General features: G+C 40.6%; 3 protein-coding genes across 3 annotated transcripts; 2 read left to right on the top strand and 1 right to left on the bottom strand.

Moving 5' to 3' along the window:
• Positions 1 to 3,518: 3,518 nt before the first annotated feature.
• LOC137294607 (paired box protein Pax-1-like) lies at positions 3,519 to 9,795 on the top strand. Its single transcript, XM_067825664.1, has 2 exons — positions 3,519 to 3,722; positions 8,343 to 9,795. The coding sequence occupies exons 1-2, from the start codon at positions 3,719 to 3,721 to the stop codon at positions 9,140 to 9,142; spliced, it is 804 nt and encodes a 267-aa protein (XP_067681765.1). The 5' UTR covers positions 3,519 to 3,718; the 3' UTR covers positions 9,143 to 9,795.
• Positions 9,796 to 66,859: 57,064 nt separating this feature from the next.
• LOC137293532 (probable methyltransferase TARBP1) lies at positions 66,860 to 113,681 on the bottom strand. Its single transcript, XM_067824135.1, has 26 exons — positions 112,499 to 113,681; positions 104,807 to 104,870; positions 104,205 to 104,356; positions 103,933 to 103,985; positions 102,745 to 102,845; positions 97,575 to 97,710; positions 97,365 to 97,461; positions 97,032 to 97,233; positions 93,776 to 94,009; positions 93,527 to 93,636; positions 90,712 to 90,858; positions 90,175 to 90,359; positions 89,429 to 89,636; positions 85,718 to 85,897; positions 84,979 to 85,154; positions 82,832 to 82,903; positions 82,421 to 82,655; positions 81,577 to 81,729; positions 77,260 to 77,343; positions 76,971 to 77,158; positions 75,913 to 75,994; positions 75,632 to 75,812; positions 72,429 to 72,617; positions 71,988 to 72,112; positions 68,744 to 68,880; positions 66,860 to 67,603 (listed from the first exon to the last, which is right to left on the bottom strand). The coding sequence occupies exons 1-26, from the start codon at positions 113,558 to 113,560 to the stop codon at positions 67,438 to 67,440; spliced, it is 4,719 nt and encodes a 1,572-aa protein (XP_067680236.1). The 5' UTR covers positions 113,561 to 113,681; the 3' UTR covers positions 66,860 to 67,437.
• A 16,250-nt stretch (positions 113,682 to 129,931) lies between these two features.
• LOC137295278 (uncharacterized) lies at positions 129,932 to 133,816 on the top strand. Its single transcript, XM_067826593.1, has 4 exons — positions 129,932 to 130,301; positions 130,722 to 130,772; positions 132,517 to 132,573; positions 133,281 to 133,816. Exons 1-4 carry the CDS (start codon positions 129,932 to 129,934, stop codon positions 133,790 to 133,792), a joined length of 990 nt encoding a protein of 329 aa, XP_067682694.1. The 3' UTR covers positions 133,793 to 133,816.
• The last annotated feature ends 10,363 nt before the right edge of the window (positions 133,817 to 144,179 follow it).

Below are 144,179 nucleotides of genomic sequence, written 5' to 3'. Positions count from 1 at the left end.
CATAAAGTCTAGACTTGAATGTGTGTGTCTATCTCACATGCACCCCTGCTGCTACTTAGAAAGAATCAAAGTACGACTTTGAAGATGCATATTACTTAGATTACACATCAAAGTCAATTTATTTGGATCTGTTTAAAATTAGGATTACATTTCAACTACAGTCTGATATAGAAAAATGCATTCTGTACAGACATATGCTTTCAGCAAAATGGGCATGGGTTCATAGCAACGGTGGGTACATGAGCTACGCATGTCAGTGAAGTAATCAGATAACTCATTTACATAGATAGATAGATAGATAGATAGATATATAGATAGAGATAGATAGATAGATAGATAGATAGACAGATAGATAGATAGATAGATAGATAGATAGAAAATTTATCTTCAATAAAAATGTGACACTTTCTATGCAATAGTTGCAAGATGGGATATTAGTGATTGTATTTCCAAAATCCAACTTTACGTTTAAACCTACTACATCTGAAACGTCTCGGGGGTTCATTTGTAGTGAGTGTAAGATACTTTTCTAGATTTAACAGGGATTTTAAATGCTTATAAGAATAAAATCCGATAAACCTGTTGATAGAACTAAACCTCGAGTTTTGAAGATTGTCAGATAATCTTTGTTTACAAAGGTGAATATATTTCTTCACATTGCGTACAGTTTGTGCCGACTATGTAACACTATATGTATGGCGTACAGTTGGCTACGGTAGTAGGTTGTTATGTGAGTATATCGTAGAACTCCCACCTATGTACCGACCTTCCACAGAGCTGCGGCTTTACCCTACAAACTAAGTATATATCGCTACGTTATTACAGAAATGATTGATGTACACACAGCCGGAACGTTTCTGCCCTGGATGGCTGCACGTGCATGTATGCACATATGTGTATGTTGCCCGGCAACGTGTGCACCGGGATACCCACGGGCTGATGTATGAAGCTATTTTCTTCCTGTCTGCCGCTCCATTAAGTATGTCTTTGCTCCTCTAGTGATCTCCATTCTCCTCTCCATCCAGTGATTGCACATTTTGTCAGAAACATCCCGCCTACATTCCGAGCTAGGACCCGATGCTTTCATCCGACACAACTGCAGAAATCTGCACGCACTTTGTCAGTGTTTATTGGGGTTTTTTTTCTCTTTCGGAAAGTTTGTTTTAAATGTTTCTGAAATGTATCAGTTGCAGTGTCAGACTGTTGCACAAATAATAATAGCAAGAACATTTGACGGTATTTCAACAGAAATGACATGTATGACTGCTAGTAAATCTGTTTTGTTCTGTTAGGATTATTTTCTTTGTCTAAACTTTCGCCATTTATTGACTTGTATATTGTTTAGGACTCTCTGATTTGACCATGATCTGAAGACACAAACAATGTTTGCACACCCATGGGATGTGTAAGCATGGGATGTGTAAGTATATACAGTCTCATGTCGCAAGAACTATCCCAACCACTTCAATCTACATGATCAGATATTGATGTTTTCGAATAATCACCGCTGTGTTAAACGAGCTATGTAAAGATATACGACATGGACCACTGACCAGCATTCCTTAGACGCAGAATCCTACTACCTGGCAGAACTTGCGAGACAAATCTCCTTCACATGCTCATGTAACAACAGGGTACAAGATCAATGGACTCTCCGATACATGCCGTCAAGTATAGACTGTCACTAAGTACATAGCAGTTGGGGACAGTCAACTTACATTTGTGAAAATAAATACAAAATGTAACTGTGTTTTATTGCAACATAGCTGATTTGTTTCAAAAACCAAAAATTAGCTACTTTTCTATAAAAATATGTTTATGCTAGATACATAGTTGTTTGCGAATTGATATACACAGATTTAGTTTTGAGTGCGTCATTGCGTTTTATGTTAATCAACGGAACAGTGAACATGTTTTACATTTAATCGCGCGAAGCTAAATCAGGTGTAAATATTCAATTATAAGTGATACAACAGGATGATATATACGAATGGATATACCAGGAACAACTATACAGAGCCATGTGCAACTTTCAAGACAAAGACCTGAATATATTGTGTAATGTACCAAAGTAGATCTAACATAAATATACCTTTGATTCAGTTGAGTTCGCATTACGTCACATCGGCATTATTCCGGCCATATAGAGACGAGATCAAGTTTGTATCCTCGGCAATAATTGTGTAATAATATCACAACTGATAAACAGTTGAAGCAAAAAATATAGTAGTTCTTACTTTGCATGAAAATGTTAAACACATTCTATCGGTGCCATTGTCTTTGACTTTTATTTCTAGCTTTGAAAATATAACCAGTATTTTGACAAATACAAAACGCGTATTTTCTGCATCCGTACACCTTTGAACAATAGGAGTGTTCAAAGAAATGGTGTTAATTGTACAAAGACTTACTGCCATACCTTTATAAAGAATACCGTCCCTGGAGTATATCCTGCAAGGAGCCTACTTCTCCGAGAGTGTGTGTCTCACTGGACCAGCGGAGAATGAGCAGGTTTTAAACTTTGTTAAAGTATTTGCTGATTTAGGCAGCAAGTTGGCGAGACGGGTTTATATGTGTGGTTATAGGGCATGGATTTCTCGTTTGAGTTGTACATTCTGCATGGTGGAGGCAGCGAACCAGGCCGCCTCATTCACGGTATGTTGCTGGAGACGCCATTTCCAAATTACATGAATCCAAGCGAAATCTCCCAGAAACCCTGCTTGGGAAGGGGAGGGCTCGTTGGAGGGGGATTTCGACCGGTCGACAATCACTACCCATGTACCCTATAGTTTCCATCCATTCGAAAGGGATCGTGCTGTACTGACGGTTTACATGTTAATGTTTCATTTGTAAAAGCAGTTATTTTCTGGTAGGTTTAAGAGTCGATGCCCACCCTTAATGTGGCGTAGTTTAGGTGATTGGGCGAAACAAACACCTTTCCCGTTTGGGTGTATTGCATCAGGCATCAGGCCATCATTGCTTCGTCTAGGATGGTCGCCATCTGAATAAAGCGTGAGGACTCCTCTGGTAAATGCATATTTACCCTGCTGCTTCCTCGCCGTCATGTACATAAGAAGCAGGGGGTAAGAAAATAGAAATGCCAAATGTGCATTTGCTGACACCAGAATTTTCTCTATGCTACTATCATTGAATATGATAAACTACATCCTATAAGAAAATTTAGAAAGTTATTCTTTTGTTTCCAGCATAATTTGATTTTCGGTCAAAACATTTCCTTTGATCTCCTAAATCGGGACCACATTTTCCAACGGTAATGGCACGGTGTGTGATTGGTAGTTGTGGAGAACAAATCTGGTTAGCTCTTCTGGAAAGACAGGCGCGATGCCTGACAGGAGCTCGGTGATCCAAGGCGGGGTTATAGACTCCTGATTGACGGCTACACGCCCCTCATCCAATCACGTGTCGAGACGCTCAATTAAGCGGGTGGTTCTGTCTACTGGGAACGACAGGCGCTCTTGGGGGACAGTAAAAGTCACGTTGTGGTGCCATTGACATGCATAACGCTTCCTTAAGTCACCGCGCAATATGAAACCAAGCAGTTAACGGAGACCAAAGTTTACCGAACCCTCCATTCAAGCTGTCGTCGTTTGTCCAGCACTTACCTTCACAGGAACACCCTGAGCTGTTGACAGTCGGAAAGCTGGACGCCAACCCTATCCCAAACCCTGGCCTTGCAGTGGATTACGGCGCTTCAGTTATGGGTAAGTGAGTGGGTAGCGATCACGCTCCTGTGACCAAATGCCCCCACCCGGTACACGCGCTGGGGAAACAGTTATGCCATTAGACGCGTGGAGTACTTCAAGGTGACTACTGACCCCTCACCACTCAGGTTGATGGCGACAACTACCTCCCTCGGCGAGATTTATACCTCTATGACCCTCTCACTTCGTCCTCGCCACCAAAACACAGCCATCTATTGCTTCCATATGGGGCACAGTTGCTACAATAGTAAACTCAACCCTGCAAAACATGCATAAACCAACCATTTTGACAGCTAAGCGCGAACAAAATGTGAATTTAGGATTAACTTTCAGCTCCTAAAATAGTTTCTGTTCCCGACATGACGCATGTGGAGGAGGTTGTGAAATAGTTCATTCTTTTAGTGACGAAAATGTTTCCTTTCACTCTAAATATTAAAGTCTCCCTCTATAACTGTACTGAGGATGTTTAGCGTGATGATTCTACAAAAACACTTATTTTATTGGGAGGATTTTAACAAAGTAAACTGCAGATATTAATGTCAATAATAACTAATTTCGTAAGCGGCAATACGTAACGTGAAGTATTGCTGAAACTAAAAAAGAATTCACTTATAGTGTGCAATAAATTAAAAATACAAACATACATTTGTTTGTTTTTAATGCATAGAGTTTTGGTTTTCTTACTTAACTCCCAAAATAAACTTTGTTTTGCTTCAGACGAAATTATCACGCCTTCTGAGAAGCGTACTGTACTGAGAACCTGCAGTGTCACTAGTTATTGAATGATATAATGGATTAGCTGCATGAACTAAGCGCTGTCCACTGAGAGGTCACACAAGGACCCAGTTGGCCGGAACCCCACACAAGCCGTCGGCTACTGACTTACCTATCACAGCTTGTAATCACTTTTACTACTTATGTTTATATTTTCACAAAAGTCATTTTTCTTCTTCTTTTCTGTAACCCAGTGTCACAATTAGAGTGTAACAAAATGATTGAATTTCAATACTGAATAATTCGTTAAATGTTTATCATAAACAACCATCCACGATACTGTTTCGTAAGAAATATGTGGGTTTTGCAGTGGTCATCTGTGTCTAAGGTTGGTCCGTTCCTGCACTCTGCCACTCGCCGGTAATTAATTTGGACCCAGAATTAACGTTTCTCACGTTTTGGCTTGATAGCAGGTCAGCAACAACAAGATATCGCCATCTTAATTTTCCAGCCTGTCGCGGGGCTAAATTAGACAGTCACCTTGGAATAGGGAGAGCGGTGATTTATCTAGGTGTTTGAGAAAACTTGCCCCTTCAGGTTGCGTGTTTTCATCGAAAGTGCCAATTTGGTTTTGTTTGCGGCGGGTAGGTAAAGGTTTGTCGTCTACCCCTAGCGGGTCAGCGATCCCTCTCACCCGTATTTACAAACTAACATGGATATGACATTGTATTTGGAGACCGATCCTTCAAGCTTCTCAAGATGTTTTTCTTTTGTTGATCAAGCACTTCAATGTGTATGTCATGTCTTCTTTACTAAGCAGGGCCTTCCAATGTCGGTATTGAATAATTATTCTCCCCCGTCATTTGCTTTACAAGAGATCTGGAGTTGATAACTCTAATTCCATAACTCGTCGCTTCAACATAATCGCTCGAAATTCTGTGGATATGGGTTAGTAGTCTAACATTTACAAACATTATCCTCCAATTCATGTAGTGCAGGAAATATCTGTATGCATTTACTTGTTACTTTAAGTCTTATATAAAGATATTGATTTCGGCACTGTGTATTGTGCTGTCATGTTTTATTCAGAAAAAGATTGTGCTTAATGAATATTACGGAACGTGTTTCCTCGGCTTCATTTTTTAACAGACATGCAAATTTTCAATATCTTTAAATGACCGCTAATTGATGGCGCTTTCAATCTGTGTGTTCATCATTAATCTGTTTAACTTTCAAACATGTATCAGGTTTTCCGTATATTTACTATTTTGGCAATGGAATAACAACAACTGTCGAGATACATGCTTTTTCCTAGCAGATTATTTAGGATAAATACATTTGGTTCTACGCGTAACAAAAAACAACAACAACAACAAAAAAAAAACACTATCAAATTCCTCAAAAAAAGTCAAAGTTGCGCAATGTCGGAACTTTATGTTAACGTGTTTTGATGCGGGAACTAACAAATGGTCTCGAGTAAACATAGAGTCAAGCTTGGGGCAAGATAAGTGCGAGAACAGAAATCGGAACAGGCGGTATTTATCAGCTAAATACATCCGCGTCAAACTCAATTCCAACACACAAATTGTCCCAAGGACTGCTATGTCTTCTTACAACGAAGTCTGCGAACTTATGTTTCAAGCGTAAGGAGAGTTTGGTTGAAGCATGCTATCTGTTAACCCGTGCAGGCAACTACTATCCCTCCTAACAAGTTTTCGTATAAAGAAGTCATTTGTCTGGGAAGCAATTATTCTTGACGCTATTTCTATAGTTTAACAATGTACGGAAACCTCCTCATTCAAAGCTGATTATTATTTTCAAACATATTCAAAATTCTCTACATGCATGTTTGGAATAATATTCAAACAACGTTAAGTCAAACAATAGGATTAAATATCAACAGCTTACATGCTTTGCAAGGAATCCGATCACTGAATCCTTTCGTCGAATGATTAAAACTCTGAGTTTATAGGATATGTTCATAAAACGAGATCTTCACTCCCCTTTAAAGTTCAAAATCAGGTATAACGGTAGTGATTGTTTAGAACATTTTGGAATTGATTTTAAACATATTCAGAACATATACTTGTGACATTAGTTTAACCGTCACACACTATATGATGTGCTAGTTCATATTTACAGGGGCCTTGTCATTACTGGCACATGCGTTGTACCAGCGGTGTGATTTCAGCAATATTTCAATGACAATCTATTCGTCCTCCGCTTCCAGTCGTATAGGGAGCCGAGGGACGGTTTATGTCCTTTTGTCTACTTTTACTTTTATTTTACAAAACCTTTAAAATATTAACCATACTGGAAACATCTTTTTAAATCAAACATCTAAGAAGTCAACGTCACTGAACTGACTATTTACCTATTTAATAAAGAGCTGACTGAGTTGTATGTACACATGGGATTACTGGCGACCGTAGACAGTTCCTTCCAATAGAGTCCGTCCTAATCTGTTTCCGGACTATTTAATACATACATACCGGCTTATTGTTTCTGACAAGTTGCTATTTTACAGGCAACAGAAGGCAACAGTGGAGCATGCAGCACACGCTCACCATATATACATTGAACAACTGCAGCATGGTGTTTAGTTAGACAGCAAAACCATGCTCCACTGATATCATATACTGAGGAATAAAATAAAACAGCAAAGTACACTTAGGGATTAAGCTACATGAGTTGGGATGAGACTGTATGAGTGTGCAGACACTTGCTGCTGTTTACATACCAATACCCGCCCCCTGTAACTACAAGTCATTACTACAACCTTGAGATACACTGACCTCTCACACACCACCATTTGGCACTGATCTACGACACAATGGAGGTCAGTTGTATAGTTTCAGTACGATGTTTATATACAGACAGAAGATACTTACAGGTGATCAGTATGTTTTCAAAATACTGTCATCGAATTCCGAGCACGAAGTTTTAATTGATTAACGAAGACACAGGAAATATCCTGAATTCCATAAACCCATTTTGATTTTACAAGATTATGATAATCATTATTATTATTCATGAATTACTTGTCAATTATGTTATGTATATGCTGCTTCAGAGGGCAACGCAAAATATTGTCAAGGATAGGCATCTCGTTCAAACTGACAGATGACAAAGTACACAAAATATTGTCAAGGATAGGCATCTCGTTCAAACTGACTGATGACAAAGTACACAAAATATTGTCACAGATAGGGATCTCGTACAAACTGCAGATGACAAAGTACACAAAAGAGTTTTCGATAACAATATATTTATTGTACTGCGAGAGCGATGTATTGTCCAGCTTGTCCACTTTGCCAGTAGAGTGAGTAACAATATCCAATATTTAGTATTCACTGTTATGATGCATCACGGAGCGTGACACCCACACCTCTCTCTCCACCTCCCCCTCTCTCTGTCTTCAGGGAACGCACAGACGGATTAAATCGAGAGGCCTTCACTGATACAAAATATGCCTCTTTATCATGTGATAACACGTCACAGACTAAATACTAAAATCCAAGTTTCAGTTTATATTATATTGACACCTGTACGTGTCCGAACTTATGACGAACAATATATCACGCATTCCAATATTCCTGTTAGACGAGCAATGTTTACGTTGGCTGCAGATGAGACGACACACTTTGAAAATGACATTTTATGATATAGCACTTTATTTATTTAGTTATTGTGAGTTGAGCCGGTAATATCATATGTTAGGAAACAATACATTGTATATGTAGTTCCCCAGTGTTCATTAATATGGTGTTCATACCTAATACAAAATTTACCTATCTTGACCCAAATGCATGATAACCTCAATATTAGATATGAATTATAATTTCTATTCATTTGTATCTATTATTATAATTTAGCTCAAATTATCAACTGTCATCTTTGTTACAGAGCACCAGACGTACGGGGAGGTCAACCAGCTGGGAGGCGTCTTCGTCAACGGCCGTCCACTGCCAAACGCTATACGTCTGCGCATCGTGGAGTTGGCTCAGTTGGGCGTCCGGCCGTGTGACATCAGTCGCCAGCTCCGGGTGTCTCACGGTTGTGTCAGCAAGATCTTAGCCCGCTACAACGAGACGGGGTCCATCCTTCCCGGTGCCATAGGAGGCAGCAAGCCTCGAGTGACCACTCCAAACGTTGTTAAACATATCAAAATGTACAAGGAGCGAGACCCAGGGATCTTTGCGTGGGAGATCCGAGACAAACTGTTAGCCGACGGCGTGTGTGACAAGTACAACGTTCCTTCTGTCAGCTCTATCAGCCGGATTCTCAGGAACAAGATTGGGGGCACGGGGGCAACTCAACCCTCTCAGGGACAACAGTACGAGAGCAAGCCCCCGACCCCTATCGCCCCGCCTCCCTCTGCGCCCATCTATCACAACCAGTTCTACCCGTATTCTTGCCCTGCACCCACGATGCCATCTATCCCCACCCCCCATCAGATTCCACCTCAGCCGCCAAGTATTCCCATGAACAAGCCCCCTGTTTCAAGCTGTGTGTCTCCATGTATGATGAGGGCGTGGCCCTCCTCACATTCCGTCAATGATATTCTGGGCTTCAGGTACCAGCAAGCAATAGGACAGGCGGGGTCAATGCCACCGGACAATGGCACAAGTTTAGGTCAAAATTATAACGTCACGAACTACTATGCAATGAAACCAACTATGTCGCCTATGTATCTTCAAAGTTGATTCTCAACAAACATTGTGATGGCCGACAAGGCCCTATGACTGTATATGTGGACACGTAATTTAAACTTGGAGTGGAATTCTTTGATGACACTAGTAAGGTGCTGTTACATATGGACTTCGGGTGATGGTGAACTGTGCTCTGGCAAAGATGACCACATCCTACAATAGCACGGTAAGACACGGCAAAATGTTGTCTTTGCAGATTCTCTTGGTGTGTCTGGTGACCGTTGGTGGTCACGTGGTCAGATAATGTGGTGGCTACACTTGTGTGGTGCTGACTTTTCATGACCACTCTCGGAACACAACAGTGATCACTGGACACTGTTCTGAACATTTGCTCATGGTGTGAAAGAATCATTTCATAGATTATCATTTATGCAAAAATGCCCTCATCTTTCTAACTGAGAGCTATTTGCTATTGTCGTTTTTATTACATAATATAAGTGCCAAATTAATTATATGTAAGAAAACCTTCAGGAGGGTTATCTCCCTTTGTTTGCCACGCGAGGACATATTTTGCCTCAGCAGGGAAGTGATCCACCCTGAAGAGTTGCCGCCTAGTCACGTGTACATATGTCTGTATGTGTATCATTAATCGATATTGTCTGGCGTTATTTCTAGAAGCAATTCATGTAATAAATTGTTGGATCACTCACTGCCTGTTTCGTTATTCAAAATAACTCGGAGACTGAAATATGTTTTGATCATTTCACAAAGCTTTAGCTTACTAATGGACCGCTACTGCAGTGAATGTCTGTACCGTATGAACACACCAGCGCCGCAAGCCGGGGCAGTGACATACTGCACATTCAACCTGTTTCGTATCTACCTGTAGCGCGTAGTATACCTTAATATTAACCAAAGCAGCGTCCAATAGTCCAGCTGAATGGACTGAATTACTACAGGTTTTAGCATTCCCCATTAGAACTGTGAGAGAACACCTGTTATTGAACTACCAAATTCTCTGTGTCAATTTCCATTCACGACTTTATTGAATCTGGACTGTTACCTCTACTCTGACAGTTTCGTATAAAACGTGCTCTTGTACAAAATTAATCTCATCATGCTCTGAAGAAAATTTTGTGACTTCATTTATCATGAAAATACATGGACTTTTTTAAAATAAGAAGTTAACAATTACACAAAATTATTTCACATATGATTTAACAAACTATCAGCTGTAATTCAAGTGAAGCATCATGTGAGCATAGGCTGATAATAAAACCTGTATTTGATGTTTGATGACCAACATACTATACACTGGTCATCTAAAAAAATATTTTTACTGCCCGTGAAGATTTTTGTGTTTTAACGGGTTTATTTTAGTCACATTTTCACTTGATGGTCAGTTTCAACAAATGAATAAGATTTTCAGCTAGACGGTAAGGCGGGTGAGATGCTACTAGGATATAACGGCAAAAATTGTGATAAGATGTGCATCGATACAGGATGAATAATATAGCATTATCATTGATTGTTTTTCTGCTGTGCAATGTGTAATTTTTTATAAGTTGTTCATTCTACACAAAATGAAGAAAATGTCTCTTGACTGAGGACCCTGTAATGTCTATTTAACACATGACCACGAGTAGATCGTCACCCAGCGAGACCCTTCCGTGAAGCGTGTGAACAAAACAAATGCTTATTACACGTGTGTGCAGGAATGTTTTATTTAATGAGACAATGGGCTTTTTAGGTGGAGTTTCCCTTACGTGATTGGTGAATATTTTACAAGCCATAAATCTCTGTACATGACTGTATATATGGAGAAGGATACACAGCGGGTAGGTGTGGCACCACAGGTGTATTGAGCTATTAGAAAATACTGAAAGTATCCTTAAATTCACCCAACGAAAATATGAACACGTTCAGTAATCGTGTAATTTTGTTGTGTGATATTGTTTATTCAAACTAACAAACTTCCTGTCTGCAACCGGTGTCTCTCACTTTCAGCACGCATTTTGTGTATATCGGGCGGGGGTGATCGTTAAGGTACACCAAACTGGTTTGTGATTTCCCTTTAACAAAACTCTCACACCTTGTACATAGAATCAATGTAAAACTCTCTATATGCATACATGGAATAAGCAAAACTGTTTAAAAATTCTTATGTTACATCGGTTCCATATATTGTTCCACCTGGACGTATACTGCACGAAACTACAAAATAGTATTACACATTACAGATGAAAAGGTAATTCTTCTTGCTGAAGAGTGTAGTGAATATTTATTCAGTCGAATGTAAAAGCGCATTTCTCTATTCAAATACATGATATCCACCAAGGCAATCAATATCTGGACGTGACACGTTTTTCACCGAACCAAGGAGGTGCTGGAACTGCGTCTAACAACGGAGTTATTCATCTGGTAATGCATGTGGCTATCATCTACAATCCTCAACACAGTTATGTTCATATTTAGGTTTCATCATGAGCGGGGGCTCTCGTTAACCATGTTGTATTTCTCTAGTAGAGACTCGTTGTACAGTTCGACTAAATGTCATCTCATACACGGATTGAAAATAAATTAACATTTTCGTTGAATGCACACCTACTTAAAAAAATAAAACTGATGTTTATCGTTGGGTGCAATAGTTTATTAAACAATATAAGAAATTATTAGTTTTTATGATGTAAGGATATTTCTAAACATTCTAATCGAAAAGCGAGCTGTATCTTTCCAAAAGCTTTCCTCAGGGTTCATGTACGATGTTACACTGGATTATTCTGGAAGGATGAGACAGAAAAGGGTGGGAAATAACTAAAGAAACAGTTGATAACATTATGCATAAAGATATCTGACCGATAATAAGAATGGACTTAAAGCGATAAGATAAGTGGTCCTTCTGAGTTCATGCTACCAGTCAGACAAGATGTGATAGTGAGACGTGCAGTGACAACTAACCTAGTCACGTCCGGGAATTCAACCCCACCTGTAGTGTCTGGATACTTTAGAAGCCGTGCATCTATACTTGATAAAGTAAATGTGCTGAGATCTGCTCCTGTTCCATCTGTCCACATACAGACATACTGCATTCCAAGCAACAATAATAACGTTCACTTTGAGACAAATCGTGTGAGACAATGTTTTTCTTGGACAAGGATTTACTCGGGCAGGTGAAGGTGGATGTTTTCTAGAGAACAATGACTGGTGTGTTGATTAAACGATCTATTAGGTATGTGTGAATAAGTGAGAGCTATTAGAACTACCTTAACAACTGGAGACGAAACTACACAGCAGGCGAACAGTACATGAATAAGCTCAGTAACTATGTATTTCTGCATTCGGGGTGTTCTCCACTGCCGTAGTGGTCCTTTCTTCCTCACAGTAGAGATGACATTTGACAGTAGGCCAGCAGACGGGACATATCAGTCAGACCATGTACGAACATATCAGTAGACACCCGATGAACTGAAACCCCATGATCCCATGTATTAAAGGTATCTTTGAAATGTTGAAACATCTCTATAGCACCATATGAAGACTAACTAATGAAGCAACTCGGTGCGAGATCACAAGGCCTATATTAACGAGACGAGACAAAAAGAAACTTCTGGAGTATCATATCTCTGTCGAGCAGCGAGCAGAACCAGCAATAAAACTACCAGGAATATACCAGTACTGATCATGGTGTTGGCCCTTAATGTTGGATAACTTAACTAATTGACATATGGTAATTAGACTGCAGAAGATGAGCAAGACATCAAGATGAGTATCTGTTAGGGCGGGGATGAGGCGGGCGGGGTTAGGTAAGATGTCTACCCTCAAGGATGCTGGAGAGAGTATGGGGGAAAATCTAAAAGTTAGGGTGGAGAGCAACTGTCCTGTCCTGTGTCCATTCTACCTCAGATCTTATTCATCTCCATGTGAATACCTCCGTCACACACTTCCTCGACGTCTTCAGTTCCTTGTGTCTTACCAGAGCTCCCACCTCGTCTACAGCTTCCCGGACCTCCCAGAACTTCCTCCTCGTCTACAGCTCCCTTTGTCCTCCCAGACTTTCCTCCCACACCTCCCCTTGTTACCCCAAGAACGTCCTACAGCTTCTGTGTCCTGGCTTTTCTGTATAATGAATCTTCTCTAAAGTTATTTTATTTCAGTTCAAAATATTCTCTTACGTAATGGAAGCTAATTTTAAATTTACTGTTTGGAGAATAATGAAAGATAAATCCACAAGTCGATACTTGTCCTGCAGTCGACAACCATCACGATTATATTGAAATTTCTTTCGTTTTAGCTCTGTGTGAATATAGAGTGTACTTCCTTGAAAACGTGAATATGCTCTAAAGTCATTTTATTTCATAATATACACTTTAAAAAGTACGGGATCCTCACTTTAAATTTACCTTTGAAAAATGGACTCTAAACCATATCATCAGGATACTTAACGTGTGGCCGTCAAGTAAGGGTTTATAGGATGCCATCAAATAACACATACACTCAAAAAATAAATAGGGGAACTTCATTTTTATTTTACCTTTGAAAAATTGTGAGGTCAGTCAATGTTGATATAGTACTGACGAATTTTTTGAGAGTACATCACCACTTGCATTTCTTTACGACCATAGGTCTTTGTACAGAAATTGGTGTTTTCGCGATGATTTATGACATGATGAAATTGTTAAACAAAAAATACCCCACTAGAAAAAAATACTAACAGCTGCGTGATGCAAGATGATTGTCTAAGTTAATGGTCTCCAGCGATTTATGAACCGTCTGGAAAACCGTCAAAGTCAAGACTGACATCCCATGAGCGTGTAAGGCGACTACGTTTTGCAAATCCAGCCCATGCGTTGTGTTTAGAGGTGGTGATGAAGCAAAAACGGTGGTGCGATCATTAAATATATTTCTTGTGTTGACACTTAAGCTCCTTATCCAAACTGAAAGTTCAGGTTCCCTCTATATGCGTATAGCCAAAATAATAAAGAATCAAATTTGTGAGGGATACCGAACACTTGAGTCTTTTAACCTTAATTTTGAATGAAATCCAAGAAATACAGTAACCAATAGTCAATGTTCAACGCATCGTGATTCAATGACTCAGTGATGCAGAGTGATCTGATTTATCACTCCAGTCTGAGGTCAGTATTGGACGTAACGTAGGTGGCGACATGGGTAAAGCCTCCCCGCTGCAGTGACGTGATGACGGCGCTTACGTGGTTCTACCGATCCTGCAGCAAATCGTGCATGGCAGCTGATGTTACCAATCACTTTGTTTGCAATATTGCCCGGATAAAGATGTAGTGGAGCTGAGCATGTTAATCTGCAGCGATGGATCAGATTAGCCGGCCACAGACAGGGACAGATTCAGACGTATCTGTAGCGCCTGTCTTACTTCTGTCTTCACCCCAGCACGTGAGATTACTCGTCATGTCGTCTGCTGTTTCAAATTAGTCCCGACTCGAGTTTTATGGCGGATGTGCGATTAAGAAAGGTGAGAGGGAAACTGATAATATAATCAAACACGAAGAGTTTTGCACTAAGCTGTCTGTTGCCGAATTAAAGACTACATTATAAGCGAACTATTTCTCTCCAGGGTGAGCTGTGTTTTTTGTTAGCCGTCGTGTTTGATTGATTGAACTTTAGCCACGCGTGTGTTTTCTTCACTGTCGTCTGCCACAAATACGAGGATATCGCCCTGTATGATCAAGTATCAGGGCCAGGTAAGGGCCATAACTCAGGCGAGAAATATACTCTGTAGTGGGTTTGATTGGGACTTGATTTAGTATTTTGTTATGCTCTGTGTCACCTTGTCAATATGGTGCCTAACGACGAATGTTCATGTGAATAATGAAACTATATTTTGTTGGGTCATATTCTAGATTCATGGAAAGTATATGGTACAACTATCCCCAAAACAAATGGTAAGGGGTCAAGTCTGGAGACAAACCTTACAATATAAAGGTCCAAGGTCCAGAGAGTCTTGCACACGTGCTGTCACATTTTGTAATTGTTGTCTCTATTTTTCCAAAATCTAAAACACACTCTCTCAGTTGATTTTAATCGTAATATCAGTCTTTCGATGAGTTGTTACACAGAAATAGCATCAGTGGAACCATTGATGACAAAGTGCCTCGCTCCTCTTGTGTGTTCACCTTTTTACCTAAAACAGCCACATTGTTCAGTTTCAGATACAAATATGACATTAGGCTGTTGGCATTCTCTTAGATGTAAAATGTGAGGATCTGGTACCAAATGGTATGGAATGAGTATTTGTAGTGGATATACAGTTTGGAAGTGAGACAATAACTTTGCAATTTTTAACGAATATAGTTCTTTTGTATTTTCCCTTTTATTTGAAAATGTAATATTGAATTGGACTGGTGGTCGTTGTTTTCTTCCTCTTCTTTCAAATAGTTATGCTCTTCTACCATCAAAGTCATGTTGCTGTTTACATTTACAAGTATAATACTCATTACACGCAAATATTATTATATTAGTTTTATCTTCAAGGCGATACAATGCCTAAAGGTCATTAAAAGATGAGACTTAACGTTTTCTCCATCTCTTTATATACTTTTTCTGCGAAATGTCTTGAACCGAAAGGAAATCCCAGACCCCTGAAACACCACTTTGATAGAGGACATAGATACCGATGCTACTTCATGTTAAGCAATTCTGCGACAATGTGAAAATTTAGCAATGCATGTTTTTCAAATGTGATGGCTTCTGTCGGTTGCTGTCACGGCTTGGACTATTGTAGTAACCCAAGGTCTGTGATTTCTTTTGGATCCTGTATTGTTTGAAAATGCCAGATTATACCATTTTATACCACGTTCTACCACGTTCTACCACGCTGTACCGCGTTATGCCACCTTTTACCACGCTATACCATGTCGAAACACTTTATACCACGTTATACCACGTAATACTTGATTATACCATATCACATCATCTGATACTACTACGTTCTACCACGCTATACCACGTCGTACATAATTATTTGTACAGAAGCTAATATGACAGTGACCAGGGTGCTAAATCAACTCAGTCAGCATGGCCGTGTTATCGTGATATGCCATATCTGGTTGTTTGACAGAACCATGTATTTTCTTGGAAAACTTTCACAGATAATGCTATTGAAGTCCACAAGACATTGTCATTTCTTCCTTGGGGAGACTTTGACACATCTAAAATATAGTCCCCTGCGACATATTCTACCCTTTTACCAGTGACATGCTATATATATATATATATATATATATATATATATATATATATAATATTTCCTGAAAGCACCGCTGTTATGTGCAAGGTGTTACCACCAGTATAGACACTATATCGTTATTTATATAAAATTAACTGTTTGTTGATATGTATGTATGTATGTATGTATGTATGTATGTATGTATGTATGTATGTATGTATGTATGTATGTATGTATGTATGTATGTATGTATGTATGTATGTATGTATGTATGTATGTATGCGCGCTAGTGCATGCATGTATGCGCGCGAGTGCATCCGCGCGTGTGTACATTAGTTAGTCCACACTTCGCGTAGAGAAGACTATAAGTGCTTGGAACACGTTGTTAAATCATGCTGTCACACAAAAGCATTAAAACGAATCCGATTTCGACTTGTGGATTCGCTGATAACGAGTATTGAAGCAAAAACTGTGACAACAAACCTTCCACAAGTCCTGCTGCTGTTTGTCATCAGAACATGACATAGCCCCACGGTAAGAACAAAGCATCTGAGAGTTACTTAAAGTCCAGAGTGATGGAAATCATAAAAAACCTAAATGAAAAAAAATGTAAATAGCAAAAGGCACCACATCAAGATCTGCCTAAAAAATTTGCTGTTGAGAGATATTGAACGGTTTTCGGCCTATGCTCCGGAAGAGAAGCCAATCCCTCCGCTTTGAGTCTAAGTCCGAATCGTTTACATGGAAACCGAGAAAAATGAAAACGACAAAAATCTGTAAAAAGCAAAAGGCACCACTTTAGACTATGTTTGATATCTCCACATTTTTTCCCTAAAAATATTAAACGGCTTTTAAGTTATGCTCAAGAAACTAAACGCAACGCTCGTTGAGACAAAGTCTGAATCGTTTCTAAGCTTAACCGGGAAAAATAAAAATGACAAAAAGCTGTAAAATACAAAAAAGCAACACCTTAGGTTCTGTTTAAAATATTGGGCGGTGTTTGAGTTATGCTCCGGAGACAAAATGAATACGGACGGACGGACGGACGAGGACGGGGCACCGACTGTACCACCCCAAACTACATGCCGGGACTACATGTGTGTGTAAAGTTTCCAAATGCCAGCCTTAACTTTCTATAGAGGAAAAAATCGAATTCTAAGTGGACACATTTCAAAATGTGCCCTTTCTACTGAGATTTTCAAGGTTTTCAAACCAGTCTTACTCAAAGGTAGTTTGATCGACGTTGCCACGTTCAAAATGTTTCATGAAAACGCAAATCTTTCCAAAACCATGCATGAAAAACGACGCTTGATTGAATTTCCTTCCACTATATTTCCACGCTCACCCTTTCGCGAACAGCTAATACCACCACTGACTGATAGCGAGTCATTAACTCAGAAATCGGAAAAGTTCATTCGACATTATGAGTGACTTCTTATGAATATGGAATGGAAAGGGTCATATAGCTTTTTTCATCTCCGCGTACGAGTTATATGCGCATACAGTTACATAATGCCGGTGTCGGATAAAGGTCAATTATTGGGTGTAACGTGTCATCAAGGACCTGGATTCCGGGGTCGAGTGTATTTCCGGTAACGTATTCGTCTTGGAACAGGCAACGCAATTGTTGAGGTCTCAGGTACCGTGACTCCAATGACGTCAGCGTTGTTCTTGAAATCAATCGCTGGTTTACCTGCTTCACACTTGATAACACGTTGGCCGTCATCTTGTGTCAGGAATATTGTTCAGTGTTGCGCTAAACAACAAACAAAAACCAAAGAAAGGAAATATATCCAATATAAGCAAAGTCTCACCCTCTGGCCTCACTGTTTTGTAGCTTGTCTCCACTCAGTAAGGGTATACAAGATGTTTGAAATGTCCACGGTATCACTTTCATTTTGTAGACACAATCCCACATACCTGATTACAGTTTATGTATAACATACGAAGTTTTTGCTCATAATTGCCCCTCTCTATTTATGTAAATGTCAAGTATATTTTTTTGCAGCCATAATTAGCGCCCAGCATGGTTTACGCCATGTTCAAAAACATTTTCCGCACTCACTCGGCAAAACAGCACGCATACATTGTGACATAAATCCGTCATCTGAGTCCTACAAGATGTGATTACCAGTCTACTCAGGCCTACACAACACGGTGCTGCTCGGGGTATCTCACGCCAAAAAGGTCGGTGGCAGTGTTGGGCCCTAAATGTGCATGTCGTTGCCACATATGGTTTAGTTATCAAGGAAAGGCCTATCGATGGCCGAGAGTTTCGTATAGGGTTGCGGTGGCAGTAACAAATGCCGACATTCCCCTTCTCTTCCCTGGCTCTAGTGTCGGCCGTACTCTGTGTCTCTCAGATCAACTTACAACATTTCAAAACAAACAGACATCGTCTTTGATCGGGGGTCGAGTCTCGGGTAGCACTAACTTTGTCTCTAGTTATTATTGTAGGGCAAGGAGAGTGGAGCACTCGCTGAGTGATGAGGAGAAGGGGGCAGGGGTATATCTGTGCATGTTTTCTCCCCATCTTTAGCGTTTAGCATTAACTCATGAGTTCTTCTGAAGGACTGTCGGGGAAGAAGCAGGAGAAAAAGAAGATGGCTTCTGTGGAGGTTCTGTATCTGTACATGGTCCTGCCTGGCACTGACAATGAAGAATAAAGAAATGGAACTGGAAGCATATGATTGAACATAATCACCAAGAATACATGATAATGACCTTGGCGACAGAATCCCTGTGACTGGAACCGGAAAGGTACAGCCAGCAACTGAAGCAGCTGTAACTGCTCTCCAGTTAACCAATGATGGAGTTATTGCTGTGCTGATGTGTGGGACCGCAGTAGCTTTAAACGCGTCATCGGTTACAGAGATGAGCTGTTTATTTACCCCAATCTTAGCCTCATCACGGGGGAGGGCGGAGCGAGGAGGGGCTGGTTTGATAATTTCCCTGCCGGTGATGAGACCCGTGTGTAGCTTACTCCGTGTCTCTGCTCTCCAGGGAACATGGGTCTGCCCCGGGGATTTACCACTACTTTAAAGTCGATACATTTAGTGTAAGGATTCTTTCCACACTGTAAACATCTGTGGGTTAAGCGGGACAATCGGAAATGTGCAAGACTTGAAAATACTTCTTTATAATGTATATTCTCCCCCTTTTCGGTCATTTCGTTTTCACTGAAAGTGTAAAAATGGAAAGGGTGAGTGAGCGGGTGGGTGGATTGGTTGTATTGGGTGTAACAGTATTTCAGTCTATTGGCGACATGTCAGTTTCATGAGGGAGAGAAACCCGAATTGAAGGAGGTATCCACCACTGTGATGAAAGGATGAGTAAGGCTATAAACTGGCGTACAAAACAAAGTATACACTTTCAGCCTTTGAAACAGTTTTCCACTGACAACGTAAATAGTTTTAAAAATGTGTTTATTTAAATTGTACCGAAACACCACAAATGACGTACCCAGTGATCCGTTGTGCTGTTTCCACGTCTGTGACAGGACGACGATGTAAGTGAGCAGCCCGGATGTAGTGGTCCTGGGATTGGGTGGTAACTCTTGGACGGCCTCTTCCTGGACGGAACTGGTCTGCAGGAAACGATCTCAACGGTGGGACATGGTGCTCTGATTAACGTTTAAATGTCGGGTAACTGCAAACTGTGAATCCACAGTTTAAAGACGGCCAATAGCGATGTTACCATTGGCGAAAATTAATGACGAAACTGATCACAACGTTTTCCAATTTACAGTGATCCATACCGCACGGTTTTCCTCTTAGTTGTACGTGCATTTCGCTTTGAGAGTTTTCTTGATGACATTTAGGCGAATATATTTACAAACCCTACTGAAACAAGGGAAAAACTGAAAATTGGCGTATTTTGGCGATGAAATAAATGGCATTATTTTTGCCGAGTCCAATCAATCCAAATTTCAAAATCTCTCACTTATGCGTTTCGGTTTTTTGTTTTATTTTCTTTTATATTTTATTTTGTTGCTGTTGTTGTTTTCGAATGTTCTAGTGTTGTTCGGTTTAGCGGTGTTCGAGATACCCATTGTTAACCCATGTACAACAGTGGGACACTTATTTGACTGTTGGTGAGCAGGAGTGTGAAAGGTTACTTGATTCTTTAGTGTGCAGCAGTGTGAAAGATTATTTGACTCTTTATTGATCAGAATTATGAACGATTGTTTGACCGTTTAGTGTGTAGCAGTTTGACAAATTGGTTTCGTTGTTTTGTTTTATTCTTGTTTATGCTCTAACCAAATGCAATGATTGGGGACATATTTCATTTTGATAAGAGTAATGAAGATATGTTTCGATATCAGTAAGTGTATTGTCTGTGTTGTATTTACGAGAGTATCCACGTGGTGCACCTCCCGACACGGTGCACGCTACATATATCAAAATTGGGATGTCGTCATTTAAAAAGACTGCGGAAAACAGTTCGGAAAACAAAGACTGAGAGGGATAAATTCTAGGGTAGAATCCCGCATCCCTCCAAATTTTAAACAACAAATGAGTTGAAATGAGCTAGAAAAACGTAGGTTGATTTGTGAGCAGTCAACACTGTAAGTATGGACCGCACCTCACTGTTTCTGTACAACACGTAGCATTCTAGCTACCAATGGTAAAATCATCTGGGTCATTTACAGGGGTTAAAGTAATTGTTTCAACATGCTGGAAACGTTTGTCTCGCTTCCTTGCTCATGTGGGCCATTTTCGTCAAGGAACTGAACTGAATCTGTTTACTGTAAAAAAAACAAGTAAGAAAGAAGTACGGCAAATTACCATTTGTACGTCTATACCTCGCGATGGGGTACAGATCTGAAAGAAACGTGCTGGTAATTCCAAGTTAATTAGCTATTAGACTTGTCAAATAAACAAGCGAGTGAGAGACCTCTAAAAAATATCCGCGCGATGCTTCAAAGGGAAGAGGGATTTTGCCGAGTTAAAGCGGTTTTTCATATTGCTCCCATATTCTGATTTGAAATGGTTTTCTCATCAAAATTTCATGTATCCATGACTAAAACATTTGAGCATAATTTACATGTTTAAATCGTTTTAAGATGCAAGCAAGACGCATAATTTTAGGGCCATGTGCAAAGCGAAAAGAACTAGGCTGAAATTGTACATGTTTTGACAATTACTGCTCAACGTCCCCACAGTGAAAACTTCATCATTCACATATAGTTATGTTATTCCCAAATTCTGAAGCCAAGATAATGATTTGGAACAAAGATATATCCTTACACTCTATTTTAAAATAAATCAGTGTTACTGTATGCCTGTCTCGTTGGCCTTATGCAGTGTGGCGCGGTCCATCTTTACTGCATTTGTTTCACAAATAATACTATGTAATGTACAAACTGATTTCAACATCTCCCAGCGAGAGGGCTATTGTTCTCTAGCATGTACAGTCTGTGAACCATCAGTTTACAGACGAGCAGTGTATGTGTATGTATGTATGTGCGTGCTTCTGTGTGTGATTGCACGTGTGCACGTCTGTGTGCGAGTTCATGCATTTATGTGTTAAGATGTGATTTTATAATTAAAACGCTTGGCCAACCTAGAAATTGGTTCTCACTGAAGAAAATGATCAATATATTACATGTAAACACACAGTTTAAATCAAACGGTAAACAAAATGCGTGAAATAACTGACAGTCGCCACATGTAACAAGCTCTTGAAGTGAAGTCGGAGCAACTCCAAATGTGTTTATGAGCTTTTTAAATGGAGAGTAAGTAAACCAGTACCGGAAGGAGGCAAGTGCATGGTTAAGACATCCGATCAGCCCTCTTGTCGCTCTTGCCCTCTTTTCCTGTTCCTGAATCCATCAAGGTCGATAACTCTAATTCTAGTACATAACCATTCTGGAAATCTCTATTTGCTGCCATTGACCACTGCATATTAGGACAGCACTTGGCTTTCACTTAATACGACAAGTATTTACTCTGTTGTAAAAGGTAGCTGTGGTCCTTGTAACTGAAAACATCGACATGACAGCTGGTCATTCGCCTGATCAATGTTTGACCATAACAACTTTCTAAACATGATCCACAGAAATGGATGACAATTTGCATTGATGGAAGCGAGACCGGGGATGTATTGACACCCGATGACTGAGAATAGCCTGTGGGATGTTATTCCAAATTTCAACCCAAGACTAGGCCGTCAGAGCTAGTATTACTGGCTGGTTCTGGTTCAGTTATAAGCGCCGCACCTGCTCATCCAAAGCATCATCTATACGGGAGAAAGGGAAAAGGTGCGATGGGGAAGCCCAATGGTTAAAGCGTTCGCTCGTCTCGCTGATGGGAAGGGTTCCCTCGCTAAATCACTACAAGGGAGAGTTCTGGAGATGCCCTCGGTGATGCCAGTACAACAACCTCGTACACTTGTCCCTGCACTTGTACAAAGGGTAGTCCATGAATTTAAACATCGGGGTATTAAGTTTGTACAAACTAGAACAACTGCACATATACGATCTCACGTGTCTATGAAAGTAGCTGTATGTATTACTTCCAGTGCAAGTAGGCGTGCAGGAGAGAGAACTGTTTTCATCTATAATTTTTGGCCTATTCATCAATGATCTCGAAACAATTCCAGTGAAGGATGGCTGTATGAGTATAAACATTTGTCGATTCGAACAATTGTATATGGACAATCAGGTATCCGTATGCGGATGACACAGTCCTCCTTGCTTGTACTGCACTCGAAGTCATATTCAAATATTATTGTAGTATTTGGAAACTGCACTGAAATAACGTAAGTTTGATCCTTGGAAATGGGCGCCAAAAACAATAGATTATATATACTGGACAAAATAGTTTAAGGATACTGGTATTTTTTGACATATTTCATCAGTGAATAATCAATGTCAATGAATAAATAAACCATTATTCATAATTTCAGAATTTCATGTATTCCTAACTATTTTTGTCCAGTATATTGGGGGAAATACCAAAATAGACATTGTACGTAATTGAGACATAGAGATGTAAACCTCAAGACTTGAATACAATGTTTATCAGAGACGCCATCCAAACCTATGTTCAGTCGTTTTTAATAATCTAGGAATTATTATCATAATTGAAAGGAATATTCAAAATTCCTTAAACCAGCCTGTGGTCTCAGAAATTTAACCTCAGACTGTATGGTTTACGGAGAATTGCGTGGAATGCCGTCACTGACGTATGAAGCTAAACGGGTAGTTGTTGTGTTCCATAAACTTTGTAAACCCTGAACTAACTGTATGTGTGACGATGCAACAACTAGATGAATACATGTTTGCGTGTTCCCATGCCCTCCGATTTTTGACGAGGTGACTATCTACCCCGATCTCTGTCGAGTTGCCCTTGCCCTCCGATCTGTGTCGAGTTGACCATGTCCCCCGATCTGTGTCGAGTTGACCATGCCCCCCGATCTGTGACGAGTTGACTATGACCCCCGATATGTGACTAGTTGATCGTAACTCCAGATCAGTGTGAAGTTTACATGCTTCTAAATCAGTGCTTTCAGATAAGTTATGTTGACCACGCACCTCCCTATATCTACAACACAACCCCATCCATTACAGGGAGCATCTTTCCCTGCATGTCCTCAGTATACCCTCCCTCAGTTCATTGGCCTCCCATTCGCTCTTACTGCTCCGAGTGTATAAACCATTCACACCCAGTTACCTCTTACTTTCGGTTAGGGGCAGTGGGGTAGCCTAGTGGTTAAAGCGTTCACTCGTCACGCCGAAGACCCGCGTTCGATTCCCCACATGGGTACAGTGTGTGAAGCCCATTTTCTGGTGTCCCCCGCCGTGATATTGCTGGAATATTGCTAAAAGCGGCGTAAACCTAAACTCACTCACTCACTACTTTCGGCTACGAACAGAGACTGTGCCACAACACATCTGGGTCCACTTGCACTGAGCAAACTTAATTACAATCAATCTTAGGCAAAATACAATCAACTTTACAATCACGATACAATTGCCTTAATCCACTAATCCCTTATCAGTGCATTTGTATGCAACACAAAAACAATCTCCATACGTGTAGCTGACACTAACCTGAACACCATTTTCACTACAATGATCTTACCTCCTTACAATTGGTCCGGACCAAGTATAAGTTTTGATTATAACTTACGATGACCGTAGCCTACAATCGCTTTGTGCAAGGGTATGTTGATTGTAGCCGAGGTCTAATATGGCGATCTTAAGGATTTGCAATAATTGTAGCGCTAAGATCTATCTGTGTTATACAAGTGGACCCTGGTGGACCCTGGTGGATTTATAACGTGTCTTCTTCCAAGTCGAAACGTTGTGTTAAGGAGTGTGCACATACACGTGAAAGGAGTGTCCCAACATACATGGGGGTATGTGGCAGCGATAGGGTAGAGGATAGCAGCAGACAGCCTCGCAACACGAGGTGAAGGTATGACTGGTTATAATCGTCCGTCATTCGTTTTAATTGATGGTAAAACAAGTTAAAGTTGAAGCTTTGTAAACAGTATTACTCCTTAAAGATCACATACACTCATGGGTGTAGAAATACATCAATCATTTATTGACATCGTTATAAATGAAACCCCGTCATTAAAACTACTCATTTCGACCTATAATTACCTTAAGTCGACCTTTTTGACAACAGTGCACAATTCTCCCCCACGAACGAAATTTCAACCAATCAGAGGGGCGCTCCTCCGTGACGTAATGTGAGGTATCCCTATGTGGGTTGTAGTATTTATGCAGAATTCTGGGGGTCGATTATCTTGTGTATAAGTTTGTCATAATGGTTATACATCGCTCTGTTATAAGTGGTGTGATGCAAAATCCATTTGGTCATGATTCAAAAACATAGTTAACTACGACAGGAAGTAGTTTTGATCATTTTTCTCCTGATTAAAACAAACCATAATCTAAATGACTCTCAAACTGAGTTTAGAACGTGACAACACCATTTAAAAAAACAAAGCGGTCCCTGTCGCGAACTTCCGCCAGTTTGAGAATGAATGCTAGTTAGGATTGTTTTCACTGAGTTACAAAATCTAAACTACTTTCTACTTTTAGTAAAATATGTATTTGATTGATAGCTAATAGGATTTTGCATGACATTGCTTATAACATAACAATTTCTCTCTTGGAAGCGAGGTATGTGTCAATATATTACTGTCACTTCGGCCAAACCCTTGATCCCTTCCGGGGAAGAAATCGTTATGTTACAAGTTGTGTCATGCAAAAACCTTTTGGTTATCAATCATTTAATAGAAGTAGTAAGTAGTCCTGATTTTTTAAATCAATGAAAACAGTCAATGTCAAGGTCAACGTAAATAGCATCTTCTTTCTTGGAAGCTTCCCACTCACAAACAACGTACTGAGGGGTCCCGTGGAAATCTATGCATAGTGACACCATCACCCGACCCCTAGGAGCATTTGACGGCAACCTAACGATTCGGTATGTCTTTGTTGACGTCGAGAAATTAGCTTGTTACAGATTTTATATGCAACTAACTGAAAACCTTTCCTCACATGACGTCACTGCAGGGCTCTGGTGACCGAGTTACCTTACTTGTCTATGGTTTTGTTGGCGGGGGACAGCGAAGCAGACGACTTTTTGGCAACTTTAAATCGCGTGTAAAAGATTGACTTTGGTGTTCTTGCATAAGACTATAACTACAAGTCTTTTATAATAGTTAAAAGAGTACAAAAAATGTGAGTTTATTCGTTCTTTAATAAACATGGAATTGGGTGGGGTGATATGTCTGTTTTTCGCGTCAGAATTTTCACTATATATCGCATAAATTCGTTCATTATGAAAATGTGAACGCTGATTAACATTCAAAATGTTTCAATGTGAGCCCCTGGGTCGAGTCAGCCCTTTGAGCACAAACTACCAAATGGTCTTCGATTCAAATGAACTTTACGTCCAGTCACAAAGTGACCAGTAGATTATGTTGCTAAAGGTAACCAGGAAAGTATATGATGTTATGATGGTCGCGTGTTTGTTGAACTAGTGTACACAGTCTGACCCCTGTCGTCTGGGGTATGCGGCATGACGGGTTTATGGCATCTTGTGGCGGGATGACGTCCCCGTAAAATAACATTTGTCACATGAGACAACACGTGCACATCGCAGGATGTCTAGCGTAATGATGTCTCCAAACAACGGTGTCAAAACCCGATGAGAGAGCAGTTCAAACAGTGAAACAAAGTTGCACTGCAAGGCACTTCGTACATGAATACCGCATGTCACAGGGTGGTACGATGTAGTTGAATTTATGCAAGGAAGGAAATAATCTATTGTCCAGTATTCTATTCGTCTAGCAAACACGAAGGAAACAAAATACGGTTGTTCCCCAAACTTGATGTGAAATTATTGTGTATTACTTTGCAATTTAGACATATCCACTTTGTTTACACCCATGGATAGTGAGATGGATAGAATTAATTTCGACCAAGCGCACACAGGCCATGTAACTATCCACTTGGATAAAATATAATAGTCATGAAAATGAGATAAACGTTTAATACAAACATAACTTGTGAATCTGAGAACGGTGAGCGAAGTTCGTCGACGCATTTGAACTTGCCAGATGATGTGTGAGGCTCGATTCTAGCAATCTTTCTCCCGAATTGTATCCTATTTCATATTTTTTCATTTTCTCTATCATTTAGTTTATATGTGATATGTAATATAAATACAATCAGGTTTGGAACAGGGCATTTTATGATATTTTCAAATGTTATATAACTTGCTGATCATGTCTAATCTGAATACTGGATCTTAATTGAGCACACCAGTTAGGAGGTCACTTGTATCTACTAACTACTAATAGAATGTCGGTAAAGGCTTTGTTTTAATGAATATCTGGTATTATTTTAGCATTACCTTCACATCCAGTTGTTCAACAAGTTGTAATGATCAAGCTTTGCAATGGCACTATTTAGAATCTTGTTAAACTGATTCCGGAATATCGGAGAAAATAGCACGATGATTGTAGATGTCGGTGAGATAAGAACGTCTTCCTGTTGTGCATGAGTATAGGTGCCCAACTAGGTGACTGAGGGCTGTATGTTAAAGATTGAACCTACAAGGTATCCTAACCACATATTTGCGAAAAAACGAAACTGTGACAGTAAACATTATATGGTATCTAGTGATAGATGTTTATCATTTTTAGGCGTCTTTTTCACATAAATGAATTTTCGAATGTACCAAGAACGCTGGTAAATAATTAGCACAAAGATACATATGCTAATTTGTGCGATACATATTTAAAAAGAGCACACGTTAAATGAAATATCTAGTAATAACTATATGTCTCAAAATTTTAAAATATGTACAAACAGCAGATGAATATCGAGTATGTTTTGTTTTGTTTTTAATATGTATGTCTGACTCAAAAGTGAAAATGTAAAATTAAGTTTCCAACAGCAACCAATGTTGATTTGCATATTTAATGAATTTGGTTCTGTATATGTTGTTATATGTTGTTATATGTTGTTCATGTATTAGGCATAAACTCAGGTATCGTTCATTCAATGGATTATTTATGGGTGTATTCAGTGTTAATCGCTGATGAAGTTTTCCCCTCATATGATAGTGTGATGTCTAGCATATGTACAGCTGTGCCTGTCCAAAGGAAAATCAAAGCGCAAGACAACAAACTGTTATACAGCTCTGTTTTGAAGTCTTCTATATTGCTGCTATGTTTTATTTTACTTTCAAGTACAGCTAATACTAATTCGAATTCAATTCTTGGCATGTGGTCAGTCCAGTATCACATAAATAATGGTAAAATCATTATCTGGGGGCGGTTAGGTGGACAAAAGTAATTATAACCTTGAGGGCTACTAATTAGCGATAGATCCAAATGTTTTATGGTCGCGCTTTAGTAGAGTAAACAACAACGTGTTCTGCTCACATGGATACACCACGTTTGGAGTTGTCTAATCATCACAGTCAAAGACGTTTGGTACACGAGTAGCAATAAAACAGTTGAGTGGACATATTGTATAAGAACACATGGATAGATCCTCCACAGTGTACGGTCACTGTGATACCCCTATACTCTGTGGGAACGTGTCTCAAACTGTCGTCTGATCATCCGTTGTTTGGGTTACACGAGTACATCAAGGAAGTGCGAAAGGAAGGTAAAACAATTAGCACTTTGAACTAGGAGTAGTGGGTCGCATACGCTTGCAGGGCATCTCTCCATAAAGCACAGATGTAGAGATGTGCCAAACTGCACAACCCAAGTACAGGGCAACTCACCGGATGTAACAACCCGAGTCGGCCATTGTGGTAATTACTCAGGAAGATTTACAACACGTCGCCAGTTTTCTTACACGTTTGTATGACAAATTTTCACATTTCGCAGTAACATATGATAGTGAATCATGAGGTCTCAAGGCAGCAGATTCCATAAGGTAAAGCGTTTTCCTCCCTGGAAGCCAGCACGTCCTGCTGGGACAGGTATTGACCAATCAGAAAGAGTGATGAATGATGCGCGCAAGGTCACGAGAGGAGTGTGAGGTCACGAGAAACGCGAAGGAAGGCGGCCACCTGTTCCTGGCTTGCTGACGTTACCGCCCTCGGCAGATCACTTTACACTAGAGGGCAACACGATACATGCAAATTTGTCACGGAACTATTTTCCATTAAAATGCCGACAAGTGATTCTTGATCAACTGATTTGAAGTTAGTTTGTCTCTATATAGCTGATAAGGAAAGGGAAGGAGCCTTGAGATTGATGTTGACTGTCAAGTATGATTCCCTGCCTAATTTGGGACGGGATAGTTCTATTCGCGAGTGTGGTAGCAACTGCACAAAGCAATTAAGATGACATGTAACATAGCCATATCGTGCCTCAAAGCAACACAATATATGGCCATGGATATCCAAAGAAATAGTTACACGCTGATTGAATAAATGCCCTAAAACTCCATTAAAACAAAGCAAAGGCAACCACAAAAAGGCGGTACTTTGAAGGGCAAAATTACTGCTAAATTACTTTCCTGATGATTAAAAATCATCACAAAAACATTGTGTAACTATTGCCTTTATATCATGGATCGGTTCTGATGTTTACAGAATATGTTTGTGACTGATTAAACAGGACGAGACTAAGAGCTAGACTGAAACTCACTTTAAATACCGATTTCATGCATAAATATATGTTTAACATCTACAGTACTAATAATATGTTTTGCTACAGTATTTTTGCACGCTAAAGCTATTAGAGAGCTGATTACCTCATGCCATTCTCAAGCCAATGGCCGAGTTTCAGCTGGTTATATTGATGCTGTGTGTGTTGGTGGTGTGCCATTATCATTTTTCACATTTTACACCATAATTGTAGTGATAAAGAATTATCAAATGATTCTAAACTTGATATACGATATCGTATTATTGCGTGCTTGCGTGCGTGCGTGTGTGTTAAACGTTATACGTTTTATACCCCTGTTAGGTCGTGTCAGCTTTCTCGAACCTGGTTCCTGTACAGCCCCAGGACACTTCCTGACAGGTTTACACCTTCGACAGCACCTGCACACTACCTCACTGCAGTTGGTGTGTCGCAGTTTCTGTGTATTTATGACTGTCTAATAAGACACACATCTTCTTGTTGAATTCATGCTGCATGGCATGGAAATATTGTGAGTTCGACGACGGCTGATTATCACAAGAATATATTGTAACCGTGGTGTAAGCAAACACCGCTGGGTTTCACCCGAAATATTTTCGGAGAAATATTACGATATATTAGGATGAAGCGGACGCTAACAACTTCTAGATTTTCAACGGTCATTCAGAGAATTGGGAACGATTGTTACTTCTTTTGGGGTTCACCTTTAATACGTTTGGTTTTAATTTCATGACTTGTGGATTTGAGCCCATTTCTAAGCCTTGCTGGGTTTATCTCAGTGACCTGTTGCGTATATTTTAGTGACCTGCTGGGTTTGTCTTGGTGGCATGTTTTGTTTATTTTAGACGTTAACTTTATCTAATATATTGACTGGGCTTATCTTAGTTACACCTTTAGTTTATCTAGGTTACAAGTTGGGTTTATCGTACTTACACCTTGAGTTTACCTCAGTTACACACTAATGTTATTTTACTTACACGTTGGGTTTATCTCAGTTACACATGAATTTTATCTTCCTTACACCCTGAGTTTACCTCAGTTACACACTAATGTTATTTTACTTACACGTTGGGTTTATCTCAGTTACACAGTAATTTTATATTCCTCACACCTTGAGTTTACCTCAGTTACACACTAATGTTATTGTACTTACACGTTGGGTTTATCTCAGATACACAGTAATTTTATCTTCCTAACACCTTGAGTTTACCTCAGTTACACACTGATGTTATTTTACTTACACGTTGGGTTTATCTCAGTTACACAGTAATTTTATCTTCCTAACACCTTGAGTTTACCTCAGTTACACACTAATGTTATTTTACTTACACGTTGGGTTTATCTCAGTTACACAGTAATTTTATCTTCCTAACACCTTGAGTTTACCTCAGTTACACACTAATGTTATTTTACTTACACGTTGGGTTTATCTCAGTTACACAGTAATTTTATCTTCCTAACACCTTGAGTTTACCTCAGTTACACACTAATGTTATTTTACTTACACGTTGGGTTTATCTCAGTTACACAGTAATTTTATCTTCCTAACACCTTGAGTTTACCTCAGTTACACACTAATGTTATTTTACTTACACGTTGGGTTTATCTCAGTTACACAGTAATTTTATCTTCCTAACACCTTGAGTTTACCTCAGTTACACACTAATGTTATTTTACTTACACGTTGGGTTTATCTCAGTTACACAGTAATTTTATCTTCCTAACACCTTGAGTTTACCTCAGTTACACACTAATGTTATTTTACTTACACGTTGGGTTTATCTCAGTTACACAGTAATTTTATATTCCTAACACCTTGAGTTTACCTCAGTTACACAGTAATTTTATCTTACTTACACGTTGGGTTTATCTCAGTTATTTTAGTTACACATTACGTTTATCCAAGTTACTGTCTAGGGTTGTCTTGGGTACACTTTAAGTTTATATACGTTAGACTTTGGGTTGATCGTGGTTACATGTTAACTCCATGTTACTATTACGTAGATTTAACCCAATACGTTTGAATTTTTCTTTGGAATATTTGGTACTAAAATTATGCTATTTTACCACATGCGTCAGAGGTTCGGGGGTTAGATGGTGTAACGCATCTAAAAACCATTCACATGTTTGCATGTAAACCTTGCCTTTTGAAGACATCGACACCAACGTTTACAGTATTGGGTGAATATGGCAGATAATCTTTGTATATTTTTGCAGTTCTTTTTCTATTAATTTTTTTTATTAGAAAAATATATGTTTAACGTAATATATCCAACGTATTGTAACATACTTTTACAAGCAGCTAATGATGGCAAAAATAACTGGGCTTCCAAACTGAAGGATTTGTTGTTTCAACCTGGGTTTAGCTATGTCTGGGAGTCACAAATAGTCAGCACAGCAAAGAATCCTTTATCGCGGAACGAATGGTAAGGTTAAAATGTTCCTTTGAACAAGGGTTGAAACTCGTCTCTTTTGAGCGGTTTTAAAACTAGAAATTATACTTTCGTTAAAGGCACCATTGGAACGAAATTTAACCTCAACGTATTAACCACTGCGAAAATTCCGCGTGGCCATGCCGCTATTCGTTAGCCAACACGCAACAAACATAAATGCTCCTGGCGTCAACGGATGTTAATTAAAAAACTGGAAATCTCAGCATTTATATCTACTTGTTAATAAATCGTTATTTTTTTAAAAATGTATATATTGTCATATACAATATATGCCGACTGATCACCTGTATGAACAGAGGTTGCAGGCCTACATTCTTCATGAATATAGATCTTAACAAAATAGTTACACGTTGGTGTTTTTCTTGGTCACACGTTAAGTTTTATCTAAGTTACTGCCTAAGTTCTTCTTACTTTACCCACGGCCTGGTGTATTCTTCTTTATTTTGCTATGTAGTGGTGCATTCCGCATTACTTTACTAATGTACTGTTTTATTTCCCATTACTTTACCCGTCTAATAATGGGTTCCTCCTTACTTTACTCATGGGGTGTTGTATGTCTCCTTTACTTCACCCATGTAGTGGTATACATTTCTTAGATGTATTGATGTACTCTTCCCTATTTTACCTGACGTATTCCTTCATACTTTATCCGTGTGGAGGTGTGTTCCTCAGTATTTTAATCCATATACGGCGTATTCACTGTTAGTTACCGTGTAGTGGAGTATTCCTCCTTGGCTGTACCCATGTAGCGGAAATTCATTTAATAGATAAACTTCATATATATCTAATTAATTTTTTTTTAAATCTATAGGATTTAAATTATAAACTGGGATTGTTCGTGGCAATGACCTCGGCGGGGGTTGAAGTACCGTAAAGTTATTGTCCCCCTGGGAGAGTATGTAAGTCCATGGTATTTTTTATCTACCAGTTTTTAATCATGGTATGTATGGTATGTATGTTATATCAAAATATACATCTAGGGTCCATGCAGGAAGCAAATGTATCATAAGTCCATATGGTCCATAGCATGGTGATCTGCCTTAAGTTGTTGCCAATCTATAGCCTATTTTCTATATTGTCTTGTCATCTATTGTTAAAATATTTTAGATTTAAGTACTAGTAATAAATATATGTGTGTGGTATTCTAGTTCTTTTTACTGTCCTTCGTTTACGGCTATTTATAATTTACCTGTATTTCAAATTTATAACGTGACTGAAATACTTCCAATGTGACTTGAAATCGTAACTCACCCACTACTTTGCACATGTAGTGGTGTACTCCTTACTTTACCTTTGTGTTGATGTACTCCTCCTTACTTTACCCGTGTGATGGTGTATTCCTCCTTACTTTACCCGTGTGTTGGTGTTCTCTTCCTTTCTTTACCAGTGTGTTGGTGTTTTCCTCCTTACTTTATCCATGCGATGGTGCTATCCTCGTTACTTTACCCGTGTGTTGGTGTATTTCCTGCTTACTTTATAAGTGTGTTGGTGTACTCCTTACTTTACCTCTTTCTTGATGTTCCCTCCTTACTTTACCCGTGTGTTGGTGTATCACTCGTTACTTTACTCGTGTGTTGGTATACTCCTCCTTACTTTACCCGTGTGCTTATTCTCTACTCCTTACTTTGACCATGTGTTGGTGTTCTCCTCATTACTTTATCCGTGTGTTGTTGTAATGTGCCTTGCTTTACCACTATGTTAGTTAAGGTTTAGTCCTCCTTACTTTATCCGTGTAGTGGTTTATTCTTCCTTACATTACACACAGCACCACATAATTTTTAGTTCTGAAATAGAAACGACAAATTGAAAACAATAAACATTAATTCTTTTTCACTCTTTACCCATGCCTGATGCTTAAGAATTGCCTTCCTGGCTCTGAGTTATAGAGTAAATGAGTGTCTTGTGAATTCCCAATGTTTCTTCTCGCCAGCTGCAGCCCTGGCGGGGTAATGTTTCTCCAATCACCACCGCCTTGGTTTTGCGTTAGGTTTTCATGCGGATTAGGTGCATACAGTTATTGCATTAAACTGTGCGAAAAATGTGTCATGCTAAATGATTTGGAGGTAGTGTAGCGACCCGCTTCTGTTGCAACATTGCGGCGTATGGTAGATGGGCATGGACAAACAGTGCCGACGGTTTACCGCGATGGAGAGAGACATCACTTTCCCTGTTAAAACGTACTGGAAACGTGATGAGGGAAAAAAACTTCCCACATTGATGAACAAAACAAGATTTTTGATGCTAGCGGAAAAATGAAATGCCGGTCCTCAAAGCACTTAGTTAAGCCTATTTTACAAACTGTGTTTAAATGTTCTCATTTGCTGTGAAAAAAGACGACATATGATTGTAATTGACACTTTTATTACAATCCAAATGAGAGCAAAACATTGGAAAATAATTGAAAGAGAGTAACGTCACAAGTTTTTACGATTGTGCACTGTTTTATTGTGTATACATTTTATCAAACACAGATTGGGAGATACATTTTCAAATACATTTAATTCACAGAAGTTTCTTTATAACTTTGAAATAGATTATTATGTGGATAAGGAAATCTGTACACCTACATATTTTCAGCCTCAATAATCCACATCATTTTTTTAGTGTATAATTTTTGTGGAGCTTGTTGGCAAACGACTGTACATTGCGCTTCACCGAGTGTGATGTAGGTCGTCAAGTGACGACAGCAGCAGATGGGGCGGTGGCGGAATACCCTTCGGCTCTCATCACCCGTGTGTCTGCGCTCGCTAAAACTTTACATCTATCAATGAGAAGATAATTTCAGAGAGTGTTGAAATGATAATTTCTTACCAACAAGAGTGTAAATATTATTGCTCTATGTTAACACGAGGAAGAAGTGATATCGACGGCGGGATGTGCCGCTCGGCGTGCTGGGGTCATGAAGAAAACAATTCATAAAGAGAATTTAAGCTACAATAATCATTCAAGCTATGCTGAAAGGTCAAACTGAAGATAATTGTATGAAACATTAATTATTTATTTGAAACATGCATTCATATATTAAGAAACGGAATCATGTAAATATTTTCTACAAAATGATGCGGCGAAAGAACACTTTATTCCGGACTGTCTCAGTCCAACTTTTTAATATGCTGCGCTAATTTTGTCACGTATGTGATAGTATTAGTCTTATAGAAGTCACATTAATATCCCCCATGAAGATGACATAATACATTTTGGATACACTCGTCGTTAACCGCATGGACCAATATATGACCGTAAATAGACATCAAAATCAAAACTGCAAGTTATGACCGTCAGTTAAATCATAAAATATGATTTCTACGTAAGTGTTTAGAGGAAATTGAAGAAATAGGTTGATGAAAGTCCAGAACATTATAACTAGGACATAGATATGGATTATTTTCTGAAATATGACATAGTAATGAATCCACGTGAAAACCCAGTGAAGGGGAAAATACTAGGAACAATGAAACAATTTGATGATAATAATAAATGTAATGTTCTTTCATGATTTTGATCAGGAAGTTTGTTCCACGGGGCGTAACTGCTCACTTTTAGTAGAAGAATAATCTACTGCTTACAACAATCTTCTCATTAAGAATATGATTGTCTTCTTGACTTGAAGGGCCGTGAGGTGTATTTACGTACTGGAAATTTTCATTTGTTCCACACATCTGGCATCAAAAGGAAACGTGACAGTTGATCGTTATTTTGAAAAATACAGCTTTGGGTATATGAAAACTGAAATCTAAACAGCGGTCCCTAATGAGAAATTTTTAAAATGTATCCAACAATGTTGGTATTAAAAAACAAATATGAGTTAAATCCACAGTGACAATACCCCGCATGCCAAGTGTCAAGTGTCTTTGTGGTTCACCCAAATAGTGCCATAGGTCTGCCTGAAATATCTACCCTATGTCAGATGCCAACCATAACTGCATCATAAACAGACTTCAGTGAATATCCCACGAACCTATACAAGAGTATCAGGAACATTACAGACTTCCCTAAGTAATTGGTTTGGCACGTTATAAAATATCTGCCTGTGTGTCTCTACAGGGGTCCAATAAGGGCGTGAGTGATGTTTGGAGAAGTAATCGAGTGCACCCCTGGACACCGATAGTCAAGTGTAGCCCACAGACCCGTGTCCCGAATGGCAGCAATAAATACGATAGACGCTGCAATATTAGATAAGATCTAGCCATCACTACAGTATTACGTTATCACAGTTGGGATCAAAGCAAAGACAGGCACTGCTGGCGAGGGCACTTTTCGTTTACTGACAGTCATGCTTATTTGCATGTATAAGACATATATATCCCACAGCCATTTCCTCGTGTCTACCTGGAGAAGCCATCAGATTCTTTCCTGTGTGCCACTTCCGGCTATCAAAGCCTCTTCTCCACTGATTCCTCGATTCCCTAATAAGCCAACACAGCACACAACAAGTTAATTACTTGAGTCAATCAAAGGGATATCATGCTGTTTGAATCTATGTTGTCTCAGCCTCGATTTCACGTGGTTTCGTGTGTTATCGCGAGATGAGTCCCTAAGGAGCTGTCATGCAACCGTGTGCTCGAAAGAAGCATTTATAGCGTCCAAATGCAAAAGTTCGTCCTCTGATCTTGATACATCTGTGGATTTGCTCATTTTGGTGGTAAATGTCTGATGGCTACTTTAGTGGCTCATGTCAAGTTTATAAAGACATTGCAGATAGGGAATATTCTCGTAGCCTGAGGTCAACAAGTTATTGTGTATGGGTGAGCTTTGGTCTGCTGATACAGTCTGCAGATGTTTTCATGACCATGCCAAAAAAAAAAGGAAAACTCACGGGTTGATTAGTCGAATAGAATATATTAAGTACAAACACTATAATGCAGAAATAGGTTCATACACACACTACAGAAAAGTAGGTAATATACAGACTCTTCAGAAAAAAAACGAAACAGGACAATATATATACTGCCTTTATCATGACATTTAGGAAACACACAACAGAACGATGAAGCACGACTCTGTATGAAGTAAGGATGACATGTTGTAGGACTCTGAAGCAGTCCCCTTCTGGTGGAAACTCCATGCAACCTGTTTCTCGCCTTCCGTGTCTGTACACTTATGAGGATGGTTTATATTCAACAGATAAAAGGGCAGAAAAACAACTTATTACTACGTGAACAGATTGTTTCCAATAAATACAGAAAACACAGAGCAAGAATTCCTGACGAGACGGAAGTAGTGTAGGAGCCTGCTGGGTTTTCGCGTGAAGCATGGTCAATTACCCCTGTCACACACAGGCAAGGCACGGATATCAAACTGCATTTTTTGTGGGTGTAAGTGCGGAAGGCTCAACTCAGTATTTAGAACAATAGAAGAGAGATATTCGGGTAATCTGTAGCTCCATCTACCGTTCAAGATCTACGGACAGATAACTCTAACCTTTCAGTGCACAGGATTCACCTGTCATCTCCCAGTTCTTTGATCTGACTTCTCTGGAATGATTGGGTTTTATATAGCCCCTGTAAATCATCTACGTATAAATGTATTTCATTCCTTTTGAAAATTGTTATGTTGCGCTCAAGCTGTTTCCAGTTTACTCCTGTCGCTTGTTGGTGTGTCTGATGTAACACACCTCACCATTCTCGCTAATACTTATATACAGGATTTGAGTTCAATAATACGAGAGGACAACAGTGTATGTTTGCACGTCATTCAATTACCCCATTGATTGTAGCATGTCGTGGGCCCTTTTATCGCTGACATGTATCACGTCTTAGTCACGCATGCGTATCACTATCTAGAATCGTATGACTGACAACTCTCGTTGGCAGTAGGGGGCGTGACGAGAACACACTCTCCGAGTCCATGAAAGCAACATTTACAGACGCCATAGATTGTGCCATCTCACTGATATGTAATTACAATGTCAAACCTAAACGAGTTGCTTGGAAGAACATACCAGAAACATAGTGTACCCTTATGTTATTTCAGAGCACAAAGGAAATAACATTCCGTGAGTACTGGAATAAAAATCACAGATATGCAACTGATCAGTTCCAGCAAACCATCTATTTCATTTTATTTATCGGAAGAATATGTTAAATAAAATTAATTGGCACAGTGTGTAATCCCATTTACTCCAATATACGTAGGACCATCTACCACGGTTCTGGAACACCCCTGCATATACATTTATATACACCAGGACTATGTACCAGGGTTCGGGAACATCCCTGTAAATACATCTATATACACCAGGACCATCTACCAGGGTTCGGGAACATCCCTGTAAATACATCTATATACACCAGGATCATCTACCATGGCTCAGGAACATCCTTCTAAATGCATCAGATTCTATATACACCAGGACCATCTACCAGGGGTTTGTTAATACCCCTGTATATACGTCATTATACTCAAGGAAATCAGCACATGACCTGAGAATTGAGTAATTGTCATTGTCACCTCGGCTTAACATTATCGATAAATATAACTACATTTCATCTATGGACATAATTTCCTGTTTGCTTAAAGTTAGTGTAGACTACAAAGACGAAATGTCAGTTTATTTTCTACGTACAGAAATATTCTATATATATACATAGGAAAATCCACTGTAACCTATGTCCTGTGGGATATCATATTTCTTTATCTATAATATAGATTAATTGCTTTTTCATTCGTATATCATCCCGTAACATAGCTTGTAAAACGTGTACACGTTGTGATACACATGTGTATGATTACGTATTGCCATGTCCTAATGCACTGTGAGAAACGAACGATCTAATAGATCACCTAGATATTGAAACCTATGTCAGATTTGAAATGCTAGACGACGAACCTGTTCCTGTTTGGAGATGATACATGCCCGATTGAATGTGTAGAGATTCAAACCTGGATTGACATTTTAATAACATTTGCATCATTTGTGTATTCCATCTCTGTTGTTTTGTTGTGATTGATATGCTTCATTTATAACTCACTTCTACATATGTACATTGCTTTCTTTCTTGGCCATTTTGTAAATGAAGGATAAAGTATATCTTCGGAATAACATCTGGAGGACATCTCTCTCTCTCTCTCTTCTTCTTCTCTCTCTCTTCCTCTCGCTCTCTCTCTTCCTCTCTCTCTCGCTCTCACCCTGAGCAACCTTTTCACATGTGGTCCATTAAACTCTCTCGTTCTCGCAACGTGAAAATAATTTAATGTTTGAACTTTTCATGCCCGAGGAATTTCATTAAATGTATCAACATTAATACGGAAATCAAAGAGTAAAAATGCCTGACGAGAAGGAAGCATTGCAGCAGGTGCCTTGTTTCCGGGGTCTCTTGATTGTACCTTTTTATGACACCGTCTTATAGTAAAATACGCATGCGATGCATTTGAATCATCCACCCATCATTCTTACAGTAAAATGTGCATGCGGATCCCCTCACAGTAGAATATGGTTTGAGACATAAACTACTCAGTTAACACAGTTCAGGCCATATGTGGATGAGACATGAGGATTCACGTGGAGAAGGTTAGAATTTCTCATACACTGGTCAGTACCATGTGCACAGCTCTTGTACATGATACAGAATGGTACTTACTCTTCATGACACATTTACTGTCACCGTGACTATGTTAGCTCAATGTATGAATTATTTTACAGCCAGTCGTCAATGCAAACACATAGGATGCCTCAAAATAGTCTTGCAATTATCTTTTGTAAAATCAAGGCGACGACTGGTTGTATGCACCAATGCAACGCGAAATTACAAGAATGTTGTTCTTATGCCTCCCTCATACATATACTACTAGTTTAAATCCGACTGTTAGTTTTTAAGAGGCGGTATGTTAGGGTATTTGTCAGAAGTGTGTAATTAACTGTAATTTTCAACATCCACTGGGTTCAATAAGCTCAGTTAGCATGGTGTGGTCTGATAGCGTGACGAATAGGTTTTTCCAGCATTAATTATATGTTCGTGAGCTGGCTGTGCCATCTGGTAGGTACACCTGTCGTGATAATTACCAGTAGTTGACACACCAACAGAAATGCACATTTCATAAACAGTTTTATAACATTCAGTAAATTACTTTTGACCCAAGGGGCAACTTTGTCGCCATCGTGCCATGAAGAGGATCCTGTGCAGGCCATGTTATCAATGACGCGGCGAGATCAGGTAATATATGCATATTTCGAGGTGGTGCTATGGGGTGGGGGGTGGGGGGTGCTTGGGGGAGTGGGGGATCTCATGACTGGCGTGTTATATTTTTGCCAATTTTAAACCGTTCAGCCTGTTTCGAATTAGTTTTCTCTGAATAAAATATGTTTGGTGACATGTACGCTGAACCATTTCTGTATAACATTAGCATGAAACGCTAATTCGATGGAAGTGAATATAGAATTATATACTATACATCTTGGTATCTCGAACACGTATTTAACTAAAATAACACAAACGCATTTGTTCAATAGTTTCGTCGGACGAAAATGAATTATATACCCTAAATAAGGATACCTGGAATACGTTAGTGCTCCAAATCCAATTTCACCTTAAACAGATTAGATTGTCTTGGTATTTCTAGTTAAACTGATCTTATGGGTGATGTATTCAGAAAGGGTAGGGACGGCGATTAGGGTTATTCATACGTGGTATTCTTGTCACACGTGATCATGGTTCATATTGATTGACAAAGTAGCTGAATGAACTTTGTGTGTGTGAGGGTGAAAAACTCTTAAAAACCAGCAATGAGAACGGTATAGACGGAGTAGCCTACTGTGGTCTCCACCCTTCCGCCTTTCCTCATTCCCTTGTCTTCGAGGAGCCTTCATGTGTGCCTGCTCATGAGATTTTAGAATACAAGTATTATTATGGGCCTAAGGTTTCGATTCATTTATACATGGTGAATGTATTCCATGCAGGTATACTGTCTATCAAAAGTTTAGACTCGCCTAAAGCACTCACTACATGTTATGTATATATGTATGTTACTTCGAGGATGAATTTCTCCACGAACTTAGGGGAACCAATTACAAACCTTCTGCAGATGAACTGCACGAACATTGAAACATTAATTGCATGAGCATTGGGCGTAATTTTTTTTAAGAATTCGTCAATTTTCTCCGAGTTTCATCATTTATTCAACTCATGACAATAAACTTTGTTTTACTATACATAAGTTCATGGGTAAAGAGTAACCTTATACATTTTGGGGTATTTTGCAAAATCTAGTTTAGAACAGTTGACTGAAGTAAGTGGCTACATTTCCACTTCTGAGTCTAAACTTTTGATGGGGAGTATATAAGTGAGATACCCACACTTCCCAGTGAACACACAAGGCGCCCAGGGTACAGTCTCACAACGGTGCACCAGGAACTAAGACCCTATACCGTAAATGAACAATATCCTGGCGAAGCAGCAACTCCAGCACATAGCACTATAACCATGCTTACACGCAGTCTACTACAGGAGTATCCGCAGAAAGACGTGGGACTGACAGGCTGGAAAGTATGTCAGTCCTAAATGGATTCATTGAGGTAACCTCCAACGGAAGTGATGTCAATACACCAACAACGGCAACAGTTTCTTAGTGTGTCAGTATCTCCTCAGTTTCTGAAGAGGCTTGACGAGCTAACATGTCACTATATTGACAGATACACCTCGGAAGTGAGTGTATGACTATCACATGCACCGGTGACCTCCCTACCAAACACCTAACTCGCTAAACAAAACCCAGTTTCAGAACAGAGAGTCATACAGATACACACCAGTACAGAGAGGTATATTGATACACACCAGTACAGACAGCCATTCACATTCTTTCTTCAGGGCACTATCAAAGAATAAGAGATGGTAAGATGGTTAAATTGTTATTATTATTTCATTACTGAGATCTGCCTGATGTACTCGATACACTGACAGTGCCGCAATCAGTTCCATTAGGCTGCACCGCCGTTCCAATACATGGGTATACAGAATGTCAAGTCACAAGAATAAAAATTCGTAATTTCTCAGATCAGTATTGTGTATTGTCTCCCCACGCATGCACCACTACCAAACACCGTCTCCTCATAGACTGCCTGATGCTTTTGAACACGTGGTTGGGGATTCTGCGCTATTGCTCTTGCAAGGCAGCGCCAAGTTCCTGCAAATTCTGAGGTTTGTTCCTAAGACCATGAAGCCTTCTCCCAAGTGCATCCCAAAAGTGCTCTTTTGGATTCAGGTCAGGGGACCTCGATGACCAGTCCATGACGTTGATTCCAGCGTTTTGAAGGAAATTCTTTTTCCAAATCACGATATGCGGCCGAGCGTGATCATGCTGGAACTATAGACCTGGGTCATAAGCCGCCATCAAAGGAGCGAGTTCAGGGGTGAGCACCTGGTCGCGGTAAGCAGCAGGTAGGTTTCCACGGATGACCAGAAGTCGGGAACGGTTGTTCCCACAGAAAGCACCCCACACCATGCAACTTCCGTCCCCGAATCTGTCGACTTCCTGTACACCACATTGGGCATACCGTTCACGACGTCGTCTCCAGACTCCATGCCTGCCGTCCGCAAAACTGAGGGTAAACCTATATTCATCGCTGAAGACGACTCGATTCCAGTCTCTCTGGGGCTATCGGACGTGACGTTGGGCCCACAACAGACGTTGAGGTTGATGAAACGGCGTCAATATTGGCCAGCAATATGGACGTCAAGAATGGAGATTGGCAACCCGCAAGCGATTTCGAATGGTCTGTGAGGACAGTTGATCTCAGCCCTGGTTCGTGTAGTCTTCTGCTCGTGACGTCACACGTGGACGACCCGACCTTGGGCGATCAGAAGTGGTGCCAGTTTGTTGCAGACGACCTCGCAAGTCATACACTGTACGACGGTGGCATCTCACTGCTCTTGCGACGTCATTTTCCCACTTGCAACATGTCATGCAACGGCACGATCACGTTGCACATTTGACAATTCTGGCATTTAAACTACCGTTAGAACTGTTTAAAATGTTTTTCAATTCTTTAGGCCAATGCATAGATATACACCAGTACAAAGAGTAATATAGATATACACCAGTACAGAGAACGATATAGATACACAACAGTACAGAGAGTGATATAGATACACACCAGTACAGAGAGTGATACGTATATACACCAGTACAGAGTGTGATACAGAGATACACCAGTACAGAGAGTGATACAGAGTTACACCAGTACAGAGAGTGATACAGAGGTACACTCTGCTAAAAAAAAGTTGAAAAAAATCGATTCCTTCGCATATTCGTTTTCAAATTATTGTTCATATTTTCGGATATGTATTTATCAATAAATATAATGACCTTGAGAATTTTCACAAACCTTTCGTCAAGGTACCGTGCATTGTTTTCTAAGCTAGCAAACAAATATCTTTTCGCTGCTAAAAGAGTATGATTCAGAAACATATGTCCGGTATCAATACCCAACTGTATCTCAAAAACTGAAAAGTTTACATCGATATTGCATGCATACGTAACTTGCATTACACCCTCAGGTTCGGACTTTGAAAAATAGGAAACATTGTAGTCCACTAAATTCCCATCTAACCAACCCTTTTTAGATCTTGGTACATTTTCTGTCGTATCTTTCCAAGGGACATCAAACAAAGCTTAAGCAAATGATAATCCGGAGATTTTGACAAAACATCATAGAACATTCGACAGCATTTTAACGGTGAGCTCAAAATAACAGCAGATGTGTGTAAGGTCAAATTAACATGCTAGTGTTTCATAGTGTTTATATTATTGTACCTCTCCAAGATTTCGGAATGTTATCAATAACTTATAAGAAGTCTAGGAATAAACCTCTCACTTCATACAGTCGTTTTGAATTATTCAAAAGAGAACACTCCGTTTGAATCGCAAATATCTTTAATGATATGGGTACCTTCTGTATACCAATTTCTTATTATAAACTTAGAATTTCTAAAAAAGATAGTTCAGTCACAGTGGTTCACGTAAAAATTGTTTAAATTGCTCTGGTCAGTGGTGAATTTAGATGTATACCTATTATACCTATCTTGGTTATTACGAGTACTCGCATAATTTTCAATTTAGATATTTCGAACCATAATTATATTTCCTTTGCTAATATATCGGAAGCTATCATGTTTCCCTAGGAACAGTTTTCACTTTTATCTTGATTTTGGTGTGTAGGCACTGTCATGTAGATCTCATAGAAACCTGATGCACAAGACGTTTTACTGGTGTTGTGTCCTGCTGGCGTGGCACTGCCCAGACATATGGTATGTACCTGTTTTCTTATAAGTTATTGTTTTACAAGATACTTATGAAATTGTAACTACTTGGTTTTCAAATTTCGATTTCTTTTTGTAAACCCCCCACGAATGTATTCTCGTGTGTCGGAGATTGACAGGGCCAAAATTCCGCCGTTCTTCTGGGTAAAAAGGCGTTTAAAACTGGCCTTATCGCGGGCTGCACTGACGGGGAAAATTGCCACTCTCAGAAAAAAACTGCATAAACGGAGAACCTTTCTTCGACATTAAATCATTTTAGTTTTTCCCCAAAAGCCCGAAAAACGGGCATAAGCACTAACACGTGTTATGCAGTCAGACCGACCAAGGAAACCGTTACAACCATCGGCCAAGTTGAAACTTACAATATTGAACTGTTTCCCAGTTGAGGGGGTCGTAAATCCCTCGCTCTACGTGTAAACGTTCTTCGTCCCTCCACTCTGCCAGTACACCAATAACCTCCCCGTCCGGCCCCACATCTATACCACAGCTCCACATATCCGGGGCAAGTTTTCATCTTATGCTATATATTCCTAAATACTACTTCACTTGATTTCCCACTAAACGAATATGAGGCGATGTACAATATTATTCACTGTGTATTTCAATAAGCTTAAACAAGACAAGACAAAAAACAACCCCCAAAACAAAAAAAAAAAGCAAAAAAACTAAAACCCCAAACATCAGATGTACACGGTTATAAACAAATTAATCATGACCAGGTTATCCAGAGAACAATGATTAATATCTGAGACTTATGCATGTATAACATGATCTAAATATATTGGTATAGCGTATCTATGCACCGCTTGCCTTTCATCAGGCAGTGGCAGGCAGTGGAGGAAGACTTTGCAGAAGTAGATGACACAGAGAGGCTGTAGCTGACACGTCTGCCAGCACGCGAATGTTTCAATCACTGTTTGTTGTGAATGGCACCAGTTTCGGATCAGCCCGCTCGATCGCATATTGTCTAGGAACACAAATAAAAGCTGTTGCCAGTGTTTTCGCTCGCTCTCCATCCCTCATTGGGAGGCACTGACTAGATCGGTTTGCGCACGGCCTTGGAAATTGTGCTGAGCGCGAACACGACTAGGTGATACGCCAGACGCTCGTAGACGGCTCGATCCCGCCTTCTGGAAAATCGTATTGTCATAGTTACGAGTGAAATGTTGGCAGACTCGTTGAACCTGTGAGGATATTTATGCATGGAGTCGTACAGTCCACAGCTAATATCTTTACTTTCTTTGTTTTTAAAGGGGGAATATTTCTGTAGATTTTCGACATGCTGTTGCTCGGGAGCTGTCAACAAAAAGCTGTGAAGAACCACCATCCATTATGTATGCTGGAGCTGGCGGGTTGCAGCACGAGCTCAGAAACCAAACTACCTACGCTCTTGACAGTGGCGTAATTTATCTAGCTGCTATCGCTATTTTCAAAACAAACACAACGAAAGCTGAAGCAATTCTAGTTCTGTCGCTAACTCATTCTGAAGAAGCGATGACTTCCCCACATGTGAGTACTGGGCCATAAGTGTCGGTGTCGAGCCGAGTCTTTGAAGTGACAGCAGGGGGTAGGACCGGGGGGTGCCGGGCTCTCGGGACAAGGGAGGGGGTAATAGGGTTCTAGGTACCGTGGGAGGAATTTACCCATTTAAGAGACTCTGTCATTAGATAACTCAAGGAAAATATTTTCGTTTGGTTGTAATGCGTAATACAGATTTTTATCAAAGTTTTACGACAAGACCATTCGGCGCTTTGCCTGAGAAGGTTGTTTTGATTGTAGATTGTAGGCTGCAATCGACTGTCGGGTCTGGTGTAAGTACACATTGGGGAGTCAGAGGCCAAAACAATCACAGTTATCACACACGCTCCTTTTTTGTAATATACTTGCATTAGATAAGGCGCTTGTTCTTTGCTGGTAATCTGTGACGCTCAGTACCCTCAACTGAAATCCATGTTCATTAACCCTACAGCGAGTGTGACAGCACAGGCGGGAGAAGATGTGTATATTCCTAGTCTGCGTCGTCATCACAAGCATCACCAAAATGCAGCGGATCTATTTCTAGACTACAATATTTACTTGGTTGGCCAGTACCGGTGGATGACACTGGAAATTCCACGCAGATGTGTGGGGTGGCGGCAGGTGGCTGTCACTGAATTCTCTCCCACCCAGGTGAACGCACGCTCGAAGGTGACAAGATGGAGACTAATTGTAGACAGAGGCAATTCAATTTAACCTCATAACATCATCTTGGACATGGTAGTAATCGGAATTTACAAAGGGCACACGGTATTGTTGGTAAAACGTCTACCCAACCACCCTACCCATCCGCACAGACACACATGCATGCACGCACACACACACGCTCATCAAGGCATAAACACACATACACACGTACACATCCGATTATACACAGATACACGTACGCGCGCCGAGTCCAGACGTAAGACAAAAAGTATATTAATTACTAATTTCGTGAGTTTCTAACCGTCAAGATACAGGGAAGAATTAACAAAGAACTAATGCGCTTTATTTACGGGGTACAAACTTAAGATTTCAGACGAACAATTGATTTCGGGCAGTGATACCAACTATAGGTTTTCCAAGAAAGATAGATGTTTATTTGCGAGCGGTCGAGCGTTGACCATAAAGACTTGCTGAGCAGTTCATAGTCGGAGAGAACAGGCGCTCTTTACCATCAGATATGTTTATAAAGCACAGGCTGATCATATCACTGAGCTACAGTAGCGGGCGGTTTTTGCAGTGAGATGGTAAATCTTGGAGTAGAAAGAATCCTGAATACGATAAAAGGAATGTTATTTACGGGGGACAAGTGCATGGGGCAGGATTCTAGCGGGTACAAGATAAATATGTTAGTCTAGCTCGGTGTTATCACCACCATCTCAAAGAAATTTACTCTCATATTTCTGTCTATGGTTTTGTTTTTCTCCGTAGGAAATATAAAAAATAAGGTTATAAAATATGGAAGATTTAAGACACGTGTATGGTTAATTTGAAATGCTCACATCTTTTTCTCATTTATGAAAATGTACAATAAAACTGTCTTGTTCGTCATACGTGTAGGATCCTGGCAAACAGATCGCAGGAAGCAATCTTAGTGCGGGTAAGTCGACTAACGGGTCTTTTACTGACCGCTGAAAGGCTGTCCGGTTCAGTACGTTCTACCTGGCTCAGCGATGCCCGGATGCTGTCACCGGGAAGACCTGGTATAGCAACAAATAGTTATACCACAAATAGCTGTCTTCCTGACTGCAAGAAGTGACAAAATATGAGATATGCTTCACAGGCGGTTTCAGTACGTTTACTCTCCTCCCGAAACCTATGTGCTGACAAAAAGTCGGTAACGTGGTACTACAAATCTGAAATGTATGACACAAAAACTGCCCCAGGTTGACGATTATTAAACCGATCCTCTTCTGGTAAGTGAGAAGTTACTTCTTCAGACATCATACCTGCATTTTGTGTACACCTTTCTCTTGTATGTAAACGGTTTGATAAATGGAATGACCAAACTGTTAATTATGATACCAAAGGATGCTGGTGATGCCGGAGTATGTTTTCCACCATCAGTAACTGCTGCATCAACTATCGATGAGTTGTGTCCCGAGTCTGTCCCGACACAAGAAGATACCGCTTGTCTTTGTCATATGCATTACTACGTCACGATGCACGCCATTGTGTGAAATATGTATGTTGGGAATTTAGAGAAAAAAATAAATGTTTAAAAAAACATCTTTATGCCTCTAGCTGTTGAGTAAAAAGTATTTTTGCTCACTTCAGTATATATACCCGTGTTTGTGGCGTTCGTTATTTACCTTTATTGCATTTACACGTGTTGTTTAAGCTGGGGATCAGTGCAAACATTTTCGCCTTGTCTGTGGCAGTGATATCTAGTCCTGATGTTATTGAACACATTTCATCGTCAGCCCAACTGAACATTTGGTTCAAACTAAAATACCTTCACACATAAACTGTGACTAGTTGCGTCTATTGGTGGTTTTCAGTAGGGAGTCTGGCTGTCCGCACTTGTCTTCGCAAGATCTCGGATACTAGTTTTCTTTCCTCTCATCTCGTCTAACAAAACATAACACAACAATTATGAATGTCACTTTTTGTGACAATTATGCATAGTGAAAATGCAGAAGGCTGGCAGATTTGCCGGGTGAAGTATGGAAGTGAGAGGTGAGATATATTATCTGTTTGTTATACCTGTTATTTCAGGGGCTGTTTATGCCGCCAGGGAAGTGATGGGTGTGTGTGTTGAACGGCGTCGGAGAACGCCTTGTTCACTGCGCACGCCCGCCAAACCTTCAAGTAACGCTATCTTGATTACAAAGATCAAAAACCCCAGGAAACGACAAATTTACTCTGAAGTTTATCCTAAAAACTTCTTATTTTATCAGATAGTCTGTCCAACGCAAATACAGCGATCCAGCGCGAGACTAGCTACTCGTCGGCCTATCGGAAGCAAGAAAATGTTTCAATTTTACGGTTGACTTGAATTTCAACAAAAAGTTCCAAACGACATCATTTTCCCCACGAGCGACATAATTTTTATCGATATTCAGAGTTGAGATGTCATCCTAGCAGTTTGTTAAAGCATTTCTTCTCCACTCCGCACGCAGTAACCATTCTCACACAGCGGTTACCCCCCTTGAAGAATGATCTTTTATTGATTATGACCATCTGACTCCAGCGGTGACCTATTCAGGTGTAAGGAAACCTCGTTCTGACTATCTTCCCAGCTGTCTCCGGCCGTCATGGCCGTCATTTGTAACAGATCAGTGATTGTGGTGTGCGAAAGCCCCGATCCTGACAAATCCCCCAACCTGATGTATTTGATTCCCTTCTCACCAGCAGGTGGAGCTAATGATCATTTAAACACCCAACTTTTTGACAGTTTTTTTTTTCTAAAGTGCGACCCTACCTCTGTATCCAAAGTTTGTAATCAGACTGGTCTGTGTTGCGAAAACATGATATGAGTCAATTTAAGGCGCAATTAGTGCCGTCGCAAGCTTGATAAAACACCCATAACGTAACAATCCATTTACTGTTCTGAAATACATCTTATGACTAGCTTTACGTGTCTAGGTTGTTGAATATACTCTCGAGGAACTTCACTAGTAGGATCTGGTTTCACTCAAAGCTTCTTTAATGATAACGCTCCTTGAAATTAATATATGTTTCAAATGTGTGTGCGAAATGTATAGGAAGAAAGCAAGATGAAATATTTGGGAAATATTAGGAAGTGTCCTAATGCCAGAGACGCCATGAACGAGTGGTGACACGCTTACGTTTGCAAGAGCCTGTCCAGGTAGGTGCACATTCAGTGCACGGCTACAGGTGATTATACGGAAAACACCACACATGACTGTCAACACAGACGAGCTTTCATGCGTCAATGACCTTCAGGTTGAGAGGACAGGTTCTTATAAAAGAGCTGTGATGTAATGAGAAATGGTTGCCATTAGAGCCGCACCTTCAATATGATGAGAAATGTTGACCATAAGGTCCGCATCTTCAATGTGATGAGGAATGGTGACCAGAAGATCCGCACCTTCAATATGATGAGAAATGGTGACCATAAGAGCCGCATCTTCAATGTGATGAGAAATGGTTACCATAAGAGCCGCATCTTCAATATAATGAGAAATGGTTGCCATAAGAGCCGCATCTTCAATATGATGAGAAATGGTTGCCATTAGAGCCGCACCTTCAATATGATTAGAAATGGTGACCATAAGAGCCGCACATTCAACGTGATCAGGAACAGTTACCACGAAGTACCTTCAATGTGCGGAGTTTTAAATTGTATTTCCCTTTGACTAATGACGGTTATCATTGGCATATTCAAGGTACGGGACGGGTTATCATCAATTATAACTAAAGTGGATAGAATTATCATTAAAACTCCTGCACGTTATCAGAAATGAGCGGGCCAATGTAACTTTATAATGCCTGCAAAATGCTTGACAACGGGCCATTATCAAGACGTCATAAGTAGTTCAGCTGTTGAAGTGCATTCACCTACGGCTAGTTTGAACTTGAGTTTATTATTGACGATATATCTGGCTCACATTCGTCACATGTACCTGTGACATTATGCACTCTGGCCTGCGCCAACTATAACAACTGTACCGTAAATTACCACACACAGCAATGAAAATACCGACCTGAAGTCTAACGTTCTTGAGCACTGAATACAATGGCGGCTGGTAGTATAGGCAAAGGTCAAGGTCGAATGTCGTCACTCTCAATAGTGGCGTCATCCGTGTCCTTCGTCGGGGAGTTAATGAAAGACCTCGGGCTTCTGCAAATGATAATGTCCTGAAAAATAGCGTTACCATTATAAGAGGCACTGTCAACAAAGACCATTTTATAGTCCATTATATAGTCTCTGCTGTTAGTGTGCGGAGGGACGGACTGTCATGAAAAAAGCTCATTCAGTGTTGCAATGGACATCTTTGATGTTGTAAAGATAGATTCATTGCACCAATGAAAGAGTTTTCGTAGGAAAGGAACCTTCAATATACGAAGGGACATATGTTCTCAGGAGAGTCACATTCAATGTAACCAGGGACTGGCTATATTTCAAGAGGTACCCTCGATGTGAAAAGGACCGGATACAGTGACCACAGCCCCAAACGATCTGTTTGGTCTCATCAAGGTTGTCAGTGAATGTTCCTGCAAACTGAAACATATCGTCTTTCGTGGACCTCTCGTTAGTCTAACCTCTTGTAGAAATCAAACTGAACTAATATTGGAAGCTATAAACTGAAAACCAGTCTCGTCGTGTGTGAGGTACAGGACGTTTTCCGCAAAATGAGCAGGTTTCCCTGGAACTGAATGACTCTATATGAACATACTGATGTTACAGAAGTTTGGTTGTCACAGATGTATACATGTATTTGCATTGTACCTCTACAGATTGCCCATCTGGTAGAGGAAGCAAGACAGCAATGCCAGTCAATGATCTCGAAGACTATGCACTTTGTGATAGTCATAAAAAAAATAAATGGTAGCAACGTCTTGAAGTCTCAGAAAGGGTATGAGATCTGATGAGTGTGACGGGAGCCATGTTTCCGCACTGGCGTGACAATTGAGCGTGACCAAGTGGCACTATCGGTGCGGTGTAGCGTTACATGAGGGCAGTCCCCTGGAACACAGTCGACACCTCAGCCGCCAGGACACTTGATGAAAGTAAAGATAAAATTGATTAAATAACCTGGTTGGATAAAACATCTTCATTTCATATAGGTAAGGTATGATGGTGGCACTGGTTGTTTTACTGGACAATCATTCCAAGCCAAATGCCCGGGAATGTAAATACACCTGAAAACGTTCTGCATGTACTCTTGGCTGACTTTGAAATATCCTTCCATATTTTTATTATTCAGGGACAACAAGCGATGTAAAGATACAGCTTTCATGTGTTTGCTACAAAAAGGGATGTTGAATTTAAATTAGTAGTTACGCATAGATGGTTGCATTTACATGTCTATAAATATTTGTGGTACCAGGCGATTTTGCAAGTGCATGGCAGAGAGCACTGTTGATCCAGATTACTGAGATTGGCTTACATACTACCGTTGGTGTATGATACTCGTATATTTACAAGATACAAAGCGGAAAGTGTTTGACTTGAAGAATTACGGTAAATTGCTCAGAATGGAATTAAAGTCACACATATGGCATGAGAGGATTCAGCTTTAGTTGCAGCGGGTTGAGTGTAGAAGGGCTTCGGTCACCCTGCATTAGCTGTTCAGTACACTACGGTTCAGTTCAAGCTCATGATTGTCTGGACGAAGGAGGTCAGCAGCGATCTGCAGTGCGATTCGCGATCGAGGCCATCTTGTCCAAGGACTCACCGATTTTCTTTATGCCATATCACAATCTAGTCGCAGAGAAACTGTTTATATTTTCCTAAATTGAATCAAGATAAGAAACCTCTTTGTCTTGTAATAAGTCCAGAGATCAGTGACTTGTTAGAAATGTAAAGACTTTGAAATAAAAAGTGTGTGTAACAAGTGAAACGATGACTAGAGTTCCAGGCCACGCGCTATAAAGGTCGTCAATGCCTGTAATACGGCAAAGAATTTCCTTGAACTATCAGAAGCAATCATGGCAGCTCCGTGTCAGTCAGTATCAATATATGGCAAACTCCAGTGTGGGAGTACTTATTAAACCTTCCTGTGCAGTGTCAGCATGGCCAAGCGCCGTCGGCTTATGCGTCTCTTATCTACAAGTTGTGCGTTATGATCGATGTGACAGGCCATGGCGGCAGGTTCTATTAGATAAGAGGGGAGAGAGTACATTGCTAGTCACAAGTCTTTGTTATGGTAGCCCGGACTGCCTGGTATTCCGCCAGAACAAACGCGGGGAGTTCCTTACATTGCGCCCGTGGTTAGGTGAAAGGAGGAGCGTGATTTACACGGACATCCTGACCCCAGTGGCCTTGCGCTGGCAGGGAGGTGTAGGGGTCTAGCTCTGGGGAAAGGATGTGTCACCTCGTGGTACGACAAGGACTCGGGCAGACATACTGGAGGTCTACATCACTGCCGGGTACCCGAGGACATGGCAGAAATGGAGGTTCAACACCTGCCTCGTCATTCCACAGTCATCTCTGAACGGAATACACACGTGTCTCCTCTTGACTGGAATGTTGAGCATTGTAACAACAAAACGAACTGAAATAAAAACCATGTAGTTCCTTTTGTGTCATTTGTGTAAAATCCAATTGAATTCAAATAAAAGGACTCGACAGCAATGAAATGGTTCACTTTACTTAGCGGTTTCATACCATCAGACGTGTAGCTTCGCATTCCTTAAGGATTCATTACCATCTGAATATAGATTTAAGGTTTCACATTATTTAACATTTCCTTCCACGATATATGCATGCAAAAAGTGAGTACATGGCGTTTAAGAATGTAGTCGGGGAACACAGCGTTTATGCTTTATCTGAGATGTGTGTTAATATGCATGTGCAGTCAGCGCACAGACTGTATCACAACCATTTGATACATGAACGCGTAATGGTGGAAATCGTACTACAGACTCTGCACTCATATCTTATGGATTTGGAAGCGCTTTGTCCTTCTGGGTATTATATGAGTAATGCGTGAACGTGAACATGGAGTTCTATAAGCGAAATGGTGTTTATATGTGTGATCGGGTGCTGATGTACAGTAATCGGTGAACATAGTGTTCCTGGAATATTTGTGTAATCAGTCAACACGGAGTGTATATATGTCTTCTCTGAAAGCCTGGTGTTTGTGTGTGAAATCGGTGTGTGATTCATGTTTGTCAGTCAACACCGTACGTGAGCGCGCGTGCGCACGTCTCTCTCTCTCTCTCTCTCTCTCTGTGTGTGTGTGTGTGTGCGCGCGTGTGTGTAGTACCTGGTTGATAAACGTGTCCGTGATCACTGAGAAATGATGTGAGAATGTTATGCACCTGTAGTTGTAGCTGCCGGCGCCGACAACGATGCTGGGAATGCAGGAACCATGTGTAAGCTGCACTGCGTGACCCCACTAGCTGGTGTGTTCTGGGCTAGCCACTCCAGGTATACAAATGAGAAGTATTAGCCAACTCTCTGTGCTACACGCAACTGAAACCTCCAGCCACCATGCATCTCCTGTTGCTAATTGGGCTGTAGAAAGTTACGTGTGCTGATGCTCCAGTAGCTCGGCGTATACCACGTTTCTCCCCGTGAAATCTCTACAAGAATCTACTTAGCGATCATCCCTGTTGAGATGGTGCTCTCTGCACTGGCAGCGGTGTATATATCCATGGGGTGCGCGGCCCGAGGGCAGGGTATATGAGATGGGGCAGAGCCGCCCTCTCCAGTCACCTACATCAGGCCAGGCATGCGGGTGGTGGTGCAACTGAAGGCCATAAAACGGTCGCTGCGCACCGATTAGCTATCGGCAGATTCACAGCGGGACAATCTGACCCTAAATATCATTTGTTTGCACAGGCGCAGTGATAGGTATCCATTCCCTCATAAAAGGAGGAACATGGATGATAGGATAGAATGTTATCTGGTTAAGCGTACGTCTTACTCGTTGTGAGGAGAGTGTCACATACTGGCGGTGAACATGTAGTTCTAGCTCCACGGTCTCAAGAGCTCAGTCACAACCTGCAAAGCTAACCCTCGCAACAAGAGAACGAACAGTCGTGAACGTATTACGCATAACTGTGACCAAACACCATCGTCCTTACTTGTTATGCACATAAAAAGCAAAATGAAGTCAAATACAATATTTATGAAAACAAACAGACAGGTGATATTTCGAATGGTAGGAGGAGAAAGTAATCCGTTATGAGTGACTGTGCCTACTACAGTACCGACACAAACTCTCATGTCTGACGACATGCGCCTGTTCACAGACAGGATTATTCCGAACTGTTTTGGCAGTCCAGTATCACATACTTCCTGTTTTGCCTGATTAGCTTGGAGGGCTGCTCATCAACGCAACCTTTAGCTGTTGCTATAGTTACAAGAACGACTACCATCTGCAATTGTCATCAACATAGCTTACAGATCAGCCTTTTTAAAAAGGGGTATTTTTTATATTTTGGCTGTGTTTGTTTCCATATTTGAGGGCCAGGATAGAGTCTAATCGCAGCCCCCCGTGGCTACCAGATGCTCAATGTTTTATCCCCACGGAGTTCTCTACGAGAACGGCATTCAATTGGCAGGCTGAGAGATTTATCATCTGCATATGCTCACAAGATAAACAAACAAGATGGAATGGTCGAGTTAGCGGTCTCCTCTTACTGGAAAGGTATTAGCCAGGCGATTGCAAGAAAACCCCTGATATGTTGACATTTGTAGACGACAATTTGTGAAAATTAGCGACATGGTTGGATAGAGATATTCTGTGCGCGGCTAGTCGGTGTTTAAATGGCCGGAAACAAAACCATGAGCCATGTAATAACAGTCACAAAATGTCTTCTCGTGGATTCATGTCACTACTTACACTTGGAATGTGTCTTGCTACCAAGCACACATTAGCTAGTTCAAGCATGGCCTCTTTCGCCCGAGAAACTTGTTACGGTGACTACAGTATTTCTGTTATTGTTGAAAGTGCCTTCCTCCAAATGGTTTTCATGTGAAACACTACTATCTGAGGTTGTCGCTGGTGAGTTTGTGTAATAGGAAGTAAATCTTCTTTTTATTTTTTTTTAAAACACAAAAGTGCAATCGGTCCAAAATAATTGGTGGTATATTTGGATAGAGTTGTGAGGATAGACCTCTTGTTCAACACTTAAGGACTGTTTACCCGTGGTATCACGGCATGGTCAGGTAGAACGTACGTAGATACTGGTCACACTTGAAACTGTATCAGCAGACTACAGACCACCCTCTAGACATTCAGCACGATTCTCCTATAATTCCACACACATTGTTAAAGATAGTCCTAACATGCACATAGTATACGGTAAAACCATTTAGACAAAGACTTGTAGTGCATGCTTTAATCTTCCTCTATGTATGATTTGTCTGAGACATAGAAAGAATTTAGAAGGCTTCGTCAATACACAACAGTAGATCTCAGATAGCAACATCGGACTACCAACAGCGGTTTGCCAGTGCCCAAGTGTTTTTATTCTCAGTTGACTTTTTCCAGAGGCCACCTCCTTTGTGTGTTTTATGGAACCTTAACTGTCAAAACAAGCGGGCTGTACCGCTCACTACGGCGTTTGAAGCCTGGAACAATCCTCACCATCAATCTGGGGTAATTTGTAAGCCAAGACAAGATCTCGCTATCTTCCAACACCCTGCTTGATTACTTTTCAAAACAAATTTATCCTGCATCTAACTTGATATACTAGCTACCTTATCCAACCCGCGGGATGCTGAAGGCAAAAAATGGTTGGTGGGCATCAATCACGTGGACTCTCATTTTGAATTGTAACTATAGCGGAGGAGGCATCGCGACAGCCGGGGGAATTCGACCGTGATCACCTGTTGGCATTAATCTAGCTCTAGTTCTTGTCGGAGGTGAAGATTGAGGAATGATATGCCATTTGGAAGTTTGAAAGTCGCCACTAAGCTTCTCAACTATGTCTTATCAGCGCACCCTAGTGGTCACGTGATGGCAACTTCAAACGTGAGGGACTTTCCCGTTCGCGGGAACTCGCGCCAGAATGAGAGTTTCATTGTTGTGAGACAGTAAAATGGCGGCGAAAGATAAGTAATTCGAAATGTTTATTTGCTAATAAATGGTGACGGCTTTGACGAGCAGCTAGGGCTGATTTAATCGATGAAATTAACACGAATCCTGCAGCGCCAATTTGTCACGGTTTTGAGATGGTGAGTCGGCACGGTCGAAATGTAATTAAATAGTTAAAGGCCCATTTCACTGACAAAGCAGGTTGAGGCAGGAAGGTTGCTTGAGGCCTGTCAGTTGTGTCACTGACCATTGTAATGCATACACAACCATCTACGATACTCCCTGTACAGATGTCAGACAGAAGCAGCTACGATATTCCCTGTACAGATATCAGACAGAAGCAGCTACGATACCCCCTGTACAGATATCAGACAGAAGCAGCTACGATACTCCCTGTACACATATCAGACAGAAGCAGCTACGATATTCCCTGTACAGATATCAGACAGAAGCATCTACGATACTCCCTGTACAGATATCAGACAGAAGCAGCTACGATACTCCCTGTACAGATATCAGACAGAAGCAGCTGCGATACTCCCTGTACAGATATCAGACAGAAGCAGCTGCGATACTCCCTGTACAGATATCAGACAGAAGCAGCTGCGATACTCCCTGTACACATATCAGACAGAAGCAGCTACGATATTCCCTGTACAGATATCAGACAGAAGCAGCTACGATATTCCCTGTACAGATATCAGACAGAAGCAGCTACGATATTCCCTGTACAGATATCAGACAGAACCAGTTACGATACTCCCTGTACAGATATCAGACAGAACCAGCTACGATACTCCCTGTACAGATATCAGACAGAAGCAGCTACGATACTCCCTGTACACATATCAGACAGAAGCAGTTACGATACTCCCTGTACACATATCAGACAGAAGCAGTTACGATACTCCCTGTACAGATATCAGACAGAACCAGCTGCGATACTCCTTGTACAGTTATCAGTCTAATGCTGCTGCACAGTTAATATGTAAATAGTTTCGCATGGTCAGTTGATGCAGCTCGGCATCCTTATAGCTAAAGTCAGTCGTTGCTCTATAACAGACTGACTTCAGGCCCTGGCCATTATACAGCGGACCCATGGTATACATGGCAAGCCCGTACGTATCGTTGTATCATGACAGAATCGTCCATATGAATAACTGTCTGTGTATCACTTGGCATCTGTTCTGCTGTTTGTCCTTCCCAATACGCATAAATGACCCTCTGTCAAGCCAACATCGTCTGTATACTCAAAGTCTGTAATGTCCACCCTGTCCTCATAACTGCCAACCCCTCTCTGTCTCTGTAACTGCCAAGCCCACAGTGTCTTTATGGTCGATTGCCCGTTTAATCAACACCGTACAAATGTCATGTCCACACTGTCTGCCTACCTGTCTAGCCCGCGTTCTTTGTATCATTATCAAGCCCGCGCTGTCTGTAAACCTGTCTGCCATTATCAAGCCCACGCTGTCTGTATACCTGACTGTCTGCCATTATCAAGCCCACGCTGTCTGTATACCTGACTGTCTATCATTATCAAACCCACGTTGTCTGTATAACTGTCTGTCGTTATCAAGCCCACGCTGTCTGTATACCTGACTGTCTATCATTATCAAGCCCACGCTGTCCGTATACCTGACTGTCTGCCATTATCAAGCCCACGCTGTCTGTATACCTGACTGTCTATCATTATCAAACCCACGTTGTCTGTATAACTGTCTGTCGCTATCAAGCCCACGCTGTCTGTATACCTGACTGTCTATCATTATCAAACCCACGTTGTCTGTATAACTGTCTGTCGTTATCAAGCCCACGCTGTCTGTATGCCTGTCTGTCTTTGGGTACAACGATACGTGTATTATTGTCAAGTCTACAGAGTCCGGACTTACAGGCTATATGTGAAAGCCACGTTATGTGCATGTGTCAGCCTGTAAAACCCACTCCATATGTATTAATGATTGTTAATGTTTATAACTGACCGTCTATCAGGTTAGACTCTGTGAGACTTTATTTTCACACCAACCATAGACTGACGCTATTTTCACCTTAAGGTGTTCTATCATAATTATGCAGAAAATGAATTGCTGTTGTTTTGTCAGAAAGTTGAATGTGGATGAGTACAAAACAAATGAATGAAGCAATACATGTTACACATAGCTTCTGTTGCCTTTTTCGCCAACAAATTATAGATCTACATTACTTTGGACATATAATGTATTTTCATAAATATGTTCTATATTAGACAGACGTACAAAGGGAACCGCATGGAATTGAAATCTACTGAAGTATTTTACAACAAAACAGCTTGATTAAAATGCTTCCCTATTGTACATCTAATCACCGTCTACCAGTTGAGGTAGGCCGTTGGAATGGTGCACCCCGTCAGACGAGCGTATTTATTAGCGTTCGAAATAATCGCCGACCCGGACGCCCGGCGGCGGTTGTTATTGTATCGGGCCGGCAGTTTCAACTATTTGCAGGCCCGTTTGGCCTTCAGTAAATTATCCGTCTTCGTATTTTTATCCGGAATCTTTCATACTTTTTGTTGCTATATTAACCTCTAGGGGTCATCCATGAGACACCATATAACGATAACTTGCAGTTTCACTTCCTGGTACTTTACAGCTTTGAGCATTTAATGTCAACACCAGTCTTTAACAAATTAAAAACTCTCTGCGCTTGGCTAACAGGTTTTGTAGAAACAGTCTCAGACTGTGTATAAAGTGTCGTTTATTTTGATTTTATTGGTTAGACAAATGAGCCTGCAGATTTCATTCAGGGCTGTAGCTTGTAAAACCTGCTGTCCCTGATGGCCAACTGGCAAATTAAAGAACTGTACACAACTGGCGTATATGTACTCTCTGTAATACCTCTATCAATGATGAATACAGTTTTAGAATGTCCTTATTTTGTGGATTCTAGAAACCAATTAATTTAATCTTAATTTTACTAAAGACCCAATTCTATTAAATTTTGTCAGTTGTTTCCAAATTACGAAAACGGTTTTGGGGTATTTGTTTGTAGCAATGTCATGTACAGGAACACTGGGAAAAAGGAAATACTATGTAGTATGTGCTACTGTTCATAATGTTTATGATATATGTTTATATGTCTTATACTCAGACTACATGCCCTGTCAACAAAATGCATCTAATCATTTGAAAAGTTCTTTTCGGTTATGATGACAAACGTTTGTTGTATCATGATCCTTGAGTATTTTGCGAGGAATTTTCCAAAGAAACACAAAGGCCTTAATCCATGCCCTCTGTTTCGGACGTAGCATAAGTCTGTCGTTTCTTTTACATGAATATCAATAATGTGACATTAATGAACTCATAACATGGCGGTTTGGATCTGTGCATCGATGGAAGGAACCAAGAACAGAGCTTATGTGTGTTTCATCTTTGCATGCAAAATTAAGCAGGTGATATACGGGATTCCTGTTGTAGGTTTCTCGCTGGCCCAGCCCCTCCATGCTCACCTGTCCCTCTCCTATCTCTCTTCTCCTCCCGGACAGGGGGCGGGACTCTTCATCTCCCCCTCCTCACCAGTATCACAAATGTTCCGCATCAAGCCCTGACGCTTCACGACCTACAGTTCCGAATGGCGGGATTTACGAGGAACAGCAGACTGTAGCTGGGCGTTACTTATCGCTTGTTCGGTGTAAATGACGTGCAATTGGCTATGGTTGGGCAGCCATAGTTGATGTCTTGGGACTACTAGGATAGTTGTCTGGGAGGTAGCTGTGTGAAATGATCAGTGCATGTCACATGTAAATGGCGTATCCGTTCACATCCAATAACCTCGCGTGATCTATGCCTAAACGCTATGAAACGTCCTAATGCAAAGGAACAAATAAATTCCACGGCACTTATCTCTAAAGCAAGATCTGGATGGTAAGAAGCAAGAGCTGGATGGTATGAAAGAAAAGAGCATAATAGTACAGCATCAAACTTATACTCAGCGTGAGAACAATAAAGGAAGCCCATTTTCGGTGTTCCCCGCAGTAATATTACTGGTGGAACATTGCTAAATCAAACTTAGTTGTGTACTCAGTGTCACATTGCCAGTGATGGCACACCAGGCGGTGACACACAGTGGCACACTTCATTTTCACCCGTTTTCACGAGAGCTAGTGTGGTCATTTAATGACCGGATAAGCAGAACCAGAGTTGCGCTTGTATAAACCGCTACATCCAGTGTGGTACACCTGTATATACTACACGCCACATTCAGTGTGGTACACCTGTATAAACTACACGCCACATTCAGTGTGGTACACCTGTATAAACTACACGCCACATTCAGTGTGGTACATCTGTATAAACGCCACATTCAGTGTGGTGAACCTGTATAAACTACACTACACGCCACATTCAGCGTGGTGCACCTGCATAAATTACACGCCACATTCAGCGTGGTGCAACCGTATATACTAAGCGCCACATTCAGTGTGGTGCACATGTATAAACTAAACGTCACATTCTGTGCGGTGTACCTGTATAAACTAAAGATAGTATGCAACAGAGAGGGTTCAGGTGATCCTGACACATTCAGGCTGGTTATGTTCAGAATCCCCAACACTGCAACACGCAGCATTACCAAGAGTGTCAGTAGGGCTTTGCTTTCGGTGGAGAACCCAGGCACTCTCCTGATCAGGAGGTACCAAACCAAGAACAAGGGAGAGTCTCACGACAGTGTACTTGGGATACAAGAGATGCGTATCAAAGGCAAGCTCCGCATATTTATCATGCTTTTCCGGAATCTTGCCAATCATGTTGCTGTCAAGGAGACAGGAAATTCAATAATATAAATAAATTCATTGGCTTTATAGAGAAAGACAAGATCGGGTTTGTTGGCTGGACTTCTCCAGAGGCTGTATATGGGTCAATTCCAAAGACGTTTTAAAGCATCATTTTCAACAGCAGAATCGCGAAGACGGTAGTACAAGCAACGAATCATGCCACCATGTCCTGCAAGGTATGCTGTCTCCGCCAAGGAAGGGCATCCGCTGACAAGGCCAGCGAAACGGGCAACAAAAAAGAAGCTCTCTGTTTCACATTTAAGACCAAACCGATTTCACCCAGGCGAAGCAGTCGGTTTAATTGCTATTCTGTTCTACATGCTGCATGTAAACACGATGCAATGGTACCTCAGGAGGTTGCTCCAAAAATCACCGACTCGGGGCAAACTTGGTGAAAAACTTTATCACTGTGTATTATTATTGCACATTCTTAACCACAGAACACTGTGTAATGTGACGCATCCTCCCCAAAGAACACTGTGGCATGTGACATATTCTACCCACAAAATGTGAAATGTGACACATGCTACCCACAGAACACTGCGCAATGTGACATGTCTTCCCCACAGAACAGATTAATGTAACACATGCGAAATGTGACACACCCTCCCCACAGAACACTGTGTAATGTGACACATGCTACCCACATAACACTGTGTAATGTGACACATGCTACCCACAGAACGCCGTAATGTGACACACGCCACCCACAGAACATTGCGTAACGCCATACATGCTACCCACAGAACACTGTAGTGTGAGACATGCTACCCACAGAACACTGTAGTGTGAGACATGCTACCCACAGAACACTGTAGTGTGACACATGCTACCCCCAGAACGCTAGTAATGTGACGCATGCTACCCACAGAAATGCATGGTAATCTGCTGTTGACAAATGAAAGCATCCACACAGCCGACAGCCCGTGTCTATCTGGAGCACGTCAGACAAGAACATGGTGATTTTACGCTCGCTTTACATCTGCGTGTATTTTGCGACTATATCATGGCTCATGGGGTCTTTTCAGAAACCTTAGGGGTACTCTAATTATTGTGCTTAATAGCACTATACAGCAGTATTACATCGTGTTCACGCATGGCTTTGAATAATGTTTATTTGGGATGAGTCTAGCCCATGCAAATGTGTCAGCTGTTCCTGTTTTCTTACACATAGGTGAAATACTAGTAATTAGTCGTAAGTACATACACACTCATGGATTTTCATTCTATACGGAACACAAACAATTGGTGTCACAAGTCTGAGTGTGGCTTGAAGTATAAATCGCACACAATATATGCTACATTACAACGAGAACAGATGAATTTATATCGGTCTACAGCTGTCCTATCCAGATAGTGCATTATTCTTTTCTCTTTCAAATGTATCCACAGCATACGGTATTTTATTTATAACTGCGAGCTGTGACGACCTTGTTCCACATGGAAGTTTACACAGAGTTTTAAAGCATACTAATAGTTCTTGGATATGGAAACTACATGGTAATGGTCCAAACTGAGTAGCAGCAATGTATTCTATGTAAAACAACTAGGCGTTATGTTTTCTGTGTTGGAGTGCCGGGAACTAAGGTTATCTGGCAATACCATGGTCACTCGGTTCTGACCTTTGTCACCCTTGGTCATTTCTGGCCGACGTCTATAAATCAAATTCCACACGCCACTCTCAATGAACTCAATGCTGATGAGTGGAACAACATGAGTTAAGATGACATTGGTCGACTCACTTGAAACATGCGTCAAGAATTCAGTGTATGTGAAGCCGAAAGAGGTGGTTCTACGTTACAGTGGTGATGACTGTGGTCTTCTCCCCAGCAGATATACTCTCCAAACAGAAATGCATGAACACATATGAACTGATACAGGAAAATGTAAATGTTTTACAAACTTGACTGACATAATTTGGCTATTATATTGCTGGTTTAAAACTTGGAACGACTGCACACGGCTAAAAAAAAACACATCTTCGCAAAGATGAATGCACGTTTAACGTAGACAGTGTTAACTTGCATGAAAATATCATGAATAATAGGTGGTTCCGCGATGTGCACGTGCAGTTCTCAGGAACAGTGAGCAGCGAACGTTTTGCTTGTAGACGCTCATTGGAAGTTTCGGCTTGATAAACGAAGATCGTTATGCCGCGACGCACTAGTGCAACTAGAAACATTACCATTGGATATATAGAGACTCCTAGTGATAAAACTTGAATTACGACTGCAGCGCAGGCTGGGTACATACGGGTACTTCATTTGCGGAATCGAACGGTCACAACGACTGCAACTGCAGTGCCTGGTCGTGAGAAGAACGTAATCGTTTACAAGAAACCAGAGCTTATGTTTCTTATCGGTCATCGTTTTCGTTTGAAGTTTCGTAACATTTATGAGCATAAATGTATTTGCAGCATAGTGGCGAATGAATCAGGGGAGGTAACCCCGTAAGTATCCCTAACCCCTCTGTTCCCTCACTCCGTTGAACCGGAAGCTGGCAGAGGAATGGAGGCGAAGAAGGATCTGATATACCACGAGTTGCGCGTAAACTGTTGAGTAAAATATATTTCACGTAATATAATTAAATATGGGATTGGAAATCAAAGAGCACAACCCAGCGAGGAAATGGGTGCGTATCTTTGATGGTGTCGATATTTTTTTTACATGAACCATATTTTTCGAACTGAAGTGAAGAACTTTGCTCGCATTTAATAAGACTGGTAATTTTTTCTCATTTTTACGCAACCCTATTTGCCCTACAGTTTGCCTGTGTTTCAGGGCAATATAACTGTTTTATAGTACAGAGACGCAATCTTTATCATTCACGTCTGTCCAGTCATTTAAAAGTTTTGCTCAGGTCACCCGCGGATCCTGAGTGTGTGTGTTCGACCACGCCCCACTCAACCTTTTTTAAAAAAATGACTGCAACAGAATCCTCCATAACCAAACGCTCTGTGATGGAAACCTAATCATTTGAAATGGAAACAAAACTTGCGTATCGGCTGCAAGTGCGTCGTCCAGCGTACAAAACGACAGACATAACATCACCATATGATGGCGGCGGCGAGGGGGAGACAAAATGGCTTTGGTCAGTTATCTTTTTCGTCACTGTGCGTCTAATCTTTAAAAAAAACTTGATATCGAGATGTAGCCAATCAATCCCCTATTGAAGTAAGCTTCAAGCCTATCTGCCAGGCTTGCGATTCTGCATATTGTGATCCCTCGTTCGACCGAAGTGGCCATTTTAACTTTTGACTTCATGAGCTCATTGCCATTTCTAGGTAGCTACAATTTCCTGAAAAAGCGTATTTCAAACTTTTCATGAAATGTATATTTCAGCAACATAGGGATATTACTCAGCTCATAATTTAGTATTCTAACAAATATTTAAGCACTGACAAAACAGCCATACCAGCAAAAGTCATTTTTTTTTGTATTAGCCCTTAAAATGTTGTGTACTGACGTACACATTTTGTTTCAAAAATGCTTAAGAGAACGACGAAAAATAGAGACGGCAAGTTATAAACATGACTTGAACAATGACTAACAAAATGGACGAACAAGAAAAGGAAGTCTGTATTCTGGTGAGTTTTCGAAGTGCAAGACACCATGTTGGCACCAAGGTAGCATGGGGGTTGTCCGCCTTTCATAGAACGGGAGACTACTCTCTAAACATAAATCCATAACAAATGTACAAAAAAATATTGCCAAAAGAAATATGTTGATATGTTGGCACGTGCCTAAAGGACCTAATGGTAGGTAAGCTACTGATGGCCTCTGCTGTTTGAAAACGATGATGCCATTCGGACCCACTCGAGCTGACATACTGGTTGTAGTGCGACATAGAAAGGACCTATAATGCATTTACATACCTTGTCGCAATAGAACGTACTGCAGCTAGATACACTGAAGCTGGGCTATTGGTAGACAGACTTTGAGAAGGCCATTTGCAGCCTTCTAATTTGTTTCCAAAACGTTTCTAAATCGAATTATCAAGAGAGTTACATTTAGTTTTCAGCATACCACACGACGGAAAACCGTATTTAGTAAACTGTTCATTTAGCGAAAGAAGACCTATCCATCAGTCTCACTATGTCCAGTCTTCCTGACAACTCCTTTTGCACTTGGCAATGAACATACTGAAGAGTGGATTATCTGCCCCCTGGCAACCATCCAGAAACTTACGAGAATACGGTACCAGACTGCGATCGCATACCTGGAGCACATACGCACTGCCTTGTAGTTTCTAACAAGAAATCTGTGGTCGTTTCAAGTTAGATACTCTAAATTGGATCGCAAATATAGCTCACATTGCTTTTTGGCAATGTGGCACGACAGATGTTTCTTCAGGAAATACTGCCTTTGGAAATGGCAAACAGGGATAATCTGAAATAATCTGTATATAGTCTCCCTGATTTGACATATTACAGCATAGTTAATCCTGGGAAACTGAGTGGCATATGATCTGGGTTTGATGAGTCTAAATGAACCAGGTATTCACTGTCGGTACCTTGTTGCAACTGATGAGTTTAAACTGCACAAACTATTTCCAATGACGTTAAACAGTAAGAGTGGTGAAGATTTCACTATAGAAGACAGTAGATGGAATAATCCATGAAGCACAGAATGTACCGTTTGAAATGAGAGGCTATATTTGAATTTGCACAGCAGAGGATTAATACGAACCAAGTAAAACTGGGCACCATATTTAGATATATAGTCTAGCGTAGGTCCATAAAGTTTAATTCTTGTATTTCTTTACATCAAGACTTCAGTTCTCAACTCCCACTGCCTAATTCTGGCTGGTTTGCACATACATACTTTCTAATACTGAATCAAGTAGCTTGACAAGATCACACAGTACCTCTACAAATTACGTCAATTCTAGAGTGGCTACCAAGCTCTTACTTTTGCCTGCTGTGGAAAGTTGCAGTGTTAGAAGGACAGATGGTGACATCCCTCAGCCTGCATCAAGCACAACTCAGTGAAACATGCTTGACCCGTCTTTACAAACACATTATGTATCTGCATCTGAGGATGACCAAGGACCATGTGTGCTATACAATCTTCTTGTGTTCACGCTGTGTATGACCAGGCAGAGAGCCTATATAGAGGTTATCCCTGGTACAGGTGATTGTTTGGTCAAAGGGAGGTAAACATGTGTACACACTGCGTCTTGTTGACTCATCTTGCACGTCAGCAGTTTGTGCCGTGTTTCTCGACTCACATGGCATACCTACCTAACATGTCTCTTATCGTTGATGTGGCATTTTTAACACTACATCTTTGACAGGAGACAGTGTGCGAAATAGTTTCCAAATATTATTGGCCAGGCCGGCTAGGTATGCCTGATTGTATTAGCCCACGAAATAATTCACTAGTCCGGAATTTGAAAGAATACACGCATTTCATCATCAAGATGCTAATGTGATGAATGTTTCTTATCAGGCCTTAAACTTGCATGATTTTAAAATGTATTGATTTCACACGTCAGAGAAGGTGACATGTATTTACAAAATAACCCCATGAAAATTCACTAGTCAGTTGGGGCAAATACTATTGAAATTTACCTGCCCAACTGGATTTTACTACCAACAGGCTAGCTATTTCGCACACTAATAGGATATGTACCATACTGCTCCGTAAAAAGAAATATACACTTGAAAAGAGTGTGTTTTGCTTCCGAAAGCTTTGATAACCATAAATAACTGAAGAAAGTCATATTTCATTGCATATTGATATTTAATGTGACCATCACCAAGACTATTGTCTAAATACACTGTTGTGATGATTCAACTGTAATATTGCCATCTTTGCCTCCATCTGCTGCCGGGTGTACTCCCCCACCAACTACGCCCAACTGACGTGGACATTGTCTGACTTCATGTGTAATGTGGCTATAAGGTGGCCGTGGCTGCCTCCATCTGCTGCCGGGTGAACTCCCCCACCAACAACGCCCCACTGATGTGGACATTGTCTGACTTCAAGTGTAATGTGGCTATAAGGTGGCCGTGGCTGCCTCCATCTGCTGCCGGGTGTACTTCCCCACCAACAACGCCCCACTGATGAGGACATTGTCTGACTTCATGTGTAATGTGGCTATAAGGTGGCCATGGCTGCCTCCATCTGCTGCCGGGTGTACTTCCCCACCAACAACGCCCCACTGATGAGGACATTGTCTGACTTCATGTGTAATGTGGCTATAAGGTGGCCGTGGCTGCCTCCATCTGCTGCCAGGTGTACTCCCCCACCAACAACGCCCCACTCATGTGGACATTGTCTGACTACATGTGTAATGTGGCTATAAGGTGGCCGTGGCTGCCTCCATCTGCTGCCGGGTGTACTCCCACACCAACAACGCCCCACTCACGTGGACATTGAGAGAGCGGATGATACCCTTTTGGGGGATCTCCACACAGACATCCAGCAGCTGGATCAAGTTGACTGGGATGCCCTCTTTCTCATTCCTGCCAAGCAGAAGGTTTATGGAATACAAATATACCCTTTTCACCAACAAAGTGACATCAAACACCTAAGCAACATACTAAACATGTAGTTAATTAGTGACTGTTGGCCTTGTGTGCAGTAAAAAGAAGGTAAAACTGGTTCTGGGTCATTTCACCCTGGTCATTTCATCTTGGTTGTTTCATCCCAATTCCAAACTAGGTCAATTCATCCCACAAATGAGATAATCAAAAGTAGTTTCACCCCAACTGATTGAGGATACATGGAGAATGGTATTAATGCTTAAATCTGTTAATCCTATTTAGAGTAATGCTTTTACAACAATCAGGTAAGTGCTAGGGTGTCTGTGAAGAGATAGAATATTAAGTATTAGGACTTAAGCTGATATCTGATTTCATATCATCACGCTTAAAACTTGAATGAACATTTAAATAAGTCAACTCAGTTCGAGATTACACTTGAATTTCTGCCATGGTGACTGGAAGTTTGGAGATCTGCCTCAGCTGCAAGATGAGAGTAAGACCGTGTCAAGATAGACTGCAGTGAGAATCTTGTCATTGCAGAACGGAACCGAATAGAACAGAACAATTACGAGAGTTTGTGATGCACCTGAAGACAATGTGGATGACATCAGAACTGTACACACCAGGGTTCCTCTCTGTGTTATAGCATGCCGTCAGGATCAATAATCGTGGTACAGGCGGCTAAACAAGAAGCATGGTGGTGCTGGATTGCCATTATATGTTCTTGTGCCATACTTGAGAAGTGAGACGGACCAAGTGAAAACTCAGGTGTGTCTGGTTCAGAATGGCCTTTTATCATGAGAAAATAGAGAGAAATTCAAGAGGATCCTTCAGAAACTTCTTCACCTCTCCACAAGTTAATTCTTGTCAAAGGAAGCTATAGGCTTTCGTAACCCGATCCTACACAGCGACCATGAACAGGTGACTGCTAGAATTATTTATACAATATGAATAGGCTGTTTTGACACTTTATATAAACTGAAATAATTTCATAGTTAATAATTACATTTTTGCTGGGGTGAAACAACTTGGGATGAATCAACCCAGGTGAAAAGACTCTGGGTGAATGTGTTTGGAGTGAAATGACCCATTGCCCCTTAAAATAGGAGAGGTGCCTACCCTAGGAGCAGTAAGGTCTTTGGGGGGAACCTGTACTGAGTGAGACACACACTGTTAGCTGTCTGCTCCGCACCAACTAGTGTGTACCCAGCTCGTTTTTTAACCTGCATGAACTCCTGCAATCTGTGGTCAGGCACCTGTAACAAGACACTGTACATGATGAATAAATCTCAACACTGGTTAAAACCTGTGCAAGAAGTAACAGTGAGCTCAATCTGATACACCATAAAGGCTGCCAGTGTAACCACAGTGACCTATATCTACCATGGAGCTGTTGGTGATACCACTATGACCTATATCTACCATGGAGCTGTCAGTGATACAACAGTGACCTATATCTACCACAACAGTGTCCTATATCTACCATGGAGCTGTTGATGATACCACTGTGACCTATATCTACCATGGAGCTGTCAGTGTTACCACTGTGACCTATATCTACCATGGAGCTGTCAGTGATACAACAGTGACCTATATCTACCATGGAGCTGTTGGTGATACCACTGTGACCTATATCTACCATGGAGCTGTCAGTGATACAACAGTGACCTGTATCTACCACAACAGTGACCTATATCTACCATGGAGCTGTTGGTGATACCACTATGACCTATATCTACCATGGAGCTGTCAGTGATACAACAGTGACCTATATCTACCACAACAGTGTCCTATATCTACCATGGAGCTGTTGACGATACCACAGTGACCTATATCTACCATGGAGCTGTCAGTGTTACCACTGTGACCTATATATACAATAAAGGCAGTCAGTGTTACCACTGTGACCTTTATCTACAATATAGGCAGCCAGTGGTACCGCAGGGACCTTTATCTACAATATAGGCAGCCAGTGGTTCAATAGTGACCTATATCTACCATGGAGCTGCCAGTAAGACCACAATGACTTATATCTACCATGGAGCTGTCAGTGTTACCACAGTGACCTATATCTACTATGGAGCTGTCAGTGATACAACAGTGACCTATATCTACCATGGAGCTGTTGGTGATACCACTGTGACCTATATCTACCATGGAGCTTTCAGTGATACCACAGTGACATACATCTACCATGGAGTGAGTGAGTGAGTGAGTTTGGTTTTACACTGCTTTTAGCAACATTCCAGCGATATCACGGGCGGGGGACACCAGAAAATGGGCCTCACACATTGTACCCATGTGGGGAATCGAACCCGGGTCTTCGGCGTGACGAGCGAACACTTTAACCACTAGGCTACCCCACCGCCCCATATCTACCATGGAGCTGTCAGTGATACCATAGTGACCTTTATCTACCATGGAGCTGTCAGTGATACCACTTTGACCTGTATCTACAATAAAGGCAGCCAGTGGTACCGCAGGGACCTTTATCTACAATATAAGCAGCCAGTGGTTCAATAGTGACCTATATCTACCATGGAGCTGTCAGTGTTACCACAGTGACCTATATCTACCATGGAGCTGTCAGTGATAACACTGTGACCTATATCTAGCATGGAGCTGTCAGTGATACAACAGTGACCTATATCTACCATGGAGCTGTTGGTGATACCACTGTGACCTATATCTACCATGGAGCTGTCAGTGATACAACAGTGACCTGTATCTACCACAACAGGGACCTATATCTACCATGGAGCTGTTGGTGATACCACTATGACCTATATCTACCATGGAGCTGTCAGTGATACAACAGTGACCTATATCTACCATGGAGCTGTCAGTGTTACCACTGTGACCTATATCTACCATGGAGCTGTCAGTGTTACCACTGTGACCTATATCTACTATGGAGCTGTCAGTGATACAACAGTGACCTATATCTACCATGGAGCTGTTGGTGATACCACTGTGACCTATATCTACCATGGAGCTGTCAGTGATACCACACTGACATATATCTACCATGGAGTGAGTGAGTGAGTGAGTTTGGTTTTATGCTGCTTTTAGCAAAATTCCAGCGATATCACGGGCGGGGGACACCAGAAAATGGGCCTCACACATTGTACCCATGTGGGGAATCGAACCCGGGTCTTCGGCGTGACGAGCGAACACTTTAACCACTAGGCTACCCCACCGCCCCATATCTACCATGGAGCTGTCAGTGATACCATAGTGACCTTTATCTACCATGGAGCTGTCAGTGATACCACTTTGACCTGTATCTACAATAAAGGCAGCCAGTGGTACCGCAGGGACCTTTATCTACAATGTAAGCAGCCAGTGGTTCAATAGTGACCTATATCTACCACTGAGCTGCCAGTAATACCACAATGGCCTATATCTACCATGGAGCTGTCAGTGTTACCACAGTGACCTATATCTACCATGGAGCTGTCAGTGTTACCACTGTGACCTATATCTACCATGGAGCTGTCAGTGTTACCACTGTGACCTGTATCTACAATATAGGCAGCCAGTGGTACCGCAGGGACCTTTATCTACAATATAGGCAGCCAGTGGTTCAATAGTGACCTATATCTACCATGGAGCTGCCAGTAATACCACAATGACCTATATCTACCATGGAGCTGTCAGTGTTACCACAGTGACCTATATCTACTATGGAGCTGTCAGTGATACAACAGTGACCTATATCTACCATGGAGCTGTTGGTGATACCACTGTGACCTATATCTACCATGGAGCTTTCAGTGATACCACAGTGACATACATCTACCATGGAGTGAGTGAGTGAGTGAGTTTGGTTTTACACTGCTTTTAGCAAAATTCCAGCGATATCACGGGCGGGGGACACCAGAAAATGGGCCTCACACATTGTACCCATGTGGGGAATCGAACCCGGGTCTTTGGCGTGACGAGCGAACACTTTAACCACTAGGCTACCCCACCGCCCCATATCTACCATGGAGCTGTCAGTGATACCATAGTGACCTTTATCTACCATGGAGCTGTCAGTGATACCACTTTGACCTGTATCTACAATAAAGGCAGCCAGTGGTAGCGCAGGGACCTTTATCTACAATGTAAGCAGCCAGTGGTTCAATAGTGACCTATATCTACCATGGAGCTGTCAGTGTTACCACAGTGACCTATATCTACCATGGAGCTGTCAGTGATAACACTGTGACCTATATCTACCATGGAGCCATCAGTGTTACCACTTTGACCTGTATCTACAATAAAGGCAGTCAGTGGTTCAAAAGTGACCCATATCTACAATATAGGCAGTCAGTGGTTCAATAGTGACCTATATCTATCATAGAACTGTCAGTTGTACCTCAGTGATAGGAATCCACTTGTGTGCTGTAACACTAAGTGACTGGAAGGTTCGGTCCTCAATGAAAGCCAGATTCCCAATAATGAACTCTGATACTCCGAAGATCTCACTTGTACGACACAGACCTATGGAATATTAAGTTTTCTCAAACATATATCATGACACATATATCACATTTTCCATCCTCTGGTGGGCCCTCAGATCTGGTGTTGAGATTAGGTACTTATTCAGGTACATCACATATATTTAATGTAAAAGGTGACCTTGCTCACTTTCTTTAGCAATGTATTTTTTCTTAATTTGTCTAGACTCTTAATTCTGGATAATATATTTCTTTGAAAAATCCTAGACAAAAGGGCACAGAAAGCCATTAAAATCATCTTAGTAACATGTCATAATCATGAAGTGAACACGGGAACAAGAGGGCACTGGTCAGCTTACCTCCGAGGTTGGGCAGCTTGTCAATGAGTGAAGTGATCAAGACAAGCCCTCCAGCTTTGTGAACTTTTTTCACATTCATCTCATTGTCTGGGTGGGAATCTTCATCAGGAGTCATCAAACGCCATGGCATTATCTTCTTCTGTACATTGCCCTCCGTTACCTCTCCATCTGCACCATCAGTGTCTGATACTGCCAATAATGAATGAGACAAAATATTGGAACATAATCAACAAGTATTCCTAGAATACTACGTCTAACACTTGATTGCCTTTCCTCTGAAATCTGTTTCTGATTCGACATGTGTAGTTGGAGTAAAATTTGTCTATAAAGTCTATTGTATTGTCTTTATACCTAGTTGTATTCCAAGAGGTATCTGCAGTTATCTTCCCTCAGTTAAAGTGCTGGAAACATTATAACTTTTCCTTGGGTACCATAAAAGGAGGCGCCCTCTGAAATATCTTGGGGAAGGATGGATGGGCCTTTACATCAAGTGTTAGTGGCAGTATTATAACAATTATTATCATTGTTGCTAGTGTTCCTTCTTTGGAATATGTCCAGAGTACATCCCTCTAACACTTGATTGATGACTCCACAGAGGCTAGGTGGGCCCACAGTGCATCCCTCTAACACTTGATTGATGACTCCACAGAGGCTAGGTGGGCCCACAGTGCATCCCTCTAACACTTGATTGATGACTCCACAGAGGCTAGGTGGGCCCACAGTGCATCCCTCTAATACTTGACTGATGACTCCACAGAGGCTAGGTGGGCCCCCAGTGCATCACTCTAACACTTGATTGATGACTCCACAGAGGTCAGGCAGGCAAATTATCAATACCCGTTGGATTCCAAGCAGACCCTGACGGCCAACTGGCAAATTAAAAGAATTACAAACTCCAACCTGAGGTTGATTGTTGTGAACCTGGATCGCATGAATAGTATCTCCTGCAATCAACATCTCAATGGTTCATGGATCATCCACTACATCAGCTTCATTAGTTAAAGGAAGCATCATCTGAATTATTCCCGTTACAACTCAATAGTTAAAGGAAGCATCATCTGAATTATTCCCTATACAACTCAATAGTTAAAGGAAGCATCATCTGAAATATTCCCTATACAACTCAATAGTTAAAGGAAGCATCATCTGAAATATTCCCTATACAACTTAATAGTTTGGTCACTGAATACTCTTTATAAGCCAAACACTTTACACAAACTCACACTAAATTGCTGATTGTCACTTCCTTAATGGATAAATGTTCCAGCAAACCTTTATCAAGAGAAGGTGATTTGACTGGGAAATGTCTGATATAACCCTAAGGCTGCTAAATTTCCCAAGTCCTCATGATCAGGTACAGATGGCACTGAGTCTATGAATACATTATTTAGTGCAACCAACTTGTCTGTATGAGCTGAACTGTGATCTGATGATTCCATTCTCAACTGCATAGGTGTAAAATCCAGATTCTCCAAAGTGTCTGTAAAATGCTTGGAATAATTGAGAGAACATCCATTAATAGTTGTATCTTGGAATGTAGGGCATATCGGCCTGAGATGTTGTCTCTGCATCCTGGAGGTTCTCTTTTGTTCATATGCTGATTGCAATGTTTGTGGCAACTTTGTTGAGTGTGGTGTTAAACAACAAACAAACATAATATCCTCCTACAGACCACATGGTCAGTGACTTCTACTTGATGAACACTTGCATGAGCAATAACTATCAATGATCACTATTAGTTCATAAGATCAAAGTCATGGTCCATGCCCTGCATCTCAACATATACCTCAGCTAAGCTCAAACTTGGCTGAAGAGGAGTGAGATCATGAACACTGCTCATTTCTTGAGACAGCACTGAATTTCTATATGCTAAGAAAACACCAACAGGCTTCAGAGTCATTCACAAGGTTTCCTCACTTACAACTTGGGTTTTCAGCCAGAAGAGTAGACCAATGGAGCATGCCAGGATCAGATAGGACAGGAGGGATGGAACTGAGTCTGACTGATTGTCTATGATCATCTTGGTGTCTGCAGTCATCTGGACTGGAGTCGTGGAGAATAGTTTCATCTTTATTTTCCTCACCTTTCTTAACAACCAGAGCATACTTCTCAAAAGCTGATGGAGACAGCAGATGACCACCATAACAACGGGAGACAAAAGAGCAAAGCGTGTCTTCACACTCCCACTAACCTCCTAGTGGATCCAGAGGGGGGCACCTATTTTTCACAGGCTGAGCAATGTTTTCATAATGATATGTATTCCGAGCCCGTAGAATTACCAACGATAGCAAACCAAAAAAAGCCAAACCTTTGAAATATATCTTTAACAAAATATGAAAAACAACCCAAGCTAACACATAGATCATATGCACCACAGGAAAAACTGGCGATAGCTACTGAGGAAAGGGAAGAAAGACAACACATATACTCCTAGGCCAAATGTAGAGATGAAAATCAGGTAATATGATACACCCAGCCTTATCACCCATACTGCATATCTTGACCATGTTGAACACCAGTGCTTGTCACCACACATTAGACAATGTGATCAATTCTCAAGCAGTTTGTTTATGAGCATGTGGACACTGTTTCAACAGTGGACTGAACCCAGTTAGTTTTTAGTAACCTAATACCTCCTGTAGCTAGTTCCACATCAACAAGAATTTTTGGAAGGTGGGATACTAATTACTGAATAATGTGTTTACTGCTGCTGAGAGATCCTAAAAGATAGGGACTTTTCTAGCATTTGGCCTAGGACTAATATATCCACTTTTCATTCAATTTTTGTTATTCAAGCTGAACCTGTGGATTCAGATATAAGTTTGAGGGAAAAGGCTTTTAGGAGAATGTATTCATAACAATACTATGAGTAGACTATTTCAAAACTATATGACAGGAAAACAGTCAGAAATGTGCTCAATCCTGTTGACTCTTACACCTTGTGGCTAGCATCAGTGTTTACAGAGAAGCATCCTCGTGCAGTTTGGTGCTGCTCTGAAATTGCTTTGGAATAAGACTTGAATGTGGGCATGGATGTGTTCAATGTGGACATGGAGTGTGAATGTTGAGTGTGGTTATAAAATAACTTTAACATGTGTTGGCTGAATGCATGCCTTGAGCTTTTCATGTTTTCTTGTGTGTGTTTGCGTGTTTTGAATGTATGGATGAACTTCTATTTTGGCTGTCTCATCATGCACACTAACCAGGTGGTTTTATTTTCCATGGCCCTGGAGCACATTTTCTTAGTCTGGAAGATACATTGTACAGAGGCAGACATCGATGCAAGTCTCGTGATTCGACTGTGTCCCAGAGTTGGAAGGTATCCGGATGCAGCCATTCTTCATCGATTAAACAGGACAACCTTGGTAAGGTCAGAAATATTGTCTGCAACAGAAAAGTTGATCCTCATTGCAAGTTACCTGGCTGAAAGGAGTATTCCTCCATAACTAGGATGTTGTGCAGGCTCATGCCGCTGGACACTTACCTCCATGCTGTAGTCAGCCACAAAGTCAAATGTCTGGTAGAAATAGTTCCCAATCAACTTCTCCAAGTTTTTGGTAGAGTTGCTGAAAGAGAAAGAAACTGACATTAGAATCCATGAAGGATTCTTGGATCCATCCCTTGCTCTGAGTGCGACCATGTTCACCACTCACAATCAAGACATAAACTGGTTGCCTGTTCACAGTTACACACGTCGGACCAAGGTGAGGGATAGGCAGTGGTTGACTGCATATAGTTAAACACCATGGACCTGGTGAGGGGATGGGCACTGGTTGCCTGTACACAGTTAGACACTGAGGACCAAGTGAGGGGATGAACACTGGTTGTCTGTACACAGACACTGGACCAGGTATGTGGCAACAAGCACTGGTTGTCTGTACACAGTTAGATACTGTAGACCAGGCGAAGGATGGGCATATAGTTACACACTACAGAACAGGTGAGGGGATGGGCATTGTGGTTGTCTGTACACAGCTAGATACTGTAGACCAGGTGAAGGATGGGCATATAGTTACACATTATGGAACAGGTGAGGGGATGGGCACTGGTTGTCTGTACACAGTTAGATACTGTAGACCAGGTGAAGGATGGGCATATAGTTACACATTATGGAACAGGTGAGGGGATGGGCACTGGTTGTCTGTACACAGTTAGATACTGTAGACCAGGTGAAGGATGGGCATATAGTTACACACTACAGAACAGGTGAGGGGATGGGCACTGGTTGTCTGTACACAGTTAGATACTGTAGACCAGGTGAAGGATGGGCATATAGTTACACACTACAGAACAGGTGAGGGGATGGGCACTGGTTGTCTGTACACAGTTAGATACTGTAGACCAGGTGAAGGATGGGCATATAGTTACACATTATGGAACAGGTGAGGGGATGGGCACTGGTTGTCTGTACACAGTTAGATACTGTAGACCAGGTGAAGGATGGGCATATAGTTACACATTATGGAACAGGTGAGGGGATGGGCACTGGTTGTCTGTACACAGTTGGACAGTGAGGACCAGGTGAGTGTATGGGACACTCACTTGTTGTCCTTCTGGAATGTGACTATGTTATTGATGATAGAATGTTGTTGGATGAGGTGGTGCAGCTGAAGATCATGACACTGGCTCCAGAGGGTGGTAAGGCTGGCCTGAGCATGTACACGGGTGTTGAAGTGATGGGCCATACACCATGGCAACAGATGTGACAAGGCCTGGTCATAGAAGTCATTCTGCAACACAAGCATGATTGTCACATATCACACACATGAACAGTTAACAGTACCACAAAATACTTCACATATTTCTTCCAGAATCAAGCAGTGACACTTACTTGTAACTGTGTAGGAAGGTGAGGTCCACATCGTGATATAATGTGCATTAGAGAACACAGACTGAGATTCCTCTTGTCGTTGAACTACAACATATCAGCATAATTATATATCGGTCATCACATTGCTCTACATCAATATATCTTACACAATATGCAAGTGAATCATAATGGAAAAGAAAAAAGAGAAAAACAATCTTCCAAGAATTATTCAGATCTAATATAATCTATATGGAATTTATATCCTGCATTACTGTTTTCAATCTCTTTCAAGTAAAACAGGAAATGCATTCATTTGTCTGGATAAAGAGCAGTTTCCAAGCACACCTCTGTTAAACACAGCCACCAAGCCCTAGTGATGCTACTCTGTGTTACTTAACTTGAGTAATATGGAAGGAGCTAGAGGTAAAGAGGAAGCACCAGCAGTGTGGGCCCATCCATCCATGCTCTACTGTGACTAAAAACCATGATAATCCAGTCAAGAGGACAAAAAACTCAGCTTAGGCGACAATACTATGGATGCAGCTTCAGAAATATGTGTTTGATAGTCACTTGATGGCCTCTCTTGGGGGGTAGCTGGCAATCAATGAATTGTGATTGTGTAACAAACTGGGGCTCCAGCCCAGGGAGGCAACAGTCCCACTGATGAGAAAAATGGAAAAAAAAGATTGAAGCAACTGGCTTCTGTATTTTGGGTTTTTCTTAAAGACATTTGACAAACACACTGCATTGACTAACACATTCACTGTGACTGAATAGTTGCAAATGACATGAAGCATATAGTAATAGATTTGTGTGAGAAGTTTAATATTGGGTTATACCAATGGCTGGTAGTGTACCACTGATCTACAGGAGCATGATACAACATCCGTTATTGATAAAATTTATTGTTTTCAATTTTAGAAAAATATCTTGCTTCCTCAATCTTGTATCTATCACTCAACAGTCTCTTAAAACAAGTAATATTTGGTGTGGAAGAAGCAAGTTTGCATTTATAAACATGGAACTTTGCTAGTAACAAAACAAGCATTATCGCTTAGGTGATATAATCCCCCACCACAAATTATCAAATCAAACTTAAAAAGTAATAAAGTTAAATGTCAACAAAAATATGACCAGTCAGCCTTCCTTGATATCTTGTTCTTTTACTTTTAAACACACAAATATTTTCAAGATTTACTTTGACCTTGACATGAACGTCACTGAGTATGAAATATAAAAAAAAAACAGTGCTAAAGAAATTGCATATTGATAAACATTCAAGTGAAGTCTTAAAAGTCTATGAAGAAAATGCAGTGAAATGTACTTGAAATATCTAGCTGACAATTCCGGTTAACATACTCAAATCGTCAGAGTTGCAATGTGAAAATTATGTGAAGGTCATCCAAATCGACTGGGAACTGCACCATCCCTAGACGAAGCTTGGTGAAAATCCAGTGAATGGTTCTTGAGGAATCTTGTAGCTTAACATGAGGAAATCTGCAATGTGTCGCCATGACGCTGAAAATTTTGTGAAGGTCACCAAAATCAACTGCTCCCTGTTCCTTCCCTAGGTAAAGCTTGGTGTCGATTATGAAGAAAATGTAGTGAATGGCTTGAGATATCTTGCTGACAAGGGTAAAATGTTCAAGTTGCAATGATACCTTGAAACCAAACCTGTCACCTTTCATATACTGTGATGAATCTAGGTACCAAATATGAAAGAATCTAGTCAATAGTTGTTAAGATATTCCAATTTGTACATATGGATGGATGGATGGACAGATGGGTCCACACATGGCGGGGGCTAATGAGGTCGAACACCTCATTAAAGAGAAAACTGTCGTTGTAACCAAAAGTAACAAGCTCTGAAGGTTAAGTTACATACATGAGAACATTTTTCAACTAACAAGTCTGATAGTGACCTCAACAAAGTTTGGACATAACTGCATTCCCAAAATACTGTGAGACCCCCAGATATCTGGACACATTTGTTTTTGCGTACACATTACCTGGAGAACTGAATATCGGGTTATCTGGATTTCCGTCATCCAGGCTTTGTTGTAGAAACAGTAGTGAACATACACTTCTGGGTTAAAATCACTTCCAAAACAGCATGGTCGTTTTGATTTGTTAATTACAATTCACTCAGTGTCAGATAGGCCTACTAATCACCCCTAATACTCTGCTGATTGGTCATTGATGTGGATAAACAGACCTTGTGTTGTTGTTTTTTTATTGAGAATTGACCACAATATGAGGTTTCCCTATATTTGATGCCCGTTTATCTGGATGTCTCACAGTAAATGAACAAGAGTTTGAGGAAAATCCCCACAAAAGGAACACTTGTTTCTAGAAGCCATACTAATCATGGCACATAGCGAACTATGTAGTATTCTTAATTGAAACCACCAAAGCTTTGTATCTGGCATTGTCTGTAGTGGTTTCTAAAATATCTCTTTTCAGTTGAGGTCTACTGAGAATACGTTCTCCCATTTTAACTTAGGCTTGAAGACCTTTTTTGAATCAGACATCCTGGGCTGTGGAATTAATCATTGTCTGATTGGTTAACAACCCTCTTTATGTAGGAACCCACTGCCATCATGTGTCTCTTGACTACTTTCATAGCCTGAAACTTGGCCACAGATAACAGATGATACTACTTCCCAACTCCTAGATACACATCTAGATTTACATCTTAATGCTGTCCCTGTGTTCGCTGGTTTGCTAATGTAAACCCTATAACAGGTTGGGCGGCTTGGCACGGCCTGCTGCACAGGTCCCAAACACATTGATGATTATCAATCTGAGTTGCTGGTTAATTTACCATGACATTTTTAAGATCATTATGCTTTCTTTGCTGATGTCATGCCATGGCTATGTGCCACCACGCTTGGGACATCTATAAGAAGGGATGGTTGGCTAACTGGTGATAAAGTACTCAAATCCAAGTTTTGTTGTTGTGAGTGCTTGTGTTATCCTTGTGATAATCTGTGATCCTCCTCCTCCTGATGTCTAAGGTCTCATGTATTCATCAGCTGGTATAAAGATCAGTCTTGACAGAAATGTCCATGAACTAGCTCTCATAGCCAGTCATGTGACCTATTTATGCGCCAATGCATGGGCTAAAGGGAGGCTACTCGTGGATTAGTGTTGACTTTACTTCCTCTTCAGTGAAGAGGACAGTGAACTTCAAGGGATTCAAGTGTTCCACTATGTTCGGATTGAAGAAGGAGACAAGCATAATAAGCATGAGTCAGGATAAGGAAAAATAATAACTGCTTTCATAACATTATATATTTTTCTTTATTTTCCTCTTGTTGCTGCTGCACAATTCCTCAAATTTCTGCATTTTGAAAGCATGTTACTTTTAGACACCAAACAAGAAGTATGTATTTAGCTGTTTTAACTTAAAAGCTGCCATAAATGGATACAAGTAAACGTTTATTAAAAAATATACATGAAAATGAGTATTTCAATTTTCTAAATAATTTTGTTGCTAAATCTGAGTCAAAATTATTAATGCATCATATTCCTACTTCAATACTGTGTGTCAGGTATTTATCCAGCTGCAGTGTCAAATGTACCATTCCTGAACTGTGATATTATAAATAAGAACAAGTAAAATGCTATCATCAAAGCAATCATTTTGTGAAAAAAAACAAAAACGTGACCTTTTCATAACTTGGAAGGTACAATGTGTTGTACATTTCTGATATATCTTGACAATGGTTCAACATTTTGTTAAAGGCACTATAACACAACACACTTCTCTAAAAATAAACAAAACATTCCATTCAGTAATACTATCATCCCTGAGGGAAGCTATCATATAATTTATTCCCCCCAAATTATGTATTTAGATTGCAGTATTAAATTAAAAAGTTCAAATGAATTAATGCAATGTTGCATTAAATCAACTCTCCCATTCTCTATAGGCTAAACATTACTTCAAGCTAACCCCAGAGAGTTATGTCCCTTGGACCTCTGTACGAATATCCTATGCAAAACTTGAAAACAGTTAAGCAAACACAAACAAAACAGCATGCGACTGTTTTGATTTTTCATTTGTTGATAGATCAGTCTCAGTAGGGAAGAGAAAATCCATTTTGTAAGACCTGCCAAACCCTAAATACTGGCTCTTTGACTGGACGACCATAGGTTGTTAAAACTTTAGCTGACGCGACCTTCTGCAAAGGTTTGTAAGACTATAATAATTAAGATTTGTATGTGCAAGTGTGCTGCTACCAAGTTTTCTTGTACATACCCTCAATTTGGCAAAGGACTTTCTATTTGATTCATTTCCATAAATTCTATAAATCATTTTCAAGTGTTCATTACCTGATGGAAGTGCTCCCACAGTTGTCCCACCATGTCGGGGAACCTCAGCACTAACCGCATCAAAATCCATTCCTGCATGTGTCGCACAGATGCATGTGGCTCATACACCAGGATACGCCAGACAAACTTCCACAGTGTCTGGAGACTGTCTCCCTGCAACACAACCACACAGGTATCATATGACAGTTATATACCAAGCATCACCTACAAACTTCCACAGTGTCTGGAGACTATCTCCCTGCAACACAACCACACAGGTATCATAGGACAGTTATATACCAAGCATCACCTACAAACTTCCACAGTGTCTGGAGACTATCTCCCTGCAACACAACCACACAGGTATCATATGACAGTTATATACCAAGCATCACCTACAAACTTCCACAGTGTCTGGAGACTATCTCCCTGCAACACACCCACACAGGTATCATAGGACAGTTATATACCAAGCATCACCTACAGACTTCCACATTGTCTGGAGACTATCTCCCTGCAACACACCCACACAGGTATCATATGACAGTTATATACCAAGCATCACCTACAAACTTCCACAGTGTCTGGAGACTATCTCCCTGCAACACACCCACACAGGTATCATAGGACAGTTATACACCATGCATCACCAGACAAACTTAAAAGTGTATGGAAGCTGTCTACCTGCAACACAACTACACAGGTGTCATATGAGAGCTATATGTCTGGATTCGGCAGAGAAAACAATCTGTGATGCCAGTGGTGGTGGAAATAACGCATTCAACAACGTCCTACTGGGGTGTAAAATTACAAGCTAGAGAATGATCTATAACCACATTTTAGCAATATTTTGACAAGAGCTGACCTGTTTTATGAATGGTTCCAGTACACAAATTGCCTGAAAGATCCTGTTCTTCTGGCGGTGACAGAGGGAGTTGTTGAACTGACGGTACTCTGCCAACTCCATCACTGCATCATGCCGGGCACAGAGGTCAAGGATTAATTCCTGGGCAAACTCTGTATGAGATGGTTCATTCGGGTCCAAATGTGACAGAAAATTGATGGCAAAAACACGAACAATGCCATCACCTTTTGAGAATCTGAACAAAAGAGATGGAGTGAGAAAATCACAAAGTCAAACAGGGATAGACATCCCCTGAGCAAATAGATACAGAAAATCAGCCAGGTCAGTCAGAGTTTACTACTAGATACTGGTTACTGAGGATATGGGCAAGAGGCAGTCTCCACACAACAGTACTGTAAAAACATCACTTACCTTGGCATAATATCATTCACTGACAACTTCCTTCCTTGCTTCTGAACAAAGAATGTTACATCCAAAATGAGTCTGTAATAAAGGAAATGAAGTAACGCTTAGATTAAAGAAAACAAGCATTGTCACTAAGGTGACATAATCCCCTTCCACAAATCATCAATTCAAACTTAAAAAGTAATGAGAGTGAAAATCGTAATTTAAGGTGAAGTTAAATGTCAAGAAAACCATGACCAGTCTACCTCTTTTGATATCTGACTCTATAGTTGTTCCAATATACAAATATTTCCAACACAAACTTTGATCTTGACCTGAATGTCTTAGTGTATGAAACATACAGAAGTAGTAATAGAGAAATTGCTTACTGAAAAACATTTCACGGAAGTCTTAAAGTCTATGAAGAAGATCCAGTGAACGGTTCTTGAGATATCTCGCTGATAAGCTTAACATTCGGTTTAACAAGATGAAATCTTCAAAGTGTGGCTGTGACCTTGAAAATTATGTGAAGGTCACCCAAATCAACTCGGCCCTGTGTCTCCCCTACATAAAGCTTGGTGTTGAGTATGAAGAACTCCAGTGAACAGTTCTTGAGATATTTTGCTGACAAGCTAAACATGCAGCTTGACAGGCCAAATCTTCAAAGTGTCATCATGACCTTTAACATGGTCAATTAAGTAAACTGGGCCTTGTACCTTTACTAGATGAAGCTTGGTGTTGAATATGAAGAAGATGAACGGTTCTTGAGATATCTCACTGACAAGTTTAACATGCAGCTTAACAAGATGAAATCTTCGAAGTGTTACAGTAAAATTGTGTGAAGGCCATCAAAATCGACAAGGCCCTGTGCCTTCCCTAGATAAAGTTTGGTGTCTAATATGAAGAAAATACAGTGTACGATATCTTGCTGACAAGGGCTAAAGGTTAAAGTCCCCTTGTGACCTTGAAATGAAGGTCAAGGTCACCAAATCTGACTGAGACATATGTTTTACTGTGATGAACCTAGGTACCAAATATGAAAAGATGTGGTCAACAGTTCTTAAGATATTCCAATTCAGACGGACAGAACCTAATACAACATCCAGTGCTTTGCACTAAATGCAAGGTGCAGGATAATAAAGTCATTTGGCCACTGAGACAAATTTAACTGCTCCAGTTATCACTGAGAGATGAACAGATGGGTAACCTGATGCTCAGACATGTACAGCTGGGTCACCTGACACCGAGAGATGAACAGCTGGGTCATCTGACACTGAGACATGTACAGCTGGGTCACCTGACACTGATACATGTACTGGTAGGTCATCTGACACTGAGACATGTACAGCTGGGTCACCTGACACTGAGAGATGTACTGGTAGGTCATCTGACACTGAGACATGTACTGGTAGGTCACCTGACACTGAGAGATGTACAGCTGGGTCACCTGACACTGAGACATGTACTGGTAGGTCACCTGACACTGAGAGATGTACAGGTAGGTCATCTGACACTGAGACATGTACTGGTAGGTCATCTGACAATGAGACACTGTGAAATTCGGATGAATGACACAGGAATGCTCAACTATCAGGCTTGTTGCACACACTTGCTTTGTGGACATGGTAACAGAGTCCAGCTGTTTGTCAAATGGTGGTTAATCCAGTTGTAAACTGCTATCCAACTGCTGACTACTGATGTTGGGAAACAAAGCTCCTGCGATCCGTTCCATCAATACACACTGTACACAGCCAGCCAGCAAGCTGAGAACTCTTTACAGCACCTGGAGGGAGAAAAGTCAGTAGTCCACAGCTGTATGCCCTAGATACTCCTCTGGCAACATGTTGGCATCTGCCTGGTGTCCTGGCCCATGATGTAGGTGTTCCATCGTGAGCCATGGGCCTCTTCTGGGAGAAGATGGATGGGCAATCAGTTAATGCCATGATATGGTCTCCAACAGCTTCAGAGCAACCATCACATGAAAAAATAATGACCTTCCCATGCTCCTTTAGGGGAGATAACTCCCATGGAATGAGTGTGATGAACCACAAGTAAGAAAGTCAACACAATTCCTCAGACAAGAAATTGTTATCTTACAGCGAAACATGTTTCAGGAAAAAGGCAATCAAGTGTTAGATTAGCATATTTGTAAGAATTATGTAGAAATTTGTCACCTGTCTGTTCTGTGGTGTAAGCCCCCAAACATGCATGCATCAGCTAGGATGGAGCGGAAGTTGTTAGCTATCTGTATGCCATGATCTTCTGAGATGAGGTGAGGGTAAAGATGTTCTATGAGCATGTTGACCACACCCAACTTCTCCTCTCCCAGCTTGAAAAGCAGGGACATGTACTAGAAAACGCAAACACATCAAAATAATGATATATGTCTTGTCATCTGCTCAAAATAGAAAATGATTTCAGGTTAAATTACTATACATGCATGACTTACATAATCAAAGGCAGATATGAAGATCTGACAACTACAATTCCCACCTCTAGCAGACATTTGTGACCAGTAAGCCTACCCCCATCAGACTGGCATTGATCTGGTATCAAGAATGTTCTGCCAATAATCCCATTTCTTGATAGTTTAATTACCCTACCTGTACTCTCACTGACCTGGTATCAAGCATTCTGTAGCAATAATCCCATTTCATAACAGCTTAATGACCCTACTTCCAACACTCATTGACATGGTATCAAGCATTCTGTGTGAAATAATCCCATCTGCTAACAGTTTAATGAACCAGCCTCTATCAGATACTCATTGATCTGGGACTCATTTCACAAAGTAACCTTTACCAAGGTAAATCTTAGTGACTTACGATCACCTTAGTACTTTGTGAAACAGGTCATGGTATCACGCATTCTGTGGCAACAATCTACTTTGTGTTAACAGTTTAATGAACCTGCCTGCATCAGACACTTGTTGACCTGGGATCCAGGGAGTGACAGGAGCAATGGAGTCTGAGTCAAGAGTTTGACAACACAAGCCAGTTTCCGCCAGTAGGAAGCAGTGTGTAGCTCCTCACTGGCCTTGACCCATGCCACATGAAGCATCTGGCACACTTTATCTGGTGCCGTGGTCACCATCTGTTAACAGAAAAACAAGTGGTCATGCAAACTGGGAACAGCACATCTGGCATATGACAATCTCAATAAAATGAGCTCCTTACCTCATTTTATTCTCCAAAATTGGTATCCCTATAATATCTCCCTTTGATCAACCAGACTACATGTAGGATGAAAAGGTTCTTGATCTATCAGAAACGATCTGTACAAAGAATTACTACCTTTGATGCTTTGGGTTGAAACTTTGCCTCACTATGTCAACAAATCTTAACACATTTACATATCATGAGATTAAATGACCAGTGGCTTCTGATGTCAAGGGAACATGAATATGTCCACAGGCAGAAGAAGAAGATGCATTTGAGATTGTCTGATAGCTTGGAATGTCTAGTTTACAACAGCTGTGTCAGGCAACACGTCTGTTAAGGGCATTTCCATTGTAAGAAGACTACAATAACACATAAGTGGAAACATTTATACTGCTTCAACAGTGCTCATGTTAAACAAGGTCAAGGTCCTGGTTACTGCATCCATATGTGGATTCTTGCTGTAAATCGAATGTGTTATCTTGTATCTTTCAGTAACTGTAGATTACACAATGACTACAGCACTGTGTGTTTGGCATCAATTAGAAACAACAAAGATTCTACTTTCTTGGTGATATTTCAGCATCTCATCTAAATATGGCAAAATAGGCCCTTTGGTAAAACCCACATACACAGCTATTGCAAAACAATGGCCAGAGGCTAACTCATTTAAATTTTCAAGTATCAAGTAGTATTGGAAATTTTAACCATAAGTAGTATTGGAAATTTTAACCATAAATTGTATATTTATGTACTTATCTCACGTTATGCAGCTCTCCTCTTCCTCTACAACCATGTATGGAAACATGCTATGAGCTAAGTTGAATCAAATCTTACCACCCAACCTCTGCCCCTACCCTGTCATCAGCACCTGTCAATCATCTCCATGCTCGTGCTGCATGCTCAGATGATCATGTGACGATCTGTACCTGTCATTCTTGTCTTGGAGCTTTCAGTAATCTGTGATGCGGGGCAGGTTGGGTAGGGATTCATCGTGTGAGATAGGATAAGTATATTAACATACAGTTCATTGTTAAAATTTCCAAATTTTTTAATTTATCCTATCTCATGTTATGCATTATCCTACAGTTGGCAGGAGGACCACAGACAACACTGCAAATGTGAGAATACATAACACAAGAAGGCCAGGAGAAGCACTAAATCTGATATGCTACTCCACAATTGTGATGGGTTGCTTCAAACAGCCCCCTGGATTGCACAGCACAAAATCAAGGGAGTGGATGTTCCTGAAATAATGTGACAAGCAAAAGGTCGCAGTTTGACCAGTAGACCCCGCCACCCCATGATTTATCACGTGACTTTAGTAATCTGGCCAGTCCCTGCTTCAAAACTAACCCCAACAGACACACGCTGGAAGGTGGTGAAAGAGGGAATAGCCTGCTAGCTCAACTAGTTTATTGTTCAGTACTAATTTCCCTAACTTACCAAAGGTGAGAAAGGACTTTGGAGTCGAATGCTTCTAAAACCATGAAGGTAATCAGCAATGAACACTTTATTGAGCAGAGGCGAGGAGAGGTCAGTAAGCAGAGAGTCGATCATCTCTGCATGTAACACAAGACTGGTCTCTCAGTCTGTCACGCCACAAACATGACATGAAGGAAGATTGCTTCATCTGAGAACACAGGTTGATGATAATTGCTGATAATTGCTGGACCAGGACCAAGGGACCAAAGTGATGGAAACCTTCCACATCCACTACCAAATGATCTCGAAGGTAGTGTGATTCAAAGACAGTATCCAACTTACAAAAGCATCCCACCATGATGGTCGACCAAGGTATGCTGTAAAGAAGTACTGAACCAGGTGCCTATAAGGAAGTGCCGAACCACCAAGTGTGTTGCAAATATCCAACGAAGCAGGCAGGATATATGTAAGCGCCGAACCAGAGGCACTATGAAGAAGCATCAAACCACGAAAGCTGTGAGGAAGCACCGAACCAACCACACTAAGATGCAAAAAGTGTGAATACAGTGTGTAAGCGCCAAACTAGGAATAAACAGCGGTCTGAACAAAAATTCAGGTTAAGCGACGCACTTATTAGAAACGCCGAACAAGGATAAGTCAATGTGCTAGCTAAAAGTGCCAAACCAGAAGCAAGCGGCACTCTAACGGAAAAAGTCACATGGGGAACAAGTGGTGATGTAACATCATGCACTTGTCCTATCGTAAACAAATCTTCAGAGGGAATCGATGCACTGGCAGAAAGTGGTTGTCCTTATGAAGATCCAAGTGAAGAGGATCAGAAAGTGCCAATCCGACACCCTTCACCTCTCCCGGGCGAGGCGCTGCACTGGACTCAAGTATTGCACAAGAGGTTACAGTAGATTCAGCCACCCAAAGTGGAATGCGCCGAACTCAGCCCTTAGTAGGTCACACAGGGCATCACACCAAGTGGTGCATAAGACACTACCATTGATGGAATGTGTGAAATCTGCAATCCAGTTACCTACAACGTAGCATCAGATGGGCCATCAGATGAAGACAACACTACCATTTGAGGTGGAGATGAGTCTTCCACAGGAACAGGACTAGATGCACATGGCCTAAACAAAGATTCTCACTGAGATACGAGTCTGAAGCCTCCTCCAAAAAGTCTTCATTGGGAGACTGAGACAGAGATTTGAGACGTACAGTGAATTTTTTCCGACATTCCGTCCTGGGTTGTTTCGATGATGATGGACCCACATCTGATCTCCCATGATCTCTGTCCGCCAAATGTTGACTAGCTACTTCATGAAACTCCAAAAAGGCGTTGTCATCAAGACCAACACAGAAAGGACAACGATGTGACCATTTGCAATGCCCAAAAAAGTCAACAAACAGAGCATGTGGGTCCGCCACAGATAAGTTGCTATTACAATTGTTTCAATTTTCTGTTTCTTTGAAACATTGCGATTAGATTTACTCATCTTCTTAGAAAAGTACCCAAGCTTGTCAGAGAAGAAACACATGTCCACATAATAACGTAGCTACAAGAAAACTACAGGTACAGATTGTCATGTGATCATCTGAGCATGTAGCACGAGCATGGAGATGATTGACAGGTGCTGATGTCAGGGTGGGGGCAGAGGTCAGGCCTCAGAGGCCATTAAGATTTGATTCAACTTAGCTCATAGCATGTTTCCATACATGGTCGTAGAGGAAGAGGAGAGCTGCATAATGTGAGATAGGATAAGTAGATAAAGATAGAATTTATGGTTAAAATTCCCAATACTACTTGGTATTAACATGCATTTAAAATGAAACAGAAACTAAGCATCACATTGATTTATAATTTCACCTAATATAGTGATGTGCATGCACATGGTTTTAAGTATGAGTACACTTTGCCATGCGCCATATTCAATGTACAAGGAAATCTGTGTATTTGACAGAATTTACTCAATTCCATGTAGCAGTGTTGTGGAACTAAGGTTGTCATATTCCTGAATGTGTATACACATACTTGAGAGAGAAGACATTGAACACAGTGAAGAACATGGATGTCAGAGTCCCTTGTGCCAACATCAAATGCATCATAACAAGTCTCCAGAAGCTCAGCAGCAGACAGTCGTCCTGGGCACCTCTTGAGAAGGAAATACATACACTGCCACTGACTGGAGATATATCTTGATACAACCCTGCCCCAGTCCTTCTGGGAAATCCTTGACTCACTGCAATTGAAATCTTTCACTTTATATTGGGAAATGTAATTTGCTGAATAAAATTGATATTTTCTACTTAACCTGACTCATGCTTAATTGCTTATTTCCTCTTCATGGCAAAGGTAGTGGAACACCTGAAATCCCTTGAAGTTCACTTCTAAAAAAAGCGGACGTAAAATTCACACTCGCCCATGTATTACCTCCCTTCCTATGCACATGGTCAGCTGATCGGCCATGATACTTCACTCTTTCCCTATCGCCCAATGAGGGCAGCTGGAGGCACCCGGGGTCCCGTCTACGGCAATAAGTCTTTCTTTCTTTTGGTTTTAATTTGTGTTGTATGCGGTGTTGGGCTTGTATATATATTATCATTATACAAATTTGTGATTATTGTGCCTTTTTCTATCCCTTTTTCCAAGGGATTTCAGGCGTTCCACTATCTTCGCCAGGAAGAGGGGATAACCAATTAAGCATATCAGGATAAGGAAAAGTAGATGAGGATCTATGTACAGTGTTATTGCATGGGCAAGAAAATCCTTCAATTTACCTCTCACTTGTTTTTGATGCTTGTTTAGCAAATCCTGGCATCATTTTCATGGACACTGTGAATTCCAGTAATGTTTCAGTGATGCCCCTCATTGTATCTGAGGGCTGCAAAGTATCTACTATGTCTGCTAAAGCAGCCAGCAGAGACATCAAAGACACAATCTGGATCTGACTCTCCAGATACACCTGCAAACACACACAAATATAGACACAATCTGGATGTGACTCTCCAAATATAACTGCAAACACACACACACATAGACACAGTCCTGATCTGACTCTCCACATAAATGAATATGGATAACAAATTGTTTATATTCTTTACACGTTTCAGAGCCAATTCTTGCTCCTTCATCAGGAATCACTGAATATGGATCTGACACACCAGCAGACACACAAACAAATGGGTATCTTGCTCGTTCATCAGGAATCACTGAATATGGATCTGATGCACCAGTATACAAACAAATGGGTATCTTGCTAGTTCATCACTATGTGCATTGACTCCTTGTTCCATCTTCTCCATTCCTACACATACCTGTGGCAAGGCCTGTAGATACTGTAGCTTGCTGATACAGGTGGAGGCAAGGGTGAAAAGAGATTGATCCCTCATGTTTGTGGGTAGATACTTCAGGCACCTCTCTATGCAGACTGTGTACACATCCAGCAAGGCCAAGTCAGCCATCTGCACAACAGTGGCACGTACAGGTAAGCATGTGCAGTACACATCCAATAATGGGCTCACCATTGACTATTTGGGGAAAAAAAGGTTTGTCTAGTCAGAGACATACAATTTATACACACAGTAACCTGCCAATAATTCTTACCAAGCAGCCCAGTGGTAGATAACATGAGTAACGATCAATGCTGTCACTGTACCATGACAATCATCTCACCTGACCAATCCCCCACCCATTATAACACCCCTTATGCCCAGCATAGGATGTTGTGGGCCTCTTCTGAATCATAATCCTGGTAAAATCATATTGTTGTCAGTATTTACACAGCATTCTCTAAATATTATGCTATGTTCAGAATGTTTCAGAATGGTTTCAAAATTATTATCACTCAATTTTCGTGAATCAACCAAACACCTTGCCAAACACTTCTTTGTAGAGATTTTTCAGTCAACAGATAAAGGAGGACCACACTTTGTGAAACACCACCATGGAATCCTCTGTGCCTTGTGTACAGATCCAAGGCTGATGGTCTGAATTTCTTCTGCTGGTCTTCCAGTTTGAAGGAACAAAGTAGAGCAAGTAGTTCTGGCACTTTTGTCAGCTTGATGCTTGTCTTCATTGTGATAACTGCATACTGTACAGCTGCCAGTTGAGCTGCTTAGAGCTATGGATACTGCCTTGCTGCTCCGGCAGAGTATCCTATTTTCTTCAAGGAAGCCTTGATACGTCCATACATGTAGCTGGAATGTCAGCAGGTTTCCGTGAGCTTGTTTAGTGTGCGGATGTATGAGCAGGTTCAGCCACTCCTCTAAGTTTCAGACTTGCTTTTGAGTATTTGTATTCGATTTGGAAACTTGTTGGCCAGTAGGGTTCGACCAAGGTCAGTTGTATCTCTCAGGTCTGCATGGTCTTCAATAGTAATTGAGGGTGTTGAACCGGAGGCGGGAATGCGTATGTGTTTAGTTTTTCCCATGACAATTTCAGTGCATCTGTTGCCGAGGCTTGAGGATATGGTACTTGTGAGACCAATGTCTGTAGTCTTTTGTTGAACCTTGTGGCAAACAGGTCTATCAAGGAAGCCAGAACGCCTCTGGGTGGAGCATCCATTCTGTGGTGACGAATGAAGTGGGCAAGATAGACTATCTGCTTGCACATTCTGGAAGATGAACTGATGCAGACTTGGTGACCTTGTTGATCCTTGATGGTTTATGTAGAATGCCAGTGTTGAGTTGTCTGTGTGAACCATCAGGATTCAGTTGAAAAGTGAGCTCCACCAATATTGTATGGCATTGATCATAGCGTTCATCTCCGACTGGCTGATGAAAAGACGTTGTTTTCTTTCGACCACTTCCCTGATGACACTTCATTGTCGCTTTGTCAGGATGTGCTCCCCACCCTTGTAGTGATGCATATACGTAGAGGTGCATGTAAAAAAACGGCTCTTCAAAATAGGTCCCTCCACAGACATTCAACTGGTGAGTCCACCATTCGAGATACATCTTGAGAATGTCTGGTAGAGAGGTCAGGACTGTGCTGTCCAGGTGTCTTGAAGCAGATATAATTGTAGTCTTCCTCTGTTAGTCAGGTCCTGTGCTCTGGTGAGTAGACTGAGGAGACACTGGTAACTGAATCATGTCTGCTTCTGGAATCATGGCTTGGATCTTGACCCGATGATCTTCTTGGACCACAATACAATTCTGTGCAGTGATGAACCATATTCCCACGAACTGAAGATCTTGCTTGGTTCCAACTCTGACTTCATCAAGTTCCCTAGCCATCCCAGTTGTTCGAGCAATTTGATAGTGAAGTCTAGCCGCCATCTGAGTTGATTGGCTTTTTCAAGAACTTGTATCCTGTCATCCAGGTAGAAAGCACAGACCTCAATGATGTAGGGTTATGATGGGCTTGGTCACTTGTGTAAATAATAATGGGGCCGATCATGCCAATGATATTGCAGATGGCTGGATGCACCACTGGAATTGTCCACCTCTGTATAGGAATCTCAGGGACTTTCTTGATTCCTCATGAATCGGATGTGCAGATATAAGTCTTGTAGGTCTATGCTGGCCAAATAACCTGTTGGACAGATGAGTTGAGACAGGTGGATCATCTTGAATTTCTCTCTTGAATTTCTCTCTTGAACAAGCATTTTTGACCAATACCAACTTGAAAGCTTCTTGTAGCTGTTCTGTCTGATCGTCTTCATAGGTGAAGGCTAATGCGTCGAGGGTCAGCTGTGGTGTCCTGCAGCTAACCATCTGCTTGGACAATGAAGGAGGGAGTGACAAGCATGGCAAGTGAGAGGACTATTTTGGAGGGAAAAGGGTTCAAGGGAGCCAACTTGTGGGTAAGTGAACTTATACATACTCTTCTAAGGAAGAATAAGGGATTCAAGTGTTCCATTATCATTCATACAGATGACAAAAAAAAAAATAATCAAGAGTCAGGATAAGGAAACATTATTCATATTCTTAGGCACACCATTAGCCACAAGGAAGAACTAAAGATCCCCACATGTTCAGCACATGAGTGACTGCAGTAGATATGAAGTTTTAGTTGTATCATTTGTTTTTTTATTAAAGAATTGTTAAAGCTGTCACAGGACATTTTCAGCAGTAGAAAATGCATGCATGTACCTGAAGACAGACCTCTACTGAAAAATACTGAATTCACCTCCATGAGGTCTTGTGTAGCTCTGTTTCCAATATATACCAACAGTTCCTGCCAGCACCCAATCACTGCCTCCTGTACACTCCGGTCAAACACACCATCACTTTCTGAAACTGTCATGAAAAATTTCCTTGTAGTTCTTTTAATGGGTAAAGGACCAAAAAGCAAAAGTGACTAGTTATTAAAGTTCAAAAGTAGACAACATAAATCCCTGATCTTCATCTCGAACATGTACAAAAATATCAGACTTACTACTGGTGTGTTCCGTTGCCAAGGTAGCCAGAAGACTGACAGCACGGTCAGCCTTGACATTTGTCATATAGGGATGGGAGTTAATATTTCTGATGACATCTGTGATCTGACCTAAGATGAGGTCAAGTCCATCACCATCTTCTGTTTGGATTTGTTTAAAGATGCCAGCATCGATGGCAATAACAAGCAGACGGACAATCTTCGTCACCATCAAAGAGTTGAACATTCCTGATTCTGAAAGTAACAATTCATACATAATGTAATTTTCTGAATAAAACCAATGTTCTATACTGATCCTGACTCATGCTTACTGTGCTTATCTCTACCGTCTATACGAAGGTAATGGAATATTTGAAATCCCATGAAGTTCACTTAATTTGAAGCGGCCATACTATACCACCCATGCTTGTCACTCTCCCTGAATCTCATAAGTCTGACACATAAAGTACTGTGAATTCAGCGTGCCTGAGAGGGGCGGTTGGGTGGGCTTGACGTCATGAGTCAGGATACGTATGAAATATCAATTTTATTCAGAAAATTACATATTTTTCCTTATCCTGACTCAAGCTTATATGCTTACAGAATCTGACAGAAAGGGCTTTGGTTCGAGTCAAGCTGGCTTCTGTTGACTGTGATATAAGTATGTCCAGTACTTCCCCCTTTTGGGAACTGTAACAGCGATAGTTTGGACCTGTTCTTCCAATAACCATCTGTGAGATGTAAAGGGGGTGGGGTCACATCCAGTATATATAGAGATATAGATCAGCTGCTAGTCCTGATAGTGCCCAATGCAACAGAATGTCAAGATTTCCCATCAAGACCAGTCGCGACCCTTCTTCATGTACAAGTATCTTCATTACGAGTGCATAATCATAATCAATCTGGCTAGCCTGTTCAAGGCGTGTGCATGGACTCTCAGCTATTGAGCATCTTGGTCTCAACAAGTTGCATGATGAAAGGGTTAGTGAAAGGGTCAGCGCCTTTGTGGAACCACAACAACAAGTGGCCCAAGTTGGTGAATGCCAGTGTTGTCCTATGTCCCGTATGTAGTGATTGGCAAACACCATATTCGATTTTCAAAAGCAGCCCTCCAATTTAGTTGTTAATGAGCAGTTTCTGTGTAGATCAAGTGTTGATGCCAAGGCTCTCACTTTGATATTGGAGGCTCGAAGAGGTTCGAGACCTGCTGCTTTGTTAGGGCCTCCTTATCTAGGCTCCCACCCTTACTGAGATAATGTTGTGTCTCAGTAGAGAGTGAGTGAGTGAGTGAGTGAGTGAGTGAGTGAGTTTAGTTTTACGCCGCACTCAGCAATATTCCAGCTATATGGTGGCGGTCTGTAAATAATCAAATCTGGACCAGACAATCCAGTGATCAACACAAGAGCATTGATCTGCGCTCTTGGGAACCGAAAACATGTGTCAACCAAGTCAGCGAGTCTGACCACCCGATCCCCTTAGTCCACCTCTTACGAGAAGCATAGTCGCCTTTTATGCCAAGCATGGGCTGCTGAAGGCCTATTCTACCCTGAGACCTTCACAGATCCAGTAGACATTGGGATTAATAGATATACGCTGGAGATATAATTTCAATGCTCTGACTGGGCATAATGATAAATCCTGTGTATCATGTGGCCCAAGGATGGGATGATAAAGCCAGGATGTGAAACTGTTTGTCAGGTTGTCCATTTTTGGTGATAAAATCCCATCCCAGTTCTAGATGTACAATCTCGCGATGACTGGAGGCTTGTGTGCGATTGAAGTCAAGAGCATGTATTTCTGACATCCGTGCCACTGTTGCTAGCTCAAGTATTTTTCAACAACAAGTGCAAGCCTTCTGGCACTGTCACGGTAGTCTTTTCTTTCAGGGGAGGCAAATCATAATTCAACACAATCCTATCAAGACGGAAGCCAGTTTTTTTTTAGCCAGTTAATGTAATGTAATTAACTTGTTATTCTTAAAAAAGCTGTTACCTTAATCACAACTCAACACATGGTTGTATTGATATATATTTATCTTAAGACTGAGTTAAATAAAAACAATTCTAGAGATGAAGGAGTCACTTTTCATCACTTGATGGAGGGCACTTGTCCTAGAGAGCAATTTGCCAAGGGGCACAAATGACAGGGGGCAGATAGACAGGGCGCAGTTGTACGGGAGGCAGTTAGCTGCATTGAGACCCAAAGTGCACTCCAATTGTCTGTGTTGGGTTGAGTGACAAGCATGGCTTGTTGGCTTGTCGTGACCATACTGGCAGGAAAGGGAGGTTGCCTATGAGAGAGTGTATTGTATGTCCGCTTCTGTAAATAATCAAATCTGGACCAGACAATCCAGTGATCAACACAAGAGCATTGATCTGCGCTCTTGGGAACCGAAAACATGTGTCACCAAGTCAGCGAGTCTGACCACCCGATCCCCTTAGTCCCCTTAGCTGCATTGAGACCCAAAGTGCACTCCAACTGTCTGTCGGGTGGAGTGACAAGCATGGTTTGTTGGCTTGTCATGTGACCATACTGGCAGAAAAGGGAGGTTCCCAATGAGTGAGTGTAATGTACGTCTGCTTCAATTAGAAGGGAACTTCAAGGGATTTCAAATGTTCCACTCTCCTCACACAGAGGGAGTAGATCAGCATAATAAGCATCAGCCAAGATAAGGAAAAATATGTAGCTTTCTTAGAATAGTTCATTTGATCAGAAAGGTCATTTCAAGGGCAGAGATGGAAAACCAAAAGATAATCCAATGTGAATTTCATACATGTTAACAATGAACACATGAGAGTGTCAGGCATACCACAAAACTACTGCATCACAAATTACATAATGGTCATGAAGAAAGGGCCAGTCGTAGTGACTAATACAGATGATCAAAATTCCATGTCCATCTCACGTTGACACATCAGCACACAAATCTTTGAGCCTGACTACACAATACAATAAAACCCAGAAATATGTTGGGTTCAGAATATGAACAAATCATAACACTGTCGTGATCACAAACATACATTTTCAGCTTAATAAACCAAGACCCAATTAACTAACAAATAGGATTGCTATCAATCCCAATCAGTAGAGAGTTTAGTGTTAATTTTACGCCACACTCAGCAACATTCTGGCTATACAGTGGCAATACTGAACAACAGTGTTGAACTGACTGACTCTTATAACAAAATAAACACTTTTTATATACAGTTTCAAGTACTATCGAGTGATGAACAAAACAAAACATGCATTCACTGATTGGTGTGCTTTCAAACAGTACCTCCAGGGTCAGTCAGGAAGTCTTTGACCATGCTGTTGACTGCTTGGCGGAAATATGCCTTGCTCCACTGTCCCTCTGTCTGGGTCACAGTCTCCTGCAGCCATGCACAAGCCTCTTCCCACTGAGTTGTCCCCCTTTGTAGGCTTTCACAGCGCTCAAATACAGCAAGGATGGATGCCAAATCCTCCACTGTTACTTGTGTCTGTATCGACAAAGAAAGCAGAGTATTTTGATGATGCAAGATGTTGAATTTGGCCTATCTTTCAAAGTACTTCTAATTCCAATGACTGGCTTCGGCCATATGATTAGAGTGACCAAGTACCCAGGACCTACCTTGTCAGTGAGGCGTACAAGGGCCTGGAGCAGGAAGCACTGTATAGCACCCTTCTGTAGAGGCTCCATTGTCGTCATCAGTGTTGTCAACATATCTCTGGATGTACATGAACATGTTACACACAAACCTTTTCATCTTTTGCTTCAATGAGAAATGAAGAAATCTTAAACTTTACACAAATGACAGGGCAAAAGGAGTAAGTAACTTACTTGATGAGTGTTAGTATGCGTGAAGTAAGGATGGGTGTTGGAGGGATGTTCGCCAGTGCCCGACACAGGAACAGCATAGGTGTGGATCCCCAGGTACATGACATCAATGTCTCACACACAGCAGTCAGGAAATCACCTGAGTACGCAGAAGAAAACATCACAATTAGGGCTTTTGTTGTCCAGTTTTAGAACGATTCAGTTTTCTACATGTTTTATAACATTCTGTTGAGGGAGTGGTTCAGCATGACAAGTTAGATGATGGTGAAATCTGAGGCTCTATTTTACACAAACAATGGCAAGTCAAATCGCTGTGAAATCTGAGGCTCTACTGTACACAAGCACTGGAAAGATGATACAGCCATTTTATTGTTTGTGTTGAGATTCAGTAGAGGCAGTGAGGTGCATGTAGTCATGACTGGTTTGTAAATTTCTTGAGCATCCAGAATATTCAAGGAGGGCCTGGACACACAAATCAAAGTTCCAAAAGAGAAACTTCACTGAGTGTTTCGAAGACAGTTAATTCCTCACCCAAATAGATGGATCTACGCCCATCCGCTTGGGCGATGAAGAAGAGAGTGATGACAGCTTGCCTCAGGTCACATGAGACAGTTTTGGAGGGAAAGTGAGGATCCAGATGGGTGAGTGAAGTTTGACTGTTGTTAGGAACAAAGATATTAAAGTTTCCACATAACTGTTGAAAGAGAAAGGGAGATAAGCAACATAGTATGAGGGAAACATAGATAAGGGAAAAAAAGGATTTGGAATGGATATACAAGACTAAAATTTAAATATATCTTTGGGCCAAGAAACAGAGCAGTAGCTTGTATAAGGACAAGAGGTATCCACCCAACTGTCCAAATGAAGAGATTGAGTGACAAGCTTCCAGCAGTCACTTGGGTCACTGGTGCAGTGGCAGGGAGAGGCCCATTCAGGGTGAGCTACTTTTGACAGTTCATTAGAAAACAACTCGACATAGGTTTCCATTGTATTTTGGAAGAGAAGGAAGATAAAGCAATAACATTTGAGTGAGTTCAGTTTTACACTGCACTCCACAATATTCCTGGCTATATGAAGATGGTCTGTAAATAATCAAGTCTAGACCAGATCAATTCCTCAATACAGTGATCAGCATCATGAGCATCAATCTATGCATTTTGGAACCGATGACATATGTCAACCAAACCAGCGAACTTGACCACCCGATCAGTTGCTTTTACGGCAAGCATGGGTTACTGAAGATCAAGTCTTACCAACATCTTCATGGGTCAATAACACAAGAGTCAGGATAAGGAGAATATCTTAAATCATTATGTAACTTAGTTTCAGGTTTTTCAAACTGGCATAAAGTCTCATTGGTCATGCAAGAAAGCACTTGTGACAATTATTTTCAAGAACGTTTCTTTAAAAGATCATTAATTTACAAAACAAGACATCAAACGTGTAATGTTTTGAGTAAAATTGATCTTTTTATACTTATCCTGACTCATGCTTATTATGCTTGTCTCCTTCTTCAATCCGAACAGAGTGGAACATTGAATCCCTTGACGTTCCCGCCATTGAAGGGGAGATAAAATCAACACTCATCCACGAGTAGCCTCCCTTTTGCCTGTATCCTTGATGTTTCAAACAGGCATAGATACGATCCATATGTGTAGCTGGAACAATGTTTGATTACCGGTAATTGTTTGGTGTGTGGATGGACGAGTAGGTTCTTTCACTCTGTGAGACTCAGTGACGGTTGTCCTAGTTCCTTAATGAGTACTAGGAACCATTCTCCCACTGGCCAGCAGGCACAAATAAAAACTGGAGGCAGGAATTCATTCATTCATTCCCTTGCGATGTTGAGTGCAACTGTTGTTCATGCAAATGGATCTGGCACTGTCAATACAAATGTTGGTATCTGTTGAACCTGGTGGCAAATAGGTCTATTTGCGGTGATCTGAATGTCTGACTGATGAGTCCATTCTGTTGGAGATGGTATTAGAGAACGTGACATAGTGTCTGCCATGAAGTTGCATGTACCTGGGATGTGGCAATGGCATGCCTTTACGTGGAGATTCAAGTCATCGAAGATGCTGAAGAGTTGAAAGTTAGCTGTATCAGCATCTGAGATCATGTTGAACTTTGCTTGTTTATGTAAAACGCTACTGTGGAGTGGTCAGAGTGGACCATCAGTTGTTTGTTCCTCAATCAGTCACACTGTGTTGATTACAATTTTCATCTCCAGGCAGTTGATATACAGAGTGCTGTTCGTTGCTCACCCAAACTCCTGCTGCAAACCCATTGTCCAAGTAGAGATCCCAACCTTGTAACGACGCATCTACTTAGAGATGACTGTTGCAGTTCATCTGTGTGAAATAAGTCTCTGTGTAACGTTGGAACAGGAGTAGTTGTAGTCTTCTCTTCAGGTCAAATGCTGCACTGAGGTGAGTAGACCAAGACGACATTGCTAGTGCCATAGTGGTAACGGACAGAGTAGAACCTGCGGTATCATGCGAATATTCTTCTTTCCCCAAATGTAGAGCATGTGTCTGAACCAAGTCTGACTTCATCATTAACCATACGATAATACGATACCATTCTGTATGTGCCATGCTCGTAACTGCAGGAATGTTTAATTTGCTGAATATACATGAAGACACTTGAGGAGGTAGTACAAATAGGTACACGCTTCATCTGTCATGAAGATGTTGGTACCAGAATCACTTCGTCCTCGGATCGTCAAAACTGTAAGTTGTGGGTGCCAAAAAACTGCCATCTGTTGCTGCAAGCCTCCAGCTAAGCAATGTTGAAACTACTGTTAAAAGACCTCTTGTCGCATGAGGACAATCGAATGCTGTTGTACACTGCTATCTCGGTTGTAAATATTGTTTTTGCAGTGATGGAAGGGTTGTTTATCTGTAGATGACATCCTGACATGAGAACACTAGCCCCATTCGGCGCTGGGCATTTCCTTTCGATGTGCAATCAGATTCCAGATGTGACATCACCAGTGTTGCAGCCACATGATCATCATGAAATCTTGTGCAGTCAGTGAGCATGAACCTTCCACCGCTTAATACTGACAAAGGTAGACTGTCCTCGTGTTTGTTGTGTCGGTGTTCTTCAGCTGATGATTATACCACCATTATCTTAATCAGATGGTACAGGTTGACTGTAGTGAAGGGGGTGGTATGAAGCATCAAGTTAATCTTGTTGAATTCCTCACTGTTGCTGCACGGCAACCTGATGTTAGTGCCAAATGTTTGGAGATGAGTTGTTGATCCTTCATCAATGTAAGTTAAGTAGATAAGATCATTTTATCCTCTTTGAAGTTGAAATCTCTGGCATTAACGGTGAATGTTAGTAAACTGATGATGAAAGTGTTGGTCTTTTGCCAATGCGATTACACATGCTCCTGTGAATAATGAAGATCCATGTTCAACCATGATGACAAACTGTATCCAAGGCTGTAGTCTCCAAGCTGTGAAGATTTTCATAAATGGGAGAGTTCACAGAGTGCATCATCTTAACTGTGTCGAGATGATACATCTGCTGGTGAAGATCTTCATGAAGATGTCTCATTCGTGGGGAGGGACGATATCACTGCTGAAAGACTTCGAAGAAGAGCTGGTCTATTGTTTCATCGAAGATCTATTAGTTGAAGACTAGTCTAGGACGTAGATGACTTCAAATTCTTGGGTAGAGATGACATCAATTCTGATGACGACCTCTTCTGGGGCTATGACCTAGTCTCCATGCTATCCCTCCAGTGCCCCCAGGGTATATCTGTCGATTTACGATAAACCTGAAGATCAGCAGTAGTTAACACATGGCTACAAGACACAATGAGAATCAAATTGCCAGACACGACTTGAGATTTAAGTAAAATTGTTTTAGCATGTATTTGAATAGTAAACAAATACAAACAAAATTCTTACCAAGTTCACTGTGAACACTGGAAGAACCAATAACTGTGCAAGTAGGACATAATAATACTCAACAGCCGCAGACAGCTGTAACCTATACCAGGAGCACAATTTCATCAGTGAAAACATCTTACAAGATGAAATACATGTTCACAAGATACCCATCAACAATTTCATATTGTAATGATAATGTAATACAGACCAAAGCTGTACAATGCTAAATTTTGTGTTAAGAGTTGGGAGTTGTATACTCCCCAGGGAGTTGAGATTGAAATACGATGTGCTGTTGAGATTGACATCCGGTGATCAAGGGAAAATACCTAATGTAGCGCTTTGAGCATGCTTTATGTGTGGAATTCAGCGCATTATAAATACACATATTATTATTATTATTATTAAGGACGGAAATATGAACAGATATTAAACAATGTATCGGGGATCAAGTTGACTCCAACCATCTTGTCAGGCGATGGAGGAGAGGGTGACAAGCGTGACCGATCATGTGACCAAACTGCGAGCCAATACACGAGCTAAAGGGAGGCTACTCGAGTGTTGATTTACATCCTCTTCAGTGAAGGGAACTTCAAGGAATTCAAGTGTTCCACTATGTTTGGACAGAAGAAAGAGACAAGCAATTAGACTTCCTTTCAAAAATATCTACTAAAATGTAGCTATTAAATTTCAGAGTGATAATAAAAAAGAGATACCTTTCTTTGCTATTTATCACTTCTCAATAAATAGGCCACTAAACATAAATGTCAAGCATCACGTTGATTTATTCTTTCATAATTATGTCATCATGATTATGTCCAAACATTAACAGCAAGTGGAAAATTAGTTAGGACAAGATACTTTCTTAGAGTTACTTGCCCTGTGGCAAGTGGGTTTTAGAAAAATGTTTGAACACCTGCCTTGTACGAACATTTTCAACATACAGTGCCACTTATTACACATGTGAATAAAACACAAGTATATTCTCCAATTCATCGTCTCAGAAAAGCAAAAAAGTGTGCCTTACCCCTAAGTATGGTGCAATAATGACCTATACTTTTTAGCCCTACGTTTGGTAAATACCAGCATCTTACCTTGAACTCTGAGAGGCATTCTAGAAGTTGTAAGTAATAGGAATGATGAGTCCTTATAGATGATCAACTTCTTTATTATGCAATAGATGTTTTGGTGAAGATATCTATACCGTTTTCAAACACAGCAGTTTATATGTATTGGGTACATGAAGGCTAACACATATAACATCATCTTACCTTGTCTCTCCTTACACTTCAGCTGTGTGATGCAGTTGGAGAGGAAGTGAGCTAGGCTGTCTCCAACTGGGGGACAAGTCCCAACCTCCACCCCAGGGGGCCTGGCAACAAAGGCAGGAGAAACCAACCATATTGGTCAAACAAACAACTATTTCAAAACTCACATCAAAAGATCATGAATGAATGTTAGAAGTTACATTCTTGAACAGTACTTTCAACGGAAGAGCAGTTTCCTGACACTAATTATCTTACTGTTGGACTGGCCGTATTATTTATTATTATTATCATTATAATTGGATATATACACAGCACACATATCCATGCAACTATTGCTTGCTCAAGGCACTGGTATTGGTTTCCAACGATCATTGGATGTCTGTCTCAGCGTCACACTGTATTATCAGTCTCAACTCCCTTGGGAGTATACAACTCTTGCTGTCACTAGGCACACTAAGTTTTATTGTGGCTCTCTAATCAAAACGAGGTATCCAATTCACAGCTGGGTGGACTGAGACACACAGTCACTGTACTTTGTCCAAGTTTACTGCACGTTGCTGTACCCGCAACTAGGTGTATGCACGTATTCATTTGGCCACCATCTGGTCATATACCAACAGATTTGTGGGTTCTTTTAAGTGCACAGGGTTGTGTACTGCACACTAGTGTTTGTGACAACATGGAAAGAGTCTGCACACAAAGTTGACTCAAAGGTTTTTACACCTGGTCACATGTGGAATTTTAATATGTGCATTTATATTGTGCCAAACTCCACTCATGAAGTGAATGCTCATAGCGTTAACAGTCAAAGCAGGCATATTATTACCCCGGATAACCCAAGCTACCTGTTAGGTGCTAGAAGGTTATAGTCACATGACTTATTCCACCGGGTACCCATTTTCTGCTGGGTGAACAGAGGCAATTTTGAACAAACTCACATGCCTAAGGTGAGACCACATATGTCATGTGCTTCATTGTGGGGCAGGACTGAAGTCCTACAAACTCTCAGGAGTCAAGCTATGGTCACTCATCCGAGCACTGTCCACGCCTATTGCTGCTTAAATTCACCTGATTGTCACCTGAGCTTTATGCACAGGGCCAATGATAGCATACACATCACAGTATCCTAAACAACAAAGGTGAAAGCATATTTTCATGTCAGTTTCAGTCTAAAATATTTCATATAAGTACCTTAGATAGAGCCTAAGTTCTTGAAGAACAAGAAGAAGGTCGCCAGTCAGGAACTGTAAAAAATATCCAGAACTATTGAAAAAGAATATTTAAAATATTCTGAAATGTGCAAAAGAATTTTATGCTGATCCCATCAACCGCTGCTTTGTTAGATTCAGGACTGCTTATCTACAAACTAGTGTGCCTTCAGTACACCTCAGGTACTTATGTAAAATACTACTGGTAAGCTATACAAACATGTACAAGCATGAAAATGTCAAAGCTAAGCTTACCCCCTGCTGGCCTTGCTCTAGGAGAGGTACAGATGTCAGGTCCATGTTCAGTGCTGTTTCCACCCCCCACTTGATGATATACTGACTCTCATGCTGGTAGCATCGCCTAAGCACCGTCACTAGCCAGGATGTGTGTAGGCACCAGCCAGCCTCTGTCCACATGGAATAGTTCACAATAGAACACTTGCAATGCATACTTCTAAATATCATACCTTTATTGAAATCTCGAGTCCATGGTCCCTAACAGCAATTAATAAATATTCATGTTATATTCAACCTGTTTTCCAAATTATTTGTTAAAGTCTAATATATATGGAATGCACTTTGGTGTCCGACTCTGAAGGACACTATGTGTTTATATGTTGAGTCCAAGATACAAAGTTCATTGACTGTTTGTTACCAGCATGAAGCTGTTTGGGATCATTATACTATTGTCCTCTTTGTGGAACATGACCCTAATACATACAGGCATGCTTCAACTGGGATTTGACCCAACAACCTTCATTTGCATAACCAAGGGACACAACTCTTCACAGCAAACTTCTGGGATTTACATGATGTACTAGTCTATAGCTCTGAAGACTTTAAGAGCCATAAATCACCTGCATTGGCAGCAGCTTTCACAAGTGACTGCATCCGACCTAGTAAGGGCTTTATTACATGAACCTGCAACACCAAATACAAACATTCACACAAACGTAGTCAATGAATCACATCAGTGAGGAAACAATTCAATCAATGACACTATATACTTGTGACTAGAACTGACTACATGAATTTGCCTATACAACCTATACATTGTGTTCTACTATCATGATTATTACTAAATTCATCTGCAAATCATGCCATGCCCAGTTTATTTGGTCCTTAGCTATCGTCTGCTGTGCATCAATCACACAGCTGCTAATCATGACTTTACACTGATCCAGGTATCCTTCTCACATTTCAAATCAGTTGGGTTTCACTGTATCTACTCACATAAGATCTGCTGTGCATCGGGACCAGAAATCTTCATAACAATGTTCATGCTCATACGAAAACAAGATTAAGTGAACATGGAGAAATATTAACCACTGGCTGGTCAACAACATAGACTAGCCTGGCAGAACACAAGATAGTGCCACATCTCCTGACATCAAATGGGTGCCGGTCAAATCACCCCAGCGACAAAACGCCCCAGCAAATTTGGTCAAATCGCCCCAGATATTTGGTCAAATCGCCCCAGGTTTGGTCAAATCGCCCCAGTGGGGTAGTCAAAACGACCCAGTTTCTTCAAAATGGTCTGATATATGCCATAAATGCATGGTTCTTCATGCTATATTCTTCACATAATATTGTGTTATATTATTAGTAATATCCCATGCCTAGGCAACACCGTAATACCAATTATTTGGTAAAGAATTACAATCTGAATACACTTTTGCTATTTACAGATTTTTTGGCATTTATATTTTTTTTATTTTTCCATGGAACATTTTGGTGTTAGTCTCATGGTGGGGTTGGCTTTGTTTCCGGACCAGAACTCAAAAACCTTTCAATATTTTCCTGCAAAACTTAGTAGATATATCAGTCAGAACCTTAAGTGGTGGCTTTTGCTATGTACAGGTTCATGTGATGTATTATTTTCTCGGTTTCCATGGAAACGTTTTGGACCTAGTCTGAAAAGTGAGAGACGTGTTTCGTTTCCAGAGCAGAACTCAAAAACTTCTTAATATCTGTCCATAAAACTTTCTAGATATGTGTGGCAGACCCCAAAGTGGTGCCTTTTGCTCTCTACAGCTTTTTTAGGGCTTCTTGCCATAAGGCAGAAGACCTATTGTAATTGCTGATGTTTTTATTATTATTATTATTATTTATTTTTCCGCCGGATTTTGTTCCAGCCCTACAAAGAGCACCAGTGGACAGAATCCCTTGAAAAAAATCAGGCAGATGCGCACCGAGGTGTAGATATTCCCCATTAAAATCTCTAGGCTGTGGGCCCAATAGCAAAGGGCAGATAAATCAAAATTAATTCAAAATTTTCAATTTGAAATGCAAATATCTCCGAAACTACTGCTGCAATGACTACCAAACTTCTTGAGCAGATGCACAATCAAAATGTCTACAATTTCGCCTGGACGGGTCGAGTCGCTAAAATGCACCGTTTGGCCGCTATTTGCGATTGAAGTTTTTGCTGCTGTTTTTCAGCCCAATTCTGACTACTTTGCTCCCAAAATCTGCTGCACTACAACTACAACAGCTACCGCTTTCAAACTTGCCATACTTTGTCTCTAGGCACCTCCCTACGCAAAGACATCGTCAAATGTGATTATGTGTATTTGATGGCCGCCATATTGGATGCTACTTCGGGGCAAAAGTTGTCTACAAAAACGTATACAGGCTTCTCTGTGATTTTTTTTGCAAGCCAACCTTAGCAGCTACAACGCTAGAAATACATGTTCTGAAGTTGCCTTTGGCTGGTGAACATTTTTTGTTCTTAGTCATATATCAAAAGTCACACGATGCGGCGGCCATATTGGATTGAAGCTGTTGAAAGGAAATTTGCAGATTTTGTGAAGTACGCATTTTCCGCAATCCATAACTCTGAAAGTTTTGCCAGCAGAGCATTGAAATTTTGCAGATATAGAATACCTACCTAAGATATGTAGCAGGTGAAAGTTTGTTGCGATATCTTGCTTAGTTACGGATATCGAGATGTTTACTTTTGTTGTTTATTTTCAACTCAGATGTATTTTCAAAAAATCGCTGCACCATTACTATAACAGCTACGCAGCTACAATCTTGCAGTGTGCAGTAACGTGATGTGATGAACAAATTTTGTTCTTTGATGCATGTCAAAATGTAAATTGCTTGGCCGCCATATTGGATTTCCTCAGATTCTTATGACACTACATTTGAAACGCTGTAGCTACAACAGTTCTACACAGAATGACGTGAAAATCGGCACGGTGCATCAGCATGAGATGCTTAACATTTCGCGTTCTTACATGTATATCAAAAGTTGCATCGTTTGGCGGCCATATGGCTTTGAAAATTGGAGAAATCTAATATGCGTCTAAAACGGCATAAAACAGCATATAACTCCATTGTTATTGATCCAATCGCTTCCATATTTTGCATGTGGCTTGCTCATGCGATGCCGAACATTTTTGGGCGGGGGTCAAAATTCGATATCTCTAACCGTTTGGCCGCCATCTTGGATTGAAGTTTTTCGTTTATCGGGGTATCCATAGCAACAAAAGTTGACATCCCAATGACTTGATTTTTACAGCATTGTTACGCACAGTCAAGGGAATGCTATGTGCAAAATCTCAACTCCGTACGTTGAATAGTTTCCGAGATAATGGATATACAGTATTTTGACAGACAGACATACGAACAGACAACGGACAAGTTTGTCAGCAAATCTAACCAGCGCATATGATACAGCGGGTCCGGGCAAAGCAGAAACACTAATTCCTTTCAACCTAGATGCCATAGCATTGTCGTCTTAGCTCGCGAAAAAAAGTGCTTTTTCTTGTGTCTAACCAGTTAAATGACCTTGACACGTGACCTTGGTGACCTTGACTGAAAATATTGTTTGTTTGGCATGCTATCAAATGCAAGTGTCAAAACCCCGAAAAACTCAAAAATAACATTTTCTTATTAGGGCTTCTTGCCATAAGGCAGAAGACCTATTGTAATTGCTGATGTTTTTATTATTATTATTATTATTTATTTTTCCGCCGGATTTTGTACCAGAGCTACAAAGAGCACCAGTGGACAGAATCGCTTGAAAAAAATCAGGCAGATGCGCACCGAGGTGTAGATATTCCCCATTAAAATCTCTAGGCTGTGGGCCCAATAGCAAAGGGCAGATAAATCAAAATTAATTCAAAATTTTCAATTTGAAATGCAAATATCTCCGAAACTACTGCTGCAATGACTACCAAACTTCTTGAGCAGATGCACAATCAAAATGTCTACAATTTCGCCTGGACGAGTCGAGTCGCTAAAATGCACCGTTTGGCCGCTATTTGCGATTGAAGTTTTTGCTGCTGTTTTTCAGCCCAATTCTGACTACTTTGCTCCCAAAATCTGCTGCACTACAACTACAACAGCTACCGCTTTCAAACTTGCCATACTTTGTCTCTAGGCACCTCCCTACGCAATTACATCATTGTTAAAATGCTCCGTTTTGACGGTGATACAGACTGTATTAGCTAAAACGAAGACACAACGTTTGAGACGTGCCCTCTAACGAAAGGAAAGAGTGTGGTGCAAATATTCTAATATTTCTGCTTAGACCGCGTTTAATATCTATCGAAAGTTCTTTCCTCTATGGACACATCACCATAAACAATACTAGCCATCAACATCCCCAAGTTTCTGCATATTAAGAAAGTAAGCACTACTTTTTATCACCGACGGCCCATGAATATGCGGCGGAATGTGCCAAAAGTTGGTGCTGCATTTAACGTTTAACCCTTGCAAAGAGCACGAAAGTCTGAAGGAAAGCGGGAGGTCGAATACGGCCGCTCCTTCAAACGTGTGTCTCACCGGACCGCACACCGGCACTCACTATTGTCTGTAAGTTCAGTCGTTTCGTTCAAAGTTGGCGATATGTATGAATTCTGTGTATATAAGTATAACGTGCCTTTGTGTATGTCAAAAGTACTAACGCTTACCAGATATATTTGATCTGAGCTTCAATTGAAACTAAGTAGAGTAATGTGCTGTAAGTCCTTTTATAGGCCTATAAATATATCTAATAACTAACTGAAAATGCGAAAAAGTTAAAGGTTTTTGTGTGTTTTGTAGTGCATACGTGGATTCATACAAGTAAATTCATCAACAAGCAAAGGCCGACGCGTATCGGTCAATATCCCATCTGTTCTAAGCGTGGGGCCTCCGATGAGTCTCCTTGCCTAAAACAGTGTGGATATTTAACGATGCAGCGAGGAAACCATGAATGTAACTTATGATTACTTATATAATATTTTCGGTCGAGTTTCCGTATTCTATCAATATTATAAATACTTTTACGTGCATTTGAATGGATTTCAAGATCAAGACTTATTGAAAATCAGTTTACTTGCATCTCTCTCCTTTTCACCCTCATTGTCACTGCATGAGCATGAAATGCACGTGAAATTCGTTCCAAGTCGCGAGTAAACAAATCTGCAGCATCTGGCTAAGCAGCGGTGTGTTAGGCCGACTTGCTCGTATTATTTCAAGTTCAAACTCATATTTTTTATTAACGAGTTTACAGATGTTAGTAGTTCAGCTGGCACACAATGTGCGGAAAGGCATAAACCGACGTTTAGCGTCTCAATCCTATTTTATGAGGAGCACTTTCATGGTGGTTTTTATCGGGAAGGTTGTTGACTCAAGAGACACTGAAAAACGGAGCATCGTGTGTGTAGGATAGATGGATCGAAAGATCTATCCTTTAGGTACAAAATCTGATTGCTGTCTTACCTTGAAAAATTTATTTCAAAATCACAAATGAATATGTTCACTTGGTTAAATACAACAGACTTCCTATAAATGCGCCTAAGTTCATGTACTTTTCAACTCAAAGCTCATTAATTGCTTTTCCATAGATACATTAATTTCAAACTGAGTGATAAACTTTTCCACGTTGAAATTAATAACGTCTTCACAGGGACAGTTTGGTCTACAACAATCATACATAATTCATCTGATTAAGGTTGTAACGTATGCGTGAACTGCAAAGTTCAGGGATTGTACATTGTTAACACCAAGCGACTATTGTCGAAAGACAGTACGATATGTAATATCTGTAAGTAATCTTTTTGTGACTGGAGGCCATTTGTTTTCAAAGGCATTATAGTTGTTGATCTTTCAACTTTTCAGTGGCATAAAATTGTCTATGTTATTTATAATTTTAACCATTGATAAGGTGCTGCCCTTTAGATTGCATACAAAAATATGCCTTTTGTTCGGTAGGATTAAGTGATTCAGCAGGATATATTTGCCTGGATGGTTAAAAGTAACTGATTCGTATCCAAAGTTATATCGATATGAATATGAGCATTCAAAAATAGTTCCAAACTCTCCCATATTGTTTTACATATTCACATTGACAAGTCTTTCTGGTCAGTTTTACATAAAGAGCAAATATCATCGTTAGTTCATAAACATTAATTCCTTCTTAGTATAGATGCGGTGTAGAAATTCTAGTGGAATTCTATAGCTTTAATATCTTTTGTACAACACCGGTCCTGGAGAAATATACTAGTATTTGTCCATTTGGAGAGGTTAGATTAAAGCTTTCCACTCACTTATCACACACAATGAATAGGTTGAGTTATTCAATCATGTGGGTGCTATATCTATGTATATCTTTTTTCTCAAGACGTTTTGACAAATATTTTCATTGCACGTGGACTAAATTGTATTTTTCAAAGTGTGTCTGCACTGTGTAAACCGACTTGGAATGTAGCAGCATTGAATCACATTCACATTTCCCATTACTGGCAGTAGTATCTATCTAAATTATCTGTAGCCATGACTACTATTGGAAGTACGACACAGATGCAAATGGCTGTATTGAATAACATCCAAGAAGCCCTCATCGTTGCTTGCAACTATATTTGTGATTTATTATTTTCTTGGTTTCCATGGAAACGGTTCAGACTTAGTCTCAAAATGGAGGGATGGGCTTTGTTTCCGGAGCAGAACTCGAAAACCATTTCATATCTTTCAATAGATCTTGGCAGATATATGATACAGATCTTGAAATTGTGACTTTGCTGGTTACAGATATATGGCATTTATAATTTCCATGAATTCCATGGAAACAATTCAAACTTAGTCTAAAAAACAAAGATTACTTGTCCTCTCAAACATGTGAGGGCCGGGGGAATATGTCATCTTCTGATGACTCTTGTTTTGATAAGTATTATACCATACTTGTTGACCAAAGCTATGTATTTACGGCCTCACTTTTTGACAAGAGTAATTAAAAAAAACCCAGCAAATTGTTTTCATAAGTATTATACTATACTTGTTGAGAAAACCTATGCATTTATGGCCGCACTTTTTGACAACAGCAGCTGTAGATTGTTTTGATATGTATTAAGTCCCATACTTGCTGACAAAAACTGTGCATTTACGGCCAAAAAACATTTTATACAAGCCTTTCATTTAATTCTTGTAATTTACAAAAGCGTAGATAACATGCAAGTAATTGGTGTTATAAGTGTTGTCTATCCATGAATATTACTTTTGCTCTTCTCAGTTTACTAGTTAAATATTTATCAGAAACATTACTACATAGTATTATGTGAAGGCTGTAACATGGAAGTTTTATACAGATTGTAATTCTTTACCAAATAATTGGTATTACGGTGTTACCTAGGCATGGGATATTACTAATAATATAACACATAATATTATGTGAAGAATATAGTATGGAAGTTGACAAAACCATGCATTTATGGCATATATCAGACCATTTTGAATAAACTGGGGCGATCTGACCAAACCTGGGTCACAACTATCTGGGGCGATTTGACCAAATTTGCTGGGGCGCTTTGTCGCTGGGGCGATTTGACCGGCACCCCATCAAATGTGAGAGAGTACACCCTGAAGGGTCCACACCTCACATGAAAAGAGTGCTTTCATTGGTATTCTGCTACCTTACATCAAGGCATCTTGGTACATTATCACTAAATGTACTGGTAAAATTAATTCCCCTGCGCAATTCAAACTTTGCACCTAGGCTATCTGTTTCTTGCCATATTGGGGAGCATTTACACGCAATCAAGTCAGCAAGTGTGATCACCATGGTCACTTGATCCTTTTTGTCATAAACATGGCTTGATGAAGACCAGTTCTATCACACATCCGCAATGGTTTACCTGTTATGTGTCATGGCTTTTGTGGAATACTTGCATTACTAGTAAATTAACTGACTGACTTCCTACCTAGAGTTAAAAGTTGCTGAGCCTTACTTGCTGTCTTTTCAAGAATTTTCTTGGAGAACATACTAACAGCTAAGTTGGAGAATTGTAGTGGTATTTGTCATCAAGGCCTGCAACAATGGTTGCCAGTTGTAACTGGCTACACATGCAACAGATCAATCTTGACATTGCATTGTTCAACTCCATAATGTCAAAATTTCATTTTGACATATTGCACAATAAGTAACTCAAACTTGTGATACGATATACTACAACCTGTAAACATGGTATATGAAGTCGTTGCTGAGAGTGACATCAAACTAATCAGATGCATTCATAAAACCTAAGAACATACCAGCAATGAATGCATTAAGACACTATCACCTGTTTTTCTTCAAGGGTTTCAACCAACAGTATGTAGTGCTCCCAGATGAGGGCCAGATCTCTTTGGGCTGAAGTTTTCCACTGGAAGATTGGCAAAGGTCTGCCTGTTGTATCAGTATTCACATCTACATTGTTCCTTTCACAGGTGTCTACAATCCTCTTCAACAAGTACAATGAACGTTTTCTTGACACTGGGTTTACACTGTACAAGCCCCCCTGAAGTTTCTTCCAGAAAGTGTCACTACATCGTAAATCCTCTCCAACCTTCTGTTCAGAAACAGGAAAATAAAAATCTGCTAAGCTACAAAACATGACAAGTGTTTTATCTTCAGACTGGTTCTGTTTGACTGTTTGGCCAAGTGACTGAGTTTCTCTCCACAACATGGCCAGTTTACTATCTGCAGTTCTGGGATCTTTTCGAAGTATAGGAGAAAGGACACCACTGACAACTCTTGCAAATAGCTTATCTGACACAAAAGAAAATGTACCAATAAGCTGAGTAAAGATCTTAGTTAACAGGTCACATACTTCAGGATCAAACATTGTGTTCTTATTTCCATTCATGTATGTCCTGAGCAGTTCCACAGTGCATGAGACACCCACGTATTCATCATTATGTTGTGATGTGCCATAAATCCCTGGACTGTCATTGCAAAAGGTCTGCAATGCATCAACACAGTACTGAAGCACTTTCACTACTTGGCCTGATGTAGAATTTTCTAAACTTGTTACAAGGAGTTCACATATGGCAAGATGAGCCTGATGCGTTGATTCACTGCTGGAAGTATGCATCGATGACTGGAACAGTCTCATCATGGGTATGCATACACTCCAAATGATCGAGTCAGTTTCTGAAACTATGTCTTCGGGGTCTTGGGTATATGACTTAATGTTCTTGACTAGTCTGCACAGGATTTCTAAGTTGGCTATATATTTCCCATCCGACGTTATCTGTTCGTCTGCATGTTGTACGTTCCTGCTCAGTTCATGAATCAAATGTTTAATGATTCTTGTGCCATCAAAGTCTACCAGGTGACTGATATGTTCAATAATTTCATCCATGGTTATCGCTACTTCTGAAATCACTAAATGAAAGAGTAGTCACCCACGATTCCTTGACTTGGCCGCTGATACACCACGCTGGTGGCCATGCACTCATTGCCTAAAACCCGGACCAGGCTCTGAAACCGGTTAATACTAAAATCGGATTTCTAGCCACTAAAACGGAACACTGGAGACACTTTTGATGGATATCAATTTCTGCAAATAAATAAAAGAGATTGTTTACTATTCATTATGTCTACTTTGAAAAGAAATAACACATCTCAGTATCAGTGTGCATGCCAGTCAATAAACAATTCAGAGAAGTTTTCGGGTCATAATTAAACGCATTCAATGTAAATAGTGCATTTCTTTCTGTTTCAACGGATCTCTTCTTTCTCGGTCTCTGACTTATTGAATACGTTTTAAATGATACAACAACCAAATAAGCTCTGCTTGTTTGGGAGAATGAACGTGTATAGAAAGTGTGTGTAACATCAGCCATATTTGTGATGACACTGTCTCAGTACAACTTCAATTACTTCTGAAATAGCCATCAGCCACATGTGAGTCGAATCCACACTCACAGGGTGGGGCATGATCGAAAGCTGTGAATACACGATGTTGTTTAGAAAGTCTCCAAATGGAACATTATGTGTAATTACAGATTTGAACACCAAGGTACTAGAATCCCTACATTGATAAGAATTGCCGAGACATTAGCGTGACATCCTTCACATGGAGATCTCCATTAGTCATGGTTCCAGTGAACTGACAGAAAATCGGTAAACAGACCACACACTTCAATGTAACCTAAAAAAAGTAAGTCCAGAAATGCTTGGAAAATGCTTTAGGCAGTTGTCTGATTGTTTCATGATGGTTGATATTTCAGTTTCAAAACTCATATGTAAATCATTCATACCACAACCTACTATGACATGTGAGTAATCACGATATGTCATTTCCTAATCATAATGATTACTCGTAAAATATCGAAAAACATAGAAAAACATCCATGCTAGAACACTTTTAAGGGACATACTATACTGTGGCCCACTTGGTAGGCAGACAGGGTGACATGTCAGGGACCGTCTCAAAATATCAAGAGCCAGTATCATTGCTGGTCGAGGCCTTTTTATGAGTGAGTTTAGTTTTACGCCATACTCAGCAATATTCCAGCCATATGGCGGCGGTCTGTAATTAATCGAGACTGGGCCAGACAATCCAGTACTTAACAACATGATCATCGATCTGTGCGCAGTTGGGAACCGATGACGTATAATATAATGCTTTTCCATGGGTATCAGGACTCATACTCGTTTACATTTCTCAACATAAACTTCATGAAAGGTAGACACGTGAGATGTTAATCAATAGATGAAATATTCAACACACATGAAAAAGCAAAAAAAATATATATATATATCTTTGAGATGGCCCCTTGTGCCAGTAGACAGCATTTCCAGGTGAGTCCACGGTCCGTCGAGATATCTGACTGAGAGACCTAAGAGATATCTGACTGAGAGACCTAAGAGATATCTGACTGAGAGACCTAATTGCATCTGTAGTCTGTTCAGTTGTTTTCAGCAGCTAGCCGTATTTTTCGTAAGTTTTGCCCGATTTTATGAATAAACATAGTTTTCTGGATAACTTCTTACGCATCCCACCGAATGCCCAGTTAGGCCAAAGTGAGTTGTGTTTCCTACCTACTTTTTTTCTGTTTCCGACAGTAAACCCTGCCATATCTGACGAGATGTTTCGCCAATTGTTTCTCCAGTATGAAATAATTTGGGATAATTTTGAAATGAATTGTTTTGCAGATACATTAAGTCACATGTTGCCAGTTCAGTGTTACACAAAGCGAAACTTCTATGGGTGGACAAGATTATCGACGCGTTTTTAATTAAGACTTTCTAAAGTAATTATTTTGAATATAACTACCACAACAGATCCATCTCTTTCACATATTTATTTTCCACACAACAAAACTTGATACGATAATTGAGGCTCTATGAATAATTATAGTCTGTACTTCAAACCTACAGTTAGTACTTATGGTATTTACGAATGTTGTTAAAACGCCAAACTTTACACCTGGGAAGTCACCCCTCAAGGTTGTGTTTTCATCTGAGGTTTAATATCCAGCTAGGTAGAGTCGTACGTGTATCAAACATATGCTTTTATCTCGTGTCAAATTCATCATATTGATATTGAATCCAAAGGGCATTTTCCTAGCATTTCCGGAAGTGTACGAAAAGACATGGTAAAGCATTTCGGTCCAATGAAATGTATGTTACCATAGCAGCGACTGAACATAACGGATTGTCGCAGTGTGCATTCTAAACTAGACGTGAAAACTTTACCCATTACACTTAAAGATCACATATACTCCAGTAAGGTACAAATACAAAATCACTTGCTGCATCGCTATAAATGAAACCCCGCCATTAAAACTACTCATTTTGACCTTTAATTAACTTAAATCGACCTTTTTGTGAACAGTGCACAATTCTCAGTCGCAAACGAAATTTCAACCAATCAGAGCGGCGCGTCTCCGTGACGTAATTGTAGGTATAGAAATGAGGGTCTGTGCAGTATTCATCTACATTTCAGGGGTTAAACTATTTCGTTTACAGGTTTGTACAAACCTGAAATCGCGAAAACTGTTGTGAAAAATGAAAGCTATATGTTCTCACAATCTAATATGACTTAGTTTTGTCTCCTGCTTTGCCTAGTTTTCGAGTTACCACCCTTGTTTTCATAGACGATTCTGTCAAAATCACTTGGTGTCGCTAGGTTGTAATCCGTGTTAGGTGGTATAAACCAAAACGTTATTTGTCATCATTCTATTGATGCTCAGTTAATGAATTTGTAACAGGTATAATTAGTGGTAACGCCACTTAGATTACCCGACATAGGCCCCCATTTGGCATTTCTTTTGTCTGGATCGATCAAAGGATTAATCGATAACACCGATAGTTTAATGCGGATGTAAATGGGGTATTTGTCAAAAGGTAGTGTTTATGAAGTCTTTGAAGGGCATTTAGAAGTGAAATGCATAAAAATGAAGATTTTTATGGATATCAACTTCTTTATATGAGAACACAACGTTTCGGAGTTAATGCTTACTCCTTCATCACCTGATGAGTGTTTATGTATGTACATTTACTAATCTATACTGAATACACTCTGTCGTGTCTGTGTCTATGTAAAACAACACCCTTCTTTCAAAGGATTAACCGCCAGCACATTGATTGATTGATCATTATTGGCTAACTAAATAACTTTTTAAAAAGAATGACACCCATTATGCATTTAGTTGCCATGTGTGCTATCTTGGGTGACCAATGAAACTATACGGCAATGTGAAAAACCTGAAACGATACATCACGTTTTCGTATATTAGACTGTTAAATGTTGGGAAATCTGCAGATGAATTATATATCACTCGTTTTTGTGGATATTGATGGATACATTCCTCGAACAAGGTAATACCCTGACATTGCTGCTGTAACTTTAATTTTAATATTTGCATTTTTGTTTTTTTTAAGTTGTCGTAGCTTTCAACAGAATCGTTGTTTTCGTCGTCAAGTGTAATGATGCAGACGACATACACTAGTGCGTGCGTGCAAATTATGATTCATATAGGAAAACTATGAAATGTCTACATATTACATTCCTGTTATACATTCGCAGATCGCTTCTTTTTATTAAGTTTCAAAATGCATACAAGTATGATTATAAAGTAATTAGGATTATGACACCAAGTATAAAGACGTATATTGACAAGTGTCTACATACTGGTGAGTGAACGTTTACAAACTAAGTAAATTTAGCAAGTGAGGAAATTTATCGCGCAGTATTTTCACTTCGAGACCGACCTCGCTTAGGTTATGTTACAGATTGTGTCATTCTTTTGGTAATGATTCAAATACATATTTAACTACTAGTAGAAAGTAGTTTTGATTTTCTAACTTGATGAAAACAAACCATAATCACATTAATTCAAATGGATTTGACTTCATGATTTTCAAAAATGGCGGCGCCCTGTCTTAGGATGAATGCTATTTAAGTTTCTTTTCACCGATTTACAAAAGCAAAATTACGTTCTACTGGTAGTAAAACATGTATTTTATTGATGGGCAGTAGGATATCCCATGACATTGCTTATAACATAACAATTTCACTCTTGGAAGTGAGGTGGAGGTCAATATAATATTGCTTGCAATATAAATGTCACTTCGACCCCCACCTTGCTTCTGTCATGCAAAATCATTTTGGCCATGATTCAAATGCATATTTATCTACTAGTAAAAAGTATTTTTGATTTTCTAACTTGTTGAGAACAAACCATAATCTCAATAATTCTAACGGACTTTAGCCCGTGACTTCACGATTTTAAAAAAATGGCGGCGCCCTGTCTGATGATGAATGCTATTTAAGTTTGTTTTCACCGACTTACAAAATCAAAATTACTTTTAACTGGTAGTAAAATATGTATTTTAATAATGGACATTAGGATTTTACATGACATTGCTTATAACATTACAATTTCACTCTTGAAAGGGGTCAATATAAGGGGTCAATATAATATTACTTACGATAATATTGTCACTCGACCACAACCTCGTTTCCGAGGAAGAAAGCCTTATATTCATGCAAAATCATTTTGGTCAGCAATGTGTAGCAAGCAGTCTTGATTTTATAAACGAAACTTGAACTCCCTTTTTATATCCTGGAAGCGTGGTAGAAGGCGAACCATCCGATTTAGTATATACCACAGGCTTCCACAACGCTCACTTCGCACACACAAACAACCAGTTTAAGCACAAACTACGGGGTCCGGTGGAAATCTGTGCATAGTGACACCATCACACGACCCCAAGGAGCAATTGACGGCAACACAATTCGGCATGTCTTTGGTGACGTCGAGGAATCAGCGAAATGACGAACTTCCTACATAGTCCAGGAGGAGGCAGCTGAAAAATCTGATGTCGTAGCCTCCCCAGTACTGATTTGGTTTGACACTATTTTTAGTTAGTATGATGTCTTGGGCTCATGAAAAGGCCTGTAATATTCTCAGATTGTGGTATCAGGTTTTTTTCACAGGCCATTTTAGGTGGTTGGGGTCTGTGAACATTTTCATGACATTTGGTTTGCTGCCCGACAACATCTCAAAGTTAATCATGGATAGTTTTCCTACTATCAATCTGATCACTTGCATTTTGACCTTTGTGTATTGCTAAAGGGATGTAGACTTTGATATTTTTGGTTTTGAAAATAATCAAAACGGCCGCCATCTTGAATTGTCGAGTGTTCCCTTCCCGGCAGTTAAATTTACATAAAGATTAACACCGAATGTGTCCATTTACATCCAGTGTTGATACTTTTGATGTTTTTTGACACTTTTTTCTTCTAGTGGTGGCTTGGGCAAAAAACAAGTAATTTTGTATGGTCATGTCGTGGTAATATTTCTTACAGCTTATTCTTTGAGACAGGGGATTTTAGCGATTCTCCGACTTTTCATGGAAATGTGTGGTGGTGATTTATTTACTGAAAGTTTACATTATTCTTGTAACTTTTTGTTTCCTGTATACTTCTAGAGTGACAGCATGTTATATGGAAATATTTCATATTATCCAGAATTCAAAATGGCCGCCATTGTAGTTTTACTACTTATACATAGCAGAGGACTATGTTTGTACTGTTATGTAAACAAACAATTCATTTCGTGTCACATGTTTAACACAGTATAGAAAAAAAACTAAATTTCAGTGGTATAGTTAATAAACACTTCACCTTTCTAAAATATTTCATGCAATAACATTATCCAAAGTATTAGAAACCTATGCTAAACGGTCGATAACTGCGCCTAAGCTCTTGTTGTAGCTATTCAAGCTGTTGTAGCTGGTCTGTCAGATAACTCTTAATCACTTTTGGTACATTCAGAAGCTTACAATTAACTCTCCTCTTCACTTTCTTTCATATCATATGTTACATCATGTCAGAATTGGAGTCATCTAAAAGCCAAAGCTGTTCGGGCAACAATCACCTGTCATACAAAAAGACATGTCTCTGTGCACAATAAATCAGTTCACCTGCATTGACACAGATCTCTCTGCTGGCAGTTCAACCACTCAACGGGGAGCAGAATCTCTCGACATCAGAACACCAGAAAAGGGATAAGATGGCGATCACAAATGCTCCAACCATGGTAAACTGGTGAAGGAATATGACTGGCTGCAGATACTGCTTCCAAACAAGCACTTGATAGTTTACTTGCTCAATGTGATATTCTAGACTGCTGGATGTTGGTGGGAGCTTTTCATTTAATGTCTTGTCTCATCTACAGACATCACTGGATTGTTTGGTACATACATTGATTGTTTGGTCTGTGCTATCTGGCAATGTTGATATGCTTTTGTATCGTAAGTTCTGGTTTGTAGATATTATAATACGCCCGTGTAGTGATGCATTTTTGTTGGACTTGTTTCTTGATGTGTTTCTGTGTTGGCAGTGTATGGCAGTGTATGGCAAAAACAAGCACTCCTATACGGCGATAAAGTCGGGCACATCCGATTTCCATGGACAAAAACCGTTCTTTTTGAGTTCACAACTTTCAAAAACAAAACAACAAAACAAACAAGTATAATTGGACCAGCTCGGCGGATTACGTTTTTTAATGTCATCAATCCTAACATGGAACAGTACCAAATCCTCGAACACCAGCATTGTTGCAGCAGAGTGTGTGTCTAAATTGACCTTGTTCAAATTTGAGATTTGAACTAGACCAAAGGTAACTGAAGCCCGACAGGTAAAACCACAGATAAAAAAACTTTTTTGAGAGAAAAACAAACAGCCCTGGAACCGTGTTCCCTTAACGTATGCAACACTACCTATTCTACTGGATGGTTTACAATAGTAGACATGCATAGTTCATTGTCACAAAATGTACGAACAGTAACACATCCACATCCCGTTCCAGAAGGATCTTCTGTCCATGGAATGTCTTCTTAGCACTCGTCCTGCCTCTGGGGGACTTCAGGGTCCATTTCCACCCCCAAGACGGTGACATCCACGCTCCTGATAACAAAGGTAAACATATTTTACATCATTGGTACTGTGTGTATTAATGCACAATATATGCCTCCACGAGAAAACAGCTCATGAAACTCAAGTTCTGACTTTGCAGTAGACGTCATTGTAAACAATGTACATGTATATACTTTTTCGTGAGAAAAAAGCTGTAACCTGAAACACAAGTTGTAACTTGCTCATGACGTCATTGTCATCAAGAACATATTGTACGTTGTCTTCAAAAGGTAGTTTGGAGAACTTGCCTTCCTTCTAGTCATGCAGAAACCTGTATCAACCTTTCCCATCTACATTTGTATACCTAAATGGCTGTGACTGTGCTTATTGTAAGAAGCGACTAACGGGATCGGGTGGTCAGGTTCGCTGACTTGGTTGATGCATGTCATCGGTTCCCAGTTGCGCAGATCAATGGCCATTTTGTTGATCACTGGATTGCCTGGTGGAATATTGCTGAGTGCGGCATAAACCTAAACCCACTCATTCCTAAATGAGCTATATACTATGAGAGAATGAGTGTATATTAAACAAACATTCATGAAGACGCATATTTTCTTCCACATAGACATGGAAACACCTGCCTGTCTGGTCCTCTACAACCCTTACGAAGAGTCCTTGGTCCACTTCTGTCCATGGAATATCTTCTTGGCAGTCGTCCTGCCTCTCGGGGACTTCAGGGTCCAATTCTGCCCCCAGGACGATGGTATCCACATTCCTAATAGTAACGATAACGAACAGGTTAATGTTTCATATCACTGATACTTACTACACAGATAATGAATATCAAAAGTATATGCTTTTTCCTGAGGAAAACGCTGTCACCTGAAAGTTGTTTGGAGAACTTGCCTTCCTGGTAGTCTGGCCTTGTGGCCGCTGTCCCGCACCAGAAGAGTCCTTGGTCCATTTCTGTCCATGGAATATCTTCTTGGCAGTCGTCCTGCCTCTGGGGGACTTCAGGGTCCAATTCTGCCCCCAGGACGATGGTATCCCTGCTCCTAATAGTAAAGTGAATATATTTTACATCATTGGCACTTACTGTGTGTATAAATGCAAGTTATATGCCTACACGCAAAAACATGAAACTCAAGTTGTAACTTTGCAGTAGACCTCATGGTAAAAAAGGATGTATTGTATTTTATGTTTTCTTCAAAAGATTGTTTGAAATAAACAGTTGCTTGCATAAGAGACGGTTCTACTGAAATAGGCAAAGAACACTTTACATAATTTATGCTTCCCACACAGATTATGACTGTGTGAGTGTACTTTTTACACTGCTTTTAGCAATATACCAGCTATATCACGGTGAGAAACAACAAATATATGCTTCACACGTCATTCCCATATGGGAAATCGAATTAGGGTTGTTTGGAGTATCATGAGCGAACACTTTTAATCATTCGGTTATTCGACGACCCCATAGATTTAAATGCAAAAGAAATATGTCGGGACGTGAAATCAAACTTTAATCTAAATTTTAAACTGAAAACTACGCGGAGAGCGGACGCACTATGGAGCCACCATGAGACAAAAGCTCATCCCATCGGTCCCTAGGAAAGCCAGTGTACTAAAGTCCAGCCAGGTGGAAGGGTTTAGTGGGACACAACACCAAATCCAGAATGTCCCAGGGTTCCTGCGTCTGAAAGAAATGAGTCATGCATAATCATTAGGAATCACATTTCTCTCGGATGTAGATTGGTTAAACAACAGTGAGTAAGTGTGGTTTTATGACACTTTGGCTATATTCCAACGACGGGCCTCAGAGGTGGGCGTGAGACAAAGTGTTTAAGTGGGGATAAGCACTGAACATGGCGTGCCAACACTTGAACAACTAGGCTACACTACCACTCCGTTTACATGCAGAAACCTGTATCAACCTTTCCCGTCTATATCTGAATGGCTGTATACTATGAGAGAATGAGTGTGCACTGTATATCAAACAAATATTCATGAAGACGCTTATTTTCTTTCAAATAAAGTTGGAAACACCTGCCTGACTGGTCCTCAGTCGTCCAACCTCTGCAGGATTTCAAGACTTTCTGTCCCCACGACGAATATTTCACATCATTGTGAGTTGGTGCTCAGACTCGCTGTCTTAAAGTGTGCAGCTGGAAACGACAAAGGGCAAACCAGTCACTTTACGCAACCTAATCCCAGCTGCCGAACCCGAAACAAAGGGTTAAAGCTATTGAAAACACCTTAATCACAAGGGTCAGCACAGAGACATGTTTTCTGATTTAGCGTGAGCCAAGTAAGACCTGGTAATATTCTTTGTTGAAACAAAACGAAACAAAAATTTCTTTCTTTAATTACAGATTTATTTATGTAAGACAAAATAATCAAAACATAATCAACGGCTAATACAATAAAGGTATGACGCACTGTAAATTTAAAATTACAAGTTAAACCCAAACCCAAACTGTCGTCCGCGGGTGGGAATGTTGTAAATCGTGATGTGCTTATCACTGCTCATCGCATTCGTGACTCACTCACGAATCATATAATTTTGCCTTGCCAATTCAACATTTAATTCTCAGTATTTTATTGAACTTTGGGTTGGGTTGGTCTAAGTTTACGCCCATCACGTACCGCACGTGCTCTTGTTTCACTGTCCTAACTGCTGTGCTTACCCCCTGGCAATACAAACCAGCAATAACGAGTTGAATTTATGATCGTTTGTGAAACAACTTTTATCCTAAGTTGAATAAAATTCTAAGACTTAAATTGTCAAGATGAAATTACGTGGATTCGAAATATTAATTTCACTATGTCTGGTTTACGTTTTGTTTAAAGTGAGAAATCATCTCAACATGAGACACCACCACCGGCATTACATGGGTACACCATCCACCAATGCACGGGGCACCGCCACTACATGCACCACTACATATAGACACCACAGCCACCGATACAACATGGGACGCAACACAGCCACCACTAATTACGACACAGCTACATCTACCACTACACCACTGGAACACCCAAACCACATCTATCACTGTATGCATGTCATCATCAAGATATGGTGCTATGGTGGACACTGAAGTGTTTTAGCCTATCATTGTGGGTTTGTTCAGCCTTTTCTCGTGCAAACTAGTTCTAAAGATGTGTTGTGATGCGACATGCATCCTAGAAAGACAAAGTAGGATGGTACCTTTTGAATGAATTAAATCTCTCGATATGGATGAATTTGACGTTAGAGGAATATGCATTTGAAACCACAATACTGACACCTAGGTGATTTACAAAGTACATATGATATACTCCCAGTTTTGCGATATTCTAAAAAAAAAACCAACAATATAACTTTAAACACATGGCACGTTTTATTGACAAAAGTACTTCTTTTTTATTCTTTATGCCACGTTTCAGAGCTAATTCTTGCTCTTAGTCAGCTATTTTTCCAGATGATAAGATGTTATATTTACTTTACTGTTTAGAATACCTCTTGGCTATATTTTCAGCTACATGTACAATTGCTGAATCAGCTGTCACGTAGATACAAGTCATGGTATGGATGCATATTCCAGTCATTGTACATTGTAGTTTAAACATTTGTGGATTTAGATCTGGTTTTACATAATCGTAGATTGTACACCTGTTTATTCAGACTAGAATCTAAATGATCGCAGATTGTACATTTATGGATTAAATCTGGTTTTGAATAATCGTACATTGCCTATGCGTGTATTAAGGTCTGTTTGCAGAATATAGAACATACAAATTAATACATGTTTTATATAATTGAATCAAATTCCGATTTATTTCCTTAAAATTTAAAGATATTCTTGAGAAAATGCCGATGTTTTAATGACCCCTCTTGTGTCTTGTTTCAGGGAAGGGCATATTCGGTAGACTGGATCAACTGCACAAAATGAGGACACAATAACATAGGAATCCTGAAGAATGGCTTTAAAACTAACATTCTGGGGGATCCAACCTTCACTAATTGTCAAAATGCTTCACTCACTCACTCTCTCAGCTATTCTGGACGTTGGGATTTGATGGCTGCGTTGTATGCGTACACAATCTGGAACATTCTCTGACATTCTCTGATTGATATTACACTCTAGTATCTTTACCTGTTTCCAAAGTGTGTTAATCAGACGCTGTCAGTTGTAATGAAGATTTGACTTGGGATGGTTTTATATTCAAATTGTCCACAAGATATAATGACCGACAAAATCCTGATTGTCACCTAATTGTGTGAATGTCGTTGGTGAGTTTCAGATGACTTTAGTAAGACAATTCCCATTGTCTAATGTTCTACATGTTCTAAAATGGGACAGAGTGATAACACAGATTGCCATATGACGAACGGAATCTCCGTACTTCAAACTTAATGAGGATGTGTGCAGACATAATATAGTTGGACATCAGATGCAATACATTTGTACACAGTTTCCTCCAGGTCAACTCCGTTCGCAACCAGACGAAACTCTACTGTGTTCTTAGTTACTTTGGTATTCCGTACAAATATTCTCAAAACCAAATGAATTGTTCTTAAGAAGTTTGTGGTACATTTCTACTCGGTTCTGAAAGAGCGCAATAGATTCTCATCAAGTTCTACTTGTTGTGTGTGTATGTAGGTCTCACACAGGTCTTACTATGTCAAAACTGTGCACATTAGGATATGAGTGAGTGAGTGAGTGAGTTTAGTTTTATGCCGAACTCAGCAATATTCCAGCTATATAGCGGTGGTCTGTAAATAATCGAGTCTGGACCAGATAATCCACTGACCAAAAACATGAGCATCGATCTGCGCAATTGGTAACCGATAACGTGTGTCAACCAAGTCAGCGAGTCTGACCACCCGATCCCCTTAGTCCGCCTCTTACGAGAAGCATAGTCGCCTTTTATGACAAGCATGGGTTGCTGAAGGCCTATTCCACCCCGAGACATTTATGGGTCTCATTACGATATGACACGGTAAGGTGTGCAGACATGCGTTTTTAACATGTTCTCCATTTGGCATAAATATTTCTGCCTGTGAAAAATAAACAAATTTGCAGTTGTCAGCATGCTGAAAGCTTATTTCCTGCATTTTTTATTGGAAGCAGAAAAGTACAATGGGTTGCTAGAGCAAGAAAGGAGAAACGAACAAGAACTTTTTGTGTGAGAAACTGGCTTGAACCTGTGAGGCCAACAGCTGTGGAACATTTCATCAACTGACAGAGGATCTCCGCCTTGATGATCATGAGTCCTACAATTTCTTGAGAATCACCCCACCCATGTTTGATGAAATTCGTGAATGCATCACCCCACCCATGTTTGATGAAATTCGTGATTGCATCACCCCTTCATTAAATAAGATTTCTTTCTTGGTCCATCCTCATTTTTCTGTGGAGGCATGTGATGTCGATGTTTCCATTTTGAAACTGATAACGGAAATAAGAATGGGCTGGTTTCAGAAATCAAACCAGGACATGTGTATCTAAGATCGTGGTAGGTCTAATTCAGAACGGATGTAAAGGGACTAAAGACGGGTTTGATCTGTTTGAAAACGTTGTTCACATGGGGTGAAGGTGCATTTCTTCCCAGCCCAGGTAATACCAACTGTGTGGGAATTGGGCACAGATGAGGTAGATATACTGACAAATATTTATGATCAAACGAGCATCGTAGTTTATATAATCATTACACCTTCTATCCCGTTCAATCTCATTTGACAGTTATTGTTAAGACAGGTCAGAACGTCCTAAGAATTACAAATGTACCTTGGTGTGCCTCGGGCCTACCAACAGGTAGCATGGCCGGACCAACAGAACTCCATCGTTCGTTCGTATGTGCGACAAGACTAGACTTGTTGAGAGGACCGCTGATTTGTCCCAATGTCTTGGTTGTGGTGTGTTTTTACCAACAATTCTGACTTCTTGCGCCGTTGACGATCATCTTTGATTCTCTCCCCTACTTCGACCGACTCTTGCCTGGCATACCTGTCCCAAACAGCATCAACTTTAATGCAGTCAGTTCGATTCCGAATTTATCTCAATGCATATCAGCCAAGTCTCCAAATTTTGGAGCAGTTCCCTTTCTGCACATTTGCAATTTTGCCATTCCGTTTAACTATATGAAGAGCCAGCATTCTCTCCTCTGCTAGCATGCAATGAAGGACCATACACTCCCGTTCAAAGTTCCTCTTACAAACCGCATTTGATGTTTTTTTTCTTGATGTTCCATCTGAATGAGCTATTGTGAAAGGAACACCAGAAATATCAATGTGCTAATCAAGATTGATGGAAAATCCATTCAGCTTCCAAATTAGTGACGTGTCATGTCTGTATTTTATGAACATTGCAACTGGAGTTGCTGTTCCAAGGGATATAATTCACAGCTTCTTGCATGTTGAACAAAGCAAAGGGATTAATATCATATGTAGTCAGCTGAACTCTTCCAAGACCAACTTCTGGTCACCTTTACATCGATTGAACCTGAAACTGAAAATCTCCTCTTCTACATTGATTCCCCAAAAATCTGTAAAGCCCAGAGTTGAGAAGCTCAACACAACAAATGGGTCACAATTTTAATGCTCACAAAACAGTCTTTACATCTTGTGGACAGGTTTCTAATGCTATGTATCTAACACATAATGTAGTGATGCTTGTAGATGAAGTATTGACAACAAAAAAAACTCCCACCAACATCCAACAGTCTAAAACGTCTTACTGAGCGAGTTAACTACCATGTGCATGTGTGGATACAACCAAACATGAAGATTCCTTCACCAGTTGGCCATGGTTGGAGCATTTATGATGGTCAGCTTATCCATTTTCTGGTGTTCTGATGTCAAGAGATTCTGCTCCCCGTTGAGTGGTTGAACTGCCAGCAGAGAGATCTATATCAATGCAGATGAACTGATTTATTGTGCACAGAGACATGTCTTTACGTATGGCAGGTGATTGTTGCCCGATAAGCTTTGGCTTTTAGATGACTCCAATTCTGACATGATGTAACGTTTGATATGAAAGAAAGTGAAGAGGAGAGTTAATTGTAAGCTTCTGAATGTATCAAAAGTGATCAAGAGTTATCTGATAGACCCCTTTGAATGGCTACAACAGGAGCGAATTTATCATTTATCATTTAAGGAAGCACGATCAACATTAAAAGAATGTTATATCAATACGTTTATGCATAAAAAGTAACCTGTGTTATAGGGGGCCGCTGTACCCCTGCTTCCCCGACCCTGTACAGCCAGAGCTTAGACGCAGTTATCGGCCGTGAAGCATAGTTTTCTAACACTTTGGATGATGTTATTTCATTAACTATTTTAGGCAAATGACGCTTTCATAAACCATACCATTGAAATTTAGTTCTTTTTCGATACTGTATAAAACATTTGACATCGAATGAACTGTTTGTTTACATACTTACTTGTTTACAAACTTAGTCCTCTGCTATGTATAAGTAGTAAAACTGCAATGGCGGCCATCTTGGCAGCTCTAAAACATTGTATTACCACGACATGACCATACAAAATTACTTGTTTTGTGCCCAACCCACCACTCTGGAAGAGACAAGTGTCAAAAAAAACATCAAAAGTATCAACACTGGATGTAAATGGACACATTCGGTGTTAATTTTTATGTAAATTTAACTGCCGAGAAGGCAACACTCGACAATTCAAGATGGTGGCCAAAATGGCGGCCTTTTTTATTATTTTCAAACCAAAAATATGTCAAACAAATTCTACAGCCTTCAGCAATACACAAAAGTGAAAATGCAAGTGATCAGATTGATAGTAGTAAAACTATCCATGATTAACTTTGAGATGTTGTCGGGCAGCAAACCAAATGTCATGAAAATGTTCATAGACCCCCACCACTAAAAATGGCCTGTGAAAAAACCTGATACCACAATCTGAGAGTATTACAGGCCTTTTCATGAGCCCAAGACATCATACTGACTGAAAATAGCATCAAACCAAATCGGTACTGGGGAGGCAACGAAATCCTATTTCTAGAATCCTTTTGAGATTCTCTCCCTGGACTAACACATTTTCTATACAACTGACTGAAAATTGTTCCTTCTATGACGTCACTGTAGAGTTACGTAACCAATCTGCGGTTTCGTTTGCGGGCGAGAGAGAAGCAGACGGCTTTACACCAACTTTCAAGCGCTTGGTATTAATTAACCACAAGTTTTTTGGGTATTATTTTTAAAAAAAATGATGTTCCGTTTATGAGTAACCAGAATTCTTTCATATGCAGTGATAAAAAAACTGAGTTTAGCTCTTCTTTAAGAGAGAAATTCCTCTGTACTTGTCAGGATTAGAAGAGTCACCGCACGTATACAATGGCACCCAGGTTCGATTCCCCAAATGAATAGAATGTGTCAAGCCCTTTTTCTGGTGTCCCCTGCCGTGATATTGCTGGAATATTGCTAAAAAATATTGCGGCGTAAAACTAACTCACTCACTCACTCACTATACAATGGCAAAAAGAGACTAGTATGTACTCCATGATTCCGGAAAGATTCATGTGTCCGTGATAGCAACAAACAGAGTGTGTAGATAAAGAGCTATAAATGAAGAATAGTTATGGAATAATTCTGGTGGAATCCCATCAATTCCGGTGGCTTTACCCGCTTTAAACAGTGAAACAGCTTTAATTACTTCGTCTAGACTAATATGCTTCGAAAATTCAAACAGCCTCAACACAATCACTACAGTCTACTTGGTCATGCTGCAATCATAAGTCATCGTCATTGGACATAACATTTGGCGTCTCTGGATTAAGCACATTTCTAAATTACTCATACCAGCTACCTGGGCTAATTGTGTTTCGAACACTTTGAGACGAAATGAAAGATTTAACTGTTTTCCAAACCGTTTTGCAGTCGTTACCTGCCACAGCTGTATTAACAAGCTTGCACGTTTTAGCATGGGATAAATCTTTCTTGCCTTGACAGGACTTACGAAATAATTTCTTGACTTCAAGATAATTATCAATATTTTCCTGGGATATGTACAAACGTAGCTTAGAAAATAAACTCTTCAAAAAAACAAAAACAGAAACGCACTTTTTAAAGACCAAAAGTAAATGGAAACGTTTGGTAACAAACTCTGCAATATATTTTGAGTCACAAAGATGAATGAATGCATTTTCGACATCAACTTTCCTCTTCATTGCATTTTTTAAAAGAATGCGCATTGAAGGGAAATATCGCCAAAACGCAACTCTTGGCATTTGTGCCACTGAACAAAATGCATGTTGTGCACGTGAATCATGCACACGAATCACTATAAAAATGCAGGGTTCTCGAGTTTGCTGTACTTTGCAACAAACTGTCAACCCGACTGTCATCATGCCAAGACTTAATGAAGCTCAGAGGAACAAAGCTATCGGCCGAGTGGAAGCAGGAGAGACCAGATCAGACGTGGCCATGTTTTTCAACGTGTCCCCTAGCACCATATCAAGACTTTGGGCGCGTTATCAGCAGCATGGATCAACACGTGACCTTCCCATAACCGGTAGACCACGTGTAACCACTGCCACCCTGCACCGCTACATCCGGTTGCAACATCTATGCCAAAGAACGACTACAGCTGCCTCTACTGCATCCACCATACCAGGACACCGCAGAATCTCAGACCTGACGGTGCGCAACCGTCTCCGAGAAGCAGGATTGCGATCACGACGTCCAGTTAGAGGTGTCATTTTGACACGAAACCATCGTCAGATACGACGCCAATGGTGTCAGGCTCACAGAGTATGGCCTTAGATGCGATGGCGAACTGTTTAGTTCAGTGATGAATCACGATTCATTCTTCGAAGACAAGATGGTAGGGTCCGTGTGTACCATCGAAGAGGTGAACGTTTTGCACAAAACTGCGTACAGAAAGTGGACCGATTTGGTGGCGAAAGTGTGATGGTGTGGGCAGCCATTCCTCATAACGCCCGGACACCTTTAGTGCAAGTTAGGGGCAACTTCACAGCAATATTTCAGTTATACATGAGACAAGAGAAACTCATGACTCCCGTAACATCATCTCGGAGGACCTCGGTAAATATTTCAATTCTTTTACTCCTTTCTGGGATCCTATAATTTATACAATGTTTATCTGCTCATATAACACTAATATCTATCATTACAGTTCTTCAAGTGGCTCCCTCAGAGCTTGAGGAACTTGACTCCGATTTGCATGGTATGTATAAAATGTCTTGAATCCGTCTGTAAAGATTAAAAACCATTACAAGATCTATATAGTTCACCACATTATCTCTGGGTGCTTTCAGGAATTAGCGTGGGTATCTTACGTTTTGAGTGGTATTCTCCTAGTTGCTACAATTGCATTGAGACCATTTTCACTTCAAGATACATACGCTTTGTAAGTCATCTAATCACACATGTATGTTTACAATATTTCCGTACATACTTCAGTAACCTCCATTATTATATATATCCTTATGTTAACATCACTGTTAACAGCATGGTACCCATAATGTACTACAGGCATTTAACTTCCCAGTGAATACTGAAGATTGAATTAAAATCTGTAACAGATGTTTACATACATATGTATTTAATAAGACTTTCAGCTATCTTGGTCATTAGGTGAAATGAAAATATGCAAAATTTTAGACAAATAATTAAATGAGAACTTTTTAAAAGAATAACTCTGATTTCAGACGATCCACCTGTCAAAAAGTACAAGAAAGATTATAGAGGTAACGCACCTATGCTTCTTCCATTTCAAGAGTGAAGGGCAGAGGGGGGTGGGGTGGGGTTGTGTATTGTAATGAACTCCGTCTCAGCGTGCATGCTCATTACTTTCTTCCGGAGCAGAATTTTAAAACCATTCACTATTTCTTCAACACATTTGGCACATGGATTGGTCTGGTGGTGAACTGGTGCCTCTCGGTATTTTTGGATTTCTGAATATAGTATGTTGTTTTCAGTTTTCATGGCAACACGTTTGAATGTGAATGAAATTGGTGGTTGTGCTCTATTCTGAAGCAGAACTTTAATACCGGTCACTATTTCTTAACCAAACTTGGCACATAGATAGGTCTGGTGGGTTACTGATGCCTTTTGATAGTTTTGGTATCCTGAATAAAATATTTATGGTGTTTCCAAGTTTGACATTGACTGAATGTGGTGGTAATGCTCCTTTCTTGAGCAGAGCCTATGAACCTTTCATCAAAACTTTCCTTCCATTTGGCCACATACTCACCAAAACATTTGAAATAATGATAACTAGTAGACAAATTCATGAGGACTATATCCCATTGCGGGGATATGGAAATTTCCATGAACCTGGTAATCCCGTTAAAAAACCGGGTATTATTATTCTTGCGTTGATGTTCTGTGTGCGTACGACGTTGAATGTCAGTCATTTTTATTTGCAGAGCGCCCACACACCTCTGTCAGGGTAATCAGGAAAATTGTGTTGGGCATATGCAGGCCCCAAGACAGAATAGGTACTTCTTTCTCATTAAAATCATACATGTTCTTGGCGGTTATTATACACGTAGCTATTGTCTTGACAGCGTCAACTGTCACATTTTACAAAAGTCTCAACTGTCTTGTTATGTAATTACATAGACATCAATTTCAATTTGTTTTTCCCAATTTGGATCCGGCTATTAGCCTTTCTGGAGACCTACATGAAATAAAAAGTAAATGGTTTTCACTTTGTCTTTAATGTGAAGATGGATGTTGACAGAAAGTTTTGGATAAAATGTTATCCCAAGGTTTTCCGAGTTGACATCTGTTTTGTATGACGCTTCGACCGTTCCTGCTACTTAGTTTTCCACGCTTGTAATGAACGAATATGCATTGTTTTCATCGCTGGCATTGTCTTTTATAAATATAGTTTTAATTTCTTTGTAATTCATTTCATCCCATATTCATCTTTTACTGCTCAACGTCTGTTTTCAACATTTTAGTGATACGTAAGCCGATGGAAACTGCAGATTCGACGGATAATATCATGAAAGACTCGGGTAAGTATTTTAGTTCATTAAAGTGCAAAGCTAATCAGTACTCCTCAAAACAGTCTGTCTGTGCGCGCATGCGTGTGTGTGCTTGTATGTTAGCCTGTATGTAAATAATGCACACGCACGCATGCACATACATACACACACATGTCGATTATTACTTCTGTTCCTGCCTTCCCAATAGTACAGTTGAATTATTTTAGTGCGTACCAGGTGATGATATAATAAACCAGTTCGCGGTAACGACCTCAGTTGCATTTACGATTTGGATATTAGTAATACTTTCTACAGTTTGTGGGTGTAATTCTCATATTTTACTCCAGATATTTGAGTTACGGAGCTTTGAAGAGATGGGCTTAAGAAACATTCATGCTGGCATGTTTAACTTTAAGTACCTGTTGCAGTTAAACAGAAATTATTTCTTCAAAATAACAGAAACATATTACTGAACTTGTTTTCGTAACTGAATATAGTGCCTTTATAACCTCAGTAACAAGCCAATTCCGAACTTCCTCCCAAGGGACAAAAACGTCGCACGAAACCGAAAGCAAACATAAAAGCGGTAAGTTAACCAGTCGTAAACAGAACAGTGTAAGGTTCTTTGTGTTATATGGGAATATCCAACGATTGGGTCTTAACAGTAACTCATTGTTTTACTCAACATTCCAAATTGCTAGTTTGGATATACTGACATTCCGTGCTTTATATTTCAGGTCAGAGACTTATCCTTGGTGATTCCCTTTCCCGGGGAATCAGGGGAAGTATTCCTAACTGCCAAGTTCATGCACTCCCCGGAGCTACCTTAAAGAAAATGAATGTGTTATTGGAAAGCGTATGTTTAAGAAATTACCACGTCATTTTGTTACATGTGGGAACAAACGATATCTCGTCCTCAGTTCACAGTTTTCAGGCCGAATATTTCAATTTAATAAGGTCTATGAAATCGCGGAATCCTAATGCTGTAATAATATGCTGTGATATAATTCCACGCACCAAGGATTTCAGCGAAACACAGGGGGTGGTAATCCGTGCGAATAATATCATAAGGCATGTGTGCACTGTTCTCAAATGTAAATATGTCCGAACATCTAAAAGATTTTTATATTTGGGAACAGGTGCACCAAGGCATTATTTATATTGTCCGGACGGATTGCACCTCAATGACAAAGGGAAATATCAGCTGAAAAGGTCATTTGCCCAAGCATTATCGCATGCGTACAGATGAACCTTTTTCAGCTGATATTTCCATTTATTTCCAGATATAATTCCATAAATGTAGACGTTTCATTATCCCATTTCGGCATGAATTAAACAATTATGAAAATACCATCAATATAATCGTGCACTATCCATAAATGTTCTTTTCGTCATTCATTTCTCCAGATTAGAAGAAGTATATTGAATCATACCGAATCATGAGTTTCACTAACCTATTCAGACAATGACCTACCTGTAAACGATCCGAATTTTTACAGCGGAAAAATGTACAAAGTCATTACATCACAATACTAAGTACTTTCGTGTGTTCCCAGAATGTATTATTTATAACGACTGTATTTCATCTTTCCGCCCTGTATACATTATTTCATACGCATTTCCCTTGCATCATGTACCCTTCTACCTTCAATATAAATGGTCAAACTTTCATAAGAAATGTCTTGTTGTTATTTGTTGCATGCAGTACCTAAACTGTGTCATAGTTGGACTGACTTAATGGAATGTTGTAGTTGTGTTGGAAACAGCGGCCGTATCACTACTAAACGGTTGAACTAAGAGTCGGAGAATTTTTTTCTGAAATACTGACATCTTCGTCTACATTTTATGTGCAGACAATACCTTTCCATCTCTTCCCCAAATATTCTGAAAAATCGCCCAAAAATGGTCTCCCAACGTGCAGTCGCATATTTATATGGGGCAGCAGTGGGTGAATGTGCACACAGGTGTGTTGGAAACAGCGGCCGAATCACCACTAAACGGTTGAACAAAGATCCGTAGTATTTTTTTCTGAAATACTGACATGTTCGTGTACATTTTATGTACAGACAGTACCTTTCCATCTCTTCCCCTAATATTCTGAAAAATCGCCCAAAAATGGTCTCCCAATGGGCAGTCGCATATTTATATAGGGCCGCCGTGAGTGAATGTGCATATAGGCGCGTTGGAAACAGCGGCCGCATCACCACTAAATGGTTGAACAAAGATCCGTAGTATTTTTTTCTGAAATACTGACATGTTCGTGTACATTTTATGTGCTGACAATACCTTTCCATCTCTTCCCCAAATATTCTGAAAAATCGCCCAAAAATGGTCTTCCAACGTGCAGTCGCATATTTATATAGGGCCACCGTGGGTGAATGTCCATACAGGTGTGTTGGAAACAGGGACCGTATCACCACTAAACGGTTGAACTAAGAGTCGGAGGATTTTTTTCTGAAATACTGACATGTTCGTGTACATTTTATGTACAGACAATACCTTTCCATCTCTTCCCCAAATATTCTGAAAAATCGCCAAGAAATGGTCTCCCAACGTGCAGTCGCATATTTATATAGGGCCGCCATGCGTGAATGTGCATATAGTTGTGTTGGAAACAGCGACCGTATCACCACAAAACGGTTGAACTAAGAGTCGGAGAATTTTTTTCTGAAATACTGACATGTTCGTGTACATTTTATGTGCAGACAATACCTTTCCATCTCTTCCCCAAATATTCTGAAAAATCGCCCAAAAATGGTCTTCCAACGTGCAGTCGCATATTTATATAGGGCCGCCGTGGGTGAATGTGCATACAGGTGTGTTGGAAACAGCGACCGTATCACCACAAAACGGTTGAACGAAGACTCGAGGTATTTTTTTCTGAAATACTGACATGTTCGTGTACATTTTATGTGCAGACAATACCTTTCCATCTCTTCCCCAAATATTCTGAAAAATCGCCAAGAAATGGTCTCCCAACGTGCAGTCGCATATTTATATAGGGCCGCCGTGGGTGAATGTGCATACAGGTGTGTTGGAAACAGCGACCGTATCACCACAAAACGGTTGAACTAAGACTCGAGGTATTTGTTTCTGAAATACTGACATGTTCGTGTACATTTTATGTGCAGACAATACCTTTCCATCTCTTCCCCAAATATTCTGAAAAATCGCCAAGAAATGGTCTCCCAACGTGCAGTCGCATATTTATATAGGGCCGCCGTGGGTGAATGTGCATACAGGTGTGTTGGAAACAGCGACCGTATCACCACTAAACGGTTGAACTAAGAGTCGGAGGATTTTTTTCTGAAATACTGACATGTTCGTGTACATTTTATGTACAGACAATACCTTTCCATCTCTTCCCCAAATATTCTGAAAAATCGCCAAGAAATGGTCTCCCAACGTGCAGTCGCATATTTATATAGGGCCGCCGTGGGTGAATGTGCATATAGTTGTGTTGGAAACAGCGACCGTATCACCACTAAACGGTTGAACTAAGAGTCGGAGGATTTTTTTCTGAAATACTGACATGTTCGTGTACATTTTATGTGCAGACAATACCTTTCCATCTCTTCCCCAAATATTCTGAAAAATCGCCAAGAAATGGTCTCCCAACGTGCAGTCGCATATTTATATAGGGCCGCCGTGGGTGAATGTGCATATAGTTGTGTTGGAAACAGCGACCGTATCACCACAAAACGGTTGAACAAAAAGTCGGAGAATTTTTTTTCTGAAATACTGACATGTTCGTGTACATTTTATGTGCAGACAATACCTTTCCATCTCTTCCCCAAATATTCTGAAAAATCGCCAAGAAATGGTCTCCCAACGTGCAGTCGCATATTTATATAGGGCCGCCGTGGGTGAATGTGCATACAGGTGTGTTGGAAACAGCGACCGTATCACCACAAAACGGTTGAACTAAGACTCGAGGTATTTGTTTCTGAAATACTGACATGTTCGTGTACATTTTATGTGCAGACAATACCTTTCCATCTCTTCCCCAAATATTCTGAAAAATCGCCAAGAAATGGTCTCCCAACGTGCAGTCGCATATTTATATAGGGCCGCCGTGGGTGAATGTGCATACAGGTGTGTTGGAAACAGCGACCGTATCACCACTAAACGGTTGAACTAAGAGTCGGAGGATTTTTTTCTGAAATACTGACATGTTCGTGTACATTTTATGTACAGACAATACCTTTCCATCTCTTCCCCAAATATTCTGAAAAATCGCCAAGAAATGGTCTCCCAACGTGCAGTCGCATATTTATATAGGGCCGCCGTGGGTGAATGTGCATATAGTTGTGTTGGAAACAGCGACCGTATCACCACTAAACGGTTGAACTAAGAGTCGGAGGATTTTTTTCTGAAATACTGACATGTTCGTGTACATTTTATGTGCAGACAATACCTTTCCATCTCTTCCCCAAATATTCTGAAAAATCGCCAAGAAATGGTCTCCCAACGTGCAGTCGCATATTTATATAGGGCCGCCGTGGGTGAATGTGCATATAGTTGTGTTGGAAACAGCGACCGTATCACCACTAAACGGTTGAACTAAGAGTCGGAGGATTTTTTTTCTGAAATACTGACATGTTCGTGTACATTTTATGTACAGACAATACCTTTCCATCTCTTCCCCAAATATTCTGAAAAATCTCCAAGAAATGGTCTCCCAACGTGCAGTCGCATATTTATATAGGGCCGCCGTGGGTGAATGTGCATATAGTTGTGTTGGAAACAGCGACCGTATCACCACTAAACGGTTGAACTAAGAGTCGGAGGATTTTTTTCTGAAATACTGACATGTTCGTGTACATTTTATGTACAGACAATACCTTTCCATCTCTTCCCCAAATATTCTGAAAAATCGCCAAGAAATGGTCTCCCAACGTGCAGTCGCATATTTATATAGGGCCGCCGTGGGTGAATGTGCATACAGGTGTGTTGGAAACAGCGACCGTATCACCACTAAACGGTTGAACTAAGAGTCGGAGAATTTTTTCTGAAATACTGACATGTTCGTGTACATTTTATGTGCAGACAATACCTTTCCATCTCTTCCCCAAATATTCTGAAAAATCGCCAAGAAATGGTCTCCCAACGTGCAGTCGCATATTTATATAGGGCCGCCGTGGGTGAATGTGCATATAGTTGTGTTGGAAACAGCGACCGTATCACCACTAAACGGTTGAACTAAGAGTCGGAGGATTTTTTTCTGAAATACTGACATGTTCGTGTACATTTTATGTGCAGACAATACCTTTCCATCTCTTCCCCAAATATTCTGAAAAATCGCCAAGAAATGGTCTCCCAACGTGCAGTCGCATATTTATATAGGGCCGCCGTGGGTGAATGTGCATACAGGTGTGTTGGAAACAGCGACCGTATCACCACAAAACGGTTGAACTAAGACTCGAGGTATTTGTTTCTGAAATACTGACATGTTCGTGTACATTTTATGTGCAGACAATACCTTTCCATCTCTTCCCCAAATATTCTGAAAAATCGCCAAGAAATGGTCTCCCAACGTGCAGTCGCATATTTATATAGGGCCGCCGTGGGTGAATGTGCATACAGGTGTGTTGGAAACAGCGACCGTATCACCACTAAACGGTTGAACTAAGAGTCGGAGGATTTTTTTCTGAAATACTGACATGTTCGTGTACATTTTATGTACAGACAATACCTTTCCATCTCTTCCCCAAATATTCTGAAAAATCGCCAAGAAATGGTCTCCCAACGTGCAGTCGCATATTTATATAGGGCCGCCGTGGGTGAATGTGCATATAGTTGTGTTGGAAACAGCGACCGTATCACCACTAAACGGTTGAACTAAGAGTCGGAGGATTTTTTTCTGAAATACTGACATGTTCGTGTACATTTTATGTGCAGACAATACCTTTCCATCTCTTCCCCAAATATTCTGAAAAATCGCCAAGAAATGGTCTCCCAACGTGCAGTCGCATATTTATATAGGGCCGCCGTGGGTGAATGTGCATATAGTTGTGTTGGAAACAGCGACCGTATCACCACTAAACGGTTGAACTAAGAGTCGGAGGATTTTTTTTCTGAAATACTGACATGTTCGTGTACATTTTATGTACAGACAATACCTTTCCATCTCTTCCCCAAATATTCTGAAAAATCTCCAAGAAATGGTCTCCCAACGTGCAGTCGCATATTTATATAGGGCCGCCGTGGGTGAATGTGCATATAGTTGTGTTGGAAACAGCGACCGAATCACCACAAAACGGTTGAACAAAGAGTCGGAGAATTTTTTTTTCTGAAATACTGACATGTTCGTCTACATTTTATGTGCAGACAATACCTTTCCATCTCTTCCCCAAATATTCTGAAAAATCGCCAAGAAATGGTCTCCCAACGTGCAGTCGCATATTTATATAGGGCCGCCGTGGGTGAATGTGCATATAGTTGTGTTGGAAACAGCGACCGTATCACCACAAAACGGTTGAACAAAGAGTCGGAGAATTTTTTTTCTGAAATACTGACATGTTCGTGTACATTTTATGTACAGACAATACCTTTCCATCTCTTCCCCAAATATTCTGAAAAATCGCCAAGAAATGGTCTCCCAACGTGCAGTCGCATATTTATATAGGGCCGCCGTGGGTGAATGTGCATACAGGTGTGTTGGAAACAGCGACCGTATCACCACTAAACGGTTGAACTAAGAGTCGGAGAATTTTTTCTGAAATACTGACATGTTCGTGTACATTTTATGTGCAGACAATACCTTTCCATCTCTTCCCCAAATATTCTGAAAAATCGCCAAGAAATGGTCTCCCAACGTGCAGTCGCATATTTATATAGGGCCGCCGTGGGTGAATGTGCATATAGTTGTGTTGGAAACAGCGACCGTATCACCACTAAACGGTTGAACTAAGAGTCGGAGGATTTTTTTCTGAAATACTGACATGTTCGTGTACATTTTATGTGCAGACAATACCTTTCCATCTCTTCCCCAAATATTCTGAAAAATCGCCAAGAAATGGTCTCCCAACGTGCAGTCGCATATTTATATAGGGCCGCCGTGGGTGAATGTGCATATATTTGTGTTGGAAACAGCGACCGTATCACCACAAAACGGTTGAACTAAGAGTCGGAGAATTTTTTTTCTGAAATACTGACATGTTCGTGTACATTTTATGTGCAGACAATACCTTTCCATCTCTTCCCCAAATATTCTGAAAAATCGCCAAGAAATGGTCTCCCAACGTGCAGTCGCATATTTATATAGGGCCGCCGTGGGTGAATGTGCATACAGGTGTGTTGGAAACAGCGACCGTATCACCACTAAACGGTTGAACTAAGAGTCGGAGAATTTTTTCTGAAATACTGACATGTTCGTGTACATTTTATGTGCAGACAATACCTTTCCATCTCTTCCCCAAATATTCTGAAAAATCGCCAAGAAATGGTCTCCCAACGTGCAGTCGCATATTTATATAGGGCCGCCGTGGGTGAATGTGCATATAGTTGTGTTGGAAACAGCGACCGTATCACCACTAAACGGTTGAACTAAGAGTCGGAGGATTTTTTTCTGAAATACTGACATGTTCGTGTACATTTTATGTGCAGACAATACCTTTCCATCTCTTCCCCAAATATTCTGAAAAATCGCCAAGAAATGGTCTCCCAACGTGCAGTCGCATATTTATATAGGGCCGCCGTGGGTGAATGTGCATATAGTTGTGTTGGAAACAGCGACCGTATCACCACTAAACGGTTGAACTAAGAGTCGGAGGATTTTTTTCTGAAATACTGACATGTTCGTGTACATTTTATGTACAGACAATACCTTTCCATCTCTTCCCCAAATATTCTGAAAAATCGCCAAGAAATGGTCTCCCAACGTGCAGTCGCATATTTATATAGGGCCGCCGTGGGTGAATGTGCATATAGTTGTGTTGGAAACAGCGACCGTATCACCACAAAACGGTTGAACAAAGAGTCGGAGAATTTTTTTTCTGAAATACTGACATGTTCGTGTACATTTTATGTGCAGACAATACCTTTCCATCTCTTCCCCAAATATTCTGAAAAATCGCCAAGAAATGGTCTCCCAACGTGCAGTCGCATATTTATATAGGGCCGCCGTGGGTGAATGTGCATACAGGTGTGTTGGAAACAGCGACCGTATCACCACAAAACGGTTGAACTAAGACTCGAGGTATTTGTTTCTGAAATACTGACATGTTCGTGTACATTTTATGTGCAGACAATACCTTTCCATCTCTTCCCCAAATATTCTGAAAAATCGCCAAGAAATGGTCTCCCAACGTGCAGTCGCATATTTATATAGGGCCGCCGTGGGTGAATGTGCATACAGGTGTGTTGGAAACAGCGACCGTATCACCACTAAACGGTTGAACTAAGAGTCGGAGGATTTTTTTCTGAAATACTGACATGTTCGTGTACATTTTATGTACAGACAATACCTTTCCATCTCTTCCCCAAATATTCTGAAAAATCGCCAAGAAATGGTCTCCCAACGTGCAGTCGCATATTTATATAGGGCCGCCGTGGGTGAATGTGCATATAGTTGTGTTGGAAACAGCGACCGTATCACCACTAAACGGTTGAACTAAGAGTCGGAGGATTTTTTTCTGAAATACTGACATGTTCGTGTACATTTTATGTGCAGACAATACCTTTCCATCTCTTCCCCAAATATTCTGAAAAATCGCCAAGAAATGGTCTCCCAACGTGCAGTCGCATATTTATATAGGGCCGCCGTGGGTGAATGTGCATGTAGTTGTGTTGGAAACAGCGACCGTATCACCACTAAACGGTTGAACTAAGAGTCGGAGGATTTTTTTCTGAAATACTGACATGTTCGTGTACATTTTATGTGCAGACAATACCTTTCCATCTCTTCCCCAAATATTCTGAAAAATCGCCAAGAAATGGTCTCCCAACGTGCAGTCGCATATTTATATAGGGCCGCCGTGGGTGAATGTGCATATAGTTGTGTTGGAAACAGCGACCGTATCACCACAAAACGGTTGAACAAAAAGTCGGAGAATTTTTTTCTGAAATACTGACATCTTCGTCTACATTTTATGTGCAGACAATACCTTTCCATCTCTTCCCCAAATATTCTGAAAAATCGCCCAAAAATGGTCTCCCAACGTGCAGTCGCATATTTATATGGGGCAGCAGTGGGTGAATGTGCACACAGGTGTGTTGGAAACAGCGGCCGAATCACCACTAAACGGTTGAACAAAGATCCGTAGTATTTTTTTCTGAAATACTGACATGTTCGTGTACATTTTATGTACAGACAGTACCTTTCCATCTCTTCCCCTAATATTCTGAAAAATCGCCCAAAAATGGTCTCCCAATGGGCAGTCGCATATTTATATAGGGCCGCCGTGAGTGAATGTGCATATAGGCGCGTTGGAAACAGCGGCCGCATCACCACTAAATGGTTGAACAAAGATCCGTAGTATTTTTTTCTGAAATACTGACATGTTCGTGTACATTTTATGTGCTGACAATACCTTTCCATCTCTTCCCCAAATATTCTGAAAAATCGCCCAAAAATGGTCTTCCAACGTGCAGTCGCATATTTATATAGGGCCACCGTGGGTGAATGTCCATACAGGTGTGTTGGAAACAGGGACCGTATCACCACTAAACGGTTGAACTAAGAGTCGGAGGATTTTTTTCTGAAATACTGACATGTTCGTGTACATTTTATGTACAGACAATACCTTTCCATCTCTTCCCCAAATATTCTGAAAAATCGCCAAGAAATGGTCTCCCAACGTGCAGTCGCATATTTATATAGGGCCGCCATGCGTGAATGTGCATATAGTTGTGTTGGAAACAGCGACCGTATCACCACAAAACGGTTGAACTAAGAGTCGGAGAATTTTTTTCTGAAATACTGACATGTTCGTGTACATTTTATGTGCAGACAATACCTTTCCATCTCTTCCCCAAATATTCTGAAAAATCACCCAAAAATGGTCTTCCAACGTGCAGTCGCATATTTATATAGGGCCGCCGTGGGTGAATGTGCATACAGGTGTGTTGGAAACAGCGACCGTATCACCACAAAACGGTTGAACGAAGACTCGAGGTATTTGTTTCTGAAATACTGACATGTTCGTGTACATTTTATGTGCAGACAATACCTTTCCATCTCTTCCCCAAATATTCTGAAAAATCGCCAAGAAATGGTCTCCCAACGTGCAGTCGCATATTTATATAGGGCCGCCGTGGGTGAATGTGCATACAGGTGTGTTGGAAACAGCGACCGTATCACCACTAAACGGTTGAACTAAGAGTCGGAGGATTTTTTTCTGAAATACTGACATGTTCGTGTACATTTTATGTACAGACAATACCTTTCCATCTCTTCCCCAAATATTCTGAAAAATCGCCAAGAAATGGTCTCCCAACGTGCAGTCGCATATTTATATAGGGCCGCCGTGGGTGAATGTGCATATAGTTGTGTTGGAAACAGCGACCGTATCACCACTAAACGGTTGAACTAAGAGTCGGAGGATTTTTTTCTGAAATACTGACATGTTCGTGTACATTTTATGTGCAGACAATACCTTTCCATCTCTTCCCCAAATATTCTGAAAAATCGCCAAGAAATGGTCTCCCAACGTGCAGTCGCATATTTATATAGGGCCGCCGTGGGTGAATGTGCATATAGTTGTGTTGGAAACAGCGACCGTATCACCACAAAACGGTTGAACAAAAAGTCGGAGAATTTTTTTTCTGAAATACTGACATGTTCGTGTACATTTTATGTGCAGACAATACCTTTCCATCTCTTCCCCAAATATTCTGAAAAATCGCCAAGAAATGGTCTCCCAACGTGCAGTCGCATATTTATATAGGGCCGCCGTGGGTGAATGTGCATACAGGTGTGTTGGAAACAGCGACCGTATCACCACAAAACGGTTGAACTAAGACTCGAGGTATTTGTTTCTGAAATACTGACATGTTCGTGTACATTTTATGTGCAGACAATACCTTTCCATCTCTTCCCCAAATATTCTGAAAAATCGCCAAGAAATGGTCTCCCAACGTGCAGTCGCATATTTATATAGGGCCGCCGTGGGTGAATGTGCATACAGGTGTGTTGGAAACAGCGACCGTATCACCACTAAACGGTTGAACTAAGAGTCGGAGGATTTTTTTCTGAAATACTGACATGTTCGTGTACATTTTATGTACAGACAATACCTTTCCATCTCTTCCCCAAATATTCTGAAAAATCGCCAAGAAATGGTCTCCCAACGTGCAGTCGCATATTTATATAGGGCCGCCGTGGGTGAATGTGCATATAGTTGTGTTGGAAACAGCGACCGTATCACCACTAAACGGTTGAACTAAGAGTCGGAGGATTTTTTTCTGAAATACTGACATGTTCGTGTACATTTTATGTGCAGACAATACCTTTCCATCTCTTCCCCAAATATTCTGAAAAATCGCCAAGAAATGGTCTCCCAACGTGCAGTCGCATATTTATATAGGGCCGCCGTGGGTGAATGTGCATATAGTTGTGTTGGAAACAGCGACCGTATCACCACTAAACGGTTGAACTAAGAGTCGGAGGATTTTTTTTCTGAAATACTGACATG

The sequence above is a fragment of the Haliotis asinina genome, chromosome 8 (genome assembly GCF_037392515.1).
Source record: "Haliotis asinina isolate JCU_RB_2024 chromosome 8, JCU_Hal_asi_v2, whole genome shotgun sequence".
NCBI classification, from domain to species: domain Eukaryota; kingdom Metazoa; phylum Mollusca; class Gastropoda; order Lepetellida; family Haliotidae; genus Haliotis; species Haliotis asinina.
The sequence above is the reverse complement of the archived record's forward strand: the minus strand, read 5'-3'. Positions and strand labels throughout refer to the sequence as shown.

Bases quoted from the DNA above. Each gene is read 5' to 3' on its own strand.
- LOC137295278 (XM_067826593.1), top strand. From the start codon at position 129,932: ATGCCAAGACTTAATGAAGCTCAGAGGAACAAAGCTATCGGCCGAGTG. The intron at 130,302-130,721 runs GTCAGATACGAC...CTATCATTACAG, and splicing joins CATTTTGACACGAAACCATC to TTCTTCAAGTGGCTCCCTCA. The intron at 130,773-132,516 runs GTATGTATAAAA...TCAACATTTTAG, and splicing joins ACTTGACTCCGATTTGCATG to TGATACGTAAGCCGATGGAA.
- LOC137293532 (XM_067824135.1), bottom strand. From the start codon at position 113,560: ATGGATGAAATTATTGAACATATCAGTCACCTGGTAGACTTTGATGGC. The intron at 104,871-112,498 runs GTGATAGTGTCT...TTGGTGTTGCAG, and splicing joins AAACCCTTGAAGAAAAACAG to GTTCATGTAATAAAGCCCTT. The intron at 85,898-89,428 runs GTATGTGTATAC...TTCTGTTAACAG, and splicing joins TTCAATGTCTTCTCTCTCAA to ATGGTGACCACGGCACCAGA.